This window comes from Ochotona curzoniae, unplaced genomic scaffold, assembly GCF_017591425.1.
Source record: "Ochotona curzoniae isolate NIBS_2020 unplaced genomic scaffold, NIBS_Ocur_1.0 contig_2404, whole genome shotgun sequence".
NCBI lineage: Eukaryota > Metazoa > Chordata > Mammalia > Lagomorpha > Ochotonidae > Ochotona > Ochotona curzoniae.
In genome coordinates, this window is record NW_024465451.1 from 8,568,608 (window position 1) to 8,706,787 (window position 138,180).

Genomic DNA, 138,180 nt, shown 5'->3' on the forward strand with positions numbered 1-138,180 from the left:
AAGTAGCTGCTGATGGTCTCAAGCTCTTGGGCCCCCATTGTCCGTAGGGGAGACTGATATTGCACTCTGCACTCCTGGCTTGGGTCTGGCCCCACTCTGGCTATTGTGAGCATTTTAGGGAGAGAGCCCCCATGGGCATTCAGGGAGTAAAGCAGCAGATTGAAGATTTTCATTTCAATCTCTCTCTCTCTCTCTCTCTTTTCTCCCTTCCAAACGAAATGAAAATATATAAAAACAATTAATACAACAAACAAGGCAGGCCTTTGACCTAGCTGTTAAGACTCCGCATCCCCGCTCAGAGTACTGGGGTTTAAGTCCCAGAGGTTTGCTCAGTTCCAGCTCCTGTCCATGCAGACCCTGGGAACAGCAGGTGATGGCTCAACGCCTGGATCCTTGCCATCCTTGTGGGAGAAGTAGATCGAGTTCTTGACTATTGGCTTGAACCTGGCCCATCCCCGGTCCTTACGACCATTTGAGAAATGAACTGGTGAACAGAATCAATCTCTCTCTTCCCCCTCTCAAAATCTCAAATGAAATAAAAAAAATTTAGTCTTTTAAATTTTATTTTTTATAATGATTACATGCTTGATCAGGTGGGAAGGATCGAGGTTTAGGGAAAATTGGGTGAACTCATTACTTCCAAATTTGCTATTTCTTCTTGTTTCTCGGGAAAGGGGAGAGACAAAAGGAGAAATCATGACTTTCCACACATCCCAGTACCCAGGGATGAGGAACCACCACTGCACATCAACCCAGAGTCTCAATGTGTACATACTCCGAGGGTTCTGTCCAACTGTTTGGATCGTTCTGAAATGCTGCCAATTTCACCAATCTGAGGATGATGTCACCCTCCCAATGTCCATTGGCTCCATTCACCAAGATTTTTTTGCTATCATCCTTTGCTTGTTTTGTTTGTTCAGTTTGTTCTGTTCTCCTTCTTTTGCTACAGCACCAAATGTGCTACCATATTCTCCTTTAACAACGGGGCCTGTGTCCACTGCTCTGCCTTTTTCATCAAGTAGGACATGTTCTTGCAGGCAAGTTTAACGACCAGGCCAGGCGTCCCAAGTATTGCCAGATCCCCCACCCCCAGGGCTTACAAAACCAAAACCCACCTAGTAGGCAGGCCCCAGGACCTGGGCCAGGAGACCCAAGCTCCACCAGGTCTCCCACCCCTGGGGCTCAGGAACCCAACACCTACCTAGTAGGTGGGCCCTGGAACCCAGGACAGGTGACCCAAGTCTTGCTGAATCCCGCACCCCTGAGGCTCACAAACCCAACACCCACCTAGTAGGTGGGCCTCCAACAAACAGAAGCCAGTGTTACGGTGTATTAAGTTGCTGCCTACAACACACGCATCGCATCTGGGTCCCAGTTTGTGTTCTGGGTGCTCCACTTCCAACCTCACTCCCTGCTAATGTTCCTGGGAAAGGAGCAGAGGATGTCCCCAAGTACTTGAACTGTGTCACCAATGTGGAAGGCCCGGATGAATCTCCCTGCCCAGCCAACAGCCATTGCAGCCACTTTAGGGGAAAGGGAGTAAATCAGCAAATGAAACATGTCCCTCTTTTTCTCCTTCTGTCTCTCCCTGTCTCTCCATAACTGCTTGCAAAAAAAAAAAAAAATGGCAAACAGCTCTTCATCTTCATTGTAGGATTTTAAAATGCATGTGTGTATATTGTTAATTATAAAAAGAATACATATTCATTCATTGTAGAAAAAATTGGAAGACGCTGTTAATATGATTTAAAAAGAAAGAAATGTGACTTTTCAAATCTATGTTTTTTTTTTTTTTAAGTATAAGAATCAGTCTATTTAAGAACCTCCTCAGATTGGTTGTGAGAGCACGGAAGTTCGCCCTCGCTCTTGTCAACATGGAGTAACAGCCTTTGAAAAAATGCCCGTTTGATACAGTGAAAGGAAGCGCTTGATTTTCATTTGCATTTCCGCTATTACTAGTGAGGCTTTATGGGTTTTCACGTTTTTGGCCTCTTTTACTCTATGTGTCACACACTGTCTTCTCATTCTATTTTGGAACATATTTCTTCCTGATTTGCACAATCCAGGAAAGATCATTAACTCCGGAGGCAGTTGTTAGCCTGACAAAGTTAGGACCGCAATACCCAACGCCAGAGCAGCTCCCTGCTAATGCAGCCCCTAGGGGACAGTAGTGAGTGCTCCCGTCACTGGGTTCTGACCACCCACGTGGAAGATCAGGGCTGAGTTACCTACACCAGGCCTAGGCCACTGCTGGCACTTGGGCAGTGAAATAACAGACCAGCAGCAGGTGTGCGGGTGAGGTGCAGGCATTGTCATGAAGCTTGCTGCCTGCAATGCTAGCGTCCTATATCAGAGCACGGGTTGAGTCCTAGCTGCTCTGCTTCCAATCCCACTCCTGTGCCAGGAAAGTAGCAGAAGGCAGCTGGAGCATTCATGCCCCGACCACCCAAGTGGGAGACATGGATGGAGCTTCAGGTTCCTGGTTTCAGCCTGGGTTAGATTATCCATTGCAGTCATTTGAGGAAAGAACCAGCAGTTTTAAGTTTTTCTCTCTTTCTTTCGCCCTCTCTTCCTCCCTCCCTCCCTTCCCTAAGAATTTTAAAAATTAAATTTGGCTATTATGCATAACTAGCATTTTTCCTAGCTTCTCTCATTTTTCTTACAGTGCTTCTGACATAAAGAAATTTCGTTCTATAAAAACATGGCCAGCAAACTGAACGCTGGTAAATTACCTGAGCACCTCTGCCCTCCCGCTCGGTGCTCAGCAAGCCCGCAGGGTCCTCAGTCACTCACCTGCTGTGTGATCCCAGATGAGCCGCTTCTCTGGGTCGCTTTGCCCCAGCTGCATTCTATCTTTTGTCAGCGCTAGAATGGCAGGATCTTTGCCCTCTGGTCCACTGCTGTGTCCCCAGAACCTTGAACAGGAGCTCTGTGTCCAGCAGCACCAGAAAAAAAACATTGAATGAGGGCCCGGCACGGTAGCCTAGCAGCTAAGTCCTCACCTCATGCACGCAAGGATCCCATATGGGTGCCGCTTCATGTCCCAGCTGCTCCACTTCCCATCCAGCTCCCTGCCTGTGACCTGGGAAAGCAGTCAAGGACAGCCCAAAGCTTTGGGACTCTGCACCCACGTGGGAGACTCAGAAGAAGCTCCTGGCTCCTGGCTTCAGATCACTCAGCTCCAGCCGTTGTGGCCACTTGGGAAGTGAATCAGTGTATGGAACATCTTTTTCTGTCTCTCCTCTCTGTGTATCTGACTTTCCAATAAAAAATAAATCTTTAAAAAAGTTGAATGAATGAATCAGCATATGACTTGAGGTGCTGCCCAGAGCAGAAACTAAATTTGGATTGGCTAAACCCTGTAGGCCAGGACGTCACTGCTCCTAGAATGTCTATGGGGACAGAAACAACATCTTGAGGGCGCTGGCTCCAACCCAGTGAAGTGTAGCTGACAGTGCAGTGTGAAGCCAGCCAGTGCCAGGCACCCCTGGTGCGGACACAGTGGGCAGAAGCCAATAGATGCAGCCCAGCAGCTTAAAGCTGCCTCCTGCAGGATTTCGCTAAGCCTGTTGGACATCTGCCTACATGGGCACCAGGAATCTGACAGCAGGGTGAGATCAAGGAAGGAAAACCAGGGTTAGGAAGGTGTCTTTCGAATGCAAGGCTGGAGCACTTCCACCCGGGCCAGCCGGGTCGCTCTGCCTGAGGCTTTTCTTGCTAGCATGGTGGGCCGATGCTCTACCAGGTCACAAGACAATTCAGCTATATACCATGATTTCCTGTGCCCAGACTGGCCTGCTTGCTTACGGACACTCGTGCCACATGCTAATGTTTGGGTCTCAAGAAAAGCTCCCCAGGCCAGCGCTGTAGTTAAAACCGCTATCTACAATGCAGGCATCCTAAATGGGGGCTGTTTGCGTCCCAGCTGCTCTCCTATCAATCCAGCTTTCTTCTAAAGTGCCTGGGAAAGCAGCCAAGGATGGCCCAAGTGCTTTGGATCCTGCCACCCATGTGGGAGACCCCGATGAAACTCCCAGCTCCTGACGGTGGCCTCTCTCAGATCCAGCCATTGCATCATTTTGGGGAGTGAGCTAGTAGATGGAAGACATGCTCTCTCTTTCAAATAAATAAACATTTTCAAAACATAAAGAAACAGGGACAAGCACTCCTTTCATAGTTTTTCTATGTGTGTTTTCATTTGGTTTGGTCTGGTTTTACACACACAAGGGGGCAGAGTTGGAAATCCCAGGTGGAAACGAGGTGCCCTGCAGAGCCTGCAGCCGAGTCCGACTTTGGGGTTCTGATTAAGACTTTTGGTGGCTTGTGCTCAGAGTCACAGCTGGTTCCTCACCTTCTGGGAGATGCCATGAAAGGCCAGTCCCTTGGTGCAGCTGGTGAGGGTCACTTCACACTCAAATCCAGGAGCTCTTAGAGCCGCAGCAGCCATCCACAGACTCCAGGAACACTCGGTGGACTCTGTCTTGCAAGTTCTCTCTGAAGAAGTCCCAACAAGCTCCAACTTCAGAAAACTGTTTTCAGCATTTATTGCTGGTTCATCCAAAGTCAGAGCTTCCTGTGTCACTCCTCTGCAGGTAATATGTCCAGTCACCAGCCAAGAAGCATGACCATGTTGTATGTAGGGGTCTAAATCAAGACCACACTAGCTGCTCCAGGGGCCACCAGGGTGAAACAGCAGATAGAGCTGCTGCTTGCAGAGCAGGTACAGGGGACTCCCCTGCTGGGCCACTGCTCCTGCTGATGAGTGTGAGAGCTCAGACCAGAGCAGACCAGGTGGGCAGAGATACAAAACCTGTTTGCATGCATGTGAACTGGGTTAGGGGAAGAGCCAGGCTGGGCTAAGTGATCATATCAAATGGGGCATGCATGAGCCAGAGGAAGTGCAGATTGGTAAGACTTCGTTACAGCATCGGTTGGCAGGTGCTTTGATTGGGAGCATGTCCTGTCAGTCTAGACCACAGAACCTCTTGGAAAGTACAAGATCCGGGCCTGGTAGCAGTCTAGTAGGGAAATTGTGGGCACCCCACCCCCAATGGGCTGGAGCTCCCACTAGCGAGCATGGGAAACAGGTCTAGAGGTGGCCTTGGCTGAACAGGCTTGGCACCGCAGGCATGAGTGTGCCAACTGGCCAGGCTTTGCCATAGTATCCACTGACAAGTACTGGGACAGGGTGCAAATCATGTCAGGCTGGACTACAGTAACCACTGGCAAGTACAAAATCTGGAATGGGGAATGGGAAACTGTGGGCACTTCACTGCCAGGTTTTAGCTCTTACTGGCGAGCATGAGAGTTAGCACTGGAGGTGGACTAGGCCAGTTAGGGTGGTGACACCTGTTGGCATATATGTGGACGGGACTGTGGGTAGGGTGGGGGGGTTGGCTGAGCTGCAACACCCATAGGTACATATGAAAGCCTGACTGGAATGCAACACAGACCAAACTAGTCTTCTGTACATACTGGCGTGTGCAGGACCCAGGGCTGGGGACAGGCCAGGTGAGGGTTATCAGGGGTTGTCCCAACTAAGGCTGTAGTTCCTGCTGGTATGCGTAAGGATAGGTCTGCGGGTTGGACTTGGCCATAGCACCCATAGGATTGCATAGGACATGGGCTGGGGATGGAACTGCCCAAGCAACTATAACTGCCAGTGTGTGCATAGTCTGATGCGGGTGACAGACTGAACCCGACCCTGTTTGACTGGCACATGCAAGAATCAGTACTAAGGTCACCCCAGTTGAGGTTTCTTGCAAGGACTCCCAAACTAGATAACTGGACTCAAACTCCAACCACAGGGAGAACCATAGAATTTGTGATCCAACCTTGGAATACATGTGTTGGGACTAGGCCTCCTCGATTGCTGATGCCTGTGCAGTGGGCAGTATGCATATGGTGCATATGGTAGGTAAGATGGCCAGCTTACTTAGGCCTGCAGAGGACAGCAAGTGCCATGACAGACAATGCATTGGACAACTCTCCTGGCTGATCTTCAGCAGCAAGTTTCTGAGTGAGTGGGTGCACTGGGTGCACTCTGTCAGCCAATGGAGCTTGGAAAGATTTTCTCAACCTTGGAGCAGTGAAACCAACAATGTCTTAGAACTATCAAAACTACTCAAGCAATACTTTCAGAACATTCTTCTCTACATGCGGGGTTTCTAAGATGACATAAAGTGGATGTCCCGTCCCTGGGTACTGATGCAGTTTAGCAGCTGGAAGTGGCCGCCTCCTTCTCCCTCCCCCAGCACCAGTTACAAGAATAAAGTGAGGGAAAATGGGAAGCCTTTGTCCCACCTACCTTCCCTGTATAACCACGTCTTGATGCCCCCCACCCCAATCAGTGGTCTTCATGGGCGTGCATCCTTGTCAACTATGTAAACAGTATCTTTTTAAAGAATAAATAGGTCCTTGGGGCTTCTCTCTTTGTTTCTCCCCTAACCCCAGAGACAGGGAAAATGATAATATTAGTGAGGAAACAATGGTATTACCCACTTTCGCCCTGTAGCCCTTGACCCTTTGTACCCTAATCAACTAAGTAAAATTATTAAAAAATAATTAAAAATAAAGAATAAATAGGTCCTTAACGGGAGAGGAAGTCAATGCCCCATTGAATGAGGCACAGAGCAGGCCCACATCTCCAGCTGGAAGGATTTTCAAGGTCATCAATGTTAGACAAAATGAAGGTCTCTTTGTTCTCATGCTTCGGGTTTACCTCTGTGCTGCCTCTCAGCAGGGAGCATCCCCTCTCTTCCCCTGGTCCCTTTCTCATTACAAGAATCATTCCAGGCTCTGGCGTCGTGGTGTTTCTGGTGGTGCCGCCGCCTGCAGAGCCGGCATCCTATATGGGCATGTTTCAGACCCACCCGCTCCGTTTCTGATGCAGCTCCCTGCTAATGTGTCTGGGAAAGCAGCAGAGAAGGATGGCTCCTGCACACCCATGTGGGTGACTCTGAAGAAGCTCCTGGCTCCCAGCTTCAGCCTGTCCCAGCCCTGGCCATGTGTGGAGTGGACCCATAGATGGAAAATCAATTTCTCTTGTCTTTCTCCCCTTTTCCCATAACTCAAACTGTTAAATAATCAGAGCGTTTAAAAAATCAGTCTAGGGCCCAGCACGGTGGCGCAAGTGGTTAAGGTCCTCGCCTTGCACGCCCGGGATCCCATATGGGCGCCGGTTCCAATCCAGGCAGCCCCGCTTCCCTTCCAGCTCCCTGCCTGTGGCCCGGAAAAGCAGTCGAGGACGGCCCAAAGCTTTGGGAACCTGCACCCACGTGGGAGACCCGGAAGAGGCTCCTGGCTTCTGATCGGCATAGCATTGGCCGTTGCGCTCACTTGGGGAGTGAATCATCGGACGGAAGATCTTCCTCTCTGTCTCTCCTCTCTGTATATCGCCTTTCCAATAAACAAAATAATAAAAAATAAATCTTAAAAAAAAATCAGTCTAACTTCTCTCCCAACAATCTTTTCATTCATTGACCATGGTCTCCTAAAGCCCATATCTGCCCAAACTGCCCACTAGCTCTGGCTCCACCGTCTGCCCCTCTCTTCAACCTCCTCACTCTTTCTTCTTTTGAAATTTATCTATTTATTTAAAAGACAGAATGACAGAGATAGAAATCTTCCATCTACTGGCTCAGTCCCCAAATGGCTGCCACAGCCAGGGCTGGGCCAGTCTGAGCCCAAACCACGGCCTCCATCTAGGTCTGCCCCCTTTGTGCAGGGGCCCAAGCACATGAGCCGTCATCTGCCACTTTCCCAGGCGCATTTAACTGAGACCTGGCTTGGAAGTGCTGCAGCCAGGACTCGAACCAGGGCTTGATATGGGAGGCCACCATACCAGCCCCTGGCCTCATTATTCTAGTAGAACGGAGAACACTTCCACTGTAGCCCCTGCCCACTGTGTGAGGTCCTCTCACTTACTTATTTTTAATTAATTAATCAGTTAATTAATTTTTGCTGAATAGCCTGCCTGTCTCAATGATTCCACCTCCATCCTCAGCCTATCACAGGGACCATGTCAGTGGGGAGAGGGGAAGCAAAGGCTGCCAGGAAGAGCCACAGTGTTGCTGCAAAGCAGCCTGCACACAGAGATGACCCTCAGCCAAGGCAGATGCCAGAGAGACGGCTGCTGGGGCTATAGGCATCAGTGGGAGGTTAGCTTGTGATACCACTGCCTTAGCCCCACAGTGTATACATATATTTTACAACTTCTTTATTTGAAAGGCAAAGTTGGAGATAGTCACACACACACACACACAAACACAAGTCTTTTATCTACTGGTTCACTTCCCAAAGGCCACAACAGCTAGAACTAATCCAGCAGCCAAGAATTCCACCCAGGTCTCCCACGTGGGTGTCAGGGGCCCAAGTACTCCAGCCACCTTTTGCTGCTTTCCCAGGCACACTGGCAGGGAGCTGGATTGGAAGTGGAGCAGCCTAGCATCAAACTGGCACCTATATGGAATGCTGCCCTCAGGGGTAGCACCTTAACCTGCAGCACCACAACACCTCCTCCCCTTACATTTTTTTCTTTTTTTACTTTTATTATTATCATTTTATAATATCTTTCCATAGGCCCTGGGATTTTCCTAATCCCCTTCCCAAATCCCCTCCCGCCCCCACTGAGTTCCCCTATATTATTACTGTAGTATAGTTCTTCATACACAGTCATATGTCCATCATTGCAGCCATGGACAGTGACAGAGGGTTCAGCATCCTATTGTCAAGATATAGTTAACATTTTCATTGTGAATGCATGTTTGATCTGGAAGTAGAGATGCATACTGCATTGTACCACACATCTGGATATGATAATCTCCATTACACAGTTATTGTACACCCCATTAAATGAAAAGCCACAAAACAAAATCAACAACAGGAAGTAAAGAAATTAAAAACACCATGAAGTTAAATAACATGCTACTGAATGACTTATGTGTCACTGAAGAAATGAAAATCAAGAACTTCTTAAAGAAAATGATGCTATTGTATGATCTATGAGTCACTGAACAATTTAACAAGAAAGTTTTGCAGAGATCACATTAAATTTTTAAAAAAATTGAAATCCATGAGATATAGTTCCTGCTTATCTTTGTTGGTGAGATATGTCTTCTATAGGCAACAAAGAGATGGGTTTTGTTTTTTAATCCAATCTACTAATATGTGACATTTGATTGATGAGTTTAAGTCATTTACATTCAGGGTTAATATGAATGGGTGGTAATTTGGTCCTGTCATTTTAGCAATGGGTTGTTCACTGACTTTGTCTTCTGTTTTGTTTGTTTGTTTTTGTTTTTTTAATGGGATGTTCTTTGCATTTGCCTTTGGTTTTGGTGGATGCTATTCCTTTTCTCTGTCAAGAGAACATCTTTAGGTATCATTTGTAGGGCAGGTTTGGAAGAGGAAAACTTTTCTGGGTACGTTATCCTGAGTCAACAATTTTTTGCTTTTAGAATCTGGAATATGTCACTCCATTCTTATCTGGCCTGTTGAGTTTCCTGTGAGAGATCTCCTGTGAATTTAATTGGCATTTCTTTATATGTTAACTGATTTTTTTTCCACATGCACATTTAAGGGTCTTTTCCTTATGCTCATTGAAGAGAGCTTGATGATCACGTGTCATGGTGAAGATCACTTGGTAGAGCCTGTTGGGAGTTCTGTGCCCCCTCCTGGATACTGTTTCCCAATTCTTTTTCCAGATTAGCAAAATTTTCCCTTATTATTTCATTGAATACACCTTTAATCCCAGCTTCTCTTTTTGCACCTACTGGGACTCCCATAACTCTTAAATTAGGCCTTTCAATTCTTGAATACTTTTTCTTAGCTTGATCCAGCTCTGCTTCCAGCTTTTGTTTGTTTCCTCTTAGTGACAGGAAATATCTTCCAAATCTGAGATTCTTTCTTCTGCTTCCTTCATTCTATTTTTCAGACTCTCTGTATTTTTCATTTTCTTGACTGCATTTTTCATTTCTGATATATATCAGCTTTCATTTGATTCATTTCCTGTGTGACATGTTCCTGAAATTCACTGAACTCCTGTATTACGTGCTTCTTGTTAAGAAATTTTATAACAAGTGTTTTGAATTCTGTATCCCCCACTTTCTGGATATCTTCACCAGTGAACTTTGAGTTTGGCAAAGGCTTTTGCTCCTTTGCAAAGGAGTCTTCAGTAATATTCATTGTGCCTTTGTCTCTTCTTTTGCTCTTGGTCATTGTACCTCTGGCTATCAGATTCTTCTCCTTGGGACTGGTTTCTAAACTGTGTCACCCACAGGTCTACAGTTCAATTTTACTTATTGCAGTTGGCACACGGCTCTTTGTTTGCAGTCACTTGTGCCACTCCCTCCAGCAAGTTCCAGATCTGGGTTCTTATGTTAGATTTCCACCATGGTTTCTATAGCCCCAGCTCTGGCTCACCAGTGTCCATCTCCTTTGATACCATGTTGAGGCTGCACCATTGTCTGTTCAAACTTTCCCCCTCTTCTGGTTGGAGCAGGTCCCAGGATTAGGGAGACACCAGGTGTCCTATATAATTAAAGATTTATTTTTATTATATATTTTTTAAATTGGAAAGGCGGATATACAGAGAGGAGAGACAGAGAGGAAGATCTTCCATCCGATGATTCACTCCCCAAGTGAGCGCAACAGGCCGATACTATGCCAATCCGAAGCCAGGAGCCTCTTCCGGGTCTCCCACGCGGGTGCAGGTTCCCAAAGCTTTGGGCCGTCCTCGACTGCTTTCCCAGGCCACAGGCAGGGAGCTGGAAGGGAAGCAGGGCTGCCAGGATTAGAACCAGCGCCCATATGGGATCCCGGGCGTGCAAGGCGAGGACCTTTAACCACTTGCACCACGGCGTCGGGCCCCTATATAATTAATTGTTGCTGGTGCTGATCTTGCTGGAACCTCTTGGCTGTTAGGTCTGAAGGCCACATGGACCTATTTTGACCTGTACAATGCCAAAGTTGGTATTATTTTCCAAGTGGGACCAGTGCAATGAACTGAGCTCAGTGAGTTCACTCCCAGCTCAGTGCATGCGCACCTCACTATTGTCCCCTGCAGTCTTAAAGTTTTTCCACACTACAAAATGGCACCTGATGTACCACTACTAGAGTTCTTAATCTTCTGGCCATCAGGTCTGAGGGCTACCTGGACCTATGTTGGATAGAACCTGGAGGATGCCTCGCTGTTGCAGTTCACTGAGTCAGAAATGAGTTCACTCCCAGCTCAGTGCATTTGTAGTACTGTGCCATAGCCCTTGCCTCCTTAAACAAAAGGGCACCCAATTTGGCTCTAGGAGGCAGACTGGGCTGTGAAATCCACCCTATTCCCACGCTGCCTGTCTGGCACCTGCCATTCTGTCTCTGCTCCTGGTCAAACCAAACAGATCAGCAGGGCAGGGCAGTCCTTGGTCTGGGTTCACCTCTGGAGCTCCTGGTAAATGTTCCTTCCCACCTGGTTGCTGGTGGAGTTCTGGCTGCCGGTGGAGTTCAGATCGCCACCCGCTGAATGCTGCTGAGGTATCCATCATTGTAATACCACACCGTTGTATCAGCTACTTTCCAGTGTCTGTCAGTCTCCAGGTACCCCTCTGCTGTCATTCTATCCTCTATTTCCTGCGATGTGCCCTCTGTGCATCACACTGGCTAATATTTCTGTCTGTTTAAACGTGTCCTTACCGTATTCCACCATCTTGATTCTCCCTCTCACATTTTTAAAATGGACCAGAGATGCATCAAGGCATCTAATTCTTTTTTCTTCAAAGTGTGTCTTTGCAGATACACACTCACAACTAGGGATGGTGAAGAAATGACACAACTCTAGAAGGAAAAGCAGGTACCATGCAGATACCATGTTGTGGTCTTTTCCTCTGCGGCTCTCTCTCTGAAGACCACATGTGAAATAAGTTCAACAACTCTCACTTTAGACAGCAACAACAAAAAGGAGAGTGGAGTGAAAACAGGTATTTCAATTCAAATATGGGGACTGCCTTCCCCAGCCTTTCAAAGCACACACATCTACAGGAGTCCCTCAGCAGACAGGAAGCTCTGTCGATTCAGGAATGGGGATGGAGGTATCTTTTTAAAGCTTGTTCGTAACTCACAATTTCTAAAACAGGATGCTCTTACCTTGGTCCTATTCAGTTGCACTGTTCCAGTAAAATGTCTCAAATCCATCCTTGATGATTACTCAGGGGAAAAAAAAAAAAAACCCAAAAACTTCAGCAATTCTTTGGTTCTCAAAGTTGGGCGTGCCCTTGGATTTTGCAGACAACAAAAAACACCCAGAACAGAGCAACTGTGCTGGCAAGCAGAGAGCTGTGTTTAAGAAATCCAACACTGCCACCTAGAGGCCAAACGCTAAGGACCAGGCCCCACACACAGCTTAGACCAGATAGCAGTGGCTTCCAACACCCAACAGCAACCCTGCCTTCAAAGTTGAGAAGACAGGCACTGGAAATAGCCATGGCTTTTCCCTCAACATTCATATAGACAAAATGCTACACAACAGCTGCACAGGCCTCTCCCCTCTCACTATCTTCAAAGACAGTGCCAGACTAAGAAGTCATGGACTGAAGGAAGCAGTCTGACACCTGGAAGAAGGTGGTGTAAAAATCACAATCCCAGTGCCACAGAGCACAGCTGTGTCTCTCAACACTGCATGCTGCTTCAAAGAGCATTGCTGGAGGGTCACACAGTCTATAATGCGGATATAACCAAGGTAAGCACGCGTCTCTGGAGGCAACTCTCACAGCCTTTAGTATGTCACGGCACAGGGCAAGTCTCCACAGCGACTGCGGATCACACATTCCTGAAACTTAACTCTAGATCCTTTTTCTGCCAAACATATCACACAGGCAGACACTCTCTTCCCCACGGAGGAATCAAAATCAAGTGATGGAATGAGGAGGCGGGCTTGGCCATGAAAACGCACGGATTCCAATGCTAACTCCAGGGGCACGTCTCTTAGAAGTGCAGTGCCTGCCTGGCAATGCCAAGACTGCAGGAGGTAATACACATCCCTGTCACCTGTCATTTATGCGCAGAATTTCCTTGTCTCATGGACAGCAGTCCTACTAAGGGAAGCTGCTATCAGCGAGCACTCTAACACAGGCCACGTTCCCTGGTTCCTGTGTTCCTAGGACTCCTGAGGCCTTGAAGTCCCAATCTCTGTGGCAACACTGGCAGAGCTTCCAGAATGTGCAAAACAAACATGAGCACAGAGAAGCTCAGGAGTACACAAACCTCACACAGAGCTTTTTCCCCAAAGTGTGCAGCAAGCCTAGTGTTCTCACTACAAGCGCAGAACTCAAACGGAGAAGGTGAATTAATACAACTCATGAACTGCTCCAGCATCCTATCCCGAAGACACCATTCTATCCATGCTGCTCAGTGTGCAATCACAGGCTGGCAGAGAGCTTCAGTTTGTGCAAATGGAATCAAAAGGTTTTTACTTTTTTTGTCTGAATGGCAAAGTTCGCAGTGAGAACAAGATCTTCCATCCACTGGTTCTGTCCAGGTCACCACAATGACGGGCTGCACCAAGCGAGGGTTCTGGAATTACAGCCATGACAGCAGTGAGCCACCTGCTGGACAGTTGGCCTCAACTCTCCATGACGTGACCGAGACATCCAACAGGACTCCAGGCGGAGCTCACAGTTGCTGACCGCTCTTGCATTTCATTTTTACCAAGTTGTCTGCGTTCACATCCACCCCACTCCTATTCCACTGCTTTTCATTGGCCTTTCTGAACACTCCGAGTATATCCCTCCCCGTGTGGGGAGAGGCCTTGTCCTGAATCAGCCAGGTCTTCATGGCCCTGACGGCAACTAAGGCTGGAGGCCATGTGGGCAGTCCGTCCCAAAGTACAAGCCCCACTTCACTGTTAGGCTGGCTGTACTGGCTGACCTAGGATAGTGCTGGCCGACCTGGGACACAGGGCTGGCCGGCCTGGGACATGGCTGGCCGGCCTGGGACACGGCTGGCTGGCCTAGGGCAGAGCTGGGACAGCAGGGCTGGCCGACCTGGGACACGGCTGGCTGGCCTAGGGCAGAGCTGGGACAGCAGGGCTGGCCGACCTGGGACATGGCTGGCCAGCCCGGGACAAACTGGCTGTAGCACCCTTCCTCAGGCCCCACCGGTAACAGCACACTTAACAGCAGCCTGGTGGGGAGGGGTTCATCTGGCCACCTTACCCTAACCTTTAAAACCCTCCTCGCTGTCCTCGCTCTACCATCTGGAAGAGGATATAGGATTAGAAGCACACCAGTCAGAGCTTTTTTCAAACTGGACTGTTTCAGACATTTGCATCTTAAAGTCTGTTTTGCAGACTGTTTCAGTAATTTCCATTTAAAGTTGGCTGCCTAAAGTAGTCCAACTGTAAAACTCAGGACGGCTCCCCAAGCACCCCCCCTCCCTCCGGAAGGTACACTTGCTCAGACCCACTCTGACTCTGCCAGTTCAGACACCCATGCTGACTGAGCGGGTGTTTCCGGCTCAGGAATGAGAGGATCTTGGGATCGACCACTGCACAGTGCTCCCCTGCGGCCTCCTCACTCCTTCCTCACATGACACAGAGCATCCCTGGAGCTGGTCCCACATGGAACCTGCTAACGTGCCATCCATCAAAAACGCTTTTCACCTGGGCCCACACCCTTGCCCTGAAACACAAATGGGCCCAGGGACACACCTGGCCATGAACTTCCCCATCAAGGCAGTCATCTGAGACGGAAGGAGCACTGTACTAGGTCACAGAAGGAGAGTAAAATATGGAAGAGCCCCACGTGCCCTCCCCTGACACAGCAGGCATGTGGGAAGACTGATTTCGGAGTAAATACATTTATTGATACCCATTTCATATATAGTTCAATGAAATCATCTATAAATATAAAAGCACTTTTCTTTTGGATATCACCGTGGTCCATGTAAATACTCAACAGTCAGAGTCGTCTGCGGGAAGCTCTCCAAGTCACACTGTTAGGGCTATAGACCTGAATAGATGCATTGCATTCAACAGTGGCACTTCTGTACTCAAGTGGTCCAGTGGCTTTGGAATAGAGGACTACTGGGCATGTGGAATCAAAACAATGTGTGAGCTGAAACCGACAGGAAGGGTATCAACCACCAACATAAGACACGACTAATGAATCAACAGCCTAGGCACAGGGAGCAGGTGATGCCGGACAGCGGGGAGAGGACTGCAGACAGCACACCCTGTGGCTGCCACAAGTGCGCTCCACTCCCAAGGGCCAATTCATCAGTGCCCTGGGGTCACTTGCGGTCAACAAACAGCAACTGGTAAAGAATCTAGGTTGGTTAGAAGGTCCGTAGCGGCCGATATCTAGATGAAAGAAAAGGGAGTTAAACCTTCCAGAGACGTGAGTTCCTCCCTGGAAGAGGATTCTGGGAAACACAAAATTTATCTTCAATTCCTTTGTGACACTGAGCATGATCATTTATGTAATGAGGGGAAGACCCTGGACAGCTGGTACCCCCGCCACAGGTGCAAAAGTTTTCTTCCGCCGCCGAGGCCTCCCCCGGCACTTCCAAGGGCACAGCTGCAGCTGCGGCCACCGAGCCCTGCTCTCCGCCCACTGCCACCACCGCGGGCAGCTCCATCTCCAGTCTGCAGCAACACACCAACAATGTTCTTGGCTGCAATCTCTGTCTTCTGAGTCAGCAAAACAGATGCCATTTCAAAGGTCTGAAATGTGCAATGTCCAGAATTCAAATCTGAGAGGCAGTGTTAGAACTTAAGCAAGGCAGAATTTTTAGACTACTCAAATGAAAGCCTACGTGAAGCATATAAAAAACTCAGTCTGTTGCTATTATTTTTAACTGGAATTGATGGCAACATCCCTGGTAAGGATGGGGAACATCTCCAGGTCCAACCTGCCCCACTGCTTACAGCAGTACCCAAGGAGGGCCAAGCCACACGTGAGTTCTGGGTCTCTGGGATTCTCGGTTGCCATGTGTCCAAGAGGAAACGGGCGCTCCGGTTGTACCCCATGGGTTGGAGAGATTTCATCCAAATGAGAAACTCAACCCAGGGTCTCTATGAGACAGGCTCCCGATTCCCAGCAGCGGCAGCCCCCGCCCACAGCGGCAGTGGCTGACCCTGGAACACAGAGGCAGCGGCCCTCGGCTGCAGACTAGATGGCGTTGCGTGGCGTGCCATTGTGCGTCAGCGCTTTCAGGCTGGGCGCGCTGCTCAGGTGCCCACAGCCCCGGTGGGAAGCCACGCCCACCTCGAACACCTCGTGAATAGCTTTCCGGAAACAGTGGAAATTGTAGTCTATTAAACCTGCAAGAGAGAAAAAAGATAACCACACCTCCTGAGTGTCATGTGTGAAATTATCCACTAGGAAAAGAAGCAGGCACTGCAAAGTATCCATCCATCCAACAGGATGGAGCACAACAGCCCAGGGACTGACACCTTGGCTGTTTAGAGGTAGGGGTTGGGGAGAGGCTCGGGCATAAGGAATAAGTACGGCCACCAGGAAAGTCTGCACACCAAAAGACAGTAAAATCTGAGGTCCAAGTCAGTGCGCCTTGCAGGAGTCTTTGGGGCAGCCAAGAGCTGAGGGAGACACCAGAGTCCAGTCTACAAGCTGTCAGGGCAGCGCCATGGCAATGCCAGAGCTCACACAGCTGGCTTCCTCTGCACCCATATGGGCCTTAGAACTGATTGAACAAAGGCTTCAAACTGTGATGGAAACCGCTAGTTGCAGAGGCTGGCACTGTGGCACAACGGATTAAGGCACTGCCTGCAACGGCAGCATCCCATGTGAGTACCAGTTCAAATCCAAAATGCTCCACTTCGTTCCAGCTCCCTGCTGCTGCAGCTGCTTTGCCCAGTGCTTGGGGCCCTGCAGCCACAGCGGAGACCCAGGTGGAGTTTCAGGCTCTGGACTTCAGCCCAGACCAGAGATCTGGGAGTGAACCAGAGAATGAAAAATCTTTTTCTCTGTCTTTCAAATAAATAATATGTAAATCCTTTAAAAACAGAGAAAAGAAATGGTCAGTTGCTACCAGAAAGCCACTTCCTGCTCCTCCTCAGAACCCCAATCCTGCATGAGCACACTGGTGCCGAGTCAAAACATTAACTTCCCAGCCTCCCTTGCAGCTAGGTACGGCCACAGGTCCAATCGTGTCCATTGAGACCCTGGCTGTTCCTGCAGCCTGTCTAAAGCAGAGAAGATGGCTGGAACTCCAGAAGCCACTTCTGACCATGAGGTAATCCTGAGGCAGTGCTAAGAACAGCAGAGCAGGAACACTAGTGCCACTGAGCCAGAGGATACAGGAAGCTGTCCTAACCCGTGCACCTCCAGCCCACCTTCAAGTGAGAGGAACAGCCTTCCCAACAATGACGGATAAACATGACTGGGAAACCTTAAATTTCTAACCCACATAGCAAGTTGCTAGGTAACAAGAACACCTGAGCCATCCCAGCAGTTACTGAGCAGCCCGAGAAGGCACAAAGTGGTAGCGGTGGCAGCACAGCCTGGGCCTCCAAGGACACGCCGGCCAGGGCACACAGCCAGCGGCACACACAACACCAGTCTAAACAGTTTGCTGTTAGGTTGACTACAGATGTGAACCAAATGCAAAGAAGGGAGAGGCGTCGCTGAAAACACCAGAGAGGAGGCAGGATCTAACTAGGCAGCAAAGCAGGAACAAAACTACAGGAGCACTTGAGGAAGCCAGCGAGGCACAGCACACGAGGGAGACAGGTCAGCAACAGGTCTGACTGAAGAGGGGATACTGGAGTACTCCTGGGGGGACATGCTGGGGATCAGGGCTGAGTAAGCAGATCAGAACCAAACTAACGGGGTCCCTTAGACGCTGGAGAGAAAACAAACTAGAAAACTCAACTTCCAGAGCCAGTTTCGTGTACAGCGTGCAAAGCTGCCACCCACAACAATGGCCTCCTATGCGAGTGCTAGTTTATGTCCAAGCTGTTTCACTTCTGATCTAGTTCCCTGCAAATACCCTGGGAAAAGCAGCCAGAGTTGGGGGCTAAGTGTTTGGGCCTTTTCCACCCATGTGGGAGACCCAAATGAAGCTCCTGGCTTCACCAGGCCATCTGAGGAATCAATCAACAAATAGAAGATCTCCCTCAACCTCTCTCTCTGTAACTATGTCTTTCAAATAAACCTCTTTCTAAAATCTGACTTCTGGGCCAGGCGTTGGGCGTGGCAGTTAGGACTTGCCAGTCATCCCATGTCAGAATACTCGGGCTCAAGCTCCACTTCAGATTCCAGCTTCCTGCTGACGCACACCCTAAGAGGAGGCATATGGTGGTAGCTTGAGCACTTAGGTCCTTGCTACCCGGATGGAGCTCCAGGCTTCAGCACGGGCCAACCCTGGCTGTCGCAGGCATTACAGAAGTGAAATGTCAAATGCCGGATCTCTGTCTAATCAAACAGTCAAACAGCATCCAGCACCGGGACGACAGAAGGTGGTGAAGAACTCCAACACACTCCCCAGGGCTGGCCGCAGAAAAGCCACTTTGGAGAGCAGTTTGGAGAGCAGTCTGGCAATATGGAATAAAGCTGAAGTGGCATGGACTCTATAAATTCCACTCCTAAATACAGACCCTATAGCAGGTCTCTGCAAATGCAAACTAGTGCATCAGCCTCCGGTGCAGAACCACATATGACCTTTAAAGTAATCCAGATGCCCAGCGATATGAAAATAAACTGTGACACAGTCAACTCACAGAATAAAATATGGCAATGAAAATGAGTTATGTGTTGTCAACCTGGTTAAATCTTAAAAACTGTGCCCAGAAACAAACAAGCTGAACAAAATTACTATTTTTAAGTCACTTACACAAAAATGTTCAATATTCTGAATTGTTTAGGTATGAATATGGAATAAATGAATAAATCATACAATGGAAAAATAAAACAACATGTACAAGGGGAGGGAGTTGAGCTAAGAGAATCCATGGAGGACTTCAACTGCTATGTCACATCTTAATTCTTAAGCTTAAAGGAAAATGTATGAGTTCACAGGAAAATACAATTACAACATAAAGCAGCGAGTTTCACTGCCATCCCAGCTCCCGATTCCTCTGCAAGGCAGCGGCGGCCAGCTCAAGCAGCCGGGTCCCTGGGACTCAAGTCCAACACCTGCACCTGCTCACAGCTCCCAGTTCTGGCCCCGGCCCAGTCCACCTTCAGCTGTTTGAGACCTTGGGGTAGCATATCAATGAACAAGAGCTTTCTCTATCCCTGTCTTTGCCTTTCAAAATTTTCTAGTTAAAATTGTAATACGTGTGTGTGCGGGCATGCATGCATGCATATGGCATGCATTTCCATGAACTTTTTGAAGTATGTATATGAAGAATATGCATGCATTCTTATCTTTAAAAAACTGTCACTAAATGAACCATTTCATTAAAAGCAGAGGCAGAAGAGGGGGACACATTACAGTGAGCAACAGAGAGTTCCTGCAGATAAAAGAAGTTTTCTGAAAATGAGTCTGCTTTGGGGTAAAAGATGACACACACTAGATCTTCAGTACATACACCAAATGAGTGCATATTACCAAGCAGGTGGTCGCACCAGTGCCACAGGCCCACAGGGATGAGGAGCTGAGCTGCAGCCACCGACAGTGGGAAGAACAAGGAAATCCAAGAATCAGTTCCAAGGAACAAAGGAAAAGCCATGTGCACAACATGAAAGAGCAAAGAAGGAGGGAAAATGCGCAGCCCCTCTACGAGCAGCTCTGTAACAGTCCCTCAGACACAGGCACCACAGCTCCCTGGACCTGAGCAAAGCGGCCTAAGAGGCAGGAGGGAGGCCATGCCCCAAGAGGGACGGGGAAACCATCACCAGTCAAGGCCCAACACCACAGCCAAGACAGGAACTAAAAGCTTCAGTGAAGACTGTCTAAACAGAAAGAGCTAGAAACATAGGACGGGGACCGTGAGTCCACATCAGGGCTGGAGACAAGAACCTTCCTACCAATCCCGTCCAGAAGATCCACTGAAGCCTCAGACGGGGGGGGCTTCAGTGGAGAACAAGCAAAGGTGCCAGCCGACTTGGAACTCACAGCCCAGAGGGGAAGCTGAGGCAGCCAGAGGGGAACCAATTCTGAGAAGGAGGGAATGACGGGATTCTGGGATCCCGTGCATCGTAAGGCTAACAAGGTTGCAGACTGAGAAACAACCCCAGGGTGCAGCAAGGGGGCAGCAGGAAGGGATGGGGAGGGGACCCACTTAGGACAGCGGTGCAGGTGACAAAAAAGATGCAGAGCTGGAGATGCTGCAGTAAAACACTTAGACAAGCTACCCGAAGAAGGGAGACACAGAGTCCCAACTCTCCATGGAAGGGGGCACAAAAGTAATTTGAGAAGATTCTTTCCTCAAGACAACCATTCATCCACCATTGCAACAGGACTTTCTCCTATCTCCAGTAACTCCCATTAAGACAAAGAACTCAACATAAAAACACTTTTTCAGATGTCATTACCTTTTCGTTCAAAGCTTTCTTCCCTAAGAATGCAAACCAGTGCCAAAAACTTCGTCACCTCCTTTAGATAAAGGACAGTTGTGTTATTCAGCTTGATGATTGCCATGGATTCTTTGTCATACGCACTCCCACTTCCATCTTCTTTTAACCTGTTTCAAAAGAAAGAGCTGTTCGTTACAGGTTTCCCAACTCGGCTTTCTGTCACTTTCAATTTGCACAATGACAAGTCTTACCACCCAGTTTCCTGAGTGTCTTTGGAGAAATCTGAACACTGGCTTAAATCCATCAGAACAGTTGTGGCCCGGCATCCAGTTCCCAAACACGGGCTTCCCACGGGTTCCCACCAGAAGCACCGCTATGGAGAGCACAGGGACAACACGGGCAGATTTTGACCTGAGAAACACCACCAAGGCAACAGCCAGGCCTCAGCCTGCAGCTTCCCAGGCCAAATGAAGACCCTCCTCTGTCTCCCCCAGGTTAAGGGGCCCCTCCGGCACTCCCACCACCAAACTGAATACATCCTTCAGGGAATGTTCTACAGGGGAGGACAAACACACGTCTTCTCAAAATACCTTTTTTCCCCCTTCATTTCAAAAGCACACAAGAACAGCTAGAAGCCTGTGGCAACTGCTGAAATTAACAATTAATAATGAGGTTAGTGTTCTGACACTCCACTCTGATGTGCACGCTTAATAAAAGTCTAAGAACTACCTAATTTCCTTCTATGAACTATTTATTTATTTGAAGTCAGAGTTACAGAGAGAGAGGGTAGACACACACAGAGATCTTCCATCTGCTAGTTTACTCCACAGATGGCCACAAGCACCAGGGCTGAGCCAAAGAGAAGTTAGGAGCCAAGAGCTCCATTCAGGTCTTCCAAGGGGAGGCACTGCTTTTCCCAGGCCATTAGCAAGGAGCTGACCAGAAGTGGTGCAGCTGAGACACAAGCTAGTGACCATATGGGATGCTGACATTACAGGCAGTGGATTAACATACTAGGCCACAACACTAGCTCCAGGGTTGTTTAATTCTTACTAGGAATTAAAAATTGTCAAACTAGGGATTGTTGACAGTGTGTAAAGCATTAAGCTGCCATTGCAACACTGGCATTCCAGCTGCTCTACCTGAACCCAAATGAGGTCCTGGAGGAAGCTCCTGGCTTCCAGCTTTAGAATGGCCCAGAAACCACTGAGGTCACACGGGAAATCAACCAGTGGGTGGAAGAACAGCCTTTTCTTTTTTTCTCTTTCTCCCTCTGTAACTCTTCCAAATAAACAAATCTTTTAAAATAACAACAAAAGAACTATCAAAATTATTGTCTTTTTAGATTTATTTTTTTTTATTATTTTTTCATTGGAAAGGCGGAGAGACAGAGAGGAAGATCTTCCGTCTGGGGCCTGGCGCGGTGGCGCAAGTGGTTAAAGGTCCTCGCCTCGCACGCCCGGGATCCCATGTGGGCGCCGGTTCTAATCCCGGCAGCCCCGCTTCCCTTCCAGCTCCCTGCCTGTGGCCTGGGAAAGCAGTCGAGGACAGCCCAAAGCTTTGGGAACCTGCACCCGCGTGGGAGACCCTGAAGAGGCTCCTGGCTTCGGATCGGCATAGTATCGACCCGTTGCGCTCACTTGGGGAGTGAATCATCGGACGGAAGATCTTCCTCTCTGTCTCTCCTCTCTGTATATCCGCCTTTCCAATGAAAAAAATAATAAAAATAAATCTTTAAAAAAAAAAAAAAAAAAAAAAAGATCTTCCGTCTGATGATTCACTCCCCAAGTGAGCGCAACGGGCCAATACTATGCCGATCCGAAGCCAGGAGCCTCTTCCGGGTCTCCCACGCGGGTGCAGGTTCCCAAAGCTTTGGGCCGTCCTCGACTGCTTTTCCCAGGCCACAGGCAGGGAGCTGGAAGGGAAGCGGGGCTGCCGGGATTAGAACCGGCGCCCATATGGGATCCCGGGCATGCAAGGCGAGGACCTTTAACCACTTGCGCCACCGCGCCAGGCCCAAAATTATTGTCTTTTAAAAAATATTTACTGGGCCCAGCGGGATAGTTCAGTGGCTACGTCCTCACCTTGCATGCACCAGGATCCCATATGGGTGCCAGATTATGTCCCGGCTGCTCTGCTTCCCATCCAGCTCCCTGCTTGTGGCCTGGAAAAGCAGTCGAGGACGGCCCAAAGCCTTGGGACCCTACAACCTGTGTGGTAGGTAGATCTGGAAGAAGCTCCTGACTCTTAGTTTTGGATCAGCTCAGCTCTGGCCACTGCAACCACTTGGAGAGTGAACCAGTGGATGGAAGATCTTTCTCCCTGTCTTTCCTTCTCTCTGTAAATCTGTCCTTCCAATGAAAATAAATGTTCTTTAAAAAAACAACAACAGCAATTGCCTGGCATGATAGCCTAGTGGCTACAGTCATCACCTTTGCGCCAGAATCCCATGTGGCCACTAGTTCATATCCCGGCTCCTCCTCTTCCCATCCAGCTCCCTGCACATGGCCTGGGAAAGCAGTTGAGGACAGCCCAAAGTGTTGGGACCCTGTACCCCATGGGAGACCCAGAAGAAACTCCTGGCTCCTGCCTTTGGATCGGCTCAGCTCTGACCATTGCAGCTGCTTGGGGAGTGAACCAGGGGTTGGAAGATCTTTATCTCTGTCTCTCCTCCTCTCTATAAATCTGACTTTCCAGTAAAAACTAAACAAACCTTTAAAAATAGCATTTACATTCAATTAAAAAGAAAAGAAAGAAAGAAAGAAAGAAAGAAAGAAAGAAAGAAAGAAAGAAAGAAAGAAAGAAAGAAAGAAAGAAAGAAGTAAAGAAAGAGCAGATATTTTCCCCTGAAGTTAAAATAACCCAGACACCAGTACCCAGGTTGGATTCCGGCTTCCGATAATACAGACCAGAAAGGCGGAGTAATGGCTTGAGTCACTGGGCTCCTACTATCTGTGTGGGAGACCCAGGCTGAATTCCTGCCTCTGCCCCAGCCCCAGCCCCTACCCCTGCCCCAGCCCCAGCCCCAGCCCCAGCCCCTGCCCCAGCCCCTGCCCCAGCCCCTGCCCCAGCCACAGCCCCTGCCCCAGACCCTGCCCCAGCCCCTGCCCCAGCCCCAGCCCCAGCCCCTGCCCCAGCCCCTGCCCCAGCCCCTGCACCAGCCCCAGCCACTGCAGGCTTTTAGGAAATGAATTAGCAGACAAAAATTTAATACCCTTTATCTCTCAAATTTTACCAAATTCTAAAAACAATTAAAGCAAAGAAGTGTTTTAAAAATTCACAGAGGGCCCAGCAGTGGCCTAGTGGCTCAAGTCCTCACACTGGGATCCCAAAGAGGTGCTGGTTCTAATCCTGGCAGCCCCGCTTCCCATCCAGCTCCCTGCTTGTGGCCTGGGAAAGCAGTCGAGGACGACCCAAAGCCTTGGGACCCTGCACCCGCGTGGGAGACCCAGAAGAGGCTCCTGGCTCCTGGCTTCAAATTGGCTCAGCTCTAGCCACTACAGCTGTTTGGGGAGTGAATCATCAGACGGAGGATCTTTCTCTCTGTCTCTTCTCCTCTCTGTATATCTGACTTTCCAATAAAAATAAATCTTTACAGAAATTCACAAAAAAATACATATTATGAAAAACTGTGAATCTCAAAACTGTTTTGACACCAAGGTAAACTTCCAATTTAATTTTTCCACAATATTTTAGAATACCTCATATACTAAAAGGAAAATGGCAGCAGATGTCTTTGCTAAAACAATGCATTTTCTCTTATTATCATTTTTCTGTATTTTTCATGCTTTTTTCCATTTATTTTTTTAACAATGGTAGGACTTACTTATAGAACTGTTCTGAACCTTACAATTTACTTTCTTCTGTATTAATATGAAAATAATTTGACTTCAAAAAGCATTAAGAAGGGAGGAAATAATACTAAAAGAAAAACCAGCAGTGTCTCTGGCAGTGGCTTCTCCATTCCCACAGTTTTATATTTTCTGGGGACTTTCTCCACATATGGCGGCTTCTTCACTAAACTACTCTGCACCTGACAGTTCCCCTTCTCTAAGCCTCACAACAACGCTAGGAACAGGAAATATCCACTACAGCCCCATGTGACCCACTTAAACCCTTTTGTAACAAATCACAGTAAGCTAAATAAATTCAGAGGCCTTTAAAAGTCCCTACTTTGAAGATCTAAACCTCAAGCTTATTAAAAGTGAAGTGGGTGGCACCCTCTGGACTGGCCAATGTCCTGTTTCAGAGCACCTGGGGTCACTGTGACCCGCGGGGGAGTGTTGTGAGGTCCTGGCTGCCAGTATCACCCTGGCCTAGCCACTGCAGGCATCTAGGGAGAGACCAGTAGTAGACACTTCCTTCTGTGGTTTGGTTTGGTCAGCTCCCTGCCTAACAGACTGATTTTAATGTATAAATAAAGAGCTCTCAGCAAAGGCATCAAGGCCAGACTTTCATGCAGGCCACGGTCTTCCCTGGCCAGCCCAAATACAGTTAGCCTTGGAAGGCACAGTGGCGGGGAGGTGGGTGTCATCTGCTTTTACAACATAAAACACTACTTTCTGGTTAGAGAAGAGGAAGTTAGGTTCTGTGGGATACTTCTAAGTACATCCTTTACGGTCCCGTGCGGAAAGAGGATAGGCACTAACTCTGCCAGTGGCTCCAACACAGTCACCCTTGAACATGACTCCCTGAGCCACATACATCCAGGGCCAATAGCTCAAGGAGCTATAGTGCCTCTAAAGTCCAACTAGAGTTGCACCCTTGGATCACATGTCAACATGAGAAAGATGAAAAGCACATTCCATCCAAAGTCTGGAGAGTAATCAGATCTAATCTGGCTTGGTTAGTAAGAGTAGCTTATGGGCGGATCAGCACTGCAGCAGTGTGCTGGCTGCACTTCCGGGATCCCATGAGGCCACTGGTTCTTATCTGGCTGCTCCACTTCCCATCCAGCTCCACTCTTCAGACTTGGCTGGGGGTAGCAGAGGCTGGCCTAAGGCCTTGGACCCCTGTATCCACCTGGGAGGCCCAAAGGAAGGTCTTGGTTCTTTCCTGCAGATTGGCACAACTCCAGTTGTTGGCAGCCACTTTGGGGAGTGAACCAGCAGACAGAAAAAACTCTGTCTCTTTTGTCCATAACTTTGGCTTTCAAACAGAAAAAAAATATTTTTTTTTAAAAAAAAAGAAGAAAATGACAATGATCTTTAAAAACTTGCTCAGAAAAAAGTCTTTATAGTAAAGTCTGTTTTCTTCATCTCTTGATAGCTTGTTTTGTTTCTGTTTTTGTTAAGATTTACTTACTTATTTCCAAGTCAGTGTTACAGAGAAAAAAGAGACAGACAGAATTACTCAATCCACTGGTTCACTTCCCATATAGCCACAACAGACAAAGCTGGAAAAGGCTGAAGCCAGGAACTTCCTCCAAATCTCCTACGTGGGTGCTGGGACCCAAACATTTGGGCCACCTTCCACTGCTTCCCCAGGCACAAAAGCAGGGAGCTGGATGGGAAGAGGAAAAACTAGGACTCAAACCAATGCCCACAGGAGATGCTGGTGTTAAAAGCAATAGCTCTACAGGGCCGGCATTGTGGCCTAGTGGTTAAAGTCCTCACTTTGAATGCACCAGGATCCCATATGGGTGCCCGTTTAATCCTGGCTGCTCCGCTTCCCATCCAGCTCCCTGATTGTGGACTGGGAAAGCAGTGGAGGACGGCCAAAAGCCTTGGGACCCTGCACCCACGTGGGAGACCTAGAAGAAGTTTCTGGCTCCTGGCTTCAGATCGGCACAACACCAACCATTGCGGTCACTTGGAGAGTGAATCATTGGACAGAAGATCTTCCTCTCTGTCTCTCCTCCTCTCTGTATAGCTGACTTTGCAATAAAAATAAATAAACCTTAAAAATAACTCTACCCACAGCAGCAAATTGTTGGACCCAAGACTTTTTAAGACAATTTGGAAAGCACAATGGGATATGACAAAATTTGAGAATGGAAATAGAAAGCTTGCAGCAAGGACCATGAGATAAAGTAGGCACCAATGTGTCAGACAGACACTTTCCTTTCTGTGACCTGGCAGTATTCCAGGTATTCCCTCCTCCATCTCACGTACAAAGGATGCAAAGAAAACAGCAGGTTTTCCCTCTTGCTCACTCTAACCTGTACTGAAACAGCCCACAGAAAGGAAGGATCTAAGATACGAAAACTGCCACTAGTGAAAAAGAAGTGAATATAAAACCTGAAAGAAACCTGACTTTTACAGAGACTATGGAATCCTGATACAAAGTGAGGCTAACTGTGTTTGAAAGCTACCACATTTATTAAACTAGAATTGTCAAAATTATATGTAATTTTACTTTCAGGAAACTGTAGAGCCCAGCGCAGTAGCCTAGCAGCTAAAGTCCTCGCCTTGCACACACTGGGATCTCATATGGCCACCGGTTCTAATCCCGGCAGCCCTGCTTCCCATTCAGCTCCCTGCTTGTGTCCTGGGAAAGCAGTTGAGGAAAGCCCAAAGCCTTGGGACCCTGCACCCGCATGGGAGACCTGGAAGAGACTCCTTTTGGCTCCTGGCTTCAGATTGGCTCAGCTCTGGCCACTGCAGCTATCTGGGGAGTGAATCATTGGACAGAAGATTTTCCTCTCTGCCTCTCTCCCCCTCTCTGTATATATGACTTTGCAATAGAAATAAATAAATCTTTAAAAAAAAACCCTGTAAATCAATAGATCAATCAAGTAAGAGGCAAATTAAGCTACAACAAAGTAGATCAAACAGTCTACACACACAGCTCAGAACAGTGAGGTCATGGACTTATTCTCTTCTATATTGTACTTTTTAACATATGTGAATTTTGTTTACACAGATGTTTTTTTAAAAATTATCTATCTGAAAGGCAGAGTTAAGGCTGGCATTGTGGCATAGCCAGTAATACCACCAACAGCAACACAACGCCAGCATCCCATATGGACACCACTTCATGTCCTGGCTACTTCACTTCCAGTCCAGTTCCCTGCTAGTAGCCTGGAAAAGCAGTGGAGAATGACCAAAGTCCGTAACTCTAACTCCCTGTCATCCTGACTTTCAAATAAATAAATCTTTACAAAAGGAAAATAAAAGAAAAAAAACGAAGACCAAGCTAGACTCAGAGAGAAGGAGAGATGTAAAGAGAGATCTTCCATCAGCGGGTTCACTCCCCAGAAAGTCAGAAAAGGCGAGGGCTAGGCACTCCACCCAGGTCTCCGCAAGCGGGGCCGGGGCCCACGCGCTCGGGCCATCTGCCACTGCTTTCCCAGATGCAGCGGCAGGAGCTGCAGCGGGAGGGAAGCAGTCAGGACTGCACTCAGCACTTACAGTGATGCCGGCATCAGACAGCCACTGTACTGCAAGGCCAGCTCCAATTATGTGTTTTATAATATACCTTACATTGAAAAAATTGTGTAACTAAATTTATGAAACTATAAAAAAATCAGTTCATAAAATTTTGATTTGTATGTTCTACTCATACATTTTTAAAATTAATGAAGCATGAAACTACTGAATAATGTAATAAGTCTCCTATCTCATTTTCACTGGAAACCAATGAGAGCATGTAACCACAGAAGCACCATGAGGCCCATCAGTGCGCCTCCCTATTCACAGGCAGCGGGACAGACCCTGACCAGTGAGGTACGGGGGCCAAGGCACAGCGCAGGGTCAGGAAGCAAAGAATTCAGAGAGGGTGGAGCAGACTACACATCAGAAGAAGGACCAGGTATCAGAAAGCAAAGAGCATCTGAGAGCGACTCAAATGAATCCGGGCTGTAACAGAGTACCCAAAATGGTAGTAGCATTTGATATGCCTGTAGTTCTCTAACACTCTAGGTCATTCTCTGGCCTAGTCTACAAAAAGCACTTGTTTGTTGGCTTTTGTGCATTTCTACATGGAGATTTTTGTGGGATTCTACACGAAGTTCAACACATTTATAAAAAGGAAGATCCCATATGTTTTAGAACTACCACGGAATCATGGCTGCAGAAGTCCCGTTTTGTGTGTGGTGCCCTTCTGACAGCCGCGCTGGGATATTCTGATTCTTGACTCTCATTTCACAAGGCCTGAGGTTAAATGAGGAACCAACATTCACTTTGTTATTCAAATCATTCTGAATCATCTGCCTCTTCAGACCAGTTAAGTCCCAGTAAGGAGAAGGCACAGAACAAAAGCCCTAACAGTGGCTTTTGAGAAACTTGCACCGAGTTCATCCTGTGGGACAAGAAAGAGTAATCCCACTTCCTATAGTACCTGCCCAGAGCCTCGATCCCCGGGCCCCTTTCCCACAGCTGGTGGTCTGTCACTCGAGACCTTGCAGAAACATGTATGGAACTTACCCGTATATACACGACACGTCGATTACAACGTCAATCATGTCACAGCACAGTTCGTAAGACTGCATATCCACAGGGGAACTGTCGGTGGCAATGTAGATTTTGCTGACAACATCAAAGAGAAAAGCTTTTTCAATACCTGAATTCTTGGAAAAACAAAATTGGGGAAGCGTTCAGTATTCTGCTAGTTATCAAAGATCTTGAATGATTAAATAACATCCCAGGTCATTTTTAATAATACAATCCAATACCAAAAAAAAACAAAAATAGTATTTGGTTGAGACTTTTTCTGTTATTTAAATTCTATTACTTATTACTATATTCTAAAGAATAATAATACCTGCTCTGATTTAACTATATGCACCCAAATTTTTCCTTTCAATAACCAACCAAAAATTTCACAAAAACATTTTCTAAAAATCAAGCTATGCTACATTTTCAATAATCTTTTTTTCCTTATAATAGTCAGTTTCTGATTTGAATGTCTTCATAATCAGGATAAAGACTTTACATAGCAATTAGCGAAAGATAAAAAGAAAAAAGGAATAACAGTATAACCCCAAAATTCTGAAGAATCCAAGTGGGGATCACCACAGACTCCGACCAGCATAGGGAGGGACCAGCACTTAGCTTAGCAGTTAAGAAAAGCGTTAAGGGCCAACACCCCTATTGGGGTGCCTGGGTTGGACATCTGTCACCTGACTAAAAAGATCCTGCCAGGCAGCAATGAAGGCCCACGTGACTGGGTTCCTCCATCCACATGTCAGACCCGGACTGCGTTCCCAGCTGCTAGCTCCAAGCATGGCTGGCCTCGGTCCCCTAGCCAAGGCAGGTCTTTGAGGAGTGCCCGTGTTTTTCTGCCTTTCAAATAAATAATTGGCTTGTTGAAAATAAGTACTGTTTGCAAATACAATAGTTCAATGGTAAACCTATTGGGAAGCAATCCTTGTAAGATGAATCCTCAAAATAAGAATCTAAAATAATACCAAGATTATAGTCAGCAAAGAAAGGAAAAGGTTAATTCTTCAATATGACTTCAAGTAAGGCAGAGATGACAAAAACATAGTACTTAAAAAAACAGCAATTCAAGCCATTACTTCATAACCTTTTTATTTTACGTGCTAAATGTGTCACTTTAGCCTTTAAGTTTGATTTGAACTAAATCAACTCCCGCTTTCAGCAGAATGTGCAGACGTAAAGACAGTTACTAAAAACATAATCGGAAACTATAGCAAAGTAGCTCACTTACTGATATAAAGATATTTAATAGGTTTTCCAGGGTCGGCAGTTGTGGGATGAGTTTCTGCACCACCTTACTAAAGGCTTCAAATATTGAATGGTCATAGATACTAGTCAAATAAAAGCTGCAAAACAACACAGTCTGATTAACGAGAAGTATCTTAAATTCAGTGAAATCTGTCATAATACACACAATTTTGTCTCTTCTCTAACATATAAGTACTTTCGTATGACACAGAAATTTTAAATCATTTAAGTTCAAATAAACTCCAACTTGTCTGACCATCCTTACCACCCAAGATTACAAACACAGTTTGCCATCTGTTCTGCAAATGTCTATTCAACCCCAATTCGGGTTTCTGATAAAAATGTCACTTCCTCAAAAAGCTCTTTGCTGACCGCCCTGCCCAGGACAGCACTCCTGTACCAAAGCTTTTTATCCCTTTCTCCTGCGTTTTCTTGGGCGCTTAGTCACTGATCCACAGGGCGTTTGAGCTGTGTCACTCCTCAGAATGTAAGCTCCATGAAGACACTTTGTCAGTCTCTTCCTGCTGCCAGCTGACTGTCCCCACCAGTGGTTCCAATAACCTCTGAATGAACACCTGGAACTGGTGCTCAGATTGTATGCCAACAGCACACTGAGGAGGATGGTAGCCGGGGCTCTAGGGGCGTGGTGGGAGTCTCAAGGCCTGAAAGCATGAACAGCAGAGAAGTCACATGCAGACTTAATGACATCTATGGGTGAGAGATCTGTAACCAGTTCAACTCTGGGGGGAATTCTACCTGTTTTTGTATTTGGGGAGTACACTCTTCATTCTAAAACTGTATCCAGGACACAAATGTATAAACTCTGAGGTGCCACAGATACAGGGCTGTCTACACAACTTTACAGGTAACTTTCAGCTCCTTTCCACAGCTGAGCTAAGAACCCATCAACAACAACAACAACAAAAAGAACCCATCAACAAGCGACAAACAAGAAGAGGCTCTCCTCTGGGCAAGACCTCCAAAATTGTCAAGGCCAGGATGACCCACATGTACCAGGGAGAGACAGAGCATTTAGTGTTTCTACAAAAAAGTTCAGCAGACTGAGAAGGTCCTGCAGGGCCTGTGAGGACTGGAGGTGCTCAGGGAGAAAAGAACTTTCCCAAGAGGAGTTTCTGGAAACTGTAAATGAATTGCAGCTTCAGCCCTGGACCCGCTAGAACTAAAAAAAGCTGAATACAAAACTCTATTGAGACTGCCAAGGCTGAGGGCTTACAGGTACTGGGGAAAGGCTTAGTGTCTCCCAAGGGGACAGGATGCCTCAGAAAGGAACACAGACATGGAGTAAAGAGAACCAGGACCCCTGGGTGCTGGGGCACACAAGACGAGCCTGGCTCCAAAGCCAAATAAAAATCCACAGGGAAGTCCCAAAAAATAAGATGCACACATTTTATAGGGTAGCATTTTCACTTACACATAAAGCTAATATCTTATTTTTTTAATATCAGTTACTTTGATAACTTTAAAAAAATGTAATCCAGGCAAATGACAAGCCATTGAGGCATTCCCACGTGGTTTTCTTGGAAGAATAACAAAGATACTGAAGGATGGAAAATCCTGACGGTAAAAGAAAAAGGAAATACTGAAGGCTGCCTTGGGCCTCTGGGGAAATTACTACAACAAATCGAGGATAAAGAAATTCACTTGCACCCTTCCCCTGCTCTTCCCTTAAGCTGTTGATTTCATCAAGAGAACATTCTTGAGAATATTCATGCCTACCTAGATATATCATCAGAAAAAGTAAGATGTATGAAAACATTCAGCAGGTACTTCCAGCACTGAGACACAGATCACCAATCAAAACTAGTAGGTGGTCATTACTAATAGTTTCCTAGTGATATTTAATTATAAAACAGTAATCCTTTACATTTAATACCAGCCCCATACAAACTTCAAGGGGATTCCTCAACTCCAATTCAAACCTGAGTCTCATAAAGGCATTCAATTTTAAAAACTAAGATCTATTAGTATCAGTCCAACGCAAACACGAACTCCTTCTAAGATGCTCGTCCTACTGACAACTCACGCTAAAGACGTCTCCAGCCACTGGGACAGAGATTATTCCTGCACTGAGCAAGGGGGGAAAGAATGAAACCAACAAAGGGAATCCCAAAGCAGGTCGGCAACCCCAGAAATGAGCCTGACTCCAATCTCAAAACGAACTTCTTAGAGTGCCGAACAAGACACTTCATGGGACTTCAACCAGCAGAAACAAATGCAATGGCCTTGGCCAAGTCACTTCTCAGCCACATTGCACCATTGGTGCGGGATCCATCACGCGCCCTCGGGGCTCTCCCGGCTACCATAGATTGTTACCTGAGGTGCAGCTTCTCCAGCCCTGCGTCTGCCAGGTCATCATTGGCCCTCTGGTGGATGTCCCGCTGGGTTTCTATCTTGTGATCATCAGACAGACCATCAACTTTGTGAATAAAAACCTCAAAATTCATGTCTGGGTTCACTTTGTACGCTTTGGAAACAGTAATGTGGAGTCTGGTCAAAGCTTCCATGTAGTCATCCTGCAAGTCAGAACGAAGCATGTGTTAAAAATCTCGCAAAAAACAATGAGTTAAGAAAGTCTCCGGACCACTTCTTTTCCCAACCACAGAAAATGGATTATCCTAATTATTCACAAGCAAACATTCAAATACACTGATTTACACTAATAATGAAGCCCTTCAATTGCTTAAGATTCAGCTACCAAGTTGATGCTTTTAGTTTCCAAAACTGATAATATAAAGCAATGGGACAGGGAATGGACATTCCTTCCCACCAGAATTGTTAAGTAATCCCAGCTCTGCCATTTATTAGATGTATGGCTCTGGGCTAGTCATTAAACTCCGGGACCTCCGCTGACTCATCTATAAAGTTGAAATTGCAATATCCAGCACACAATACTGCGAAGACCAAATTAAACTGCATCAAGTAGGTGAGGGCACACATGACAGAGACTGTCAGAGCCTCTGCCAAGTCCAAGCTTCTAAAAGATCAGTTTCTTAAAGACACCAACACAACCCATTCACGGGGTCCCAGCTACAGGCCAGGCCTTCCGTAATTGTTTCTTGGAGTAAATTTGATTTGAATAATTAAGGAAACTAATCTCTTAAATATCCACCGACTGTTTGCAAATTTTTCCATGTATTGTGGGCATTAATGGCACCTCTTCAGTGAGTGATGGAACTAATGTAATAGTCAATGAAGTACAGCAGTATCTGTGAGTAACCAATAAAACTGAAGAGCCAGTATTAACTGCTCATTAGCCAGGAGTCCGGGATGTAAAGCCCATCTTCTAATGGTCTGATCCCCTCGAGCTCCCCAATGCATGCCCACTCTCCAGCTACCTCCTTAACGCCTACTGTTAGGGGGCCCCAAGAGATGAAGGCAGAGCCAAGTTCCCTTTGCTGCCACATCTTCGTGCCCTAGCAGTAGGTGCAAGCAACCTTATTCCTAACTACCTGTGCATCAATGACATATATCAAAGCTCCTGTTCCCCTGAAGATCATCTCATAGTCAAAGGTTGGATCAAAAAAGTCCATTTGTCCAGGAAAATCCCAGATCTGGAAATTCACAAAGGAGCTATTGGAAATGTCGTCTTTGTAAATCTTGTTGGTACTTTCCAAAAAGAGGGTCTCATTGGGTGACATCTTATGAAACACCACCTGTGAAAATAAATCAGAAAATATTATGATTACTCAAGTTCAGAACCTAAATTAAAAGTGAATATCCCAGACTAATACAAAAATAACTGGTCATAGGCCCAGCACGACAGCCCAGTGGCTAAATCCGTGTCTTGAATGTACCAGGATTCCATGCGGGTGTCAGTTCATTTCCCAGCTGCTCCACTGCCACAAGCTCTCTGCTTGTGGCCTGGGAAGGCAGTGGACAGTGGCCCAGGGCCTTGGGACCCTGCACCCACGTGGGAGATCCGGAAAAGGTTCCTGACACCTGGCTTCAGATGTCTTAATTCTGTCAAAATCTGCTTTAAGATTATGAAAGAGGGGAAGAGTGTTGTGGTACACTTCAGCTAGCTACTGCCTAGGACACCTATGTAAGAGCTCCTGGTCAAGTCCAGGCTACTCCACTTGCAACCCAGTTTCCTACTAACATGCCTGGGAGGGAGTGCCCAAGAACTTATGTCCCTGCCAGCCATAGAGAAGTCGGAGTTCCTGGCCCCTGGCTTCAGCCTGGATCAGCCCCTACTGCTGTAGGTGCTGGTGAATGAACTGTCAAATTTCTTCTCCCCCAACACCTCCATTAGTCTGTCTTTCAAATAAATAAATAATCTTTTTGAAATGATTGTTTTATAGCTAAAGTTTAAGAAGTTTTGTTCACTAAAAAATTACTTGAAAGGAGTAGGTTGCAGCACAAAGGTTTCCATCAGTGCTTGCCTGTCTCACCAAAGTGGCAGCTCGAGTCCCAACTGCTTGGCTTCCCACCCAGCGTCCTGCTAATGCAGCCTGGGAGGCAGCAGGTGAGGGCTCCAGTGCTCAGGCTCCTGGCACCAACACCGGGCAGGAGCGCAGAGCTCCTGGCACCAACACTGGGCATGGGCATGGAGCTCCTGGCACCAACACCAGACACGGACATGGAGCTCCTGGCACCAACACTGGACACGGACATGGAGCTCCTGGCACCAACTCTGGGCACGCGCATGGAGCTCCTGGCACCAACACCGGGCATGGAGGTGAGGCTCCTGGCACCAACACTGGGCATGGAGGTGAGGCTCCTGGCTGTAGGGTTCCACCTGGCCAAGTCCCAACTGTTGCAGCCATTTGGGGAGTGAACCAGCAGATGCAACATCTCTTGCTCTGACTTTCAATGCATAAAGATAAACATTCCTTGACAATTACTTCATTCAAAGACAATTATATCTGAGAAATAATTAAAAATATATATATGTATACAGTGGCTAGGCCACACTGACTTAACAGTCTTGTAGGAGAAATAAAATGGGGTTGGTTGGTAACTATACCAAGAAGTGAGGCTGTCCAGGTGGGTGTGGGAAGCCTCAGGTAGGGATGACAGCGAAGAGACTGCTGCCACAGCACAGGCTCAAGGACCTCAATCCACAAACATCACAGGCAAGCTAACTGCGGGTCCAACTTTCTAGAAAAGTCGTCAGATAACACGCCACCAGCAAGTAAGAATTAAAATCAGCTGGCTGCAACCCCATTGCTAAACACACCCAATTTTACTGGGAGGCGAAAGGCAAGGTAAGGAAAGCACCGTAGCGCAGCAAACCGGGAAAGTTACTTTTGTTTCAACTTCATGAGTCCTGGACAGGACTGAGCAGCGGAGGGGAAGGAGGCGGCCGGTGTGGCTCGCCCTGCGGAACCCGGACGGTGAGAGAGGAAGTTAACCTTGGCCCGACCGCGGTACTTCAGAAAGCTCGCGGGAAATGGAATGAAAAGTTTTATTTTGGTGAGGACTCTCTGAAATTCGCGCGTATTTTTTCTCCTTTCTCTCTCATCATAGGCATTTCCGTGGCCTTCCTGAAGGTCCTTCGTCCTCTCCCTATTTCTAATGTGCAGTCTACGCTCCTAAGTGGAGACAAACGGGCTGAGAACCGTCTGCAAAACCTCCCCAGAGTCTCAAAAGATTCTGGCTCACCACCCTCCCGCGCGAGATGGAGATGGGGAGGAGGAGATGACCGTCCCTCACAACATTCTCCGGGTCCCAAACCTCGGACAGGTGCAACGGCTGTGTAGAACACGGGAGCAAGAGCAGGCAGCGGGGGTCGGCCACAACCCCCGGCCGCGGCTCGAGGAGGGAGGCGGGGAGAGAGGGGAGACAAGCAAGCACGAAGACCAGGGGCAGGCGTCTGCCAAGTGCTCCAAGGGAACACTAGAGACCAGCACATCTCAGTTTCGTAAATGACAGGGGCCTGGTCCCAAGGGGCGTAGGTTTCGGGCGGCACCCACCGGGCACCTGCCTCCCCTCCCCGTGTCCACTCTGGCTCCGGCGCAGAGGTCGGGGTCCCAGCGTGCGCGCCGACGCACGAGGAGAAGAGAAAGTGAGACGGGACAGGGCGCCGCACCGGCCGCCGCCCTCCCCGGCCTCCCCCGCGGGCAGCACCTGCACACCGGGCACCGGGCAGAGCCGGCGCGGCCCCACTCACCTTCTGGATGGACGACTTGCCGCTGCGCCGGAGTCCCATGAGCAGAATCCTCGGCTTGGAGCTGTCAGCGCCCCCAGGGCCGCAGCCTCCGCCGGCCCCCGCCCCGACCCCGCCGCCAGCCGCCGCCGCCTCCTCTTCTTCCTCCTCCACGCCGTAGCCGAAGTCTTTCGGGAATGAGTCGGCCGCGCCGTAACTGCCAGCCAGCGGCGCCTCCTCGGCCCCGTACTGCAGGGACATGGTGCCGGAGCCTCCGCCGCCGCCGCCCGCGCCCTGACAGGCCAGGCCAGGCCGAGCCAGGCCGCCGCCTCCCCACTCCGCCGCCGCTGCCACCGCCCCCGGCAGCCGCCACCGTCCTGCCCGCCCCCGAGCCCGGTTCTCATAGGCCCGGAGCCGGGGTCCGGCCCCTCATTGGCCGTCCGAGCCGCCACTCGGGCGCAGCAGGGTCGGCGGTGCCCGTCACGTGCCCGGAATCACCTGACTCGCCGCGGCCGAGGGGGGAGGAGGAGTCACGAGGAGGGCGGCCCGGCCGCGCCTCTCCCCCGGCTCCGGGGCCCTCGGTCCGCCCCAGGCCGCCGGGTGCGCCCATCGGGCTGCTCACAGCTCCCGGGCCTGGCGCCTGGAACCCCGGGCGCCAAAGTGGGCGATGCTCTCTGAGCATCCTCGGGGGGTGGAGGCTGGATTCTTGTACGGCCGCACGCGCCTGACCGGGGTTCTACATGGATGCCTGCGAGGTCCTGGGGCCCTACCCAGGGGCTCAAAACTGGAACCGACTTGCATCCCGCCTGCCCTCGAGTGGCCAGTGGACAGAGCGCGCGGACCTCTCGTGAGTAGCTGCGGGACGTGGATAGGGTTGGGAAGCCGTGGATACAGGTGGAAGTCTCGGAGTTGGGATGAGAATGTGTTGGAGGGGGTGGCATCTGGGCAGGTCTAGAGGGTGGACGTGAGGCGTGGAGGAGGCGGAGCCACCAGAGCCGAGTGGCCGAAGCCCGGTCCTACGACTGTGGGATAGTTTTAAAACCAGGCCGGCCAAACTAGAACCATCTCTCCACAGCAGAAAGCTCGACAGTGAGTACTGCTGTCGCTTCCACCTTAGTGGGATTCCATTTCCTTCTTTCCACCTAGCCCGAGGCTACATCCATCCCCAGACTGGACACAGCCCGTTCTGAATCCTCCCGCCCCAGATTAGTGGCCTGGTGGTGTTGAAAGCAAAGCAAATGTTTAATTCATCAGCCATGTCTGAGAAAGCTGTAAGAATGTTCACCTTCAGCCATCGGGCTCTGGAACACTAAAACTGGACAGGATGCCCCTCTTAAGAGTGCAGCCCAGTTCTTCAATTAGAGAAGGGGTTGTGGCGATCACGAAGGGCAGGCCCACCCCTGCGAGGTCTGGAACTTGGGCTGTCATCTAGCCCAACCACTTACCTGAACAGTCAGCTCTCAGGGAGTTTCTGGTAGACTGCGGGGAGGTGCTTATGCTATAGTCCCCAGGACAGCCAGACCCTCCAGGATACCAAATGGTAGTCTTAAGTTCCTTGTGTAACATGGTGTTGAATTTGCAAGTCGTCTGTACACAGCTCCCCATATCCTTTATTGTCTCTGGATTACTTATCTAATACAAGAATACTGTAAACATGGTTGTCATACTGTTTCAGAGATAATAAACCTCCCCCCCCCAAAAAAAAGTCTGCATATGTTCACACACCATTTTCCCCAACATTTTCAAACCATAGTTGGTTAGTCCATAAACGTGGCATCCATGGAGGGGAGGCGGATGACAGTTTAGAAGGAGGAGGACTCACTATCTCTCATCTGGCCACCAATCCCAGTTTTTTATTAAAGCTGAAAATCCCCTTGACACCAAAAATAGTGGAGCAGTATGGTAGTCGTGGTTTCACGACAACCCTTCATCTATTTTGGTCATCGTCATTACCCACTTACTCTTCTCTGTTCCATGTGCTCCTTGAACCATTCTTCCTATAACACTGTCCAGTGTAACTATGTCATTACCAAAATGTTCTGTGTTGGTACAGCTCGGTGCGTGTGGTAGCCACCAGCCACAGGTGGATTTAGCCCTCAAACTGAATTTTCATTTAGTTTTAATTACCACATGTAGCCAGTGGCTACCCTGTCCGGTGGCCATATAATTTCAAATCCCATATCCCTGCAGGTCCACTGTCCACTTAAATTCAAGCTTCCTGACAGCCCTCACAACCCCTGTGACTTTGAAAGCAACACCAGCCGTCTTTGGGTAATATTTCTAGTAATGCTTTCCAGTGCAAAGTGTCTACAGTCAGTGGTCCTCTCCCTGCCATCCTAGTGCCTCGGCTTGGATCATCGCACTTTCTATCCTAAATATAAGACTTGGGATTTCAATGTTTTGGGTGCTCAGGTTGTTAGTCATTTGAAAGCTTATTTCAATATAATCTACCACCCAGCCCTTCCAATTTTGTGGCACTTAGATCTGGCATTTCTCCCATCTGCTCCATATGTAGTCCTTTACAGTTTGCAAGGCACTTTTACATCCATTATGTTCGATACGATCCTTACGACTATCTTGTGAGGTAGGCAAGACATGAAATCTCTATTTTATAAATAAAGCAGTGTAGGCACTGCAGGAACTGATCTGGTTGGGTCCATTTCTGTTGGCTTGGAGAGCCGCTGATATACCAGTCTTTGTTCAAATTCCTGAAGGGAATGTTAAGGATGACACCTGCAGAACCCAGGCTAACCCTCAGTTCTTCAGCAGCACTGGCCAGCACAGCACTGGAGCAGGTCAGTCCCCCCGGAAGTGTGATTATCCCTCCCACACACTGCCACAGGAGAGACACCTGACTTCAGTGACAAGCGTGGATTCTAGCCCCGTGAGAGAAGAAGCAGATGAGGGTGGGCTGCCAGGAGACAGACAGCTTGGGCTTGTCTAAGCGGAGAGGCTGTGGTACTAACTGCTGATTGAAGAAGCCAAGTCTCCCTCTCTTCCAAACTCTTCGTGGGGCCGTGTTTTATTATTCATATGGTTCCCAGCACATCCTAACCCACACTGTAACTGTTTATACATATGTCTCACAACCAACTTCAAGTCATTCATCTTTATCACACTCAGCTCAGCGCTGCCCATGTGGGAGGCACTCAACTCAGTACAAGAGAAATCCATCCAAATCTGTGTTCTTCCAGTAGCATCTGGCCCCCCTCCAAAAACAAACTTGTGACTAAGAGAGACACAGACCACTGCCACATTCCTGCCAACGTGGCTGATTAAAATGCCCTCACAATTGGCTTGGTCACAGTTCCCAGCAGGCGCCACGGCTCTTGCTAGTTAAACCAGCTTTCCTTGGATCGTTTTGCTGTGTTTTGATTGAAAAATAAATACAGTTTCTCTAACAACAGGGACAGAATACATGAAATAAAGCTTCTTTAAAATGTCTATCCGTGAGCAGTAAAACAAACATCTAACTACAGGTCTTTGGGGGAAAAAGGACTGACAGACAATACAGTGCTTTACCGTTTACAAATCTTTCACATACATTCTCATTTGACCCTCACAACAACCCTGTGAGGTAGGCAGCAGACTTCTCATTTGACAGATGAGGAAAGTGTCTCCCAACAGTAAACTGATGTGCCCGAGTTCTACAGTTAGTGCACATTTTGTATCAACATCAGTCTTTGGCCCAAAATTTCAACACCCAACCTCCTCTCAGATTTGCCCTACCTACTTCACAGGGATAATGAAGATAAAATGAATTCAAGGTTAGGGGGAAAAAAAATTGAAGGTGGGGGGAGCACTGTGATTACACCCACAGTGTGTGCTCCTTTCCCTCTGCATTTCAGCTTGTGCGTGTGAACCCCTAATTCTCTATTCCCTCTGTTGTTGTGCTCAATGTTAAACAATGCAGTAAGGCAGGAGAACAGTGTGATCTGTTTAAAGTTCTATCAAGTACAATCAGGGTAACTGCTGTTCCTAAACACATAGAAAGGCCAGTGTGCAGCTGGGACCCAAGGAGGCACTGAGCAAAGCAAGGCAACAGTATCAGAGAGGGCACTGATTGCATAGAAGGAAAACGTGGTGCCAGCGCTCAGGCTGGCACACACAGAGTTCTCTAAGGCAAAGTGGTGGCAAAGATGAGTTACTTGTTCCAAGTTATTCCGCAGTACAGAAACCAGAACAGCAGATTCAGGGGAGCCCGCCGCAGGTGCATCTCAAGTCTCACAGATCTCTCTAGCTGCCTACAGCAATATAAACAACAGTGTCAGCTTCATGTTAAATAATGACTGTACCTGTGCTCACATCCTGACCAAGTAACAGCCCCACGCTAACCTCTCTTGGCTAAAACACACCTCCATCCCATCACTCCTCATCAGATAATAAACAGTGTTTCTAAGATCATGTAATGTTAAATGGCTTTTTTGTTGTTGCTGTTGTTTGTTTTCTCCCAGGATTTACTTTGGATTCTCCTGCTGTAAGACCCAAAGAAAGTTATATTGAGTTTTTATTGGTGATTCTAATATATGTGTTTTTAACAATTAAAGTGTAATAGGTGAATTTAACATATTAAAAGTTCTATAGCATCTGTTCAGAAAAGATTATATACTATACAAACTATTTAAGTCATACAAAACCATTTCAGTGTCTTTTCAACTGAGAAGAATCCTATTCAGCACGCTTCTCCTCCTGAGGTGGTTCATACTGAGCAAGCTATGGGGCAAAGACAGAGGAGTTTAGGTGAATTTTATTCTAAACTAGGTTAAAAAAAATACAAGTTTAGCTACTAAATCAATAAGTTGAAGTATATCAATTACTATGTCTATCCTGAAACCATCCAATGATTTTCAATTTAACAGCCAACCTACTCAAAATCCCTTTTTAGAAAACTAAAACCCTAACTCATGACTGTCCTGTTCAGATACTTAGTATGTAATAGTCTCTATCTTCCCAAAGATGTAGTGGCTTATAATAAGGAATTTCTTCCTCTCCACCAAGTTTAACTCAACTTACCCCCTAAAAAATAGAGAAAAGATGGTATGTGACATGGATCAATCTAACCAATGCAAAGTAACTAATGCCTTTGACTTAAAAGGTGCGGAGAGGTTAATAAGCATTAGTGCCTTGTAGAATCTTAGATTATTTAAGGTGATGCATTTTTCTTTCATGCAAAGGTGTAATTTCTTGGAAGAACAGGACATTAAGCTTTGGGTTCTTCCCATTAGCTGTTGGATCCAAAAGTTTGTATTTCACTGAGCTTTGAAAAATAAAACACATGATGAGAAATACCTAGGGTCACACAAAATACATTATGTGATTCCAAATGTGATAAGACTAATTGACTAATTGAAAACTTATCAACAAAGAAAAATCTTCAGCACTGATTTGTTCATTCAGGGTTACCATCTATGACCATGCAGATTACACACACACCACCCCAAGAGGTGCCACTTACAAAGAGTGACCTAATTCAATCAGCTACTTTAAGACTCACAACTCTCATTTACTTCTGAGCAACACGAACCAGTATTTTCATTTTTTTGTGGATTCAAGCACCCAAGAGCCTGCTCTTGACCACATTCTGCTTGTCCTGTTGAATTCATCTTGAGGTTTCCTCGAGTTTTCCTAACTTTGCCTTGCACTGAATCAGACTAGAAGGCACCTATCTCGGGCCAATTTTAGTAAGGCTTTGATTACAGAATCACTGAAGATGAAATTATTTTAACATGAATTCCTTTTTTTAAGATTTACCTTTGTTTTCAGTTTTTTATTTTCTTCTACAATAGCTTCATATTTTTCTTTCATTTCTGCCAATTCTAGGCGAAGCAGCTCTATCTCTGGATTTTCTGGGGTAGCAGCTCCTAAGTGATGCTTTAAAAAGCTAATGTCAGTGTTAAGAATTTACTGCTGAGAGCAAAGTGAACCTCCTAAGTAACCCAAGGTAGCATTCACATCACTGACCATTCACCCACCCTGCCACCAATATTTACCCAGAGATTTTTCCAAAAACTCAAAGGAGAATAATTCTTTCAATAAGCCAAAGTGCTTTAAAATTATCTGTGAGGGGAAAAAAAACGAGACACTCCAAAATGAGGCCTTGAGCTGACTTCAGAGGTGAAAAGGATACTCCAAAGCACTATTAGGTTTCTCTGGTTCTTCATATAAGGCTACCAACACTGCAAATCAAAAAAAGCAGAGAAAGCAACAATTATAGTCTTACATTTTTACAATGGCTGAGATTCTATTTCTTAGGCCAGTAAGTACAAACTGCCTACCACAGGCTAAGTGCATCGTTAGGACAGTCTATACAGTGGTGCTCAGGACAGAATGGTCCTGCTGACACGGATTACACAGCATAGCGCAGAAGATAAGCAAGGAACAGGCAGAGCACCGAGCAGGCAGTACAGGAGCACCACTATCTCAGCCTGGGCTTCAGGGAGAGAGGCCTGAGATCTAGGCCATGAGTGGTACAGATCAAACAGCAGGGCCCAGCACAAGTCAACCACAGCATCCAACTGCAAATTCAAGTATGGCAGGATGGGAGTTGGGAGTGATGTGGCTGGAAAGGTGGTCAGGCGCCACACTGCAGAGGGGCACCTGGGCTGGGTTGGACTTTGATCCCAAGAGCAACAGGCATATAATTAAACAGTTCTAAGCAGGAGAGAGACAGGATCACTCCAGGCAGCTGCATGGAGCCCCAACGGGGTGACACAAAGATAATCACTGGAGCAACAGTTCAGAGGCTGACGTGTCAATCCGGTCTAACAAGTCGGTGACCTGCATTACAGGCAGAGGAAAATCTGGAGAAAATTTAGGATCAACAGGAAGATGCTAATTATTGCAAGCAGCCTCAGCTCCATGCGTTCTTCAGGATCAAAGTGGCAAACTCAGCACAACAAAAGCTACCAACCAAAAACTCACCCAGAGTCAGTATCATCATACACACTCGCCAGGGGTTTCAAATCCTCTAACTCATGAGTGCTACCCTTATTCTTAGTGAAGAATTTCCTCCTACGGTTTACTCCTCAGAACTCTCCACCAGAGCTTGGCTTTTCTGTGAAGGAAACCCCTTGAGAGTTCTCATAAAACCTGGAAGTACATGCTTGAAAGGTGCTGTCTAGCTGAGTCTTGTAAGCCAGTTTAGCTGCTTCCCCCTGGTCTTCTGCAGGTCTGATAATGTATGACAGAATGAGAAAATCCAACAGGCAAACCCTTAACATCTTCCCTCCAGGACCTTCACAGCACAGCACCACCGTCCCTCCCCTTCTCCTCTGTCTGCTGCAGCACTCTGGAGACGCTGCTGTTGGCTTTGTCCCTTATGTATACGCTCACACCTGGCCTGTGTCTTCTTCCGTTAGTTCCCACTCATCCCTGCTGAACCATAATTTGCTAAAGACTGGGTACTAACACTCTCACCCTTTCCTCCCCTCCTCCTTCAGCTTCTGGATTTGTTGGTAGTCCTTACCACCTTAATAAAGAATCTAACGGAAACGGTGTTTTCTGTGCTTTTCCACAGATGAACTACACTTCCTTGTTGCAGTGAGAGAAGTTAAACTCTCTGCCCCCTTTTCTGCCATAACCCAGGGTTGTCAGTAACCAGAATGCCTCTTCTTCCAAACGATTTGCCCCTTTGCAGTTCTCTTTGGTTGTGTTAATATTGTAAGCAATTTCAAATCCTCTTGGAATGAGCTGTTTAAAAAAAATTGGAAGAACCTATGTTTGAAAATGTTAAATAAAACATTCCAACAGACACACCATGCTGTCTGATGTTCCTTAAGAGACTGAAGGGTAAGAGTCTGGGGGTGTGTGCCAGAGAAGGCTGCGCCTCTCCTGTGGAGAGCTGCCCAACAGCTGCCCGCTCCACCCAGCCGCCCTGGCCTCCTTGATAATCCCTTATCCAAAGCGCCTGCACCGAGAAGGGGTTCAGACTTTGATTTTTTTTTTTTTTTGCCAGATTTTGAAATCTTTGCATATACATGAGCTCTCTTGGGGATGAATCCAAGGGATCCATTCCTCTTACTGCCTAAAGGTCAAGTCTGCATTCTGACTGTCAAGCAGCGGAATTTCCCACATTTCAGGTGCCAGCACATTTTGGATGTCTCAGATTGAAAATGATCAACCTGTAAGAATGACTGCAACTGTTTAACACCAAACAGCTCATTCAGTTCTCTGCTCAAAAGTGACTTCTCAAGGAAAGCGTCTCCCACCTGCCACTGCCTGAACGGCTCCATTAACCCTGGGCCCCCTAACCTTGCTAGGCTTGCATTCCTAACACTTGCCACTAGTTGACACTATGTATTTCTCTATGATGTGTCTCCCCAGCTGTAAGTACACGGAGCTGGGACATTTTTAAGGCCACTCTTGTTAGTGTCCAAAAGGCCTGAGTAAAATGGTTATTAAAGAACTTGCGGGATTTTTGAATGACACAACACAGTGCCACACAGTGCCGCATCAGCTGAAATGTATTTGCAAAGAGACAGGGAAACTAGTGTAGCGATTCCAACTACCACCCCATGCACAGGCACTGCAACTCCTGCCTTCTTTTAAGACTCGGAACTCAGTTCCACTTCATGAGCATAGCCCCCCCCCCCCCCCCCCGGTTTATGCCTACAGAGCAGATACCAAATTATTTCCATATTACCCATGGTTCTCCTGCAGTCCCTGTGCTCATCCCTGCCACCAGTCCCATTCTTCATCCTGGAAAATTCCAGGCAGGGAGTTGGGTGACACACAGCGAGCTCACCGAAGCAGCAAGAACCTTCCCCACTTTGCAGAACTTGTCATCTACCTGGTAGATCTGGAGCTCACACAGTGTAAACTTCCAGTTTTAACCCTGAGATCAATATAGCCACTCTTCTGCGTCCTCTGGCTTTTGAAGGCTGTACCTCTACCTTCATTTGCAAAACCTACACACAACAGGAATGGGGCAGTGCCTGGACCCCACTCGGCTGCCTCACGGCCCTCTTTTCCTAACTAGTCATTTCCCCCAGTTGTCCTGGGCCCGAGGGGAAAATATGTCTTAATGCTTCTAGGGACCCCGCAAATGCTCTAAGTGGGAGCAGGAGGCGTGCACCCACGGGTCTCCGGCTAACACGTCCTCTGCGGCTGCTCCAAGCACCGCGGCGGAAGTTGGAGCGACTTTGCAAGAGTTGAGCTCCGGACGCGGGGACAGGCGGCAGTGCGAGCCAGGCTCCTCTCGGGCGGAGTCCGGCCCCCAGGCCACCTCGCCGAGGCCCTGGACGCAAACCACCTGTTCTCCCTCCGTCCCCCGCGGCGAGGCCCGTCAGGGGAGTGGGGGAGGCACGCGAGTCCTGTCTGAGCCCATGCTCACCCTTGGTCAGCGTGTCCAGCACCCCCGACTTCTCCAAGTACCTCCGGAACTGCTCGCGCTTCGAGTCGGCGGCCTGAGGAGACACGGCGGGTCAGGGGGCCGGAGCCCAGAGACCGGAGCAGGAAGGCGGCTCTGGGAGTCCGGCAAGCCCGCCTCCGCCTCGTTACCGCGGAAGGCCCCCCCACTCCTTCAACACCTGCGCGCGCCGCCGCCGCCCCCACACCCGCCCGGGGCCGACCCCGCGGCCGGCGACCGCCCGCACGCCCCCGGCCACGCCGCGCCCCCCGCCCCCCTCACTTTGTAATGGGCCATAGTGACAGCGGCAGCGGCGTCGCTGGCGCCGGAGACCGTGGCTGGCGGGCTCGGGACGGCACTGCTCATGCGCGGCAGGGCGCGCGCGACTGCGCACTGGCGAGCCACGGGCCCGGCCGGCCGGGGTGTGGCCTGTTTTCATGGCGACCGGGACGCTCTGGATTTCCCCCGGCGCGGGAGTAGCCGAGGGAGGCTGCGCGCGCCCGCCCCTCGGGCCGTCGGAGCGGCGGCCCTCTTTCCTCTTCCGGTCCCCGCGACGATTCGGTTGCCGAGGGGAGAGGCCGGCCTGGGGTCGCTCGGGCCGAGTGGCAGGAGAGAGGTGTGACTCCCGGAGGTGGCCTCGGCTGCCGTGCGGAGCCGCCTCGGCCGAGCCTCTGCTCGGTGGACATCCTGCGAGAGGGCGTCCGGGTGGACACGCGTGTGTGCCGGCCGCAGCTTCTGCACGTGGGCGTGGGCCTGCGGAGGCCGAGCGGCCACGTGCTCGCGGGAGTTCCCGGAGCGCTCCCACGCGCGGGCCTCGGCCCTGGCGCCTTTGGGAATGAGGCCGGGTCAGGTGGCGAGGCCCGGGTGAATTACGGTGCTGTAAACCGGTGAGAGCAATCACAGGTCTCTTAAAGATCTTACTTTGTTCACACTCCTTACACATCTGGGTGCAGCCTATTAGAAAAAAAAACTATGAAATCCTGTGATGCACAGGACCAACCTACTGCCCAAAGGAAAGGAATTGGCAGCTAAAAATTAGGCATTACATAGTTCAGGAACAATGCCCCAACATAATGGGTCCATTCTGAGAGATAATACTATTCCAAACCGTCAAGCATGGGTCTTGAACGTGTGATTTTCTAAATATATTTTTAAGGATTTATTTGAAAAGTAAATTTACAGAGAAATAAAAAGAGACCTTCCATGTGCCAGTTCACTCCCCAGATGGCTGCAACGGCCAGAGCTGTGCTGATCCAAAGCCAGGAGCCTCGAGCCTCCTCACGATCTCCTACGTGGGTGCAGGGTGTCAAGGCCTTGGCTCATTGTTGCTTTCCCAGGCCACAAGCAGGGAGCTGACTGGGAAGTGGAGTAGCTAGGACACGAACCGGTATCCATGTGGGATGTCAGTGCCACAGGAGCAGGGTTAGCCTATTGAGCCACCATGCTGGGCCCTGAACATGCAATTTTCACCTAATCAGTTTCACACATTCTGGAAGCTTTATATATAGGTAAATATGCATAATATATGTATATACACATGTGTGAAGTTATATATATGATGTGTACATATGTGCATATATTTATAAATATAATTAACCTGAATTTGGCAATTCCTGATCTTTGAATTCAGACGTGTTCCCCTGGGGCTCATGGGGAGGGTTGGTCTTCCTTTCCTGAAATGGCTCCCAGTTGTCGGCCTGGACAGCTGGCCTTACATGCTCACTCATGCTCTGTAGCCATGGGCTTCTCTAACAACACAAGGGCACCATGTCCCAAAGCCAACGGCTGTTCAGCTCTGAAGGTCAGTGGGAAGCCGCCGCCCAGTGAGGTGGCTTGTCAGGGACACCGTGGGATGTGGGGGACAGCTGGACCAACTCAGGCTCACAGCACAGTTTTCCCTGGGCGTGGGTAGTGCATGGGACATCATCATGGGAGGCCCCACCATGAGGGTGCCAAGGCTCTCACGGTGCCCTCTGCTAACAGGCCCTGGAGTTCTGCTTTAGAAGGTGACCTGCAGCTTTTACCTTCTGCAGAGCGACGCTGGGGAGCACTGAGCCTCCTGGGTCTGCAGGGACAGAGAGCTGACCGAGGCACAGCTGACACAGAGCAGCGACCTGGGCCGCAGGGGCTTCCTCGGCCGACTCAGCCGTCAGTTTCTCTGTTTTCTCTTGACTCATTCCCAGTAGCTTCTTTTCCAAACGTTGTGATGAGCATCCCTGCGATTCCTGGAGCTGATGCATGGAAGAGGGCTGCAGGCAGGACAGAGTGGACACGTCATGTTCGAAAGCGCAGTGTCCTGCCCAGCCTCCAGCCTGTGCTTGCCAGGAGCTGCCCGAATTGCAAAAGACAGGCTTAAACTAGGATACACTGCTCTGCCTGTTGGCTTCTCCACTGACAAGATCCTGTGCAAAATGTGGGTCACATAGGTGCACTGCAGGCTTCCCCGGAGCTGAGCTTGGCTTTGTGTCCTCTGTCCGAGCTGACAGTGCTCATGCTCTGGTGTCCCCCATCCCCAGACATTTCCAGGCCTCCCTCCAGTTCCCTCCTTAATTGCACTTTCACCTTCTGCCTCTCTTTCTCCAGAACCTTCTGTCAGTACAAAGCATGGCCCATGTAGACCTGAAATGGCAAAGACACAAAGATCACCTGCAGCGCCCAGTACCTGACGGAGAGATGGGGAAGGCCCGGGCGCAGCGTGCGTCCCTGCAGCCTGGCTGCTGGGTGTTGCAGAGGAAGCCAGACTGCTCATCGGCCCACACGTCTTCAGCTGCTACACCCAGAACGAGCATTCAAAACGTGATCAGGACAGGGAGCCAGAGCTTTAGCTCGTGGTACAGTGGATGGGAGCTTCCTCCGAATACCTCCCGGGACACTCAGGCCCCCGGGTTTATTCAGCCACCATCTCATCCCTGCACCCTGTCAGAAAGGAGGCAGCTGTGTTCTACTCTGAAGGGAGTACTGTTGGGTGAAGCCAACCTGCAGCCAAAACACCAACATACCATCGCCCGTTCATAGGCTGGTTGCTTCGTTTTTTTCCCTAAACAACACTGATCATCTGATACCAAGAATGTATGTCATATGTCAGGAACTTTAAATGAAATATGTTTAGACATCATAAAGCAGGTTTAAGATTTATTTATTTATTGGAAAGTCAGATATACAGAGAGGAGGAGAGACAGAGAGGAAGATCTTCTGTCCGGTGACTCACTCCCCAAGTGACCGCAACAGCCGATGCTAGGCTGATCCGAAGCCAGGATCCAGGAACTTCTTCCAGGTCTCCCATGTGGGTGCAGGGTCCCAAAGCTTTGGGCCATCCTCGACTGCTTTCCCAGGCCACAAGCAGGGAGCTGGATGGGAAGTGGAGCTGCCAGGATTAGAACCGACGCCCATATGGGATCCCGGCACATGCAAGGCAAGGACTTTACCCGCTAGGCCATGCTGCTGGGCCCCCATAAAGCAGTGCTTTAAAAAAGGAAATACCTGACAGAGAAGTATGCATGACCTGTATTAAACAAAATAACAGGAGGCCTTGCAGTGGCACATCAGGCTTATCCTCTATGCTCTGGTACTGGCATCCCATACAGGCATCAGTTCAAGTCCCAGCTGCTCCACTTCCAATCCAGCTCTCTGCTTAAGGCCTGGGAAAGCAGCAGAAGATGGCCCAAGTCCTTGGGACCCTGTACCCACATGGGAGATCCACAAGAAACTGCCGGCTCCCAGCTTCAGATCAGTCCAGCTTTGGCTATTGCAGCCTTTTGGGGAGTGAACCAGCGCAAGGAACACGTCTCCCTCTGTCTCGCCCTCTCTCTCTGTAAAAATCTACCTTTCAAATAAAAATAAATAAATCTTAAAAGAAAAATGTTTTAAGAGAAAAAGAATGGAGCAACAAGTTGGCATTGTGGCACAGAGGGTTAAGCCACTGTCTGCAACAAGGGCGTCCCAAATGAGTACCAGCTCATGTCCCAAGCTGCTCCATGTCCAGTCCAGCTCTCTGCTAGTGTCCTTGGGGAAGCAGTAGAAGGTATCCCAAATACTCGGGCCCCTGCACCCTCTGGAAGACCAGATTGGAGTTGCTGGTTCCTTTCTTCAACCTGGCCCTGCCATTGTTGCCATTAGGAAAATGAACCAATGGATATAAGATACCTCTCTCTCTTCCCCGCCCTCCCATAACTCTGTCAAGTAGATAAAATAAAAAATAGAATTGCAATAGTCCCTATCAGAGAAGAGTCACCTTACTTAGCTGAAGTTTATTGACGTATTTTCTTCTTGTTTTCTGGAAAGGTTTCTAAGACAACTGACTTGACTTTATAAGCCTATTATTACTGATTATTTTATATAGATGTAATCAAAGTTGGTGATTTTTTTAAATGTATTTTTTTATTTTGAATTTAGAATTATGTGGTACAATTTTGTATAAGCTGGGATTCCCCCTCAAACTCCCACCCCCGCCAGATTATCCCCATTTTGTTACAATAGTGTAGTCCTTCATAAAGAATCATAATTCTATTAGTTGGTGATTTTTAAAATCTCATTGACATTTAAAAAGGAATGTGCTTCATTTGATAATTCCACCACATAACAACATTTAATGAAGCAAGAGCAAACACATCTGGCTCACGGTAAAAGAATTTTAAATCCACATTTAAATATCTAAATTCCAGAGGTTTCTTTCTGGGAGTTGATGAACATTTCCAGAAATCCATTTCAGGAATATTTATCAGTATTTATAGAATTTTCACACCATATTATAAAAAAAAGTATCCAAATTTTTATCATGTCAAAATGAACTTGAAGAATTCTCAGCTATTTTATGGTCTTAGAATATTCTTAGATACTACTTGAAATAAACTGATCATGGATATGGTAGTATTATAGAAATTTCTGTTGGATCACTGTTTGACCTACTTAGACATGCAGCTGATTTCTTTGTTTAAGGGAACAGCTAGGCACATTATAATTTAACTGCTTGCACTATCAGCCAAAATGGATTCCATAGTCAGATTGATATCATAGGAACTGTACCCCCGAGGAAAGAAAAGAGTGAATGTCTTCTGCTTTGAAATGTCACACAAATAGTAGGGCCCAGTAGCTGTAAAATTGTGTCCATCACAAAAAGCCCGTGGGGCAGACACTGGTTTCCTGCATTTTGCATGTCTTGGTTTTACCCACGGCCACACAGCTGGAGCTGACACTCAAAGTCCTGATGCGTGTAGCACTAGAATCAGCCTTATTTTCAAACTGTGATTTTTCTCTCTGGGAAAGCATGAAATTTGCATTTAAAAGTTAAAGACAGTTGTTTTTTTGTTAAAAATGTATTTGTTTAATTTAGCAATGTCGGTGACAATTTTGGCTTTCTACTAAATGGCTTCAGTTCCTTTTTTAAGACTTTGTACATTTCCTAAGCCTTGTGACACATGATACGTCTAAAATTTAGTTATTTGCCTCAGAGAAAGTTTCTGTTGACTTACTAACAGTCACATACTGTGACCTAATAATGCGAAACACTTCCAGATGTAAGCAAACATGTTTATTATGTTATTGTTTCTAATAGTGCTAAACTGAAAACATCCAAAATAATTATCAACTCAGAGAAGATCAATAAAATAAATAGTGGTGAAAAAGACTGGAATACTGTGTGACCTGTAACGTGAGTATAGACCAGTACAAAAGACGTTTGACATGTTGTGTCAATGAAATTCATACTAAGAGCCCTGTTATAAATTTACTCATAGGTAGAGATACATAGATAACTAGAAGTTATTCATTAAAATAGTAACTGTGGTTATCTCTGGATAGTGTAATTACCATTGACTTCATCTTTTATAACTGCATATATTTTAATTTTCCTCATGACCACCGTAGTCATCACAAAAAGAAATCAAAAATTTTTTTGGTTTAAAGAACAAGAATATAGTATATACTAAAAGCAGGAGCACTATTATTCAGCTACGAATGAAAGCTTTCATAGCACATGACATGAAAATGAGTATACTTAAACACAGCACGATAGAAGTCACACATTTTAAGCAACTTTCTTAATTAGCTAAGCAAGAGAAATTAACAAAAACCTTCTTTAGCTTGAGTAAATCTGAGAAGTCACTCACGCCTGGAAGTGAGTCCGTGGCCATCTTCACCTTGACCTCTGGACATGCGCCCTGCCCACGGCAGAGCAGGGCCAGTTGCGGGCAGTTCAGGGGGTCAGCCAGTAGCTGTAATCTTTTCCCTTTCTGCTCATTCTTGCTTCTGATAGTTGCTTCTAGTAGACACTTGCTCAGCAGTGTCCAATAGAACTTTCTGCAACAGTAAAATTAATTTTCATGCTGTCTGGTAATGTGGACACCTTCTACATGTACCATGGCTTGCCTATCGCAGTGACTGAAATTGTAATTAATTTTAACACAAGTTTAAAGAGCTGCATGTGCCTAGTGGCTAATTTATTGGACATCACAGGTAAAGAATGTTTCCAATAGTCCTAATAACAGTACAGTCAATCAGAAGATGTCAATTTAAAGCACCAGGAGGTAGGAGTGTGTGTGTATAAGAATCATTTTTGGAAATGGGGATATCCAATAAAATATAGCCATAATGTCAATTTAAAAGCACGAGGAGATAGGGGTGTGTGTATGTGTTTAAGCATCATTTTTGGGATTGGGGATATCCAATAAAACATAGCCATAATGAAACAATACCTTCTTGATCATCAGAACAAATAATTAGTGGGTCATGTCCAATTTCATGGTCAGATAAATCCTGTTTCTCTGTTACATTTTCTCTTAGTAGCACAGCATTATACTCTGGGGCATTGGTCTCCTCAGAGATAGTGGCCAGCCAGGGAGGGGTGTCCCTGAGGGGGCAGTTGGCCATGGCTGATGAATAGTTCTTTCCTGACCCCTTTTGCCAATTAATAATGATTTTTCAGGGGCAGCCATGCAGTGGCAGGAGCTTAGTCTACTATGTGGGAGGCCTATATCCCATACCTGAGGGCCAGTTCAGTCCCTGGATCTTCTGCTTCTGGACCAGTTTCCTGCAAATGTGCACCCTGGAAGGCCCAACCAGATGATGGCTCAAGTAGTTAGGCCCCTGCTGCCCATGTGGGAGACAAGATGGCGTTCTGGGCTTGTGGCTTTGGCCTGGTTTGTCCCTGGATATTGTGGGCATTTGAGAAGTAAACCAGCAGATGGAAGATTGCCATCCCCTTTCTCTCAATGAAAATAAACTTCTCAGGGCCCGGCGCAATAGCATAGTGGTTAAAGTCCTTGCCTTGCATACCCGAGATCCCATATGGGCACCGGTTCTAATCCCAGAAGCCCTGCTTCCCACCCAGCTTCCTGCTTGTGGCCTGGGAAAGCAGTCGAGGATGGCCAAAGGCCTTGGGACCCTGTACCCACATGGGAGACCTGGAGGAGTTCCTGGCTCCTGGCTTCAGATCGGCACAGCACCAGCTGTTGTGGTCACTTGGGGAGTGAATCATCGGATGGAAGATCTTCCTCTCTGTCTCTCCTCCTCTGTGTATAACTTGCCAATAAAAATAAATAAATCTTATTTTAAAAAAAAGAAATTTCTCAGAGTTACCTTTCAGATTAAATGTAAGCATTTATATATACATGTCTACTCTATAAGTTACATATGTGCACACATAAATTATTAATAAAAACCTGGAAATGATTCAGCCTAGAGAAATATAAATTTGTAAAATATACTTATTTACTTTTACTTGCAAGTTACAAAGAGATTTTTTTAAATAAAGGTTTATTTATTTTTATTACAAAGTCAGATATACAGAGAGGAGGAAAGACAGAGAGGAAGATCTTCCATCCGATGATTCACTCCCCAAGTGACCGCAATGGCTGGAGCTGAGCTGGTCTGAAGCTAGGAGCCAGGAACTTCCCCCAGGTCTCCCACACGGGTTCAGGATCCCAAAGCCTTGGGCTTTGGCCGTCCTCAACTGCTTTCCCAGGTCACAAGCAGGGAGCTGGATGGGAAGTGGGCTGCCGAGACTAGAACCCGCACCCATATGGGATCCCTGGCGCATCCAAGGCGAGGACTTTAGCCGCTAGGCCACGGTGCCAGGCCCAAAAGCCAACATTTTATATGTCTATATTTGATTAGCTAAAACAGAGACTTTTCTTAGTTTAGGTATATCATGCTTAGAGAAAGTTGTAACGTGGACACCTTCGGTCTGCTCTCTGAATGTATTTGCCCCTCTGCAGGTGTAGAACAATTTCAGTGCCGTTATTGCAGTGCAGGAGTCAGCCCTGCAGTAGAATCTCTCTCCCTTTCTGCTTATTACAGATAGAAGAAAGTCTGCAAGGACACACGCCAGACGCTTGGCCATGGTCATTGCCAGGAGAAGAGAGCAGGTCCGCGGCAGCATGGCAAAAGGAGCATTTGTCTTTTGCATTTCTGTTTGAATCTTTGCTTAAGCCAAAACATACTCACATTCTCATATTTTAATTTTTCTGGTAAATCCCAAACCAGTTTTCTCAACGTGCTAGAATACCAACTGTTCTCACTGCATCGGATGAAGTGCATGCTCTCCTTCCAGATGATCCACAGCTACCATTTTAGAAAACGGGAGAAATTGGCAGTCTGGATTCCATACAGGGAAAGGAGACAGGCGTCTCAGCCTCTAGAGGTGACATTGGCGCCTGATGCAGATGGAGTCTTCCCCTCCTAGGGGAAGGATGAGAATCATATCACAAATGGGAATCCGGAGAGCCCAGGTATCCAGCTAGCACCACGGGCCCAGTTCCAGGTGCCTTGGAAACGCAGACCTACCAGAGAAACTTGAACGAACATCCCAGGAAGCGCCAGGGCTCCAGTAAGTTCTTCCTACCATTCATGGAGGAGCGTCAGATCAGAGAGTTTCTTTTCAATGCTGCTAGGATACTAACATCTTTAATATTTGGCAGATACATTGTGGGTGGACCAACAAGGAAGAATACAGGGTTTCCAATCATGTTTCTTTATGTTTCAATTCTTCTCCTTTCAGACAAATGCTCAAGTTTTGAAAAGGGTTTGCAGATCCTCCTATCTAAGGTACTTTGCAGGTTTGTTAAGATCAGTGAAAGCATCTACAAAGCTCCTTCAACAGTAGTCATCTATTTAAACACGGTCATCAAGAGTCGGACACAAGTATGGGAAATGTTTATTGCCAGCATAGTGCATTATTCACGGATGCCGTCCAGCCATCTGCAACACAGACCTGCCAGGACAGCACGTTTCCCTTTGCAGACTACACGCATACCAGATGCCTGAAGGAGAGCCAGCCTCGGGCTGTCTGTGCCCCTCTGTCCTCTTCCTCTTCCTTCACATCCAGAAGCCCCCTCCTGCCACCCAGAGTTCCTTGTGAGTCCTCCTTTCAAAACTGTTAGTATTTGCTGGGACTTCTGTTTCTTCATTAAGAGTTTTCCATCCTCCTCCCTACCCAGATGGCTCTTTTATTATTTGATTTATGTGAGAGGTAGGTCAGTTTGCTGGAGATAGGAAAATGTTGAACAATACAGCAAATACGACACAAGCTAAATAAGCAGCAATTGCTATCCAAAACCTCGGATCTTTCAGCAGTGCCTGATCGAAGCAGCTGAACACAGTGTAACCTATGGACATGCCAGCAAATCCACCTGCAACGTGAGCTGCGAAGGACACCTTTGGAGAAAAAAGAAAGGAGATGGGTGGAAATAAATGAGGAAAATATTTGTTACCTATTTCAGCTGTACCTCTCTTACTCAAAACCCAAATACCCTCACAGTCAAAGATTTTGGAAGTCTAGATAACTAGATGGTAAGGCAGCAAAGATAACAAAGAAAAAGATTTCTGGAAACCATGCACAGGGCCTAGTGTTGTAGTAAGCTGTGGCCACCACACTAACAACCCATATCTGAGTACAGGTTCAGGTGAGACCTGGTTAGGGTTCTGGGTTCCTGGCTTCAGCCTGGACCAGCCCTGGCCCTTGGCATCTACTGGGAGTGAGAGACTATGCATATAATCTCTCTTGCTCTCTTTCTCTCTTATTTTGCTTTCCCAACAGATAAGTCTTAAAAATAAATAAATCATGCGGAGCTGAAAAATAGCATTTTCAACCATTTAGTGACAACGCGAGATGAAGCCATCGCTGCTCATTCTTGCTAGTCATGACGTTTGGGGTGGCTCTGGTTAATACCAAGCAAGAGTAGGAGCTGAGGGGCCATGAGTGATCTCTGAGGAACATTATTTGATCCCACAAATGCATCAGAGCTAAAATGTAAACAATCATGTACAGTTACAACAGAAACTAACAAATGAAAGACTGAAGGTATCAGTTGTCCCTATGGTATAAATTGAATGGACCCAGATCGCCATTGCTTGTCTCCCATCTGCGGGTTTTTTCCTCTATGAAAAGGAAAGCCCTCTCTCCTGATGGCGTAGTCCCCACACAGCAGGGCCAGCTCAGCAGAGCCCAGAGGACAGGGACGGGGAGCAGGAGCTGAGAAGCACAGTTCACAAGTATGATTTCTCAGGAATTTTCTTAACTTACAAATAGAAACGTGATCTACATTGCAGAGTTCTAACCCTTATGTAGTGACTTTCTTTATTTTAAAAACAAGAAACTGAACTCACCGGAGACCCATTTTCAGGAACAAAGAACCTTCTGTAGAGAGCAAATCCCATGTCCGATGCAACTAGAAGAAAAAACACCTTGATGAAGCCCACAGCAGCGCACCAGGATTCTTTGGTTCCTGTCTAATAGTAGTCGCAGTAGTGGCAGAGCAGCAGCAGCAGCAGTAATAGAAGCGGAAGCAATAGCATGTGTTGAGACTCTTGCTGGGTGCTGTTCTAAGGGCTCATGAGTTCTTCCCACAGCCTCCTGAAATGGATGCCATCCTCTTCCCACTTTACAAATTCATTTCCTCTGGCACTGATTGCCCTCTGTATGCCAGGCACTGTTCTAGGCAATAGATACACAGTAATGAACAGAAGAACAGACCACACTGAGTTAAGTCTTGCGGTAGGAGGCATACAAGTCAAGCACAGTATATCTAATGGTGCTAAGTGCTATGGAGAAGATACAGGGAGGAAGGCGGATGGGAACACCAGGAGTAGCAGATGCTATTTAAGAAAAGAGTCGGGGAGGATCCTTGGCTATGTTTGACATGGGATGGAGAGAAGGGAGCAGGCCATGCTGATGAGTGAAACAAGAACCTTACAGACAGAAGGATAAGCAAGCATAATGTCCATAAGACAGGAATGTGCATAGTGTAGGGGAGAAATTCCAGAGCAGCTGGCCTGGCGGGAGCCATGGTCTTCGAAGTGAGATCCTCCACTGAGACCAGCAGCATCCAGCATCACTTCAGACCCTGTAGAAATGGAAACTTCCAGACCCTCCCCAGACCTGCGATCCAGGAGCTCTTGAGAGTGGAGCTTAATATTCTACCATTTAACAGGAGCTCGGGGTGATTCTGGACGAAGGTTGGGAATAAGGTGGCAAGTGATGAGGCCAGGCAGGTAGTGGAGGACAGCTCATGCAGGAGCCTGGTGGACCACGGTAAGGATCTTGAGTAAATAGGAAGTGTGCAAAAGCTTCTAGTCAGACTTGTTTCAAGAGATGGTTCTGACTGCCCTCCTTGAGTTAGGCTAGAGGAGAGAAAGAACAAGAAATCATCTAGAAACTTTTTCTTACTATAGTGCTGAGTAACAACGGTTCTATTTTGTGCTTAAAACTCCAACATGAGTGCTCCACTCTCATCCACTGTACCAACTGCCTCTGATCGGCATCAGGAGTTCTAAAGATGGGCCAGGAAAGGGAGTGCATTCACATTCGACTGTGGACCCACAGAACCTCCCTGCAAGAATCTTCAGACTGTACTGCAAGAGCGAGTTTCCAGATCTCTCGGAAGAATTCTGCCCTGCATGAACCACACTTGGAAACATGTCTTATACACGCTGTACTCATCCTTCCAGCTTCGGAGCCATCGTGCCCCATGAGATCCTGAGAGCTAGTGTTTGCCTTTGGGCAAAGAGCAGGGGGACCGTGTGTTCTGGCAACTTTCCCTTGGAGTCACTGCACAGAAATTAAGGTCGAAGAGTATTCAATATTAATTTAATTGTAAACAACTCTTCCACCGAAAGCCAGATAGATGCAGCTCTATCTCACACTTTCAGTCACTGGCCTTTCCAGATGCAGCCGGAGGAACACACCAGTGGGGCTACAAAAGGCTGACAGAAACCTTGGCCCAAGAGCAGAGCAGACTTGACACTGAAGTTGCTTTTGGTCCTTTGTTCACCCTAGGCCTGCTTGCTCTCAAACACTGCAATCAATGGAACGTAAATTTCCTCTTGTTTATCTTGCAAGCTTGATGTATCACTGCAGTTCTTCACTCATGAAAAATTTGCTCCTGGTGTGCCACAACCTCTAAACTGGGACACCCCCTCACCCCCCTTCCCACAGTTCTCCTAAAATGAAGCCTTTAGTTCAATAAGCCAAATCATTATTCTCATTGAAAATCTGGGACTCATTTGAAGAGTCACCTTTATGTGGATTTTTTAAAGATGAATATGTGACATTCCCATAACTTTCCTCAAAAAGAAACTCTGTTGCTTAGTTGGAAAACATATCCCACAATTAATGCTTGAAGAAAGAAGGTACTTAAGGCCAACTGTCCTTCACATTAAGGATAAAATTGTAAATGTTTACCATTTAAAACAAAACAATGGGGCCCAGCGGTGGCACAAGTGGTTAAAGGTCCTCGCCTTGCACGCCCGGGATCCCATATGGGCGCCGGTTCTAATCCCGGCAGCCCCGCTTCCCTTCCAGCTCCCTGCCTGTGGCCTGGGAAAAGCAGTTGAGGACAGCCCAAAGCTTTGGGACCCTGCACCCACGTGGGAGACCCGGAAGGAAGTTCCTGGATCTGGGTTTCGGATCGGCATAGCATCGGCTGTTGCGCTCACTTGGGGAGTGAATCATCGGACGGAAGATCTCCCTCTCTGTATATCCGCCTTTCCAATGAAAAAATATTAAAAAATAAATCTTTAAAAAAAAAAAAACAATGGGGCAAGTTTTTACATAGCTGTCAAGACACTGGTACCCCATGTCAGAATAACTGGGTTCAACTCCCAGCTCCCATTGCTGACTCCAACATCTGGCTGCTTCAGGAGGCAGGGGTGATGGCTCAAGTGTTGGGCTCCTGCAACTTTCGTGGGAGACCTGAATTGAGTTCTTGGCTCCTGGATGTGGCTCAGCCTAATCTTTGTCATTGTGGGTGTTTGGGGAGAGAGCTGTATGGAAGCCCTCTCTCCTTCTCTCTCCCCTACCCTTTCCATCTCCCTCCCTTCCTCTCAAATAAATGCATAAAGAAGCAAAAATAGCATCTATCCTCCCAAGGATTTGGGTTTCAAATAAAATGTATTTGTATTCCTTGATTTGTATTTAATCAACCTTGTATATCGTGATGGGAAACAGCAGACTGATGGCTAGCACCCCACTTGTTGGGTTAACTGACAGCAACGGAAACAGGTTCCACGCCCTGCCTACCTTCTGCACCATTCAAGTTAATGGACAGCACAGAAATGGCTCTGGAGGCTCTGTGTACCTGGTCCCTGCTGCCTTCTCTTAGGGTAGACTAGTTAACAACAGGAAAACTTTGGGCTCCGGCAGCTCCCTTCCTGCCTCCAGCACTTAGTAATTGAACACATGGGAAACTGTTCTATACAGCTCTCAATCTGATTGGAGGATAAGAGCTAAAACAAAACAAAACCCTGAACTCTGCCGTGAGCCACAATAGCTCCAGAAGTTTAGCTGGAGCTGTCAGCAAACTTGGGCAATACAGACTCTTCATAATATCCTATACCTGAGTCCCTTGTGCTCTTTCTTGTACTCCACAATATTTTGCACTCTTCATTTACGACAATGGGGAAACCGAACTATAAAGAACTTTTCTAAATGCCATGTGCCAGGGGTAGGGGAAGGTAAGCTAGCAGAAAACATGCGTCATTCAGTGACACCAGTTCTTGCCAGTCACATTACACAATCTTCGCTCCAACATTCAATAGCATTAAAGAAGACTGCTGAATTCATTTCCTTATATATAACTTGAGGGTTATTTTACCAAAGTCACTCTTAATTACCTAAAAGAAGTGGATTGAGTGGAGCCTTGGGGAACTTGGAGGATGACACTGGTTCACCCCTGGGTGAGCAAGAGTGGCACATCTACAGTGGCTTTCCTAGCTCCCAGATGCTCCCTCTCCCATCTCTGCTGAAAATTTTCCCTTGTCTCTTGGGTTCCGTGTGGGAAAACAAAAACAAAAAACCATACATTACAAATAGGTGTTTAACATTACCTCCAAGTGAAATAACTGCTGTTGTTAAAATCAAATGGTTTAAAACATAAATGGAGTCTCTCCCCAAAGAGGTAGTGGCCCCTCCTGGTTCCCATAATATGGATAACTGAACCCTTAATGCCAAGTAGCAGAATCAATTATTTTCCCTACTTCGGATAGCCAGAATCCCAAACTCAATATAGTGCCACCTCCAGCATGGCTTTGAGGTCTGACCCCAGGGTCCATCCATGGTGGCTACAGTTCACCTGGAGCAGGTTCACACCAACAGGAGTCACCACCCTACTCCTGCTCTTCCCTTCTGCTGCCTTGCCTGGCCTGCCAACAGCCCAAATCTATCCTTGCTTTCAGACTCAGCTAGCATTTCAATCTCTCTCTGGATTGGGCATTCCTCCTGAACTCCTTCAGCATACAATTCTAGAATCGTTGGAGATTTCTAAAATCTAACCGCTGGGCTTCTCACTTCCTTGATCTCCTTTTCCTCCTCACCAAGTCCTTGCCTATGTTCTTAATTGTTGTGGGCTAAGGAGTTGATTAGTGCTTGTTGGAATGGGCGGGAACAGGAACTGGACTTGTGGCTAAAAACACCTAGACTAATTGGACTCATCTATATCCAATATCCTGCTAAATGAGGACGTGGGGGTGGGGGGTGGAGTATGTAAGGAGAGGTGAAGGAGCAATAAAGGGAGGTTTCGCAGAGACTTCTACCATCACGGGTCTCCTGTCAGTGCTTCATCCCCAGACCCTCTCCCTGTCCACGTTACTGGCTCTGTTGGCTGGAGTACTTAATCAATCATGAGGATTTAAAATTTTACCTTAAATCTTAAAACTGGGAACTGGCACCATAGTATAGAAGCTTAAGGCTCTACCCACAGTGTTGGCATCCCACATGGATGGAAGACCCTGGAAGATGCTTTTGGCTCATTGCTTTAGGCTAGCCCAGCTTGGGCTATTACAGCCATTTGGGGAGTGTACCAACAGATGCAAGAGCTCTGTCTCTCCTTCTCTCTAAGTAACTCTGTTTTTTAAATAAAAATAAAATCTTTTTTAAAAAAATTTAAAAACTGAGGAAGCAGACAGATCGCATCCATGTTTTCTAAGCTTGCCCTTTGCTGACAAATCACCTGCAAGTTCCAACTATGAAAGCAGAAGTCTAGCACGTGCGTCCTAAGGGAAGCTATGGTAGTTGAAGCAGAGGGAGAGCAGCGCTCCACTCCAGAAGGAAGCAGAAAGCGAAAGCACATACATCACCTAGGCGCCTCTAAGTGCCACCTGTCAGGGTCTGTGAAACTCCCTGGCTCGCCCCTGTCTGAGCAGGGCTCTGAGGGGACACCCCAACAGTGTCTGGGAAGGCTTTCAGAAGGCTGAGCTGCTCAAGGCCAAAGTGTGAGGTGTTTGGGAAACACACTTACTTATGAGAATGATGATCAGTAGTCTGATAATTCCAAACGCAGGAATCATTTCTCGAAAATTCTTGTAAAGAGAAAAATAATAGCAACATGAACCATTTATCGGTAAATGAAAGCCAAAACCCACTCCTTTGTCAGAGTGTCAGATATTTGCAAAACAAAGCATGGGTCCCACAATATAACGTGTAACTGCATGACGTAAACCAGATTCAATTTGATTAGCTAGAAACAGCCTAACTCATATAAAATCAACACTTTCCATGTCCATAAGCAGATGAACAAATGCTGTCAAACTAAGTCTATTTCTTCATCCTCTTTTCCAGTAGACATTGGCAAAGAAAGATAAAATTAAGAAGGAACTTAGATCACATTCTCACTCGCTCTGAGCTCTTAGATCTTCCTCTCTGTCTCTCCTCCTCTCTGTATATCTGACTTTGCAATAAAAATAAAATAAATCTTAAAAAAAAAAATTAAGGTGCTGAAATAGCTGTGTTTACTACAAATTATTTTCTAGCTGGACAATCATAACCTACACTAAAAAGTAATTTGCATCACAATTCATTAACACACAAAGCCAACAGTACTTACAAGCCATTATTTTTTTCCTCTGATTCAATTTTGGGGCCACAGTAACTTTTATTTTTTTAATATTGTTTACACAGTTGAGAGGGTCACACAGCCAAGAGCTCATGTGGGGCTCTGATTACATGGGGAGGGTCGAAGTATGGAGGAAGGTGGGTAGGACAAATGTTTCAGTTCTTTTTCATGCTTCTGAACTGCTGGGAATGGAGAGGGGACTTCTTACTGTCAAACTACACCTGGGGCTGGGTGATTTGATTGTGTCTTAGAGATCCTGATGAGGGTCACAGCCCCTTAAACTAAATCACTCGCAGTTGCAATTCCAAGTTTAAAAAACAATCTCCAAGCGACTTCTGGATTATAATCACTTGTTTTTTTTTTTTCTCCTTTTACAGTATTTGTCAAATATAGCTAAAGGACTAAAGGGCTAAGAAGCAGCCAGGATCTCAGCCTGACACATCCTACTCAAGGCAGTATAAACACCAGCCTTAGAGGGCAAGTTGGCAGATACAGAGAACAATAGATACGTTCCTTACAACATTGTACATAGGCCAAGTGCAAATCACCACGTTTCCTCCCTGGAGCAATTCCCTACCTAGTCAGGGTGCGGCGCCACGGAGAATCCACTTCCATTTTCCTAGTTTAATACCACCAGGATTTGGAGGCCCAAGAGAAAAAGGCCTGAATGGGCATACAGTTATCAAACAAACACCACATGGAGGACCTTGACTTTCTTATTTTCCAAATTTAATAGCTTACTGAGTGCTCATGAATGTAGAGGTCAGGAAAAAAGGATAAACTGTGAATAGTGAACACTGTTGGTCAGAAGTCTGACATAGATGAGTACTCGGTGAACATGTCAATGCAAACTGCCTGAACCAGCAGCCACTCTAAAAACGAAACCAGAGCTCACAGACTCCATTCCTGAAGTTCTTACCACCAGAACATTCATGAAATAGCCTCCCATGAGAGCGTAGACGCCTCCCGAAGCCCCCACGAGAGATTTGAGTGGGTCAAAGATGGAGCTGGCCAAGGATCCTACGGAAACAAAACACAACTGGTCAGACGTGATGGAAAGCATCACAGACAATACGGCCACTTTGATATTCACAGGAACAAACTCACTCTATCCCCTTGAGAGTCAGTTGTTTGCTTCCTGCCTTGAGAGCCACGCCTAGGAAGGAAGGCTGCTTTCAAGAGCAGTTGGAGGATTCACAGGCCAGGCTGGGGGCGCCCCATGGGCTTGGGTTGGAGGAGTGCAAAGGGATGATGGGGCGGTGAGCCAGGAAGCGGAAGTGCAGAAGCAAACCTCAGCTCCCTCCTGTGTGCTCCCTGCTTCACGGGCCATCACAGCTCAGTCTTGAGGTTCCACCCAGGACGTAACCCAGTCTACCCTTCTCAAAGCTCCAACTTCTCACAGCATCATGGGTACATTCCATCCTTACTCCATCAGTCATGAACCCATTCATGGTCAGTGTAAAACTTTGAGGTGTAAGTCTCTGTGTGAATTTGAGGTAAACCAAATCCTGTACAAAACCTAATAAGAGAAGTCCAACTCTGTAGGTTAACTACCCAGCACGGTAGTGTAACAGGGACAGGAACAGAGACTGTGGAACCAGAATTACCAGCTGAGAAAGTGATTTTACCTCTCTGTGCCTCACTTTCCCTACCTGCAAAATGGGGCTATCCATAGAACTGACTTCATAGGCTGTCTATGGAACACTGATATGTTACTACCTAACACACATTGTACACTCTTTAGCTGTTACTTCAAAATATCCAACACAGTTAGTCAAAACTATCAAAACATCTGAGACATGCCAACATTTTATTATCCAGCTGCCATCTTTCCCATGCAACTAGTACGTGCCCTAAGGATGCTGCTCTTATCCCCCAAGCAAGACTAAACCTGCTCATTAACGCAACCCAAAATTTCCTGGACCCAAACAAGGCCTGGCAAAGTGTTTACATGCTCTCAGATGTTCTCTCTGCTCTGTTTAGTGCTATTGCTTGGTCTCTGTTGTTCACGGCCCCAGTTTATTCCTTCGGACACAATATAACACCTACTGAGGGGAACAAAGACAAAGTTTTAACCACAGGAATCTTAAAAATAGATGAGCAAACTATTCTTACAAACATCAGACTGCAGCAACTACAGGTATCCAAATTGAATGGATGTGCTGAGAGCTCTGAGGAAGGAATGGCTTTTCCCACACAGGGAGGTGGGAGCTCCGTTACCCTGAGGAGGAGGGGATCTGGGTGGGTGTCATGGGAGCAGACATTCAATATAGCAGAGAAAACCCCCCTTGGGATAGCCATATCCGCTGGTGGGGTGCCAGCCCCACTGCTGATTCCAGCTGGTGATGCTTTAGGTACTGAGGTGCCTGTCATCCATACAGGAAACCCAAATGGAGCTCTGTAATCCTGACTTTGGCCTGGCCCAACCCTGGCTGTTGTGGTCACTGGGGAGTAAACTAAAAATGGAAGAGTTCTCTGTGTCTCTCCTTCTCTGTCTGTAACCATCTTTCAAATAAAATAGGAAGGAAGAAATATCTTTTAATAGAGGTGGAAATACTACTTGTTGCTCACACTGCACCAGTGAGACCGAATTTCTACACTGGACCGCTTCCTAATGCACGAGGTACTGGAAGTGGAGCACAAGAGTGTCTGCACCCACGGTGGGACTAGCTGGCTGAGCATGACTTGAAACAGTTTCACTTGGGAAATGGTAAATCTAAAAAGGGTCAAAGTGCCTCCAAGTAACTAAGTTTCAGAACAAACCTAAAGAATTGTTACATGGATATAAAAAATATCCAAAAAAAGTATCCAACAAGGTAAGATAAAAACTGTCAAAACTTATCAGGCATGCAAAGAATCCAGAAAACAGCATATGCTCAAGAGAAAAATTGGTCAATAGGCAAAACCTGCCCAGAAGTAAGATGTAGCAGGCCAAAGCATTACAACTCTATATAGTGCCCAAAAATTGAGCACAGACATTTGGTATAAACTGGGCTCAAATTAAATTTCTAGAGATGAAAACAACGCTGACAATGAAAACAATAACCAGTGGGTTTAATGGTAGATTGGATACTGCAGAAGAAAATATTAATGCCTGTGACACAGTAAGAGAAACTATTCAAATGAAAATATATCGGAAAATATATGTATAGTGAAGATTTATGTTTTTTATTGGAAAGGCAGATTTACAGAGAGAAGGAGAGACAGAAAGATCTTTGATCTTCCGGTTCACTCCCCAAATAGCCACAATGGCCAGAGCTGAACCAATTCTAAGCCAGGAGCTTCTTCCAGGTCTCCCATGAGGATACAGGATCCCAAAGGTTTGGGACATCCTCTGCTGCTTTCCCAGATCATACGGAGAGAACTGGATGGGAAGTGGAGCATCTGGGAAACAAACTGGTATCCATATGGGATGCTGGTGCTTGGAGCTAGAAGATTGGCCCATTGAGCCATCAGGCCAGGCCCAAATCTTTCTTGTCTTGACCAATTGTCTCTGAGACTTCTTTCAAACTGCAGCTTAACTCCATACTCTCAAGGTTGAATGTGATCCCTAGGAAAATTATTCAAACTGAAGGCAAGGAACAGGTATTTGGCCTAGCACTTAAGACATCCCCTTGGGGTGCCTGGGTTCATACCCTGGTTCTGCTCCAATGCCAGTCTCCTCCTGAGGAGCATGATGGGAGATAGCAGGTGATGGCTCAAGTTGCTCGGTTTCTGTCACTCCCTGGGAGACCTGATCAGGGTCCTGATGTCCACCTGATTCAGCCACAGTCATTGTGGGCACTCAGAGACTAAATGAACAGATGAGAAATATCTTTGTCTCTGACCTCCTACCTCCCAAATAAATAAACTTTCAAAAAATTACAAAGTTTTTTTCAGATAAAAGCTGGATTCATAATTTATGAAATATAGAGATACGTCTAACCAATCAATTGGCCAGACCTAAACACTAACAACTATAAAACACAGTGTGAGGGATTTGGGAAGATATGTAAAAATGATAGTATTTATCTCCTTCATAGATTGGAAGGTTCAGTATTGTTAAAATGTCAGTTCTCCCAAAATTGATCTAAAAGTTCAACGTAATACAACTACAAATCTCAACACATCAATTTTTGTAGAAATTGAGAATCATTCATGAGGACATGTGAAGATCCTAAAATAGCCAAAACATGTTGAAAAAAATGAAAAGCAATAACGACATGCTGACACTTCTGCTTTCAAAACTTACTAGAAAACTTAGGTAATTAAGAAAGGTAGTTTGGCATCAGTGTTAAAATATACAAATACTTCAGTAGAAACAGAGCACAAAGTCCAGACATAAATTCACAGGTCCACAATGGCCATTGATTTCAACAAAGATGCAAAGGAATTCATTGGAAAAAGGACAGTCTTATCAGCAGGTGATGCTGGAACAGATACATACCAAAACAATGACACTTCAATCCATATCTTGTGCCAGCTCTAAAAATGAGTTATAGATCTTGCTATGACGTCTAAAATCATAAGACTTGCAGAAGAAAACATAGATGAGATTTTTATGTGTTAAACCAAATCTCTTTGATATGACACTAACAAGTACAATTCTTCAAAATGATAATTTAGATTTCATCAAAACTTAAAACTTCTGTTTTTCAAGAAAATGAAATGCTTTTAAAAACCAGACAGAGAACCCAGCACTGTGGCTTAGCAGTTAAAGTCAACACCTTGAATTCACCAGGATCTCATATGGAAACCGGTTCTAATCCCAGTGGCCTTGCTTCCCACCAAGTTCCCTGCCTGTGACCTGGGAAAGCAGTTGAGGACAGCTCAAAGCCTTGGGACTCTGCACCTGTGTAGGAGACCCAGAAGAGGCTCCTGTCTCCTGGCTTTGGATTGGCTCAGCTCCGGTTGTTGCAGTTACTTGGGGGAGTGAATCATCAGACAGAAGATCTTCCTCTCTGTATATCTGACTTTGCAATAAAAATAAATAAATAAATCTTAAAAAACAGTAACAACAACAAACAGAGTTCCAGGCCCCTGACTTCTGCTTGACCCAGCCCCAGTCATTGTGGCCATTTGGAGAATGAATCAATGGGTGGAAGATTTCTCACTCTATTACTCTGCCTTTCAAATAAATTTTTAAAAAGAAAATTAAAAAATTAAGCCACATTCTAGGAGAACATATTTGTAAGTTAGGTATTCCACAAAGAATTTATAACATATAATGTATACTACTACATACAATAATGAATATGCTCCAATTTTTAAAATGGACAAATGATTCAAACAGACCTTTACCGAAGAAGATATGCCATCATTAATCTCTTGGAAATGCAAATTCAGATTCACTGAAATCTCATGACTTCCTTAATAGAGCGGCTAAAACTAGCAAGACTTTCGGGTATGTGTAAGGATGCAGAAGAAAGGAATATTTAGTGAGAAGGAAAAATGGGTTCCACTTTGCTATCATCTGGCCTAACACTCCTACCCCTGGGTGTGTCCCCAAGAGAAATGAAGGCTTATATCCACAGATCATGGCAGTGTTATTTCGAATAGCTAACACATACGAACTATCTCAATAGCCATCAGCAGGCTGATGTTAAATCCACACAATGAAACACCACAAAAAGGAAGGAGCCAAGAATAATACATACAACCACAGAGATGAATGCTGAAAATACTATACCAAGTTTTTCAAAGCTATTCACAGACCAACAATTTGTATATATGTCAATTTCTGTGAAATGTTCAAAATGGGTACATATACAGACATGGAGGAATGCTTGGCCCAGAACATATACAGACATGGAGGAATGCTTGGCTCAGAGCTGGAGTGAGAATGTGGGGCAGAGGGTAAGGAATGACTGCTAATGGGTGCCGGATTTCTTTTCAGAGGATAAGAATGCACCGTGGTGGGGTTGGCACGGGTAGGCTAATCCTTCACCTTTTACAGGGGCATTCCCTGTGGGTGCCAGTTCATGTCCTGGCTACTCCACTTTTGAGACAGTTTTCTGTTTATGGCCTGGGAATGCAGAAGAGAATACCCACTTGGGAGACTCAGAGGAAGCTCCTAGCTCCCAATTTTGGGCCAGCTCAGCTCTGTCTGTGATGACCATCTGCGGAGTAAATGAAAACTCTGTTTCTCCTTCTCTCCTTGCAAAAGTCTTATCTTTCAAATAAAAATAAATAAAAATTTTTTTAAAAAAAGAATGCTCTTTGGTTTTGCAATGAGTAGTGTCTAAGTCTGTGAATTAACTAAAAACACATTGGGCTGTGTATACTAAGTGGGTGACTCACATGGCATATGAATTATATCTCAGTCAAGCCACTAAAATGGTTTCTTGGCTTGGGGACTGTGTTTGGCTTAGCAGTTAAGACACCCGTAACTCAGAGGACCTAGGTTTGAAATCCAGTTCTGGCTCCTGACTCCAGCTTCCTGCACGTGGGAACCCTGGCAAGCTAGTGATGATGGCAGCTCAACAAGAGAGCGGCAGACCTAGATGTGCTCGCTCTGGGCTTTAGCCCCTCCCAAGTCCCAGTCACTGTGGAGACTTGGGGAATGAACCAAATGATAAGAGCATGCTCTGTCAGCCAGGGCTAGGGTGGGACTGACCAGACAACTGCACCCACTGGGACATGTATTGGCTGGTGCAGGGGGCTGACAGAGCCTGACTACCTGGCACACAGGAGAGCAAGGTATGAAGACCTTCCAGGTAAGGTTTCTTAGGGGGTTCAACTAGACCGCTGCACTCAACTGCTGATCTCAGGGAGAATCACGTGTGGTCCAGTCTTGGAGCACAAGTGGCAGGATTGGGCCACCTCCATTGCTGAACCCGTGCAAAACTGGAGAGCACACCCAGATGCCAGAGGCACGTGAAAGACAAGACAGCCAACTCCTCTAAACCAACAGAAGACCTTGAATACCTCATCAAAAGATGCAAAGGACAATTTGAACAGCACTCCAGGCCAGGCTCTACAACAGGCACCTAGATCCACAGACACACTGAGGCAGGCAAGGATAGTCAGCAGACCTTAGAGAAAATTTTGCACCTCTGTTATAACAAAACTGACAACCTCTCAGAACCATCAAGATCCGCTCAAGGGACACCTTTGAAACATTCTTCCCCACACAGGGCTTGCACCATCTCCTCCTGGAGTGCTGCTACAGCATGACAGCAAGGAGCCACACACTTTGTCCCCTCCCCAACTGTCGTCTGTATGTGAGGAGGATGACCCCAGGTCCCACTGATAAGGACAGACTGGAAGGACAAAGTGATCTGTGCCCAGAAGCTCTTGTCAGAATTGGCAGAGGGTGTGAGCAGATAGTTCATGCTCCCCTTGGCTCTCCGCCTTCAGCTTTCTGGAACTGGGGCATGGCTGACAGCACAGGTGGAAACTAAACCCTGGGGCCCACAGGCATGTAGGTGCTGCAGCTGAACAGGGCCTGGCTATTGCAAAGGACTTTGGGAGGTCGGGTTGGAGAGGGCGCAGAGAAAAACAAGTGTGTAGAGGGAGAGAAGGTGGAAAAACAGGATCTGCAAATCAGGCAAAAGGAAGGCAGCTGGGTGCCAGTCTTGCTGATTGCATCTCTTTGACAGAGCTAAGAACTGCTCCTTGCTCTGGCTCTGCACTCTCAGTGCCCCTCTTGGGAACCCAGGCCCCCTGCTGGGCCCCTGAAGTCTAGGGGACTGACAAACTTGTGATCAGAGAAGCTTTAAACACGGTGATAGACCAAATTGTGACTCCTAAAAAGATTCCTTGAAGTCCTAATGTCCAGTTCCACTGGTCGAAATGACTTGCAACCAGGGTGGTTGTGGGTGTGGTCAATTACGATGAGGTCACACTGGGTTAGGTAGGGGCTACACATAAGGACAGGTGCGCCTCTGAGCAGACAAACCTCAGGGGAAGCAGGGTTGGGGCAATGCAGCCGCCAGCCAAGGAACACAAAGGAGAGACAGCCCTACTGGTAGGGGGACTCAGTGGCTGGGCAGCACTGCCCGCCCTGCCACCACCAAGGAGCAGGTCCCTGCTGGCATCATGATTTCAGAGGTTTTGTGGCCAGAAATGTGAAACTGCACATTTCCTCTTTCTTTCTTTCTTTCTTTCTTTCTTTCTTTCTTTCTTTCTTTCTTTCTTTCTTTCTTTCTTTCTTTCTTTCTTTCTTTCTTTCTTTCTTTCTTTCTTTCTTTCTTTCTTTCTTTCTTTCTTTCTTTCTTTCTTTCTTTCTTTCTTTCTTTCTTTTCTTTCTTTCTTTCTTTCTTTCTTTCCTTCTTTCTTTCCTTTCTTTCTTTCTTTCTTTCTTTTTCCCTCCCTCCCTCCCTCCCTCCCTCCCTCCCTCCCTCCCTCCTCCCTCCCTCCCTCCCTCCCTCCCTCCCTCCCTCCCTCCCGGTGCTTGAAGAGGAAGGAGTAGCCAATTCAGCTATCATACTAGGCCCAAGGTCACACATTCCCATTAGTTAAGCCACCCCTATGGCCACTCCAGCAAACTGTTACCACTCCCACAGCAATGGGAATCATTGATTTATTTATAAATCACATATATGCCAGGGGGCTTTGAAAGGCTTATGGAAAGGAGCAGGCATTTACCAAGTGGCTGAGACCCTGGTTAAGATACCCAAGTCCAGTCTCCTGGCTTTGGCCTGGCATTAAGGAGTGAACTGACAGATGGTAGATTTCTCCGTGTCTCTCTTGCCTTGCAAATAAATAAAAATATGCAAGGCTTCAGAAGCTAAACTTTAAAAATATATATTTCTAAAAAATAAATGGAGAAGAGTTCTAGTACATTCTTCCAACACCCCCTTGGATGGCACACCCGGGTTTGGAGATCACCACGCCAGGCTCCTAGTCCCACTCCATGACCTCTTTAGTTGTTCCCCACACTCTCAAAATTTGCGAATTTGCTCAAGTTGCCTCCCCATTTCAGCAGTCCAACACATAAGGGCTTCTGTGATCTGGCTTTGAATCTTAGGTTTAAGACTTGCAGGTTCCAGGGTCCCCTGTATGTGAGAGAGACCCAAGAACAGGTGCAATGGCTTGCTTTCAGGTGCTGAGCCACCTCTAATACCTGATCGCTAACATCTTTGGAGTGCAACAAATTCCCATTTCAATAAGGCAGGCATCCTTCTGACTCCACCCCAAAAGCCTGCAGGAGCTGGCCACATCGCCCTGAGGAACCGACCTGCAAGCACACCGGCCAGGTACACCAGCCCCACGCGGAGGCCTTTGTGGACCATTTCCAGGGGAATGCCCAGGACGAGCTGCATGAAGAGGTTGCCCACGATGTGCTGAACGCTGCGGAGACAAACACAGTCACAGATGCTCAGATGCCATCAACCTCTGACCCCCTGGGACCCCGAGGGCCTTGCCATCAACCATATCTCACGTGAACTTTCCAAATGTCAGAGACAGGGGCTCTCGTAACTGCACACTTAGCACGTGTTGCTTTCTAGCAATTATGACGTCAGAGATCAGTGAAGCCGGCTGAAGGAGTAAGAAGGTGAAGCTGGGGATTTGCATGACAATAACTGCATCGTATCAGCACCAGCATCTGGTTTTGTTTGCAGGATGCAGTTTTGGAGAAAAGCCTTATACAGGGATTAATATTTTTTTTAAAAAAAAGGCTTATTAATGTATTTGAACATCAGATTTACAGCGAGAGGGAAAGAGAGATCTCCCCATGGTTCACTTCCTGTATGGCCAGCGCTGGGTCAGGCTGAAGCCAGTAGCCAGGAGTTTCTTGTGAAACTTTTGCAGCTTTTCCCAGGCCATTAGCAGAGAACTGGATCAGAAGTGGAGCATGTAAGACTTGAGCCAACACTCACATGGGATGTTAGCCTGGCAGTGCTGGCTTTACCCACCATACTACAATATTCCAGGGTTTAAATTTTAGTAGATTTTTTTTAACAGCCTGTCCCTTACAACTTCAAAATACTTAATAAAACAGAAATGGCCAGAAAGAGCTCATTCCCACTTCTATAGCAAAAAAGCTTACTTAAGGGCAGGGGAGTAGAGGGCATTTCTGTGGTATAGTAGGCAAAGCTCCCGCCTCTGGCCTCAGCAATCCCATATGGGTGCTGGTTCGAGCACTGGCTATTCTGCTTCCAATCCTACTACTTGCCAAGGTCTGGGTAAGCAGCTGAGGATGGTTCAAGCACTTGAGGCCCTGTACACACATGGGAGACCCAGAAGAAACTCCCGGCTCCTAGCTTTAGATAGGCTCAGCCCCAGTCATGTGGCCACCTGGGGAAGGAAAAATGGATGGAATCTCTCTCTGTGTGTCCAACTTTCTCTCTGTAATTCTGGCTTTCAAATTAAAAAAAAAAATCTTTCTTTCTAAAAAAAGGCTTAAAAATATGAGCTAAGGGTGGTAACTCATATGCTATGGTCTGTGACATATATCATATTTGAATCTGAGTGTTTTTTTTTAAGATTTATTTATTTATTGCAAAGTCAGATATACAGAGAGGAGGAGAGACAGAGAGGAAGATCTTCCGTCCAATGATTCACTCCCCAAGTGAGCGCAACGACCGGTGCTATGCCGATCCAAAACCAGGAGCCAGTAACTTCCTCCAGGTATCCCACACGGGTGCAGGGTCCCAAAGCTTTGGGCCGTCCTCGACTGCTTTCCCAGGCCACAAGCAGGGAGCTGGATGGGAAGTGGAGCTGCTGGGATTAGAACCAGCGCCTATATGGGATCCCGGGCTCATTCAAGGCGAGGACTTTAGCCGCTAGGCCACACCACCAGGCCCGAATCTGAGTGTTTTTAATTGCACTTTTTATGTAGAAAAAAATGTGGGTCTGCGGAGGAATGTTTGGCCAAGCAGTTGCAATGCTGATTAAGAAGGTATTGATTTTCAGGGCTGATTATAGACCAAGTGGCTAAAGTCCTTGTCTTGCATGCACCAAGATCCCATTTGGCCACAGGTTCATATCCTCGCTGCTCTGCTTCCCTTCCAGCTCCCTGCTTGTGGCCTGGGAAAGCAGCCAAGCATGGCCCAAAGCCTTGGGACCCTGCACCTGCGTGGGAGACTCAGAAGAAGCTCCCAACCCCTGGCTTTGGATCAACTCAGCTCTGGCCATTGCAGCCAATTGCGATGTGAACCAGCAGCCTGGAGATCTATCTCTGTCTCTTCTCTCTGCAAATCTGCCTTTACAATAAGAATTAAAAAAATAAATATTTTTTGAAATAGTTTCACATTAAAAAGAAGGTATGATGGCTTAAACCATGGCTTGCCACACCATCATCCCATGATCAAGTCCTGGCTGCTTCTGTTCAACCCCTTTGCTAACACAGCAGCAGAAGATGGCCCAAATGCCTGGGCTGCTACACCAACATAAGAGCCCTGGAAAAAGCTCCTGGCTCCCAGCTTCAGATCGGCCCAGCCCTAGCTGTTGCAGCCATTTGGGTAATAGAGCAGTGGATAGAAGATCTCTCTCTCTGCCCAACCTTCTCTCTGTAATGCTGCCTTTCAAATAAAAATAAATAAATAAATCTTTAAAAAGAAAAGAAAAAGCTACATCTCATATTAGAGTACATGGCTCAAGTTCTGGCTATTCTGTTTCCAATATGGCTTCCTGCTAATGTGCAGCCGGGGAAGGCAGTGATGATGGCTCAAGTACTTGGGTCCTGCGACCCACATGGGAGATCCAGACCAAGCTCTAGACTCCTGGCTTCATGTTGGCTCAGCCCTGGATATTACAGGGCATTTGAGATAAACAAGTAGACAAAAGATCTCTTTCTCTTTCTCTCTCTTTCTCTTCCTTCCCACCCCATCTTTCAAATAAAATCAAAATAAATAATAAGTCCAAAAATATAATTTAAAATGACATTTGAATCATCTTGCTGACAAATGCAACAAACGCCTCGAGAGAGAGTCTCTGAATCTTGAAAAATTCCCATCATGTTTTTATTTTCTTTAAAGGAGATTTCAGATTAGCCTAAAAGTCAAGCCACAAAGCCGAGGCTGGATATTCCCCAGAGCAGCAGCTTCTGTATTTGCTTCAGGATTTGCAGTTTTGCAGGATCATTCACTTAATAAATAGCAGCTGAGCAGAAAAGAGGCTCTGCAGGCAGAGTTTCACAGCCATGTGCATTTCCAGCCACCACTGTCGCTGCCAAGCCATGTGCAAAGCTACAGGATAGGTAACATGTCATTCCACACAGAATAGAGTAGCCAGCACAGGTACATGAGTTTGTTCCCAGACCTCAGATATAGAGGGAATCAGGAATGGCTGCTCTGCAGGACCCGACACAGTGGCCCAGCGGCTGAGATCCTCGCCTAGAATGCCCCGGGATCCCATATGGGCACCGGTTCTAATCCCAGCTGCTCCACTTCCCATCCAGCTCCCTGCTTGTGGCCTGGGAAAGCAGTCGAGGACGGCCCAAAACCTTGAGATCCTACACCTGTGTGGGAGGCCTGGAGGAAATTCCAGGCTCCCGGCTTTGGATCAGCACAGTACTGGCCATTGCAGTTACTTGGGGAGTGAATCATGAGATGGAAAATCTTCCTCTCTGTCTTTTCTCCTCTCTTTATATCTGACTTTGCAATAAAAAATTAAATCTTTAAAAGAAAGAAGCAAAGAAAGAACTGGCTGCTCCTGAATTTGAAGAAAGCTATCCTGTTCTCTAAGGACTCCTTACAGATGAGGTGAGTCATAAAAAAAAAAAGAAAGAAAAACAACAACAACAAAAACCTCACAGACTCTCCCCTCATTCTCCTTGCTGCTCAAGAGCAGGACCAGAAGTGGCATGAAGATCCAATGCTATCACGTGTGTGAAACAGAAACACTAAAAAAAGTTCTTTATATTTATTAGTTTATGCAAGGACAGAATGACAGAGAGAAAGAAATAAAGAGATTCCATCCAAGTGGCTGCTATAGCCAGGGCTGGGCACAGGAACTCCATCTGCTTTTTCATGTGCATGAGCTGGGTCCAAGCCCTGAGGTCAGCTTCTATATGCTTCCCAGGTGCATTAGCAGGGAGCTGGATTAGAAGTGAAGCAGCTGGGATTTGAACCAGTGCTACAATATGAGATAGTAGCATCACAGGTCAAAGTTCAACCTGCTGAGCTTCAATGCTTGCCCCAGAAATACTAGGGTTTTTATTTCATTCATATTTTATTTATCCTTCAAGCACTAACTTGAATCTGTGTCATCCATGAAGCCAATCTTACTCTGATCTTCCTCTCTATAGCCAGTCCAACACTGAGTTCTCGTAGCCTTTGCTTGCCTCCTCCGAGGATGCAAGAGCCCATGTTGACATCTCCAGCCTACCCATGATCTCAGACAGCCATGTCACATAGTTCTGGCCAATGAGATGATAAATAAGAGCACCGGCAGGGGATTTTTTAAAAGAGATTCCTCCTGACGAAAGGCATGATGGAACACTAGCTGGGACTATCCCTTCCCCTTCTTTTGTCTTTGGTTGCAGTGGTAATAGCAGCCCACTTGGGACCACAAGAGGAAGGCCAAGGCAACAGAGATGTGGGGACAAGACCAAGAGCCTTGGCATCATTACCGTTGAACCAAGCACCTGTGTCTGTTCTCAGATGGAACAAAATCAGCTTCTATCTGGTTGTGCTCTGGTTACACTATTGTCACTAGTTACTTACATTATGAAGCATTTCTACTCTACTCCACTGCATAAATGAAACATCCTACACAGCCCTGTGGATTTTTTTAAGTGACTTACTTATGTGTTAGGAAAAGCATTGGTACTGTGTTATTTAATCACAACAACCTTACAAGAGTAATATGAGGGAAGTACTACTGTCCCAGTTTACAAGCAAGGAGCCTAAGGCATCCAGAGGTTAAGTAGCTAGTGCATACTGCTACACTATACTGCCTTGAACTATTATTTGACATAATTTTATAGTCCTTGAATGCAGGAACCAGGTTTGTCAAAAAATACACTTGTCACATGGAAAATGGGTATCTACAAAATCCAGTGCCTGTAGAAGCAATTGCTGGTGTCACCTCTGGCTCACCATACCTCTGTCTGAGTCCTGTACCCCATTACTACTAAATCCTCAGTCAGAAGAGTCATCTTCAAATCTTGGGCTGGGTACATTGCATGGACAAGGTTGATCTTTTTTGCCACCACAGGATCCCAGCAGAGAGGTGGGCCCAGCAGCAAGTGGCTCTGTAGCTGCAGTGGGCAGGATGGAGTGTCGTGCTGAATGGGACCATTAAAAGCCATCAGCATGTTAAGGGACGCTAATCAAGGTGCAGACACCAAATCTTCTATTGCTTGTATTATCTCAGATGGACGACAGCATTACACATGCACCACACCGTTCAGGAATTAATTTTTTGTAGCACGTAGTTGTGACAGAGGGAGCCCGTGGTTCAGCTCCAGAATTACTAACTTAGAGGGATCATGTCACAACACCCAACATGCAGTGGTTCATGCTTTTGGTTAGGTAATGGCTTGGTCTCCAGTCATGAAAACTGCTATTCCCACACTGACATCAGGCAGTTAAAATGAAGTATAAACTCCTCTAGCCTTAGAGTTAGCAGTAGTGTGTTGAGATCCTATCCCTGCAGCTTAGCTGTGCTACTTGGAGCAAGTAACCACCTCATCTGAGCCTCAGCCATGAAACAGTGGGAGCAATACCTGCCTTCTAGTCCAACAGGGCACTGGACATGTGTCCTACTAACACTAAAGCACCAAGGGGCGGGCATTGGGTACAGTGGTTAAGATGCAGCCTAGGACGTCTGCCTCCTATATCAAAGTGACCTGGCCTTGCTCCTGACTCTAATTTGCCACTGATGTTCACCCTGGAAGGCAAGCAGGTGATGGCTCTACTTGGACTCAGCAGGAAAACGCAGATGGAGTTTCAGTTGGACCAAGCACAACCCCAGGTATTGAGGACACTTGAGGAGTGAACCAATGAATGAGCGATTTCACTGTTTCTCTCTTAAATAAACACACATGAGGGGTCACAATCACTTACCATCACCTCCGACACTAGGCACTACACTGCCAGTCCTTACCCAGCATGCACCAGCATGTATGAGATGAACCTCCAGGCTTCCTGCCTCTTGTCTGGGCTATAAATGAAGGGACTCTCCAGGATGCCCGTGTCCAGGGTGATCCACTGTTTCTGAGGCTTCCACACAGCATAGTAAATAAACACAGCCAGCTGAGCAGGAGGGGAAGACATGAGTATTAGACACAACATTTCCAGAGAGCAGCCCCCTTCAAGCCAGAGTAAAAATGTTGCCAAACATCTGCTCCCAAGTGGACCATCCCATGGCATGGCTCAGGAGACAAGAGGAATTCAACGCCTCCACCACCCTTCACTCCAGGTAGACCCGACTGATTGCACGGGTGAGGGCCAGTGCCAGCCCAAGGTGGGAGGACTCCCCACTTCTGCTCTCAGACACCCTGACTGCCAGCATTTTTTTCTCTACCACCCTCCTCCCCATTTAAATTTCCACTGCCCTCTTCTTCCCATCCCCATTACTTGAGCCTCCGCTTGGGGCTGAAGATGAAGTTGGTACTGGTTTCCAAAGACTGAACAGGGGAAAGGGGAACTTTCTAAATTTATACTGGACAAACCTGGCAAGCGCTGCCTTAAGTGGTAAAAGTCAATGTCATGCTGATGTCCCACGAATGTCTTCTAGTCCCCCAATGCGGCCTGGTGAGAAGGACACTTCTCCTTTTATGGGACTCTTTGCCCAAACCCATAATTTTAATGTACTCATGGACAAAACATCAGACAAACCCAGACTGGGGGACAGTCTATAGGATGCCTGCCAGTTTCCCTCAAAAACAAACAGAAACTATTACAGATCACCAGGCAGACTGTGGAGAGCGGAGCCGCGCCTCAAAGATGGTGCTTGTTGACCATTGCTTCGTGGCACAAAGGTAGTAAACAGGTTTTGGGAAGTTACTGAGGATTGGGCCGAGCACGCAGGGAAGCTACATGACCTAAGTCATGATTGGTGTGCTTACCACATGATGTGAGGAACTGTGTATGGATTGGTTTGTGTAATGTAAAAAGGTCTGGGTGAAAAATAGTTAATGAAGAGATTCTCCCAGGCGTGCTTCAAGGCTAGGCTAGAGCTATCGCTATCACTTCAAGGCTATTGCTAGCTAGCACTAGGCTGCTTTTGCTTTACTGTAATAAATCTTACAAGTGCTGTAACTGCTTTCACTTTGACACAACGCTTGAAGTCTTGACCAATAAATTTTTTTAAGAATCTTTACTGTATCGGGGTCTTGCTCGCGGGAAGAGGGACCCCGATAGCAGACATGACAGCTAAATGCAGTATGAGACCCAGGGCTGGAGGGCATCAGTGGAATGGAAGGAGGACATTCATGGAAAAGTGGCAAAACATTACAAAGTCTAGAGTTCAGTTACAGCAGTAGACCACGGCCAGTTCCTCCGTTCTGATCAAACGTACTACAGAAAATCCAAGATAGTCACAGTGTGAGAAATGGGAGAGGGGTGCAGGAACCCTCTGTGTGATCTCTGCAACGGAACTTGCTCCAAAATAAAAATCTATCTTTGACATTTTTTTCAAATGATATTTCTGTGAGAAACAGATGTCTTAGCACCTGTTCCGCAACCCTTTCACAGACCAAGTGCCTTCTGAAAGGTCCTCATTGTCTAAGCACTTGTGCTTTGTGCCATGTGACCTTATCCATTCTTTTCCAAGCCCTCCTCCCCTGCTCCCCACAGATGACTGTAGCACCGAGCACCCCAGCTGATCCGGGGGAGGAGCAGAAAGGATGCCAAAGATGCTAGCGACTTCCCAGCTGGCAGGTCATCTCACCAGAAAATTGCAGGCTGCTGACTCTAATGCCCCCAACCCAAACTGCTGCCAAGAATGCCTCCATACAATCATTTACAGGAGCCCCTAGAGGCTTGATCCCAGCCACAGTTAATTTACATGTCAATGAGACATGGGTACTAGGTGAGTCACATGTTTTTTCAAGCTAGGTAATTCTGCAAGGATATTTTCTAGATGAGATTAGCAAATCAGTTGACTTAGTAAAACAGACTGGGTGGACCTCATCCAATTAATTGGAGACCTCTTAGTGCGAAAAGTCTTTCCTTCATTAGAAAGAGAGGATTCTGGCAGTAGGTGCCTTCAGACTTGAACTGTAAATCTTCCTGGATCTCCAGCCTGCTGGTCATCTCTGTAAATTTAAACTTTCCAAACCTCCACAATTATTGAAGCCAATTCCCTAGAATAAATCTCAACCCCTCACTCTGCCTATATGCATGTATATACATATATGAGTGCACATACATACATTATTGATTATCTTCCTGGACCAGATTCTGATAAAGAAACTGAGATATAACTGGGAACCCAGAGGATGACAAGATGGACTTCTTATTGCCCCTGAAATCCCTTCCCACGAGCAGCCACTTTCTGCCAAAACCTTTATGAGACACAGAAGAGAAGCTAAGTGCTGTGAGACTGCTGAGGAGCCTGGTCCTGGTCCAGATGTAACCACATGCAAGTTACCCCACCTCGCTCTTCTGGAAAACAAGAGGGCGAACAAGACCAGAGTCTGAAAGCAAACACACTGCCCAAAATGCCATCATTAGACAGTCACAATTTTTTCCTATGGAAACTCTAAGGCCACTTCTAACTTTCCTAAACATACGGCCCAGATTGCCCTCGCCAATCAGTCTCAGTTGGTTCATGAGGAAAGGCAAATTTGCAGCCCCAAGATTATCTGATTTCTAAAGGTCCCACCAGATAAAAATGAAGGCAGCCAGAAAAATTATAGTCACTGGTAGGCACATGGATCTTAATCCCTGGTTGGCAGTGACCAGAAGCATAGCAAAGACAGAAGGGGTGTGGTAGAGGCTCCATATGGGCTGTCCAGTACCTACTGAGCTCTTTCCCCCACCCATTCCCAGTAACCCCTGGTTTCTTTGCAGTCTCTCAGTGGGGCCAGGGACCCCCACCCCTGCACCAGCACATTTACCTCAGCCAGGCTGATGGAGATGATGAACAGAGGTGGTGGGAGGCAATTGGCTCTCTCCAAGTAGTTTCTCCGGACCTTTTCAGGAAGCATCCACTTTGAGACGATCCTGTGCACCTTCCTAGCCTTGCGGGGGGCTGTATCAGCTCCATCCTCTCTCATTCTCTGCTCTTCCTCCTGCTCTTCTTTCCCCACTCTGTCCATATTCAGATTGACACTCTCCAGCTCCAAGTCATGAGCAACAGCCATTGTCCACCTGAAAGGCACACACAAAGGGCAAGGAGAACAGGCTCTGACGGTCTTCACTCAGGCCATTCTCTGCTGGGCTCTCTGGTACAACTGCTGGCATCCAAGGTTAAAACAGCCTAAACTTCCTAATTGGGCCAGAAGTGTTTACTATTTTAAAAAGCATGAGCCATGGATCCAGATGACTAGGACCGAACATGACTCTTCCACGTATCATGTATAAGGAACCTTGGGAAAGTCACATTGTCTAGCTTTCAAATAGTATTGTCTGGGACCAGCATTGTGACATAGTGGGTTAAGTAGTTGCAAGGAACACCGGCATCCCAAATGAGGGCCAGTTTGAGTCCCAGCTGCTTTGCTTCCAGTCTGGCTGCCTGCCAAGCACCTGGGAAATCCGTGGAATACAGCCCCAAGCGCATGGGATCGTCCCACCCACCTGGGAGACACAGATAGGTCTCTGGCTTTGGCTTGACTATAGTGGCCATTTGGGGAGTGAACCAATGGATAAAAGACCTCTCTTTCTCTGGCCCTCCTTCTTATTCAGTAACTCTGCCCTTAAATAAATAAATAAGTATTTTATGGAAAAATGGAAAAAAATATATATGTATACCTTCTCAAATAATACTAAAATACACATAACATAAAACTTCTGTTTTAACCTTTTATTTCTGTATTTGAATTTTAATAAATATGTATTATGTATAATAAAACTTTAAAGATTTAAAATAAAATAAAATGTACAACTCAGGATTAGACATTTGAGCTACTGGTTGTTAAGACACAGGCTTCCCATAACAGAGATAATGGCAATACATAAGTAATGGAGTTCCTGCCATCTAAGTGAATGATCTAAGCAGAGTCCCCAGCTCTGGTTCTGGCTCAGCCCTGGCTGTTGTAGGCACTTGGAGAATAAACCAGCAGATGAGCGCTTACCCTCCCAAAATTGTTCTCTCTCTCTCTCTTTCACTCTCTCTCCTTCTCTGTCTCTCCCTGCCCTTTCTCTCTCTGTGTGTGTGTGTGTGTGTGTGTGTGTGTGTGTCTCTCAGAAAAAATTGTTTATAAATAAACAATCCAGTGGTTTGGAGTGTATCCACAATGTTTCAACCATCACTGCTATTTACTTCCAAAACATTTTTGCCAAAATCTTTTTTATCTCTCCAAAAGCAGCACACCCATTGAGCAGTCTCATCCATTGCCCAACCTCGCCCCTGGCAACCACTAGTCTACTTTCTGCCTCTGTGGATTTGCCAACTATGAATAGCCCATGCAAACAGAATCCTAAAATGTCATATGTGATCTCTTATGTCTGGCTTCCTACACGCAGCATAATATTTTCAAGGTTTATCCTGTTGTAGCTGAGCCAGCATTTCTTCCTTTTTTATGCCTGGATAAAATTACATCTGTGGCGACCAGAAACCAGAGCCCATGTGGCATATCAGGCACCACAGGTGGCGGCGTGAGTCACTGAGCCCCAGTGATGGCCCCCAAAGTTTTTGATTAAACATCTGTCTTCAATTCTTTGTGGGGAGAGACTTAGGAGTGTAATTGCTGGGCCATACGTTAATTATACATTTAACTTACTAGGCAGCCCTCAGATTCAATTTTAAAGTGTAACAAATGGTGGCACTCATGCCATAACATTCCTGGAAAGATTTGAGACCAGGCTTGCAAACCGCTCGAAGCATATCTGGCAGGTAGTGAAATACTCTGTAATTACTAGTTACTATTACGAACGGGTAGCAGGCATGTGGAAGGATGGATACACAGGTGAGATGGAGTTAAACCTGCAGCCTATTTTCAGGCACAAAATACTGAGAGTCAGATCAAATCCAACTTAATTTTAAATTCATCTCAATAGGCAGGTGCTATGTGACAATAGGTTCCATTCGAGAAATTGAGGGAAGAAGAGAATTCCACTTGTGATTTTCTTCTCTACAATCACTGTTCTCAAAATGAAAACCTCTTTCCTCCGCAGCATCTTTCACCCTCCCACTTACTCACCCCTCACGGTTAGACACGTGAGCTACAGATAGAAGCATTTTAATTTCCCTTGATTACTGATGATTATTTCTAGCTTTTTCCAAGTCTCATAATTAACAGAACAACAGTATGGGCTTAAGATCATCAGATTGTCATCATCAATATTAAAACACTTAAAAATCAGCTCTAGTAGGGATGATTTACACCCTATGAACAAGCCCTACTATAAATTTAAATACCACCCAGGATCATTTTACAAGACAATAAATTTCCACATTGCTATCCATCCACAGTATATGTATAAAAGAAGCTAGAAAAGTGAGGGCTTTCCTTTCCTTTCCAGATTTCAAAATTTCCAGAAACTTTACCACTGCAACAAGTCCAGTTTAGGTATGTCTGGGAGCCACAGTTCCCACCTAGAATAGAGGCATAGCCTAGACTCATTCGGCACACATGTCCTGGTCCTTGGCAGATGCAGTGAAGGCACTGGGCCTGTGGCTGCAGCTGCTTTGGGCACCAGCAACAGACGAGCATTGGTAGTTACTGGTAGTGTTTTCTTTACACCTCTCTCCTCAGTCCACCACCATCACGCCCAGCACCCATACCCGTCTGCCTGGTTCCCTGAGGACAAGGGTCACTGACAGCACCTGGCGCTGCGGTGTTCAGAGGCGTTCTTTCCACTCTCTGACATTCCCCATCTCTCCCACGGCTCAGCTGCTAAGTGCAGCTAACCACCTTGGCAATCTCACTGATCTATCTAGCAACAGTAGGAAATGCTGTTGGCATCCCACACTTACTGAGCCCGTGAGATGGGTGAAGTGGAACAAGAGGTGGAAACTGATGTGAGCTTTTTGAAGGCCATGGGGGCACAGCTATACAGTAGAAAAAGGAGGAGCCTCCTGCGTCTTGAACTCTACATTTCAAATGTATCTGAGCAAGCACGCATGCTGTGTTTCAAAGATGCTTAGTGCAGAACTATTCAGAGCCATGGAAAATGATAAGCAACCTAGAAAGAAAGACTTCAGTGGAGTGGCTGTATTTTCTGCTCATTCTGATTCTTGGGTTCTGCCACCTGCTCACCAGCACGTCCACTCTTGGGATCAAGGATTCCTTCACTAGGGCCTCACGAAGCAAGTCTAATCTGAAATCATTAATTTTGTTAAGGTGTGGTCTGTAAAGCTATTCAACAGACTCTCTAGGTCAAAGGTGAGATGCAGAGTCTTACAAGCACTCTGAGAGTATCAGAACTTTTGGAGACTCAGCTAAACAGAGCAGCCACCTCAAAACAAAACAAGGGCACTGATTCTCACACACTAGTCTCCCAGAGACATGAAAGTGTTCACAGTGCTCCAGCGATTTCCTGGATCCCCCTAGGTCATGGGTCACCAATAGAGTGGATTTTGACTGCACTATACGGGCTGCTTTCTTACACAGTAAGCAAAGATCACATGGGTTTCTTAAACTTTCTTGAAGGTTACCTTGATGTTATACCACAACTCCCACTTCTTATCTGCAGTGAGCTGCTGAAAAGCCAAACACATGTGAATCAAAACTGGGTGGCACTGCAGTGAAAGTTCTCATCCTGCTGGTAGGCAAGAGATGGGACAAACTGTTAGACTACCTCTAATCTTCTGGTTAATAGTAGGGATGGGGTCCGGGATTGTTGTGTAACAGTCAAGCTGCTGGCTGTGACACTGGAAACCTTACGTGCACGGGTTCGAGTCCTGACTGCTCACTTGTGACCTAGCTCTTGGATGATGCACCTGGGAAGGCGACAGAACATGGCCCATGTCCTTGGATCCCTGCACCATGTGGGAGAGCTGGAAGAAGCTCCTGGTTCCAGCCTTGCCCAGCCTTGCCCAGCCTTGGCTAATGTCGCTACTTGGAAAACAAACAACAGAGAGAAGATCTCTTACTCCACATAACTCCGCCTTGCAAATAAATAAATACCTGGAGATATTCCTCACAAGTGGTAAGAACCAAAACCCTTCCCCTCATGACTAGAAAGTATCTTTTGAGTATTTTAATAGAAAGCTTTTTTATTGAGGGCCAGCATTGTGGCACAATGGGTTTTGCTATTGCCTATAACACCAGCTTCCCATATGAGCCCCAGTTCTGATTCCATCTGCTCCATTTCTGATCCAGCTCCTAATACATTGGGAAAGCAGCAAATAATGGCCCAAGGCCTTTGGCCCCAACCCCTCCCCCCACAGGAGCTTGTAATGGAGCTACAGGCTCCTGGCTTCAGCCTGGCTGGCTTGGCGATTGAGAACTTTTGGGAGTGAATCTGAGGAAGAGCTCTGTCAAACAAGTAGAAAAAACAATTTTTAAAAATATTTATTTATTTATTTTAATGGAAAGGCAGACTTACAGAGAAGGAGAGATGGAGAGGAAGATCTTCAATCTGCTGGTTCACTCCCCAAGTGGCTGCAATGGCCAAAGTTGTGCCAATCCGAAGCCAGGAGCCTCTTCCAGGTCTCCCATGTGGGTGCAGAGTCCCAAGGCTTTGGGCCAAACTCAACTGCTTTCCCAGGCCACAAACAGGGAGCTGGATGGGAAATGGAGCAGCCAGGATATGAACCGGTGCCCATATGAAATCCCAGCACATGCAAGGCGAGAATTTAGCCACTAGACCACTGGGCCGCTCCTCCCCGCCCCCCCCCCCCCAAAATCTTAAAAACAAAACCTTTCTACTCCCTAATCTTGCCTGTTGCAATCAGCATTGCTTATGTTACAAATCACGGAGCTAATGCATTAGCCAATCACTAGAAGGGCAGGACTGTGCTCATTTGACAAAAACAGATGTCTACCTTTAAATACAAATGTAGAAAAGGAGATTTGCTTAGCAGACCCTTGACATTCGTAAGGGAATTTTCCAAAGACCTTTCAGAGAACCTCATTTACTCCCTATCACATGGTGCCTTGCAAAATTACACTGCAAATTTATAACCAGAAAAGTTGGATTTCATTTCTGTCCTTAAATGATCCTGTAAGTACAAAAGTAAAGCTACTCGTAAAATTAGCACGTGGCAGTATTTCGTGCTGTGGGTGCTGAGGGTGTTCATTTTCCATATAGGGGTGATTGGGTTTGAATCCAAGGTTCAATTCCCATTCCAGCTTCCTGAGCACGTAGATTTTGCAAGGTATCAAGCGATGACCCAAGTACTTGAGTCCCCGTCATCCATGTGGAAAGATCTGGATTGAGTTCTGGGTTCCTGCCTTAATATAGGCCTAACCCAGGCTGTCCTGGGAGCTTGGAAATCGAACTAGCAGATGGAAGGTATGCGTGTGTGTTTGTGTGTGTTATTGTGTGTGTGTATTACTGGATGGGAGTGGCAGGGCCAGGGCAGAGGCTGCGGCCCAGGGGGTGGCGCGGGAGCCCTGGGGCTCTGCGAGCCGGGCAGTTTTGTTCCGTCAGCTGCCCCCTCCTCCGGCCCGGGACAGGGTCACTGCTGTGCCCCCACCAGGCTGCGAAGTTTGCTCCAGGCTCCAGCCGACTTGCGTGCCCGGTCCTGGCTCCAGGCTCAGCGGGCCGCGGGGCTCCATGGGTCCCGCCACTGGTGCCCACCAGTCTTGCTCCCTCTCTCCCTCCCCACCTCCGGGGGCCTGGAGCTCTGGACTGTGGGACGGAGGGGGCCCGGCGGGGGGCAGCGGCTCTGCCAGTGTATTCTTTTTAAATTTTTATTTTATTATTTATTTGGAAGGCAGAATTACAGATGGTGGGACGAGAGAGAATCTTCCATCCCCTGGTTTACTCCCCACATGTCCACAGCAATCAGGACTAGGCCAAGCCAGAGCCAAGAGGACCCTTCTCTGGGTCTTCCATGTGGGTGCTGGGGCCCAAACACTTGGGCCATCTTCCAGTGTTTTCCCAGTTGCATTAGCGGGAAGCTGGATTGGAAGTGGGGTCGCTGGGACTTGAACCAGTGCTCCTCCAGGATTTTCAGCATCACAGGTGGTTTAACTCGGTGTGCCACAACACCAGTCCCATTCTTTTAATAACACTTGTGTATTGGTTAGGTTTTTGTCAGTTTTTTTTTTTAATTTTTTCATTTGTCAATTTTTGTGGGCAAGTCTTACTCTTAATATTAAACTAAGGGCAGCAAGGATCTCTTTCTGCAACATGCCTGAGACATTTCCAGACCCTGGGGTAGCTACGGGTCAGGTATATGACCCACACTTGACCAATCCCTTGCAAGTGCTTAGGATTTTTGAGTTGGAGATGGGGCAGCAGTACCCAGCATGCAAACAGCCTTGTCACTGGAGTCAGCGTGGCATCCAGTGCTCATATCCACTGTTCCTGTGGCAGAGGCAATGACAGGTGCCCTCACCTGCTGAGGTCAGTGACGGGGTGTGGGTGTGGTTCCAGATAACTGAGCTCCCCTGTTTCTGCTCAGTTCCCAGACTTGTCCCTGAAGCCTTTTGGCGACCTGATGACTCACCCACTGGGTTTTCAATAAAACCCATTTCCTGATTCCATCAGCCAGAACCTGTTTCCATCCCTTACCATGAGGAACTTGACCAACTCACTTGAACAGCCAAGAATTTTTTTCTCAACAGTCTGGATCCTTTCTGTTGTTGATAAAGTCCCTGTGTCATTCTGTGTTTGGATCACACTCGTTCTTGGTCTCCATTCTGCCACTTCCTGGATGCAGGACTGGGGTCAAGTCCCGGCTCTGAGCTCTAACGCTCACCCGCACAGTGATGAGTCTGGGAGGCATTTGTTATTCACCCTCTGTTTCCTTGCAGGTTCCCAGATCTACTGCTGAAGGGGAACTGAACAGACTCGGTAGATCTCTGGCCAGCACAGCTGACAGCAGCAGCAGCAACAGCAGCGCCTCCTGGAGCCATAAAGGCTAATGGTCCCCAGAACATCCAGGGCTCACCTGATCTGTGACACGCTCCTGAAGGGCAGGGATTGCCATATTCTTTGTGACCTGAATGGCTCCTGGCACACAACTACTAATATCTGAATACAGGATATCTGCAAAGTCTGTACCATCTTTGCAACTTCTCTATCCTTCTAAAATTATTCCAGGGGTGGGCATTTAGCCTAGCCATTCAGATGTGGATTAACATGTTCAAGATCCCATATCACAAATATCCAGGTTCAAGTCCTGGCTCTGGCTCCTGACCCCAACTTGCTGCTAATGTGGAGCCTGGGAAAAAGCAGGAGAGGCTCCAGGTAATCAGACTTCTGTCATCCACGTGGGAGACTTGACCCCTTGAGCTCAGGCCCAGCCCAGGCCTGGCTGTCACAGGCATTTGGAATGTGAACCGGCCAATGCAAGCACATGAGCTCTCTCTCATGCTAATAAGGTCTTTTAAATGCAGTGAAATTACTCCAGATTAAGAAGCTTATTTTAAAAAGAATACTTGTACAACAAAGGGAGAAGCAGAGAGAAGGAAGAGAGGAGGGAGGAAGGGAAGCACCCATCCACACCCTACTCACTAAGCCTTGGGGCTACACTGTGTTCAAAGCACCCCCACTCACTTGTATGTTCCTAACCAGCCAGGAGGCCCAGGTGTGTCCTGCAGGGGAGGCTTCAGCAATGGCTCTCCTTCCTTAGAGCCCTGGGCCTTCTGGCGCCCCATGTACTTCCAGACCTGAACCCAAAATAGGCCTGGGTCTGGGCCCTTGACCACTTCGATGTACTGAGCAGCCACTCGAGCCAGTGTCCTCAGTCCATCGCAGATATGAGCCAAGGAGCCCTATCCCTATGTCGTGAGGCTTATGCCCACCTGTTCCTCCGCACATGGCCCCACTCCACGATTGTTCCCCCTTTACTGAGTTGTCGGACTAGACCTTCTGTGGAGTCCCTGTGTTATAAGGGGCCCTCCACTGCCTTGGGTCAGTACAGGCCCTTGTGCCTGATGCTGTGAAGACCCGAGTTCCTGTCCCGGCATGTGCATTCCATTACACTGGCTCCCATTGCCTCAGCTGGAAACCAGAGCTCACTTTTATTCTGAGTACCTTGCAGACTTGCTGGGGGAATCAAAGGAAACCCTGAGTCGCTCTTGAGGTGGGTGGTTGGCACAGTGGTTAAGACACCTCTGAGATGCCCGTATCATAGTGCTAATAGGGTTCAAGTGCCAGCTCTGCTTGCAATCCAGCTCGCTGCTAATGCACACCTGGGAGGCGGCAGGGCTGGCTCAAGCAGTGGCATCCTTGCTACCCAACTGTGAGACCTACACTAAAACTTCAGGCTCCTGGCTTCAACCTGGCTGTTGCGGGCATATAAAGAATGAACCTGTGGGGCCCGGCGCGGTGGCGCAAGTGGTTAAAGGTCCTCGCCTTGCACGCCCAGGATCCCATATGGGCGCCGGTTCTAATCCCGGCAGCCCCGCTTCCCTTCCAGCTCCCTGCCTGTGGCCTGGGAAAGCAGTTGAGGACAGCCCAAAGCTTTGGGAACCTGCACCCGCGTGGGAGACCCTGAAGAGGCTCCTGGCTTCGGATCGGCATAGTATCGGCCCGTTGCGCTCACTTGGGGAGTGAATCATCGGACGGAAGATCTTCCTCTCTGTCTCTCCTCTCTGTATATCCGCCTTTCCAATGAAAAATAATAAAAATAAATCTTTAAAAAAAAAAAAAAGAATGAACCTGTGGTTGAAACATTCTCTTTGTCTCTTTATCTGATGTTTTTTTTTTTAATTTTGTTTCTTTATTTTATGATACAGTTCCATAGGCTCAGATATTTCTGTTCTCCCTCCCCCCACTGACCCTCCCCTCCTGACTGATTTCCCCTATATTATTACAATAGCATAGTCCTTCAGAAACAGTCGTAAGTCCATCATTCTGCTATTTAAATGTGTCATGCATGACATTATGGGTAGAGACAATGGCAGAAAGTCTAGCATCCTATTCTCAGGCTATATTTGGCAGTTTTGTTGGGAGTCCAGCTTTGATTCGGAAGTAGAGATGCATACTGCAATATATCTTCACTTGTCGATATGATAGTCTATTATACATTTCCTCTAGATGACTATATGTACATGCAAGTTTATCTCTGTATCGACATTTTCCAAAAGAACAAATTGAAATGGCTAAAAGATATGAAAAAATGCTCAGGTTCCTTAGCCATCAAGGAAATACAAATAAAACCACATTGAGGTTCCACCTAACTCCAATGACATTGGCTTACACTTAGAACTCTAACAATATTTGCCGGGGTGGATGTGGGGAAAAAGGTACCCTACTTCACTGCTGATGGGAGTGTAGGCTAGTACAACCATTACGGAAGTCAATATGGAGAGCTGCTAAGAGAACCGAGAAATGATCTGCCATATGACCCAGCTATCCCACTTCTGGGAATGTTTCCAAAGGAAATGAAATTTGCATATGAAAAGTGACCTGTAATCCAATATTTACAGCAGCATAATCCATGGTAGTCTAGATATGGAAACAACCCAGACGCCTGTCCAAAGAGGAGTGGATAAAGAAATTGTGGTATATCTACTTTATGGAATACTACTCAACCATTAAAAAGGGTGACATTTTACCATTTGCAACCAAATGGTCCCAACTAGAGACCATTATGCTCAGTGAAATAAACCAATCCCAAAAGGATAAATTTCATATGTTCTCTTTAATATAAGGTGACCTTCATGCAAAACACAAGATCAACAGATACAGAGGTAAGCATGTCTCTGTTTCTTAAATAAAATAAATTAAAAATTAAACTGTTTTAAATTTAGAAGTGTATGAGGAGGAAGGACTTGCAAAACAGCAAACACTTACTATGCACCAGTTCGCATATTAAACCCTTTCTGAACATTCTCTTCATTGATTTTCATAAACTTGTGAAGTACAGTAATAACCTCCTTAGCTTATGGATAAGAAAAGCCAGGCTCCCAGGGTAACTTACTCCAGATCCTACAGTTAGTGAGTCAGCGCACTGCAGCCCTGAGCCTCTGCACTTCTTTTGAAATTTGTTATTTTTATTGGAAATGCAGATTTATGGAGAGGAGTGATGGGTAATAAGATCTAATATGCTGGTTCACTCCCCAAATGGCTGCAATAGCCAGAGCTGAGCCAATCTGAAGCCAGGAGCCAAGAGCTTCTTCCAGTTCTCCCATGTGTGCGCAGGATTCCAAGGCTTTGAGCCATCCTCTACTGCTCTCACAGGCCACTAGCAGGGAGCTGGATGGGAAGTGGAGAAGCCGGGACACAAACATGCCCATATGGGATGCTAGCACTTGGAGGTAGAGGGTTAGCCAACTGAGCCATCACGTCCCCCCACCTGTACCTTCTGCTGCTCCTGTGGTTTCTGAGCAGCACAGAGGGATCCAAGCGTGCAGCCTCTGGCTGACTGTTTGCATCCCATTCTTCCTGCCATGCTTTTCTCCCTCTTCTTCCTCTGGCTGCCCAGCCTGACTCTGGGAATTCCCAAGCAGAGACACCAGAAGGGGAAGGTCATGAGCTCTGGCTGTTGAAGTTGGGATTCCCCATTGCCTCGTTGCCACCCCAGAGGGGGAGTCCAGAAGGAGGCAGGAATCCAGGACAGGATGGCATGAACAGTGTTGCCCAGGGACCCACTCAGTGCACAGTCAATACCCCCTTCTTCCTTCTTTTCACTAGGAAAGGTACTGGCAAGGCCACACCCATGGCTGGAAGAGCCTTGGGCTTAGTGACTGGAGCTGTTTTCCCAGCTGCTTCCAAACAAACAAGTAGGTTGCAAATGCCTGAATTATCTTTATATAAACAGCTGGCCCCACCCACTCATGGATACCAGGCAGGCTTCTGCCAGCATTGGGTCCAGCCTTAATGTGGCCAGGGAACCCAGGCATCCTGGGTAGCAGACTCTCCTGGGCATACCGAATAGCTGCCCAGTGTGGCCTGGTGGGGAGGCTTTGGGTGGCATCACTAGGCAACCTTGGTAACTGGAGAGGCCCCAGAATGGACTCCTATACCACAGAGATGAGCACGCTGTTATTAACCCCCCTTCCCAAGGCCCACAGCCATCTCTCTGTGGTCAGAGGCTGAAAGCCTGCATTTTTAGCTGCAGAAATTAAGAACTGACTTTTCACTCTTAAGGGGTTGGGGTTGTGGTCGCTTTTGCTCCATCTCTGAAGATACAGCTCCTTTCTCCTGCAGCTTAGCACCCATGTACACCCAACAGTCAGGGCAGCTGGGAGAAGATGGCCCATGGGATAGCAAAGTTTCTTCCTCAAACTTCTATTTTTCTCACAGTTGCAGCTGGGGGTCAGGGTGGGGGCTAGAGCTTCTACCATGGGCAGAATGAACTCTTCATGTTCCTCCCAGGCAAAGGCTTCCTAACACTCACCCACCAGCCTACAGATCCACTTAGGTTGTTTGTGTGGATCTTCACACCCACTTTGTGTAGAAGTTACCATTCTAATTCTGATGCTAACAGTTATTTATTTATTTACTTATCTATTTAAGTTTGTCTGAAAGGAACAGAGACAGATAGACACAAGACTCAGAGCTATTCTGTCCACTGGTTCACCCCCCAAATACTTGTGATAGCCAGGACTGGGCCAAGCCACAGCCAGGAGCCAGGAGCTCAATTCCGATCTCTATCCTCTGCTGCCTTCCAGGTGTGCACCAGCCAGCTGGGATAGGAAGACAAGCCAAGACTCCAACTCAGAGACTCCAAGATGGTACATGGGCGTCCTAGGTAGCAGCTGAACCACTTCACCAAACACATGCCTGTAAAATTCCCATTTTATTTATTAAAATGTTCACTTATTATATTTTACTATATTTATAGATAGAAATAGATAGTGATATAGATATTTAGAGACAAAGAAAGCTCTTTCATGTCTCCATGTGCCAGTTCATTCCCCAAAGGCTCACGACAGTAGGGACAGACCACACTGAAACCAGAAGCCTGCAACTCCATCTGGGTCTCCCCCGTGGGTAACAGGAACTGAAGCATTTGAGCTGTCACAGATTAGTCAGGACTCAAACCAGCACTCCAATTTGGGACGCAGTTATTTCAAGTGGCACCCTAACCCCTTGTACCACATTCCTCCTCCAACTCTCATTTTTGTAAATGAACAACTAAGACATAAGAGGCAACCATGATTATATACCTAGTAAGGACAAAGCAAACCCGTGATCTGACACCAGATTCTAGCCTTTCCTCTACCACACTTTCTCTTCCTCAGAAATAATCCATATGGACTACACACACACACACACACACACACACACGTGCACACACACATAACCCTTATTATAATAGTGATGCACAATGGTATAGAAGACACAGGAATTTCTTCCTGTATCTTGCACTATCTTTATTTACTTTTTATAAAGATTTATTTTATCTTCATTACAAAGTCAGACATACAGATAGGAGGAGAGGCAGAGAGGAAGATCTTCCATCCGATGATTTACTCCCCAAGTGACCGCAACGGCTGGAGCTGCAACGATCCGAAGCCAGGATTCCTCCAGGTCTCCCACATGGGTGCAGGGTCCCAAGACTTTGGGCCATCCTCAACTGCTTTCCCAGGCCACAAGCAGGGAGCTGGATGGGAAGTGGAGCTGCTGGGATTAGAACCGGCATCCATATGAGATCCCGGTGTGTTCAAGTCGAGGACTTTAGCTACTAGGCACCGTGCCGGACCCTGCACTATCTTTAGTACATCCTTGCTGCCTATGAGTGGACTTTCAAAGCTGCCTGTGGACACAGGAGACAGTGTGCAAGACGTCCAAAGGCAAACACACACACAAGTGAATGAACAGACAGCTTCCCTGTGCACGTGGCTGAAGGAAGAGCCAAACCCAAGTCACTTCCTCCTTACTTCAACAAGTTGCCTGTGGTGGATAGCATCATGAGACTACTCCAGTGGCATCAAGAGACATTTTTAAGAGAGTACACTTCTTGCCTCATCTGCAATATTTCTTCAGTAATGGTCCTGGTGCAGGGGTTTCTCAGAATGTGGGATTTGGAGCACTAAAATAAGGACAAATCTGGGCAGACCAAGGGCATCTGACCTCTCTGTCCCAGACCATTTGCATCAGAATCACCTGGGGAAGTTAGGTGCAGATGACCTGCCCTGGTCCCCATTAGGGGCGCCTCACCCCAGCCTCACATCAGATCATCCGATGATTCTGTTAGATTGGAGTCACAGGATCCAAAACTCCTGTCCTAGAGGTCTGGATTCGGAGGATCTGGGCTTGGGACTTGCCTAGGAATCTGCATGCACTGTTTATAGCACCCCTGGGGATTCTTCTGTACACCACCTCTGACAGCCAATGAATGCTTGCATGCTGTGTGCTGTGCTGCTACGGGCAAACACTCCCTGAGTGCCTTAGATTGTGTGTTAAGTTCTAGAAATATACACTCCTCCTCCCCGCTCCCACCCAAAAATGAGAGAGAGAGAAACTGCCTCCTTTTCTCCAGGTCCTCCCTATCCAATGGGAAATACAAAACTATAAATTGTCCCAAATTATATACTGTGACAGATTTAAAAAGTGGATCAGCATCGTCACATTGGTGGTGATGGCAATTCCAGCCTAGTGTGGAAGGTTGAAGAGATGATTATCTGCCATTTTTTTCTCCCTGAGAGATGGGGTTTCCTTCCCCTCTCCTTCACTGTGCGCCAACCTTGAGACTGGTGTTGACCAATGCATGTGGCAGAGGCATGCTGGGAGCTTCCAAAGCCAGGCTTATGAGAGCGAATGCAGGTCCCACGTGTACTCCTCTGAGAAAGCTCAGTCTCTGAAACCTCTTCCTATAAAAAGGTTGACTACTCTGAGGCACCTCTGCTTTCACAAGCCCACACATCTACCCCACGTCAGGGAAGGAGGTAAAGTACAAAGTGCCAGGCCCATGAATGAAACTTGGTTGCCCTTCCCAACCAAGTCATTCACCTGCTGAACACAGCCAAGCCATACAACCTCCACAGACAACACCTGCTGAACACAGCCAAGCCATACAAACTCCACAGACAACACCTGCTGAATACAGCCAAGCAACACAGCCTCCACAGACACCACATGAAGGTAAAGAATGACAGAGTTGACCTCTGTCCAAATTCCCAACCTGCAGAATCATATCAAAAGAAAACGATTGGGACCTGGTGCAATGGCTCAATTAGTTCATCTTCCTCCTTGCAAGCACAGGCATCCTATGTGATCGCCAGCTCCTGTCCCAGCTGCTCCACTTCCCATCCAGCTCCCTGCTTGTGGCCTGGCAAGCAGTCGAGGACGGCCCCAAGCATTGGGATCCTATATCTGTGTGGGAGAACCCAAAGAAGCTCCTGGTTCCTGGCTTTGGATTGGCTCAGCTCTGGCCTTTGTGACCATTTGCCACAACCATTTGTGACCATTTGCCCACCAGTGGATGGAAGATCTTTATCTCTCCTCTCTGTAAATCTGATCCGCCTTTCCAACATTAATGGTTTAATTAATTAATCTTAAAAAAATAAATGTTTGGGCTCGGCGGAGTGGCCTAGCAGCTAAAGTCCTCACCTTGAATGCCAGGATCCCTTATGGGTGCCGGTTCTAATACCGGCAGCTCCACTTCCCATCCAGCTCCCTGCTTGTGGCCTGGGAAAGCAGTCGAGGATGGCCCAAAGTCTTGGGACCCTGCACCCTAGTGGGATACCCGGAGGAAGTTCCTGAATCCTGGCTTTGGATCGGCATAGCATTGGCCGTTGCGGTCACTTGGGGAGTAAATCATCGGATGGAAGCTCTTCCTCACTGTCTCTCCTCCTATCTGTATATCTGACTTTCCAATAAATAAACAAATAAATATTTTTTTAAAATAAATTAAAAAATAAAAGTTTTTAATAGTTTTCCATTTTCTTCAGGATAAATAAGTACAGAAGCTTAATCAGAGTTGATAAGACCCTGCTTGATCCAGCTCTTACCCCCTTTTTTTTTAAGATTTATTTAATTTTATTGTAAAAGATATATAGAGAAGAGGAGAAACAGGAAAATCTTCCGCCCATTGATTCACTCTCCAAGTGGCCACAACGGTCAGAGCTGAGAGGTGCACAGAATATACAGCAAATGCAAATTATAGGCTAATCACTGTTCTGAGGGCTTCACACATAATAAGCAAATGTGATACACCATGTTTGCAAAAGAGAGTAGCTGTTGGCCTTATATAGAGGAGGTTCCAAGGCACCAAGAGGTCTAATGCATTGCCCAAGGTCACAGACAAGCTATTGAGGGGTGAAATCAGGATTTCCATTTAGATGCTTTTGAAATGTTCTAGAATTTGTGCTCTTAATCATCATTATGCTATACTATATCTTTATCTGTTTATTGTAAAATTTAAATAGAGGCAGGAGTCGGCTGTTGTGGGGATGCAGATAAACGCAGCTATGGCACTTCCGAAAGCCACTGGTGGGTCTTTCTACAAAAAAGCTGCTCTGATTTGGTTGATTGGGTGACACTAGGAGTGACTTTGTCAACTGGATTGATGGGTGAACAGGTGTCACAAACTCATAATTTAGTTTATGGTAGCTCCAGGGTTGGATGACAGTACATTTTTAAAAAAATAATGTTTATTTTTACTTGAAAATCAGTTACACAGAGAGACTGAGATCTCCCACCTGCAGGTTCACTCTCCAAATGGTTGCAACAGCCAGAGCCTGTAGCAAGGCCTGCAGTCCATCTCCCCACACTCCATTTGCTCTCTGCTCAGGAGCAGAGCCTTCTCCAATCATCCTTTTGGACAATTCACTGTAGGAGAACTGAAGGTGGGCGGACACGCAACCTTCTTTGCTAAAAGACAAAGAAGGGAAGCAAAGAAAGCAGAATTGAAAAGGAGAATAAAAAAAAAAAAAAGTCCCAAGAAGCAGGTTACTTTTGCAAAGATTTGTTGTGGAAGCTGAAGATTTGGGAAATGAAACCTATTAACAGAACATTCTACTCTTTAAAGCTGTCCATGCCCAGGTGTCCCCTGGCGTATTTGACACATCCTCCCTGGGCACACAGGAGCTAAATTCCCTTGCACCCAACCAACACCACATTCTCTTCTCTCTCTCTCTCTCACACACACACACACACACAGGAAAGCACAAAGGATTGCAAATTAGCAACAGGATATCCTTGAATTTGCTCCAAATTATACAAATGTAAATTATTCAGCAATTTCAGGGATCTCATTAGAGAAACAGATTAGTGGTGACCCAGAGTACAGTGGCAGGCAAAGTTTCAGATGATCAGATGCAGGAAACCCCCGGGGGGCCTATCTGAAGGAACCACCATGAAGTCCTGCAAAGGAAGGAAGGCTCATTCCCTCAGACAGGAGTGGGCCACATCAGCCCTGAAGACCTCAGGCTCCTCTCCCAGGCCCCAAGTACCAGCCACGCCCCTGGGATGCAGGTCACTACTCAGTCCCTCCAGCGAGTACCCAGTGCCCTTGGCATAAAACCCAGGCTCCTTATCAAAGCACACTGGGCTCCCGACCTGAGCTCTGCCTATTGTCTGCCCTCATTTCTTTCTATCTCCCCAGTCACCCTGCACCCCAGCCACACTGAGCCCAGCAGCGTCAGCTCCTACTTCACTCTTTCTTTTTTTTTTAATTGATTGGAGAGACAGAAGATTTCATCTGCTGTTTTATTCCCGCAGATAACCACAACAGTAAGGGCTGGGTGAGCCTGAAGCCAAGGACCCAAGTAGCCATCACTGCTACCTTCCAGGATGAATATGAGCATTACAATGTGAAGCAGAGCCAGGACTTAAATCTGGATGCCTTAGTATTAAGCTTCCTCTCTTTTTCAAAAGTTTATCTTCTTTATTTGAAAGGCAAAGTTATAAAGAGAGGGAGAGACATAGAGAGATTTCCATTCTGGTTCGTTTACCAGATGGCTGTATAGGCCAGGGTTGTGCCAGGCTAAAGCCAGGAGCCAAGAACTACTACCGGGTCTCCCACATGGACATCATCCACTGTTTTTCCAGGTGCATTAGCAAGGAGGTAGATCTGAAGTGGGGCAGCTGGGACACAAACTGGTGTCCTGTGAAATGCTGGAATCAACACGACAGCCTGTGCACTGCCTAAGCACAGACAGCACATCCTGTTTCAATCCTTATCACCAGCTCATGCAGTGCATCTTAAATACTGGCAGCTCCATTTACACACAGTTCACCCAGCAGTTTCAGCCCAGGACCGCACAAGGTGCTGGTTGTGCCGGAGTGAACCAGCACACAAGATCCCCGCCTGCGTGGAGTCTTGGGATCCCGTGGGAGGAGCAGAGCACGCCAGTGAATGAACAAAGTGTGAGAGTGTATGGATTAATAATGCAGGAAGGGAGCCAGCCCCTCCTCACCTGGACAAAGCAACCCAGAGCAAGAGTAAACAGGAAGTGAAGAGCTGCCGTGTGGGAGTGTGGGAGTGTGCAGGTGTGGGGGAGAATGTCCTTTAGGGCTTTCCAGTGGAGCAGCCTGAAGGGCAACAAGGAACCCCAGCAGAGAGCGCCCAGGTTGGAGTATGATCCCGAGCCCGGGACTCCTGGAGCTGTGACTCATCAACCACGTGACCCCAAGCAAATCCATTAACCTGTGTGTATCCTTAGTTCCTTATCAATAAAATGGGGGGCAGTAATAGGAATCTAACAGGATGATTAAATGAGATGGCGTTGCCCTGAGGCCATGCATAGCTGGCGCTGGGAGCCAGTTGTTCCTTTACCACCGGTTCAATGAGGGCACCATTCAGACACACAGTAGGACGCAGGCCCCAGAGCTTCCGTGAGACACCAGCGGCTGGCACCTTCCCCATCCAACCCCTCCTTTCTGGCCTCCCTCCACCTGGGCCACCCCCTTCACCGCCAGTCCCCAGTGCCTCCTAGGTCAGGGGTTGGCGTATCTCTTTATAAGCTTAGAGGAAGGGCAGAAGGAGCCCAGTAGAGAGGGGCGTGGCAGGTAGACACACACAGGTGTGGAGCAGCAAGCCCCAAGTGCACCTGCCAGGTGGCCTGGTGCTGGAGCTGCCTAGTCACCCATTCTCTGGAGAAAAAATACCATTTTACAGCTGAGGAAGCTGAGGGACAGAAGTCAACAGGAGAAGACCTGGACTATGAATCCAAGTCTCTCTGCTAGACTCCAAGAATAGTCTTCCCCTGAGCCACGCCTCTCACACGCAGCCTGTCCTGGATTCCATGGAGTGGCTGCATCTGCGGCACTGTCCTACTCCAAGGGAAGAAGAAACTCTCCCACGCACTGGCTCCAACAATCACCACCCAACCAAACCGAAGTAATAAACAATAAAGTAATGAGCAAACTGAAGCCCGGAGGCACCCCGTACCAGGAAGGAGCTCAAGGAAGGAGCTCAGGGCTTGGAGTTGAAGGAAGCAGTGTCAGTGTGTGATCTCAGAGCTCCAGTGCCCAGGCAAAGCTCAGGTCTGGCTGGGTAGGAACTGGCCCTGGGCTGGGAGAAGCAGTTGGGGGCTAGCCGGGCGTGGAGGAGAACTGATGGGGAGAAAGCCAGCCTCTTACAGAGGGTAGAGTCCAGTAACGGAGGAGTGGTAGTGGACACCATCAGGCCCTGGCCACACGGCTCTACCTGCTGCCAACTTGTGAAACGAAACTTGAGGATCCCCAGTGGCCCCTCGGGGAGGTGACCGGGAAGAAGAGGTGGCCCAGCAGCGCCCTCCCTTCCCGCCTCCTTCCTGCACCGGCCGGCCATCCTACGCCCTGAAGTGTCTCCCCACCCCACGCGCACACACTCCGCTCCAGGCTTCCTGCTGCGCGCCGCACCTCACCTGGGGGGACCCCCGTTGGGGCAGCACAAGGGGTCCCCGCGGTCCGGGCGTCGCAGGCTCCTGGGGCTGCCTGCCGCTCCGAAGTTCCCGGGCTGCTAAGAGCTTCTGCGTCCCTGCTCCCGGGACTGAAGTCGCCCGGGCCGATTCCCAAACCACCCAGGCCTGGGGCAGGAGGGATCCCCAGGAAATTCCCTCTCAATCTCGAAAGGGAGGCTGGCCTGCGCCGGGCCAGCCCGCTCGGCAGTGGCTCGTGGGCTGGCCTGGGATGAATGAGTTCTCCTGCTCCGCCTGCTTGGGGCTGAGCCAGAGCACCCCTCCCTTCTCCGTCCTCCCTCCTCCAAGGCCTGGCATCCTGCCTGGTCCTGCCTGGTCCCGCCCGGTGCCCGGCTCCCCTTTCCCTCCCCTCAGCTTCCTAGGAAAGGTCTCTGTGGGCCTCTGCTGGGAAGCCTGAGTCCTCCCACCACCCTCCCCCAAAGACCTGCAGGGCCAGGGTTGGGCGCCTTGACGATGCTTCCCAGAGGTTTACCCACAGCCCCTTGGATCCTGCCCATCATCCTGGGTTTCCTTGGCCCCTGGGAACACAGGCCTGCTCGTTTCTGTGGATTGCACACTTTGAATGAAGAGGTAGATGACCTTGACCCCTTTCTTGCTACTCTACCGGGAAGACAGGGAATGAAGTCCTTCAGTAGATGCTTCCCCAATTCTGGCCGCAGGGACCCACAGAGGGTGGCCCTGGAGGAGAGAACTCTGGAAGGCCTTTGGAGGAAGTGATGTACACGGCTGGGGTTTGAAAGCCCAATTGGAGTTCCCCAGAATCAGAGGTATAGTAGGACAGCAGACACAGGAAGCCATGCAAAGGGATGCAATATGGCAGCAACTGCTAGCAGTACTCCCTGGGGACCAGGAGGAGCCGCTCAAGAAGGGCTTGGTGGACTCTGGCTGTTTCTCTGGCAGAGGTGGCTAGGTAGATCTAGTCCACCTTTGGTGGTGCCCAGTGTTGCTGGCTGGGAGGCTCTGTGCCTCTCTGATCTTCCTGCAAGACTCATGTGGCTCTGGACCGGGATGAGAACATGGGTCAAGCCAAGTTTTCAGTCAAGATTCAGTGTTCCTGCACATAAAAAGTGATTTCCTGGCAGCTCCTAGGAGCGCTGGAGCTCCATTCTGATACTTGATGTGAGAGAGCCCTGTGCTAGGGGCTGCACTCCATAGGTACACCAGTAGGAAACCCTACTAAAACACACCTGATCCAAAGAAACATCTTATTTCTTTGGCTGTATACTCCTTTGAATGGAAGCATCTCCAATAAGTGGTTTGACGGATTTAAAATAACTAATGACTGCTCAAAACAGCTGAATCAGTTGAGCTTGTGTGTGAAGCGCTGACAAACACTAATTTTTTAAATCATGTGACTTTACGAAATTTAAAGGAGTTTTTTTTTTTTTTTAAGTTTATTTGTTTTGTTAGGCAGATTTACAGAGAAAGAGAGACAAAGATCTTCCATCGCTGGCTTATTCTCCATATGGCCACAATAGCTGGAGCTGAGCCAATCTGAAGCCAGGAGCCAGAGCTTCTTCCAAATCTCCCATGTGAGTACAGGGTCCCAAAGCTTGGAACCATCCCCAATTTGTCTCTTATAAATTCATTAATTTGAATCAGTTCCATTGAAGTGTGACAGTTAGATTAACTAAGAGGTAGTTAGAGTTACCTCCCTGCTGGAATAAAAAAAGGGGAGTCTCTTTAAAAGTGTACACAACACTTGCTTCTGCACAGAAAGTACTTTTAGCAGGACATCCGTCTGGGTTTTTAGCTTATAATAAGAATAGAAAGAAGAAGTTATCAGGGGGATCAGCATGGCTAGTCCTCTGTCTGTAGGCACCAGTATTCCAGGTGGGTGCCGATTTGTGTCCCAGCTGCTCCACTTCTGGTCCAGCTCCCTGTTTGTGGGCTGGGAATGCCGTAGAGGATGGACCAAATCCTTGGGCTCCTGCACCATGTGTGAGATCCGGAAGACGCTCCTGGCTCCTGGATTCAGACTGGCTCAGCTGGACAGGATGACAGTTGTGGCTTTCTGATACGATTTGTTCCTTTCCTTTTGTTGATTGTTAGTCATTGTTCTGCACACCCAAATTATGCTTTAAATCTACACTTTCATCATTTGCTTGGGTCCTTCCTCTCTGGGAGCCCCCTTCCTGACACTGCAACAGGAGGCTTCTATCTTTAACAAATCTTGTTTGTTCATCAAAATTGCCCACATGAAAATTCTTCTTTTGTATGGGACAAGAACTGAGGTTACCTTTGTCTTTTTGTGTGAAATTCTCTGAAACAGTTTTGGTGCCAATACTTAGATAAAACTCCATTGTGACTCTGAACTCCAATGCGATTCAAATCCAATTTCAATGTGACTGCAAGTAGCATCCAAACATCTCACTGAAGCAGGTGGGCCACCCTCACTTCTGTTTTCCACAGACCTTTGTTCTCCATTAAGAACGTTCTTTCAGAAAAACCGGGTTCCGGGTGTTAACCATGGTTAGCACAGCTGCTGGAGGCTAGCTGGATGAGCCCAAGCAGTCCCCTGGGGCTGAGAGCACTTTCATTTCAGCTCTGGGAATGCTGGTCCCGTTCAGTCTTAGTATCCTTTCACAAGGCAGGCCCATCATGCGAGACTAGGGACGATCTTGAAGTCATTTTGAAATTCAGGCTTGGACTGCACTGTGATATTTTTCAGAGAGCTCCTGGACTGGACCCCAGACTGCAACAGTACCTGAGGGTGTACGGCTAAAAAATAAACCTGCATTCTCTTCTTTCCTTGGAGATCAATTTGTCGGTGAGAGTGGGCACAGGTGGGAGCGAGGCCATGATGAGCTCTTGTGCTGTGTACCTCAATGAACGCCCCATCTGCCCTAGACCCTGACGAGTCCTCCGTCTCTTTTTCTGCTTGCCATTCCTCTAAATGCTCTCTTGGTCCTGCCCAAATCTCTTCCATTCCTACAGACCCAGCCTCCTGGCCTTGCTAACCAATATTTGCTAACAATCTCTAGTTCTGGGTCGGACCTCAAATAACACCTTCGAAGACAGGTGGCTTTTCCATCTGGACTCATAAGATGCAGATCTGGAAACAGGTCCTCCAGCATGTTCTCTGGTACTCTTCCTTCTTAAGTCTGTCTTTGGATTCCCTCTGTCAGGACACTTCCTACATGGCCTAGACCTCAGAGAAAGCTTGCTGGGAGAAGTTTTAGTCCCCTACCATGTTTCATTATCCCTTCACCTGCCTAGTCACCAATCCAAGCAGCAGCCAGCATCGGCACCCCCTCCCCAAACTCTAAACACCTTTGCTAAGGCTCTTGCTGGGAAGGTTCATTGTCAAAATCAGACCCATTAGACAAGACTCAGGTTACTATTTTCAATCAGGGGACAGGGTGATTATATACATATATATATATATACATATATATAGAGAGAGAGAGAGAGATTCCTGGCAGAGAGCCAGTTCTAGTTCACTGCTGGCAAAGGGAACTGATCGATCCTTGCACGTGCTATTCTCTCAGATAAGTCCTAGATGATAGGCGTGGATGGCTGAGCGACCCTGGGTGATACATGCTAATCCCACCCTCACCTTCCTCCCCTCCCCGGGGGCTTCAGTGCATGTCTGGGCGCCAGAGGCAATGAGAGATTTTTTTTTGTTGATAAACGTCTCAAACTCAGGGATGATACAAATGAAAGATGATCCTGGTTTTAGCCTCTCACTCCAGATGAGAAACACATGATCTACAGTAGACATTCTTTTGGGGTGCCACCTTAGATGCCCAGATTCCCCTGACATCCCTCCTTGCTTTCCGCCCCTCACCCTAGAGCTTAAAGACAAACGCCTGATATATATATTTTTAACACCACTGCATGACCTGCTTCCAAGCTAGAGGATGGAGAAAGTTAGCCCAAATGGACTTTCTGTGCCTAGCTGGAACGGCTCAACTCAGCTGCTGTGACGGCCCTACCTCTCTAAGGACAATACGACAGCTGTTCTGTGATCCACCTTGACCTTCCCCTGTTCTGTCCAGCTTTTAGCCGGTCTCTTGGCTGCACCCCTGCAGGCACTGTCACGACTGTCTGGCAAGAGATGGAAACTCCTGCTTTGTCCCCACTCCTCCACCAACATCCAGAAAGCCAGACTTATTTCCCCAGCTAAGCTAGTGAGGGGCCTGAGTCCCTTAACCCTTTCCAACCCGGGAGACCCCTGCCCCCCCTCCCCACCCCCCGCTCTCTGCAGTTTATGCCAGCTTTTTCCTGTGGACATTCCTACAGGAATGTGTTAGGCTGAGGGACTCCAATGTGACCACCCTGCCAAAGTGAACATCTTCCCTTCCAGCCAACACCCCCCACCTAAGAGTGTCGGGATTGCCCTGCTGGGACCACCCTGACCACCTGTGATTCCACACTCTCTTGACAATAACACCCTTTGGCAGGCCCGAGAGCCTCTCAAGCGTGTTCAAGAGCCTCCAAACGTCACAGAATAGATGATTCTCTGTCTCACTGTCATAAACAATGGGTTCAGGTGCGGATTCAATGTGCTTTCGAGCTATTGGAACTGACTTAGGTAGGCAGCGCTTTGCTGTTGCTGTTACAGAGTTTGGAAAGAAGTGAAAGTTACCTGCCTATTTTTAATGATCACCTTAAGCCCAATCAGCTCTGGCTTATGGTCTTTGTCAAAACGCTCAGTTAAATGTGTTTTATTTTACCTAATGATTCACTTCTGATAATTCTTCCAAATTGTAAACCAAGCCTCCTGATTTTGGAGACTTCCAGTTGGATCCCTGGAACTCTCACGGGATGAAACTCAATTTGAATGAGATAATGGTCATTGGAGTTCATTCAGATCATACAAAGTACATTTTAGGGTTATAAATTATGCCAAACTTGTGTTGTATTAATATTTCTACCTGGATGAAAGATCTCTCTCTCACTTTCTCCTCTCTCTTACCTTCTCTCTCTCTTTCCCACTCCCAAAGGCTTGGTATCACCCAGTGGGAACTATTAGAAACACTTTTCCTTAGAATCAGAAACAGGACGAGAATACCTATTACCATGATTTGTATTCAGTATTATACTAGAAGTCACAAACTGCCCATTAAAAGGAGAAAAAGATTTAAAAAAAAAAAAAAAAAACGGGAAAGGGAAAGCAAAGCTAATCATTTGCAGATGATATACCGGCCCATGCAGAACACCGCCCCCCAGCACACAATATCCTTCAGTGAATGCTCGGCAAGTTGAGCGTATTTAGGATTAATGTACAAAAACCAGTTGATGGGCCCGGCACGGTGGCGCAGTCGTTAAGGTCCTCGCCTTGCACGCCCGGGATCCCATATGGGGGTGGTTCTAATCCCAGCAGCCCCACTTCCCATCCAGCTCCCTGCCTGTAGCCCGGGAAGGCAGTCAAGGACAACCCAAAGCTTTGGGACCCTGCACCAGTGTGGGAGACCCGGAAGAGGCTCTTGGCTTCGGATTGGCTCAGCTCCAGCCGTGCGGCCACCTGGGGAGTGAATCAATGGACGGAAGATCTTCCTCACTGTCTCTGTATATCCGCCTTTCCAATAAAAATAAAATAAATCTTTTTTTTTAAAGATTTATTTTTATTATTTTTTTATTGGAAAGGCAGATATACAGAGAGGAGAGACAGAGAGGAAGATCTTCCGTCCGATGATTCACTCCCCAAGTGAACGCAACGGCCGATGCTATGCCGATCCGAAGCCAGGAGCCTCTTCTGGGTCTCCCACGCAGGTGCAGGGTCCCAAAGCTTTGGGCCGTCCTCAACTGCTTTCCCAGGCCACAGGCTGGAAGAGAAGTGGGGCTGCCGGGATTAGAACCGGCGCCCATATGGGATCCCGGGCATGCAAGGCGAGGACCTTAACCACTTGGGCCACCGCGCCGGGCCCAAAAATAAAATAAATCTTAAAAAAAAAAACAGTGAACACAAGCAAAGCTCAGAAATATTGCAGGTTCAGATCCAGACCATTATAAGAAAGCCAACATCACAATTAAGTGAGTCACATACATTATTTAATTTCCACAAAGTAAATAAATATTTACTTTGTAATATAGTTTATTAAGAGTGCAATATCTCTCTTCCTCTTCTCTATTTCTCTATTTAAAGCTTTTTGAATAAATGAGAACAATTAATTATTTAATTTTTTTTTAAAAAGGAGAAAGGCTGATATTGTGGCATGGCTGGTAGTTACAACTGGAAATGCTGTTATTCTACTCAGAGTGACAGTTCAAGTATCAACTGCTTCACTTCCAATCCAGCTCCCTGTTAATGCACTTGAAAAAGCAGCAGAGGATAGCCCAGTACCTGGGTCCCTGCACCCATGTGGGAGGCTCAGAAAAAGTTTCTGGCTCCTGGCTTTGGCCTGGCCCAGTCCTAGCTATTGCAGCCATTTGTCAAGTGAAACAGCAGGTGGAAGTTATCTCTGTCTTTCAAGCAGATAAATAAATTTTTTCAAAAATAAAGCAGGAGTTTGGCCTAGTGATTAAAACGCCATTTGTGATGTCCATGTAGCATGTTGGAGGGCCCAGGTTTGGGTCAAGGTTCCCGTTCAGATTTTAATGTTCTGTTCATGCAAACCCTGGTGCTTCAGGAGGGCCAGGAGGAGTCTGGCTCCAATTGCTCAGGTCCTATCTCATCCCCAAGAAAAGTGGTGGCTTCTTTAAAGTTGACACAGCTCCTGTGTCATAGTTCCTTGTGCTGCAGCCTCACCTCTCCCTTTGGTTCACAACTTCTCATCTCTGCCCTGTTGATCAAAAAGTGATGCAGTCCATTGCATGATAGCCCTCCTTCTCTACAAGGCTCTTGGTCTCATGATTATGAAGAATGAAGAGCTTTAGCGAAGAAGAGTGAGCAAAGCAAAGAAAGTTTATTGAAAGAAACAGAGAAAGCTCCTAGCTACTGGGAGGGTCTGCTCAAAGGAACCTGCCAGCTGGGACTATCTGGCTTGGGATTTGCATGAACTTCCACAGGTGGAAGTTGCCTGATTGAACAAGGTGTGTGTTAATCAGGTGAACCAATCACAGGCTGACATTGAATTGCCTGCTTTGCATAGACATTTGCTGATTATTCAATCAGATCAAAGATGCAACAACATTGGAAGATTACATTATGTTCTTCCTGTTTCCCAGGATTCCCAAAAGGTTACACCATGTGGGAGATCGCCCCTGGATCTCTGCCTGCTTGGCCTATGAGGGAGGTCATAGGAATATAGCACACTGTATCCCCAGGGGAAACCCCTAACAATGATCTTGGCCCACCGAGACCTCAACCTGGCCTGATCACTGGCCATACAGGCAAGAGCAATGGGCTTTCACCCCAGTTTCTCTTCTCTGTTCTTGGATGAGCTGTGCTGGGACTTCGTTGATAAACAACTCTGAGAAGTCAGGTGCGGTCCTTGTTACTTGCCAACTTAATTGTTGTCTGTGACCTGCAGCCTACCTACCTGTGACCTGCAGCATACCGTCAGCCTGCAGCATACCTGTCAACCATACGTGTTGTACATGACCTACTACATGACAGAAGCGTCCAGAGAAATAGGCACCGACGTGCCTTCTAGCCAACCACAGTGTCATCATTGGGTAGGAGGACTGTAGGGAGATGCCCCCCTGCCTTCCCTTTTCTTAGTCTTTATAAGTTTGTGCTTGCTTTATAATAAATGGACATCTTGACCAGACTGTCTCCACTGATTCTTGCTGCTGCGGAACACCATCATCTCATTCCCTCAGTGGCTGCACGGGCCTGCTGGTTAGGAAACTCCTGAGATCACCATATATTCTCCTTTTCCTTTCTATGAGTGTCTAGGATCTCAATCACTGAAGGCAGCAGGTGATGCCTTAAGTACTTGAATTCCTGTCCCCCGTGTGAGAAACTGGCCCAGATGTGATGTGCATTTGAGGAGTAAACCAGAGGAAGAAAGATTGCTTACCCTATTGGTGTCTGTGACTGCCTTTCAAACAAATCTTAAACGTTTTAGAAGTGTTATATCATTGCCTCTTTAAAAAAGCAATTCATACATATCTTAATTAAAAGTACTAAAGTTAGCTTAAAGTACTAAAATGAATAATCTGAGCTACTGCAAAAATGGTGCTGTGCATCTGTTCAACAAAGAGTTGCCACAACTTTTCAATTTGTCTAAAAATGCAATGATTATGACACATTTCTGGCCCTGCTTCCTGTTGATGATCCTGATAGGTACCAAATGGAAGATTCTCTCTCACTCGCTCTCCTTTTCTTTCTTTGTCTGTCATTCTGCCTTAAAAATAAATAAACATCAGCCCCAGGGCTTGAGTGAAAGGAGCCCTCAGCAGCATGGTGGCTGCAGAAGGTACCTGAGCCAGGTTGGACCCAATGCTTGGGACTCAGGCCATGGCCACTACTGCCATGTGATGAGTGAGTCCTGGGCTTGTGCAGGCCTAAGATATTTCTCCTCTCATGCTAAGTATGCCATAAAGTAATCTTGGAAATGGGATTAGGTCCCTGGCTCCGCCCTGCTGCCACCATTTTGTGGTAGGGGGTGTTCGGCCTCAGAACTTGGGTGAAAGGAGTCCTAAGCAGCTTGGCGGCTGCTGAGGGTACCTGAGCCAGGTCAGACTCAATGCTTGGGACTTAGAACATGGCCACTACTGCCATGCGGTGAGTGAGTCCTAGGCTTTGGGTGGCCAGTGTGCCAAATGGCACCAGGCTCTGCCTGCTGGTACCCTAGAGGTAAGCTCTAAAGTTTTGGGGGTATGTAAATTGCTACCTGGGAACATCCATGGATAAGGCTATTGTGAGTGTTGGTGAGGGATGAATCCTGTGTGACTTCCAGCGATGGGGTCACTGAACTTGCTGGCAAGCTTGGGGACTAAAACCTGGTGGTTTGGAGGGGATAATCCATAAGATCTGTTTGGGTCAGACTGATTTACCAGTCTACATGGGGGTCCTGAGATGGGCTGTTAGCATAGAACATCTCTGACTGCCACACACCAGCCCAGCAAAAGCTATGGCTAAGTCCCGCTGGTTAGCTTAAGAGTTGGAGTGGTGATGGGCTGAGCTAGGAGTGTCCATGGAACTCGCCGACATTCACAGGTGCTGCGGCTAGAAACAGTCTGGACAGGTCCAGGCTACAGCACCCAAATGAGCATCCTACCACAGGGTGTGAGGCAGGCTGGGCCACAACATCCTCCAGCTCATACAAAGGCCAAGATGGAGTGGCAGGCTATGCCAGGCAAGGACCTAGCATCTGCTGGCGCATGTGAGCTCTGTGTCAGGGAGTGGGCCAAGTAGGGGAACCTAGCAACTTGGGCAACCTTTTGGGGGTCACAGCTCCCACTGGTGAGCACAAGTCCCAGTCCTGGGTGTTGGACAGCCTGAGCAGGGTAACTCCAACTGTTGGCTAATGTGTGGGTTGGTTTTGGAAGGGGACGACTAGGCAGGGCCAAGCCAACCTTACCTTACTGGCAAGAGCAGAAACCAGGCTGGAGTACAGGTCAAGCTCAGCTAGGCTGTCATATCTACCAGGCTGGGATGGGAGCAGACAGAGTAGGGCCAGGTTCCAGCACCCGCCAGCAAATGGTGGGACTTGGAATAGGCTGGGTCAGGCCAAGCTACAGCATCCAAAGGCAAAGGTCATGAGGGACTAGGCCAAACTGGGTTGGGAGCAACCACTGCCACATGCAAGATCTATAGCTGGAAACACACCTTCTTGGGGAGTTAAGGGGATGCCCTGGCTGGGTTGTGGTTCCCACCAGTAAGCAATAATAACACCCAATAATAATAACCAGAATGGGTTGAAGGCCAATCAAGAAAGGCCATCACTCCTGCTAGTTCAAGAGGTGGACTGAGTAGGGCTGGGCCATGGACCCACCTGTGTGCATGAGATCTGGCATTGGAAGGGGTTCTGATGGAGGAGCCTGGTAAACTCTGTTGGGACACAGTCCATGCAGGTGAGCGCAAGAACCATGATAGGGAGTAGCCCAGACCAGGCTAGGGAATGGTACCCAGTGGCATACGTTTGGCACAAATCGGGGGTGAATCAGGCAAGCCAGTTCACATCAGCCGCTGGCAAACCTAAGCACTAGAATGGAGTGTAGATCTGGCCAGGTTCCGTCACAACACAAACTCGTACACATGAAGGCTTGGACTGGGTGCAGGCTAGTCTGGGCTAGGCTTTAGCCCCCATCAAGCTTAGCTGGAATTTGGGGTGGGCCAGACCAGGCCAGGCTATGGCAGCCAATGGCAAAAGCTGAGGTAAGGCAGATCATGCCAGACTGGGCCACAGCACCCAACCAGCACATGTAAAACCCAGGGGGGAGGGGACAAAGTTTTAGGGGGAATGTGGAGGGTTCCCCTACTGAATCACCACTCCTACTGAAGAACATGAGTTGGGGTGGGGGCAGAACAGATCCAGCAGAGCTATAACACCTGTTAGCCTCATGTGAGCTGTACCAAGGAAAAGCCAGGCTGGGCTGACTGTTCCTACTGGTACAAGTATAAGTCAGAGTAGGTGTGGATTGGTTGGGCTCTGCCACAGCATCAGCTAGCAGATGCTAGCATGGGGGGGCTAATTGTGTCAATCAAACCATAGAACCATATACAGAGTGCATGATCCTGGAGTGAGAATGGGCATAGGAGGGAAACTGTGGGCACCTCCCTTCTGGGATGCCACTCCATCTAGTGAGCATGAGAAGCAGAACTTGGGCAGGCATGGCTAGACAGTATGGCACCCGTCGGCAGATGTGTGGGCTAGATAGTGGAGCTTGTTGGGTTGAACTAGGCTTCAATGCCCATTGCTAAGTATAAGAGCTGAATGGGATGCAGGATAGACTGGACCAGTCTGCTGTACATACTGGCAAGTATGGAAACCAGGGTAGGGGGTGGGACTGGTGAGCATTATTGGGTGTCACCCCAACTAGGCTGCAGCTCCCACTGGATACATGGTGGGCAGGATTGGGATGGGTTCCAAGATCCATTGGTTTGTGTAGCTGATGGGGCTGGAAACAGAACTGACCCGGCAATTGCAACCATCAGCATATGCATAGGCTGATAGAGATGACGGACTATACCAGACATTGTACTAGCAAACACACCCAAGAATCTGGTCTGGGATCATTTTTTACAAAGTTTCTTTGGAGATCTCCCCAGTCGAACCACTGGACTCAGAACCCCAACCATGAAGAGAACTGTAGGTTCCATGGTCTGACTGTGGCGTGCATGTGTCAAAGCGGAGCCTCCTCAGTGGCTCAGACAGAGCAGTGGACAGCATATTCAGGTGCACATAGAAGATATGGTAGTATATTGGGACCTGCAGAGGATACCTGATACCACAACAGAGGACAGAACAAATTGATCAACTACCCCAGCCAAACATTGGCAGTGATAATCTGGGCAAGTAGAGACACTAAGGTGGACTATGTCAGCCAGTGGATTCTGAAGAAATTTCATCGTGCTTGGAATGGTGAGATTGGCAGCAATTCAGAGCAGTTGAACTATTGAAACCACTTGAGCAGTGCCCTCAGAACATGCCCCACACCTGGGACCCTGGGATGATAGAGGGTGGGTGTGGCTTCTCCCTTTGCCTCTCCCCTTCCCCCAGATACAGGAAAGAAAAAAACAGAATGCGGAAACAATGGTCTTATTCACTTTCCTGCAGCCCTTGACCCTTTGTGCCCTAATCAACTATGTAAAGATCATCAAAAATTTTAAAAAATAAATAAATAAGCAAAATTACCACATACCCGTATCAGAGTTCTATCTCTGTTTCCAATCTAGTTTCCTGCTCTTATACCTCGGAGGCAGCAGGTGACAGTCCAAACACTTGAGATCTTGCCATCCACACGAGAGACTCAGATGGAATTTTTGGCCCTGGCTTCAGCTTGGTCTAGCAACAACCCTGTCTAAAAAAACAGTTTATGAATTACCCAGTCAGTGGTATCCTCTTAAAACAACACAAAATGCAGCAAGTACCATATTCAGGGTAGAAGAGCTCAATATATGAAAGATATCAACTGCCACATATAGAGTTAATAGATTCTTATAAAATGTATATAAATGATTGGGCCCGGCGGTGTGGCATCGCGGCTAAAGTCCTCACCTTGAATGCCAGGATCCCTTATGGGCGCTGGTTCTAATCCCGGCGGCCCCAGTTCCCTGCTTGTGGCTTGGGAAAGTAGTCGAGGATGGCCCAAAGCCTTGGGACCCTGCACCCACGTGGGAGACCCGGAAGAAGTTCCTGGATCCTGCTTCGGATCAGCATAGCATCGGCCGTTGCACTCACTTGGGGAGTGAATCATCGGACGGAGGATCCTCCTCTCTGTTTCTCCTCCTATCTGTATATCTGACTTTCCAATAAAAATAAATAAATCTTAAAAAAAAAAAGAATTATAGGGCATTCGGCTGGTATCTGCCTTAGAACTGGTTGTTTATGATGATTTTTGGTGGACAAGGAAAAACAACTCTATGAAAATAGGAAAAACATCTGGGGCTGAGATTTTTTTTTTTTTTAAAGATTTATTTTTATTATTTTTTCACTGGAAAGGCGGATATACAGAGAGGAGAGACAGAGAGGAAGATCTTCCATCCGATGAGTCACTCCCCAAGTGAGCCGCAACGGGCCGATACTATGCCGATCTGAAGCCAGGAGCCTCTTCCGGGTCTCCCACACTGGTGCAGGGTCCCAAAGCCTTGGGCCGTCCTCGACTGCTTTCCCAGGCCACAGGCAGGGAGCCGGAAGGGAAGCGGGGCTGCCGGGATTAGAACCGGCGCCCACATGGGATCCCGGGCGCGCAAGACGAGGACCCCCAACCACTTGTGCCACCGCGCCGGGCTCCTGGGGCTGGGATTTTTTTTTTCCTGTCTTTATGTCTTAGACATCCTGTTAAGGAAAAAAATAAATATATTCAACCACAATAAAAGTCGCATCTTTTTTTTTTCAGGATACTTAACAACCACTATTTTATTAGAATATTTATTCTAAGTGTTCCAAATCTATGTACAAAATGTATTGCTTCATTATCATCTTTCAAAATTTAATCAAGTGTCAACTGTAAATTAACTCAGCATATCAGGGTTAAATTACATTGATAGATTCTCTTTAGAACAAATAATCTAGTTACCATCTTCTTTGGTATTTTGCATGTGCCAAATGCTCCCAAGACAAACATTTATAATTCTAATTTTTTTTCTTAATTAACTAATTTATTTTTTTATTTGGAAAGTCAGATTTTCCAGAGAGGAGGAGATACAGAGAGTAAGAACTTCCATTCACTTGTTCATTTCCTAAGTGGCCACAATGGCTGGAACTGAGTCAATCTGTAGCCAGGATCCTGCAGCTTCTTCTGAGTTTCCCACATGGGTGCAGGGTCCCAAGGCTTTGGGTCATCCTTGACTGCTTTCTCAGATCACAAGGAGGGAACTGGATAAGAAGTGGGGCAGCTGGGATTAGAACTGGCGCCCATCGGGACCCCAGCAGATTTAAGGCAAGGACTTTAGTCACCTGGCTACCGCACTGGGCCCATTTTGTTTTTCTGTCCGTTTGTTTTTCTTTTTTTTTAATGTACATATTTTTTTATTATATTTTGACAATCTTTACCTAGTCAACCGGGATAAAAAGGCTCAAGGGCTACAGGGAAGTGGGCAACACCATTGTTTTCACATTGTTTCCTTCCTGTATCCGAGGTAAAGGGGGACATTGAGGGAGAAGCCCCACCCAGTTTCCCACCCACCGCAAGTCCCAGATGTGGGGCATGCTCTGAGGGTCTTGCTCAAGTGGTTTCGATAGTTCACCATTCATGAATCACTACCAATCTCGCCACTCTAAGCACAATGAGGTCGTCGAAGGATCCACTGATTGACACAGTCCATCATAGAGTCTCCATTTGCCCAGTATTTCGCTGCTGACAAACAGCTGAGGTTGTTGATTGACTTGTTCTGTCTTTTATTGGTTAGGGCTCTGAGTCCAGCATCTCGACTGGGGAGATCCCCAAACAAATTCTGAGGTATTCCCAGTCCAGATTCCTGCATGTTTTAGCAAACACAGGGCCCAGTACAGTCCATCGCCCTGATCAGCTGGTAATTGCAGTTGCTGGGTTTGTTCTGTCTCCATCCATGTCTTCCACTGGAACCAATGGGTGTTGCAGTCCCGCCTGGTTCTGCCCTGCACACACTCGGCCTCACACAAACCAGTGGGAGCTGCAGCCCCGTCGGAGTAACCCACAGTAACCCCAACCAGGCCCGCCCCCTACCCTGGCTTGCCAGTATGTATGGCATACTAGTCCAGTCTGTCCCACATTCCCTTCTGCTCTCATACATGTCAACGGGTATTGTGACCTAATTCCATCCAATCATCTCATCCTTCCAGCCCTCACGGATGTTGTTGGGTGTCTGTCTAGCCACCCCAGCCCCGTACTAGTTCCCGTGCCCTCCCGTGGGGGGTGGTAACCCAAAAGGGAGGAGCCCACTATTTCCCTCCCAGGTCGCTCCCAATCCCCGATTATGTTCTCTCCAGGTGGCCCTGTGGTTCAACTCGACATAACTAGCCCCCAGTGCCAGCCTCTGTCAGCCGATGCTGCGGCCAAGCCCCAACAACCCTCACCCACTCTGATTGTAGCTTGCACCAGTAGAAATAATCAACCTAGCCTGGCATTCCCCGCCCCCATCTGGTCCACACGAGGCGCACAGGTGCTGTGGCCCTGCCTGGTCTGGTCTATCCCCTTCCCAGCTCACGCTCCCCAGTGGGAGTAGCTGTTCAGCTAGGGAACCACCCCTTACTCCCCTGCCAGCTTTGCCCCCTCCCTTGCTGGTTCTCACGTGTGCTGGTTGGGTGCTGCAGTCACATCTGGTACAGGCAACCTCACCTTGGCATTCTGTGTCATGTACTGCTTTTGTCGCGACCAAACCTGGTTCGATCCACACTCTGTTCTAGCGTTCGGATTTACCAGTGGATGACATGAACAGATTCAGCCTGGTCTGCCCCTGACCCATGCCAAATGCATGCCAGTGGGACACTTTCCATGACCTCGTGGCTCTTTCCTTCCATGCTTCTTGAGCTAATCTGAAGGGTCTGTGTCCTGCCAGAGGAGTTGCCTGGGCTCCTCCATCAGAACCGCTCCAAGTACCAGTTTTCGTGCATACCAGTGGGTCCATGTGCCAGTTCGCCTCCTGTCCTAGCAGGAACAGTGGCCTTTCCTAACTGGCCTTCAATCCACTCTGGTTCTTTCTTTAGGATGTTTCAGCCCAGCCACAGCTCTTGCATACCCACATATTGCTCATATATGGCTCAGTTAGGGTTGAGACCTAGCTTGGTCCATCCCACATCTACCCTGGTCCTCCAGAGCACCAGAAGGTGTTGCAGTCTGGCTCTGCCCGGTGCGTCTTATCCCAGTCCACACTTGTGCCAAGGGAGACAATAACTGTATCCTGACCTGAACGCAGCCCCATTCACCTGTCACAACCCCTGCCTTAGACACTGTGACTCAGATCTGTGGCTCATGCAGACCAGTTGGTGCAAAAACCTAGTTGGGCATGTCCTGAGCTACCCCGGTTTCCAATCTTGCTTGTGGGCTAAGGTTTGCTCAGTCCAAACCTTCAGGTCTCAGTCCCACCCTTGCCCTAAAGTTTCATGTCCCTGTTCCTGGAAATCACCAGGAATTCGTGTCTTACCTACACTAAAGCTGGCCTTATTTATGGGTGTCCCTAAGCAGCTATTTCATATCATAAAAACCCCAGAGCTCTCCGCTGGGCGGCCAGCAGGCAAAGCCTGGCACCATTTGGTACACTGGCCGCCCAAAGCCGAGGACTCTGCCGCCGCCTTGCGACAGGGGCTTTGGCCGGAGTCCCCAGTGGGTTCTGTCCAGCAGGGGTGCCCCCCCCCACAAGTGCCACCCTGTGGAGGGGTTAAGCCCGCCCCCTGCCCCAAGACTCAAAGTCACGTCTTTCTATCAAAGCACATCAAAGAGGAGGAAAACACAATGGTCAAATAGTAAGCTGAGCAAAGGGTACATATGTATGTGTGTATATACACATATGCATACATATACACAATATACATACATACGTATACATAGATACAATGTACGTGTGTTTATATCAATAGCCAAGAAGCACTGACCCCCACCACTCCTCTGAAAGATGCTAACCAGACCCATGGTGACATGCTACTCCTTTAACATCCAATTATTGAAAATAATTCAAGTGTCAGAGTGTCCTGAGTGTTGGGGAGGATGCAGACCTACAGGAATTCTCACACAGCAGTTTAACATTACCTAGCACGGTCTTGCAAATATATGTCCTAGATTACAGCATTCTAACACATAGTACACATCCCAACATGCATGCCTGTATACCAAGAGACATGTTCAAGAACTCATATGCAGGGTTCAACACCTTAGCCTAGTGGCTAAAGCACCTTGCTATGTTGGCATCCCAAATGAGTGCCGGTTCGTGTCCCAGTGGCCTCATTGCAGCCACTTGCAGAGTGAATCAGCGGATGGAAGATCTTCCTCTCTATCTCTCCTCCTCTGTGTATATCTGCCTTTCCAGTAAAAATAAATAAATCTTTTAAAAAAAATTTATATGCCATGTTTTTGTTCACAACAGCAAGGAAACAATAAATTATGGTATCTTCAGACAATAGACTACTAAACAATGCAACTAAGTTTTCTGCACTGCAGTAACATCTAAAAAGCATGCTGTTGAGCAAAAGAAGCAGGTTATAAAATAATGCATACAGAATGATTGCATTTATAGAAAATTCAAAAATCAGGCAAAATTTTATAATACACCATTTAGGAATACATGAGCATATGTCAAACCATTCTGAAGATATTGAAATAAAAGCTAAATTTATCCTGAAGCCAAACTTTCTGAAATCCATGCATCTGAAGGGCTTTCATAAAGTTCATGAAAATGCATTTTATGGAAAACTATTTGTGCATTTCAAAAAATGTTCAGATCAAATAAGCTTATTGTTATTTTTTTAAATTTACTTTAAAAAAATGTGCCACACAGGCCTGGGCTGTGGTACCGCGTATGAAGCCACTGCCTGAGATACTGGCAACAGCGCCAGTCCCAGTTCCAGTTGCTCCACTTCCAGGTTTCTGTCAACACGCGTGGGAAGGCGCATGGACCCCTGCCGGAAGAGGGGTCCTTGGTTTCCGGTTTCATCCTAGTCCATTGCAGCCCTTTGGGGTTGAACCAATGGATGGAAGATAGCTTTCTCTTTATCGCTCCCTTTTGCTTTATCATTTTCCCTTCAAAAGTATAATAAATCCTTAAAAGGTAAACAGATCTTATTGCAAAAAAAAAAAAAAGAAAAGAAAAAAAGAAAAAAGTTTATTTGAAAGGCGGAGTTCTAGGGGTGAACGGCAAGGAAACACAGACATCTTCTGTCCAGTGGCTTACTCGTCCAAATCCCACAAGAGTTAGGGCTGCTTCAGGTCTAAGTCGGGGACCCAAGACTCCACCTGCGTCTCCCACCTGGGTGTCAGGCAGCCAAGTGCCTGACCCATTAGCTGCTGCCCCCAAGTGTGCTTAAGCTGGAAGCTAAGTCAGCAACGCTGGCGTAGTGAAGACTTGAACCCCTGACTCCCGAATATGCAATGTGAGTGTCCCAAGCAGAGGTTTAACTGACTGTACCATCATGCCTGCTCCAGGATTTTACTTTTACACATGCCTTGATTCACTATTTGGTAAAATTTTCTACTTCTATTTATATATGAAGTAGATACGGTCATCTCTGAATGATCAGGTTGACAAGGAGGGCTACCTTGAAATTGATCCGCATTGAGAAAAATGTGCCTGTGAGTGCTTTGTTCTCTTCTGGCTGAACAGGTTTGGGACGCACACGGCCTCTCCCAGGCCTCTCTCAATGACTCACAGAGCAGGTCTATGTGCCGGAGCTCATTGGCCCACAAAGCCTTGCAGCAAACAAGCCTGTTCAGCTCAGCTCCGCTTGCTGCTTCCCAAACCTGTCTGGCCTCTTTCCTGCAGCTGTGATGCCTGGCACCCAACTCATCCCTCAGACTAGCAACGCCCTCTTGCAATCACTTTGTGGACTACAGAGAGCATTCGCTTACAAAACATACGTGTTGTTGCTTAAAATCTTATAGGTACATTTAGAGAAGCGGTGTCATATACTAATATAAGGATTCCTTATCAGAGTACCTAAGTCCAAATTTGCCATTTTTGGCTTATTTACTTCTGTTAACAATCCTCATTACCGTTTTTAAATTTATTTTTTAACTTTGCTTATTTGAAAAGCAAAGGAGCCAGTGTCATGGTTCAATAAGCTAATCCTCTGTCTGCACGTGCTGGGATCCCATACGGGCATCAGCTTATATCCCAGCCGCTCCACTACCATCGAGCTCTCTACTTGTGGCCTTGGAAAGCAGTGGAGGAAAGCACAGAGCCGTGGGAAGCTGCACCCAAGTGGGAGACCCTGAGGAAGCTCCTAGCTTCAGACTGGCTCAGCTCCAGCCATTGTAGGCGTCTGGGGAATAAACCAGCAGATAGAAGGCCTTTGTCTCTCCTTCTCTCTAGAAATCTGCCTGTCCAATTAAAATAAAATAAATATTTTTTTTAGAGATTTACTTATTTTTATTAAAAAGTCAGATATACAGAGAGAAGGAGAGACAGAGAAGATCTTTCGTCCACCGATTCACTCCCCAAGTGGCCACAATGACCGGAGCTGAGCTGATCTGAAGCCAGGAGCTTCTTCCAGGTATCCCATGCGGGTGCAGGATCCCAAGGTTTTGGACCATCCTCCGCTGCTTTCCCAGGCCGCATGCAGGGAGCGAAAATAAAATAAATCTTTTTTTTTAAAGATTTATTTTTATTATTTTTTTTATTGGAAAGGCAGATATACAGAGAGGAGAGACAGAGAGGAAGATCTTCCGTCCGATGATTCACTCCCCAAGTGAGCGCAACGGCCGATGCTATGCCGATCCGAAGCCAGGAGCCTCTTCCGGGTCTCCCACGCGGGTGCAGGGTCCTGGGCCACAGGCAGGGAGCTGAATGGGAAGAGGGGCTGCCGGGATAGAACCGGCTCCCATATGGGATCCCGAGCGTGCAAGGCGAGGACCTTAACCACTGCGCCACCACGCCGGGCTCAAAAATAAAATAAATCTTAAGAAAAACATACAAAGAGAAAGAAGGAAGAAAGAGATCTTCTATCTCTTTCTGCCTTCTATCTTGCCCAAATGGCCACAACAGCCAGATCCGGGTCAGGCAGAAACTGCCAGCCAGGAGTTCCAGCTTGGTCTCCCACGCAGTTATCGGGAGTCAAATACATGGGCCACTCTCTTGCCTTCCCAGGTGCACCAGCAGGAAGCTGGATTAAAAATGGTACAAATAGGATTCAGACTGGCATTCTAAAATGGGATGTACATGTTGCAAGCTGCGGCTCAGTCCACTGCTCCACAATGCTACTGCTCTGTTCTGGTCCACCCCTGCTGCCCCCTCACCGGCTCTTCTGACTCCCACTTCCTGCCAATGTGCAGCAGGTGATGGCATCCCTGGGTGCCTGCCACACACAAGGGAGACCCAGACTGAGTTCCCAGCTCCTAGCTTCAGCCTGGTCCGGGCCTGGAAGTGGTGAGTCTTGGGGAAGTGAACCAACAGATGGAAGCTCTCTTTCTGCCTTTCTGTTTCTTTCTTACTCTCTACTAAATAATGTTTTATGTCAAGTTCAATTGCAATGACTTCTGTTAACTCTATGTTCTCATTTGTTTACATGCTGTAAGTAAAGAACTAAGGAACATTTGACAACAGAGCATTCAGACAATTTTGACTACTGTGCTTTTTGAGGACAAAGGAAAAACCAAATGTAGTTCCTCCTATGCTGTTATTTAACAATCAACAGAAAAGACTCTGTGACCAAATGTGTGTGTGTGTGTACACGTGTGTGTGTGCATGCATGTGTGTGTTTACAGAAGAAGTCCCTATGTACACCAATCATTTCTGTGAGACACTGACCGGGTGTCATCTAGTTCAACTCAAATCCTGAAGACAGTGTCACATTGCACAAGTTAGGGGTGCAGTCCACAAGACTGTACTGCTCACTTTGGACGCCAATCACAAGTTCCAGGTTGTTCACCTGTGCTTCTGACCAAGCAGCTATAAATCCACGTTCCCACAATCCCCTCCTCCAGTTGAATGAGCTGGCTTTAGTGGCCGACAGAATTCAAACCACTTAGGTTCGCTGGTTTACTATTGAAGATATTACAAAGGTAACTGAAGGGCATCAGATAAAGAGATGGGTAGGGCAAGATAAGGCAGAAAGGGAGAAAGGGGCAGGAGTTTCCATGCACTTTCTGTCACCTGGAAGTTCATTTGCACTCTCCCCTTTGGGCTTTTATAGGAGATTCCTTACATTGGCACAATTAAATCAACCCCTGACCAATGGCAACCACTTATCTCCAGCTCCTCTCTCTTCCTTTGAGGTTCAGGGGATAAGCTACACATTTTCAGTCCTCCCTAATCATACCTTGTTTTTTCCCAAGACCAGCCCAGATCCTGAAGCCACCCAAGAAGTGGCAGCTACCAGTCAGTTCAGCATCCCAAAGGCCACTTACTATGGAGATCTCAAACAGTTTAGCAGTTGTATGCCAGGAGAAGAGAAGGAAGAGCCAATATGCACTTCCTAGTGAGAGGCTCAGGGGACCCCCCAGGATATGAATGTGAACTTGAGTATAAGTAGGATCACGGGGTGTCAGGACCACAGAACTTTTGGGGCAGTGTGCAGGTGACTTGTGGAGAGCATGACCCAGGGGAAGCGTATGAGTTAGTTCCTTCCCAACTTGAGACCTGCTATCTGTGAGTGACTTGAGAGGATGTGGCCCACTAACAGGCGTGAGTCAAGCGTTTTGTATTCCAAAAATACAGTAACAGCTGAATCCAAAGCAAGAACATACAGGCATTTCCCACGGCTAGACCTTCTTACCCAAGAGCAAAGAGAAGATGCTTTTCCTTTGTGTATTACTAAAAGTTTATTCTACTCCCTTACACTTAAAGCAATATGCATGCCCTGCACACAACTTTTAAAAATCCTTAAAAATTATTGAGTCCTCTGAGATTTTTCTTTCCAAGCAATCAACGTAAATTAAAATGCATTCCTTTATGATTTTCTCAGTATTTCCACAATGGCGACTAAATTTTATGGTTGTATTTTTGTTTGTGTACCCTTTTATGTGTCTGTCCTTTAGAATTCATATTGGTAATTTTCCATTTCTCAAAAAATATGCAAATAGTTGAATGACACATGAACATTATTTAGATTTGACTAATAATGCCATCATGGGCATTGAGGTAATTCTCATTGCTTAAGTCAAACAAACAAGTGGCTGTGTGCTATTCAACAGAAAACATCCCTTCCTACAGTACTGCTCCTATGGCTATTGTGTCAAGAGAGTGTGGTGAAAGTTGAGATGATGGGGGGAAGAAATTAAAAACAAACGGTGGAAGCATACCAGCAAGCCTCTCTTTGGCAAAAACTGCATAGTCACACTGTCACTCTTTCCCAACCCTTTCCCCAGTACCACCGGGGAAAGTGAGTGGAGCTTACTTCTTCAGCCCCTACTCACTCCTACTGAGTGCAAGCAAACACTGACAGCCTGAAAGCCAGCCCCACATGCCTTTATCTCCCCATTTAGCCCATAAATGTCTCACTGCCCAACTCAATCGCCTATGAAATTGTTGCTCTGGGGATGCCACGCAACACGATATGTTCATTTACTTTGGAATTTCTTAGCCCACTAGTGGAGACTGTGGGCTGGAGAAATGCGACTTAGAGACCTAAAACAGCACAGAACCTTCTGTTCCAAACCTTTAATAGTGTTGGAGCCTTTGCAGCTACCACTGGCCATACACAGTCCAGTTCAAAGTAGGTGTCTATTCCTGGCTGGACCCATTTATAGCCCCCAGGGCTAAGGCTTGGGTCCAATGTAATCCACTTGCAGGCTGTGTGCTGGACCTTATCCCAGGGGCCTTTGCCCATAACCGTGAGCAGTCTGACCCTCTTGAAGATGGAACATTACTTGTTATAGCCTCTCTGGCTGCAACAGAAAGACACCCAGACTCTGCCATCTCTCCACTGATGCATGGACCCAAGAGGCCATCTCCAGGGGATCTACCAGAAGATCCCTTTAGTGGTTTTACCACTTCCTGATCCTGGAAGAGTGTTCTCCTGATGGGCACTGTTGTGTCCTACATTAATGAACCCCTTAAAAGTCCAAAGTGATTTCCACAGGGCTGCACCCCATACAGGCATCCCTTTATTCAGTTTTCCAATGCCTGTCTACCTGACCACATGGTCAGATCATTGACCACTGCCCCCAACCAGGAGAAAGCTGAATACAAAGGCTGCTTTACCATTGCTCAATTATTCAGTCACTATTAGGAAAACAGTATGCAATTTACACCCCCCCACACCCACTGAGCTGATATATGTTTATTTTCTTCAGTAAGAATTGTTCATCTGCAGGTCTTTTTAATAAAGATTTTTTAAATTGAAATTTTATTGAAAGGCAAAGAGAAAGAGAGAGAGAGCTTTTCATCTGTTGGTTCACTCCCCAAACGGCCATGGCTGGTCAAGCCGAAGTCAGGAGCCTGGAACACCATCTGGGTCACTTACGTGGGTGGCAGGAGCCTAAGCACTTGGATCGTCTTCTGCTGCCTCCCTGTGTGCATCAGCAGGAAGTGGAATGAGAAGCAGAGCAGCCAGACCTCAGACTAGCACTCTGAAATAGGATGCCGGTGTTGCAAATAATGACTTAACTTTCTGGGCAACAACACTGTCCCCCACCTTCTGTGTTCTCATCATGAAAAATCTTCCGAACAAGATACCATCCCTCTATCTTGGAACTGCTGTCAGCACGCCAAACCACTCTGGTCACTTGAGGGTTCTTCGTAGGGCACTGTCTATGTAGATTCTGGCAGCTCCTCAGATCAGCCCAGCATCAGTCCTAAAGGAAAAGAGGCTACCTGCCTCTGGATAGAGTGGGCACCTCTTTGAACACCTCCTCCGTGCTCCCGGGTAAAGCATTTTCATTTTATTGTGGAATTTTCTGGACTCTGCCTTTCCTATCAGAATGTTTCTTGGAGATTAGCTGGGGCATAAAGGTTTCTCAGGTTTAGTGATTATTTTGTGTTCTTCAGTCACTGAGGCAGTCTCCATGGATATCCAATAACAGGCTAGTGATTGTCTGCACTTGGTAACAGCAATAGGGCGTTTTTCTGGGCTAAAATCCCAGTGGTCACTGCTGGGAGGCACTTGTGGGCATTGACAAAAAGCTCCAGTCTGTCTTGGTGCAAGTGAAGTCAATTTCACGTCTCAGTGGGACTCACAGGAGACAGCAGTGTTGGAAAGGCTTTTTGTCAAGCAGACACGGTCTGTTTTTGTTCAGGTTTCCACTTAAATGCGGCTTTCTTTCAGTAGCTGGGAGGTAGCAAGGTTCCCAGGCGTAGAAAGGGTTTTCTCCAGAATCCTAAGAAAACCACCAAATGCTAGGCTTGTTGCTTGTTCCTAGAGGTGGAGAGTGACAGGGGTTTATTTCAAGTCCCTTGTGGGATACTGTGGGTGGCTCTCACCCAGACTGTTCCTAAGAAGTTCACTGTTTGGAGATGCTCTCCAGTCTTTGGTGGCTTCATTACCCAGCCTCCCTTGGTCCCATGAGTCACCACAGCCTTCGCATCAATCCTGTTCTCACTTTCTAATATTATTATCATCAGTACAGTTTATTATTATAACCGAGGCCTACATCAAGTCCAAATTATGCCAGTGAAATGTAAACAGTGCTTATATATTGGAAACTTTGCCACGTGAAAGCAAGCTGCAGGCGTGGCTCGTCTCTCAACTTGAGACAGAGGACAGCCTTTGCAAGATGCATCACTGAGAGCCTGCCTCCTGCATCCTGTTGTATGTTCTAGAACTGCTGAGATCATGGGTGGTATAACTTCACTTAAGCCATCATGATACCCAGCTAGTCTCCATGAGCCACCTGCCCTTTACACACAGAACTATGACACAGAGAATTCGTTGCCACCAGAACACCAGCTTCCAGCACATAGTTGATTAAAGTGATCATCTGTTTCTGCTGCCAGCCATGCTGTATTGTTTTAAATTAACCATCTTCATGGGCTGAGAATTTTCTAATGATGTCCATTTGGCAAGTCAGATTAAGCCTGGCCTAGGGGCAGACCTATATGCCTGTGGTTTGTGGTATTCAATAGGCAAACAATCCCTGGTCAGATAGAATTTTCATTCCAGTAACACAGACAGATAAAGGAACACAACCACCTCACATAAAGTTAGTTCAGAAGCCCTGATTTCATCTCAACTTTCATCTTAGTCTCCTCAACCACTGCATCTCCACATCCTCCCAAACTAACATCAGCTGTCATTAACATTTCACCAGTAGGTTCTAGAATTGTGGTGCACTGGGCTCCTGTGTCAAGAAGCCTGCGAAAGTTTTCTTCTCACTGATCCAGAGGTTTCACCTGCATATGTATATTCAGGATCATGTCTCCAGCTAGGCATGGGGCCAAGAGATTCAGGCTTTTTGTCCATCTTTACCTTGATTAGTCAAGAGTTAACCATTGTTCCAGGTTGATTCGAGGGGGCGGGGGGGTTCATCCTTATCTTTGCCTACCAACTTTTAAAATGCCTCCAAACTGGGATAAATGGAGTGGACTTGCCCAGGACCTCAGAGGGTTAGGGAACCACTGGAGGATCCCATTGGCCAACCCAACTTTCAAGTGTTGCGTCAGTACCTCTGTTTCAGACACTTCTGCCTGCTACATTCATCAATGTCCACACATTTAAGGTGGACCTTGTAACAAGGTGGCTGAAGAAGTCAGCGCTCTCTAATTAGATCCCCCCATCTTGGGGTTTGGGGAAGCTTTATGATGATTAGGTAGGAAGGGTTGGTATGCAGAGAAGCTGGTGAGGCAAGTTCTCTTTGGAGGGACTTGGAATCCATCAGGCCAGCACTGGGTCATTATGCTTAGTAGCTTCCTTAGAAGCCAGGTTCATAACATGAGTAGATCCATGCCAAGATGAGTCTTCCTTGTTTTTCCTTGAATCTTGGCTGGTCCTTGACTGCTCTGAGTAAGGGAGGATTGAGGTTGTGTAACTTTTGATGCTGGGCTGTAAGAAGTATGGAATGTCTGTTTTCACGCTCTTGGCATGCTCCTATCAAGAATACATCCCCGGGCCTGGGGCGATAGCGTAGCAGTTAAGGTCCTCGCCTTGAACGTGCTGGGATCCCATATGTGCGCCGGTTCTAATCCCAGAGGCCCTGCTTCCCATTAAGCTCCCTGTTTGTGGCCTGGGAATGCAGTCGTGGATGGTCCAAGACTTTGGGACCCTGCACCCATGTAGGAGACCCAGAGGAGTCTCCTGGCTTCAGACTGGCTCAGATCCAGCCGTTGCGGTCACTTGAAAGAGTGAACCATCGGACAGAAGATCTTCCTCTCTGTCTCTCCTCTCTGTATATCTGCCTTTCCAATAAAAATAAATAAATAAATAAAAAGAATTCAGCCCTGCTGGCTGTGAAAATTCAAGTCACGTGGCAGTCAGCAGCCCCAATCCTGCTCCCAGTCAACAGCCAATACCACCTGCCAATCAAGTGAATACAGTCCACCCAAACTGGAATTGTTGATGCCTCAAGCCGTATCTAGAAGGGGAGAACTCCTCAGCAAAGCAGCTAACTCACAGTATTGGGAGAGATAGTAAACAGCCATGGGGATTGCTTTAACTCACCATGCACAAGGAGCATTCACTATGCAGCAAAAAATAAAACAATTGCTGGTAGTAGAACGCTCCAAAATTAAGTTGAAAAGCAGTCAGTTAAGGCTTAATTGAACCAGGAGGAAGAAAAACAGTAAGGACCAATGACTATACAACCTCACAGACATTAGCTTGTCTCCAAGGGCAGTGCTAAAGTGGAACAGCTCTCAAGCCAGAATCTGTTCTGCCTCTCTACCTGAGGAGAAGCTGTACAGAGGTTTCTTGAGGTTTTTTGTTTTGTTTTGTTTTTAAAAATTGCAGCTCTGAGGCATTTTATTATAAATGGTTGGCACTCTTATACATAAATTAACATGAGCTAAAAATTCATCATGCATTTACTTTGCTTTTAGCTTGACTTTCTAATGAATCTGTAGCTTCATTGGTTTTGACTGCCATGTAATGAGATCCGTCTTCATGTGAGTGATTTAAGGCCATAATTCGTGGGTAAGTTTATTCTGTTTTTCCCCTTTTGGCAGTAGGGTTTACATGATACAAATGTTGCTTCTTGTTTTGTCATTGGGGTTCAAACCCACCTCTCTAACAGCCACCACTGAAGGCAAATTTTAATAAACCTTGAAAAACATCTTTTACTTGAGATGTCATACGCTTCATGGCTTGCAACACATAACAGCTTACAAATCCCGCATGAGCAATAGCAGTTAGTCCACCTGTCACCACTGTACCAGCCATGGCTCAGGCCCAGCTGCCCTGCCCAAACGGGGAGCGTGGTTCATCCTAGGCCAGAGACCACAACCATCAACCAAATGCCTTGACCTGAGGTTGGAAGTCTAAAGACAAGGTGCTGGCAGGGTTGCTTTTAGCTATATTCCTCTCTCCTCGACTCATCAGCGTCTGTCTTTCTACTGTGCTTTCAATCTCGATGTGTCTGTGTCTAAATTCTCTCTTCTCTAAGGACACCAGTCATATCGGATTAGAGCTCACCCTAATGACTTCATTTTAATTTAATTATCTATTTGAAGATCCTATTTCCAAATAATTGTATTGTGAGGTCCCAGGTTGTAAGACTTCAACATGTGAACTGGGGAAGGAGATACAATTTAACTCATAACAAGGGTGAGCTGCTTTGCCTCCCATGGTAGATATAAAGTATGTTGCTTGGCATCGAATGTTTCCTTCTGACTGTAGTCCATAAGATCTGTAGCTGACTGGGAAGATGGTACACCCCTTAGAGATGCTTCCCTCCGTGTTGGATGCATTCACTGGAAGAAAAACTGGATGTGAGTGTTCTTAAACTTGTATAAAGCATCATTCCTTAATATTAGGTAGAAGGTTTTGTTGCAAGATGTATTTCTTTGTCTAATTTGGAAGGCAGAATGACAGACATAGAGATCCTCTATCTAGGGTTCACTTCCCCAGTGGCCACAATAGTCAGGTCTAGGTCAGACCAAAGTCAAGATCCAAGCCTCCATCTGTGTCTTCTGCGTAGGTGCTCAGGACGCAGGCACTTGGATCATATTCTGCTGCCCTCCTAGATGTGTTAGTAGGAAGCTGGATCATAAATAGAGCACTGAGAACCCAATCAGCACAATATGGGGTGCTGGTGTCCCAAGTGACAGTTTGACTTGCTGCACCACAGCACTGATGCGTAGGTAGGAAAATTTTGTTTATGTGTATAGAAAAGGTATATGTAGGTATTACACCTATATGCATGTATGTGTTCATTTATTTATACATTGGTTAATGAGTACACTGTATTAAATAACTACAGCACGGCCCATGCCACGCTTCTCTCTTGTTTTGGAAATTATCTCATCCCTTCTCACCATTCAACGGTTTAAACAGCCATGTCCTTTCCTGGCCAGAGCTCACTGGTCTGCCCGGGATACTTCATTCAAGTTAGGCCAATCAAACTCCTGGATTCAGAATTCTTTTTGGCTTGAATTATCAAACAAAACTCGTCCTGCTTCAGCATGGGAAATTTAGGTTAAAAGAAAAAAAAATGTAATCACACTTTCATGCCATATTGAGAAAGCCAACTGCTAATAAAAGGAAATAAAGTCCACGTACTGAAGATGGGAGAAAATAAAACAGAGTAACACAAAAAGGAGAAAGTTGTAAAGTCAAGCTATTATCCCAGGCGCTCCTGATTGTCTTTTTGTTATTTTAACCAAAATTTTTATTAGTGCCATAAGATATATAATACAATAGGAAATTCATGTCATCATTTACAGTCAAACTTCTTTTAATAGAAAATGTGTTCCTTAAATAACAAATCTTGGGGCCCAGCGGCATGGCCTAGCGGCTAAAATCCTCGTCCTGAACACGCCAGGATCCCATATGGGCGCTGGTTCTAATCCCGGCAGCTCCACTTCCCATTGAACTCCCTGCCTGTGGCCTGGGAAAGCAGTCAAGGACAGCCCAAAGCCTTGGGACCCTGCACCCGCGTGGGGGACCCAGAAGAGGCTCCTGGCTTCGGATCGGCATAGCATCGGCCGTTGCGCTCACTTGGGGAGTGAATCATTGGATGGAAGATCTTCCTCTCTGTCTCTCCTCCTCTCTGTATATCTGACTTTCCAATAAATAAATAAATCTTTTTAAAAAAATGACAAACCTTGGTAGTAAAAGCCCTACCCGGGTGGGAGGATTTGTCCTTCCTATTTCTACCCACCAGAATTCTTATTTATTTAATTTTCATTACGTATTTTTACTTTGGAAATTTTTTGAAAGAGTAACTTATTTTTATTAGAAAGGCAGGTTTATAGAGAGAAGGCAATATATAAAGAAAAAAAATCTTTTGTCCACTGGTTCACTCCCCAGGAGGCCTCAATGGGCAGAACTGAGTCAATCCGATGCTAGGGGCCAAGAGCTTCCTCCAGATCTCCCATGCGGGTGCAGGGCTGCAAGGCTTTGGGTGGTCCTTTACTGCTTTCCCAGGCCACAGGCAGAGAGCTGGATGGGAAGTACAGCAGCCGGGACACAAACCAGCGCCCACATGGGATCCTGGCACATGCAAAACGAGGATTTAGCCACTGAGCCATCATGTGGAGCCCAATTTTGACTTGAAAGGCAGAAATACAAAAAGAGAAAGATCTTCCTTCTGCTGATTTACCTCCCAAATGGCAACAATAGACAAGGTTGTGCCAGGCTGAAGGCAGAAAACAGGAACTCCATCCAAGTTTCTCAAGTGAATGACAGGGAGCCAAATACTTGCATTGTTACCTGCTGCCTTGCAGGGTGCACTTTAGCAAAACGCTGCATTGGAAGTGGAGGAGCTGGGTCTTGAACCAGGCACTCCAATATAGGACGTCAGCATCTCAAGTGGCACCTTTAAAAAAAAAGAAAGAGGGCCCGGCGCGGTGGCGCAAGTGGTTAAAGGTCCTCGCCTTGCATGCCCGGGATCCCATATGGGCGCCAGTTCTAATCCCGGCAGCCCCGCTTCCCTTTCCAGCTCCCTGCGGCCCGTTGCGCTCACTTGGGGAGTGAATCATCGGACAGAAGATCTTCCTCTCTGTCTCTCCTCTCTGTATATCCGCCTTTCCAATGAAAAAATAATAAAAAATAAATCTTTAAAAAAAAAAAGAAAGAAAGATTTATTTATTTTTATTGGAAAGCAGATTTACAGAGAGAAGGAGATACAGAGGGAAAGGTCTTCCATCCATTGGTTCACTCTGTAAACAGTCACTAAGGTCAGAGCTGAGCTGATCTGAAGCTGGGAACCTGGAGCTTCTTCCATGTCTCCCATGTATGAGTAGAGTCCCAAGGACGTGGACCGTACTTCTGCTGCTTTTCCAGGCCACACACAGGGAGCTAGATAGGAAGTGGAACAGTCTAGACATAGAACCAGCACCCAAATGGAATGCTGGCATCTGAAAGTTGAGGATTAGCCTGTTGCGCCATCGCACAGGCCCCTCAAGTGGCATCTTGACTATTGTGCCAAATGACCATTCCCTTAAGAATTCTTACTTGCTAGCAGAAGATCAACTCTAGGTGTCTCAAGCAAAAAAAGAATTTTTAAAAAGATATTAAGTAGCTCATAGACTAGTTGGAGGGCTCAAAGAACCTTCTTCCAAGCTTCACAATAAAGAGCAGTGAAAACCAGGCAGCAGACATTGGCAATGAGTCCACCACTGTGGCTGTGGGTTCTGGACAGGCAGCTGTGCCAGCCTCAAACGGCCGATTCATCACCTTCTGGCAGACATGCTCTTCCAGGAAGTGATCTTCCTGACACTGACTTTTCTAGCAATTGTTGAGGCAAGTGCGCCTGCCTGTCAGGCTTTTACTCTAAGCACATGGAATGCTGAGGGGGGGACAGGGGTTTGCCTAGCACTTCCAGCTTTTGTACAGAATGATCAGATACAAAACTGAGAGAACTCCCTAAATGCAGGAAGTGGGGGGAGGGTGAATCCTGATGTGGGGGGACCCAAAATAATCCAAGTGTCCACTGCCTCCTCAATTATTCATTTTTAATTCGTTTTCATTTTATTTGAAAGTCAAGATCTTCTACCGACTAGTTCACGCCCCAACAGTTGTAACAGTCAGGATTAGACAAGGCCAAAGTCATGAATGGAGAATCCAATGCAGGTCTCCCCTGGAATGGGCATGGACCCCAGCATCTGATTCCTTACCTGCTGCTTCCCAGGATGCTCATTTACAGAAAAGTTGTAAAAAAAATTTTTTTTCTTTATGCAAATCCTGGGCAGGTATCTGGTGTAGTGATTAAGACCCTGAGCTAAGGATCCGGCATGATAGCGTAGCTGTTAATGTCCTTGCCTTGAACGTGCCCAGATCCTATATGGGTTCTGGTTCTAATCCCAGCAGCCCCGGCTCCCCATCCAGCTCCCTGCTTGTGGCCTGGGAAAGCAGTGGAGGACGGCCCAAAGCCTTGGGACCCTGTACCCGTGTGGGAGACACAGAAGAAGCTCCTGGCTCCTGGCTTCGGATCAGCTCAGCTCCAGCCATTTGGGGAGTGAACCATCAGATGGCAGATCTTCCTCTCTGCTCTCTTCCTCTCTGCCTATCCACCTTTCCAATAAAAATAAATAAATCTTAAAAAAAAAAAAAAAAGACCCTGAGTTAAGACACCCTCAGCTCACGGTGGCCATGACCTTTGCTCTTGACTTGTCGGCCTCAGCTTTGGCTGGCCACTTCCGCCTCTGGAAGCCATTGTTTCAAGTGCGTTGTTATCATGATTGCATTAGCAAGCCATGATTTCTCTCCTGTTAAGTTCTCAAGAAAGCGCTTCAGGGTCTTGACTGCACTTGTTTAATGTTTCCATTGAAAGCTTTGCTTTCCTTTGTGGCTGACCAGGCTGCATCTGTGTTGGCATCCGTCAAGCACGGAGTTTGGTCCACTTTAGTTTTTCAATTGGGATTGCGTAAACTGAGCCCCTGGGCTTTCCATAACATCAGTTATTTGTTTCTAATGTCAATTGTTGATCCTCGAGTCAACGTTGAGACAAAGTGGGGTAAGCTGCTGTCTGCAGCACCGGCATGCCATTGTGCCACCAATTTGAGACCCCGCTGCTCGACTTCTGAACCAGGTGCCTGCTAATGTACTGGGAAAGCAGCAGGAGATGGCCCCAGTGCTTGTGCCTCTGCATCCACGCGGGAGAAAAGAAGCAGTTCCACGCACCTGGCTTTCACCTGGCCACTGTTGCCATTTAGGGAGTGAATCAATAGACAGAAAATCTTCTTCTGTCTCTCCTCTCTCTGTGACTCTGTCTTTAAAATAAATAAAAAAAAAAACCTTTAAAAAAGATATGGCACAAAAATTGATGAGATTGCATTAAAGATGTGTTGCTCCTCTTGACTTTTGCCATTAAACAAGATATAATTTTTTGCCTCAAAAACTGATAAGATGGAGGCCAACACAACAGGCTAATCCTCTGCTCTGTGGTGCCAGCGTTCCACACAGGCACCAGTTCCTGTCCCAGCTGCTCCACTTCCCATCTAGCTCCTTGCTTGTGGCCGGAAAGCACTCAAGGATGGCCCAAAGCCTTGGGACCCTGCACCGTGTGGGAGACCCAGAAAAAACTCGTGGCTCTTGGCTTCTGATCAGCTCAGCTCTGGCTATGGTGACCACCTGGAGAGCAAACCAGCAGATGGAAGATATTTCTGTCTTTCTCTCTGTGTTTAAAAAAAAAAAAAAGAAAAGAAAAAGAAAAAATCTGCTTTGCATTTAAAAATAAGTAAATCTTAAAAAAAAAACAATAAAGAAAAATTATATGGGTTTCATCTTCACCATCATCTTAACACTTTAAAAAAATTTTTTTTAGCTATTTATTTGAGAGAGAAAGAAAGGAACAAAGAGAGAGATTGTGTGTGTGTTCTATCTTCTGGCTCATGCACCAAAGGCCCACCTGGGCTGCGTCTGGGCCAGGCAAAGCCAGGAGCTCAGAGCTTAACCTAGGTCTCCCATAGGGGTGGTAGGACGTAAAGCCTTGCCTCCCAGGCTAGGTGTCAGTACAAAGCTGGAACCCGGAGCCAGAACCAGAGCCGGGCATCAAACCTGCACGCTCCAACACAGACATGAACACACACCAATGTCTTAACTGTTGGACTAAATGCCCTTCCTTTTCCCTTTTTAAAACAAATTATCTACTCATGAACTGCTGCTTCTTTGAGACAATGTCCTCATAAGACATTTGGAAAGCATCTAGGATCTTACCATTCTTCTACCCAAACTTCACTACAAATTTGATGTTCTTGCTCCAATTTTAGCGGGATTTATCAACTTACCCGATAGTGGTTCTTTTCAAGCATATAGATTTTTGTGTGTCTCTAATTAGATTTTGTTCATACATGTTATAACAACTTAATATGATTTATTTTGATGCAAATTATCTTAAACCATTTTAAAAATTTATTTTTGTTGGAAGGACAGATTTACAGGGAGAAAGTAAGACAAAGAGATTGATCTTCAAGGCCACTGGCTCACTCCCCAAATGGCCATAACTGCTGAAGCTGTACCAATCTGAAGCCAGGAGCCAAGAGCTTCTTCCTGGTCTCCCACAAGGGTACAAGGTCCCAAGGCCTTAGGCCATCCAGGGAGCTGAATGGGAAGTGGAGCAGCTGGGACATGAACCGGCACACATAGGATCCTAAAGTATGTGAGGTGAGGATTTAGCCACTGAGCCATCCCAATGGGCCTGAAATTTTTTATAATATGTATTTTCTGAGAACATTTTAAAGAGTCCCTGTATGTATGAAGCATAACGCATGAATTATTTATACCAACTTTTTAAAAAAGATTTATTTATCTATCTATCTATTTATTTATTTTGAAAAAGCTAGGGAAAGAAAGTGAGAATCAGAGAGAGAAGGCCACCATGGCAAGGGCTGAACCAAGTTAACACCAGGGCCAAGGGATTCATCTGGGACTCCCATGTGGGGAGCAGGCAGCCAAACACTTGAGTCACCTTCTGCTGCTTCTGCTGGGTTATTAGCAGGGAGTTGGATCAGAAGTGGAGCATCTGGGACCCAAACTGGGCTCTGTACAGAAAGCTGGTGTCACAGGTAGCAGCTTTACCAGTTATACCACAACATTACACCCTTCTCAAAATATTTCTAATTATCAATGAGGGAGAAGAGTGTTACAGAATCTAGAGCCAAGGAAAGACAGACTGACAACTGGAAGTCCATTTGGTTCCTTAGTCTTCATTTCTGGAAAACATTTTTAGAGTTGCAAATCATGTAAGCAGCGTAAACAGGTAGAAAAAAAAAGAAGTCTTTCTTAGCTCCAGTTTTGAAAGTACTATATAAATAGTTCGCATACCTATGATATATCTGTTATCTCTTTGTCTATTTATCTATCATCTAACCCTCTGAGTATACATGTGTGTACAGCTTTTGTGGCTTTGAATGCCTTCCTCAACATTACTCGCATTCTTCAGTACCTGGAGGTATTGTGTCAGAATTTGTCTCACAAATTCTGTAAGCTATTAATGTTAAGGCCACAGTCTACATTAATCCCTTAAATCTTGTGTCTCTAGGAACAAACATACATGTTCTAATCTTATGCTTGATATTCATTGGTGTCAAACACTTGAAATTCAGGCACTTCCATTTTATATTCTGCCACATTATTTTTGTTATTGTTGCTGCTTATTTTTTAAAAAACATTTGCTTATTTTCATTTGGAAAGCAGATTTAACTGAGACAAGGAGAGAGAGAGAAAGAGACATCTTCCATTCACTTGTTCATTCCCCCAAATGGCCTCAACGGCCAGAGCTAAGCTAATTCGAATCCAGAAGCCAGGAGCTTCTTCTGGATCTCCCACACTGGCACAGGGTTCCAAGGCCTTGGGCCGTCCTCCACTTTTTCCCAGGTCACAAGCAGGAAGCTGGAGCAGGGGTGGAACGGCGGCCAGCATGTTGGCCAACTGGTTAATCTTCCACCTTCAAGAACCAGCATCTCTTATGGATGCCGATTTGTGCTCCATCTACTCCACTTGCCATCCAGCTCCCTGCTTATGGGAAAGCAGCAGAGGATGACCCAAAGCCTTAGGAGGCTGTACTTACATGGGAGACCTGCAGGAAGCCCCTGGCTCCCAGTTTTGGATTGGCTCAGCTCAGGCCATTATGGCCACTTGGAGAGTGAACCAGCAGATGGAATCTCTTTCTCTCTGTCTCTCCTTCTTTTTGTAAATCTGCCTTTAAAAAAAAAAATTCAGGAACCAGGACATGAACCGGCATCCAGTTTGCCAGCAGATGAAAGATTAGTCTGATACATGATAGCATAATAGCTAAGCCTCTTGCCTGTAGCACTGGCATCCCATATGGGCATCAATTCAAGTCCCTGTTGCTCCATTTCTGTTGCAGCTCCTTGCTATGGCCTGGGAAAACAGCAGAGGATGGCTCAAGTCCTGGGGCCCCTGCACCCATGTGGGAAACCTGGAAGGAACTTCTGGCTCTTCCCTTGGAATAGGCGCCCTCCAACTGCTACAGCCATTTAGGGAATGAACCAGCAGAAATTCTCTCTCTGAAACTCTGCCTTTCTAATAAAAATAAAATACATCATTTCAAAAATGTATTTTTTCTGGGCCTGGCATGAGAGCTTATTGGCTAAATTCTCACCTTGAAAGGAAGATCTAACAGCGCCAGGATCCCACATGGGCGCCTGTTCTAATCCCAGCAGCCCTACTTCCCATCCAGCTTTCTGCTTGTGGCCTGGGAAAGCAGTTGAGGATGACTCAAAGCCTTGGGACCCTGCACCCATGTGGGAGATCCAGAAGAAGCTCCTGGCTCCTTACTTAGGATCAGCTCAGCTCTGGCCATTGAAACCACGTTGGTAGTGACTCAGCAGATGGACGATCTTTCTGTCTCTCCTTCCCTCTGTCTATCTGCCTTTCCAATAAACATAAATAATTTTTAAAAATTGTTTTCCTACCTAAGCTATATACTTGGGCCTTCTATTGTTGCAACTCACAAAGCCAGATATTAAAATTTCTAGTGATGTGCTGTTTGTGGCAGTTCATTAACTATGATTCACTTCAGAACGATGTGCTGTCCCCGGCCCCTCAAGAATTGATTAGAGCAATTTCATGAGTCTGAAACATGTAAAATAGAGTTAACTGATATGTAACTGACATAAGAAACAGAAAGCTTTTGCTTAGATTCCCAGTTCAAAGCAAATTTTAACATTCACGACCATTGGTACATGGGACAGGAAGTGCTTCTGCCTGAAACAAGCACTCTGCAGCTGTTGAACACTTGACTAAAAACGTATTGATCTGTAGGCCAAGTATTTATTTAATCATTGATTAAGATGCTTGCAGCCCACTTCACAGAACCTGAGTCTGACACCCAGCTCCAGCTCTTGGTTCTGGCTTCCTGTTGATGCAGACTCTAAGAAGTTGTGATGATGGCACCAGTTCTTGGTTCCCTAAACCAACATGGCAGATCTGGATTTAGTTTCAGGCTCCAAGTTTTGGACTGGCCCAGTCTCCATTTGGGAGGTGAATCATCAACATATGGGAGTATATATTCTCTCTCTTCATTTGTCTGTTTTCTCTCTCACGAATAAATAATGAAATCAAATGAAAAGCATGTTTAAAGGTTCAATATTCTCATAATGGAAATTCTATTTTAAAAAGTATTGATTTCCTGGCCTGGCGCAGTAGCCTGGTGGCTGGGGTCCTTTGCATACCAGGATCCCATGTGAGCACCAGCTTGCATCCTGGCTGCTCTGCTTCCCATCCAGCTCTCTGCTTGATGCCTGGGAAAGCACTAGAGGATGGCCCAAAGCCTCAGGACCGTGTCCTGTACTCATGTGGGAGACCTGGAAGAAGCTCCTGCCTCCTGGCTTTGGATCAGCTCAATTCTGGCCATTGTGTCCACTTGGGGAGTGAAACAGTGGACAGAAGATCTTTCTCTTTGTCTCTCCTCTCTGTAATTCTGACTTTCCGATAAAATAAATAATCTTTAAAAAACGTAATGATTTTCAACAATGGATGCTATCAAGGAGACAACTGAATATCCACATGCAAAAGAACAAAGTTGAATCCCCTACCTCACACCATAGACAAGAATAAACCAACATGAATCGTAACAGACTTAAAGGAGTTACTAAGTCATACACCTGCTGGAGTAAGTCTTCATGACCTTGGGTTAACCAGTGATTTCTTAGCTATGACATCAAAAGCCTCAGAGACAAAAGAAAAAAATAATAAAATTAGAAAATTTATGCGTAAAGGATACTATAAGGAAAAAAGACAATCCATAAAACAGAAAAAAAATGTTGGAAATGCCATTTATCTGATAAGGGATTTGTGTAAAATATATAAAAAAAACCCTCAAATTTGGTAAAAGCAAAAATTACATAACTCCATTTTAAACTGAACAAAGAAAATTCTTTTTTTTTAATATTTTTTATTTTAACAATCTTTACATGGTTAATTTGTGCATAAAGGGTCAAGGGCTACAGGAAAGTGGGTAAGACTATTATTTCCATATTGTTTCCTTCATATATCTGAGGTAGAGGGGGATATTGAGGGAGAAGCCCCACCTGATTTCCCACCCACCCCAAGTCCCGCATGTGGGGCATGCTCCGAGATACTCGTTGAAGTGGTTTCAATAGGTCACCAGTTTTGAAATTGCTGCCAATCTTGCCTCTCCAAACACGATGAGGTTGTTGAAGAATCCATTAATTGACATTGTCCATCATAGCGTCTCTATTTGCCTGGTATTTTGTTGCCAACCTATAGCTGAGGTGGTTAATTAACTTGTTCCATCTTCTGTCCCTTCATGGTTAGGGTTCTGAGTCTGGAATTTCAATTGGGGAGCTCACCAAAGAAACTTCGTCTGAGGTGTTCCCAGGCCAGATACTCGTATGCACCAGCAAGCACAGGGCCCAGCACAGTCCATCACCAGGTCAGCTGGTAGTTGCAATTGCTGGGTTGGTTCTGTTTTCAGCCCCACCTTCTACTGGAACCAACGGGTGTTGCAGTCCAGCCTGGTTCTGCACAGCACATACTTGGTCTTCACCTAAGTCAGTGGGAGCTGCATCCTGATGAGAGCGGCCCACAATAACCCCCACCAGGCCAACCCCCTACCCTGGTTTGCCAGCATGTGTGGCAGACCAGTCCAATCTGTCCCACATCCCCCCTGGTTCTTGTACATGGTAAATGCCATTGAAGCTTGGATCCATCTACCCAGCTCAACAGTCAAGCCTTCACGGGTGTGGTTGAGTGCCTCTCTGTCTAACTACCCCAGCCCCTGTCCTAGTTCTCGTGCCCTCCCGTGGCAGTGGTAACCCAAGAGGGGGGAACCCACTATTTCCCTCCCAGGTCTCTCACTCCTGGATTGTGCACTTTCCAGGTGGTTCTGCAGTTTAACTTGACAGGATTAGCCCCCAGTGCCAGTTTCTGCCTGCTGATGCTACGGCTATGCCCAAACAGCCCTCTCCCATTCTAATTGTAGGTTGCACCCATAGGAACAATCAACCCATCCTGGCTTTTCCCTGGTCTAGTCCACATGAGGCACACAGGTGTTGTAGCCCTGCTTAGTCTGGTCTGCCCCCATCCCAGTTCATGCTCTCCAGTGGGAGTAGCTGTCCAGCAGGGGAGCCTCCCCTTATTCCCCCCCTGGCTCTGTCCCCTCCCCTCCTGTTTCTCACGTGTGCTGGATGGGCACTGCAGTCACATCCAGCACAGTCAACCTCCTCCTGGCATTCTGTAGTGTGGACTGGTTTTTATCGCAACCAAACCTGGCTCGACCCTTACTCTGTTCTGGTGCTTGGATTTGCCAGTGGTGATGTTAACTGATTAGCCTGGTCAGCCCCCAATCCATGCCTAATGTATGCCAGTGGGAAACTTCTTGTGGCCTGCTCTGGGCTGTTTCCATTCATGCTTCTTGCGCTTACCCGTGGGGTCTGTGTCCTGCCAGAGGAGTTGCCCAGGCTCCTCCATCAGAACCTCTCCCAGTGCCGGATTTTGCGCATGCCAGTGGGTCCATGAGCCAGCCCTAGCCCAGTTCCTGACTAGCTTTCGACCCAAGCTGGTTCTTGTTGTTGGATATTTCAGCCCAGCCATGGCTCGTCCAGTCCATTCCCACATACGGCTCATATATGGTTCAGTAGGGGTTGCGACCTAGCATAATCCATCCCACTTCTATCCTGGTCCTCCAGGAGCACCAGACAGTGCTGGGGTCTGGTCCAGCCTGGTGCGTCCAGTCCCAGTCCACACTTGTGCCAAGGGGGATTTCACTGTTACCTGATCAGAATGCAGACCCCATTCCAGCCCATGTGCTCCTTGGCGGTAGCCTTAATCAACTTAGTGTGTCTACTGGACAAGACCCATGCCAAAGCTTTAGCATGAACTGCTATTTGGTGGTCAGCATTGCTAAGTGGTAACACATTCTTTAAAGGAAGAGTAACTGTCATTGGGAAACTTTAGGATGTATTCACCTTGCAGAAACACATCGGGTTCAACGTGGAGCCACATAAGCAGCAATTCAAACCACCAAAATCCCAGAGCTCCCCTGCCGGGCGGCCAGCAAGCAAAGCCTGGCACCAACTGGCGCCCCAGCAGGCCCAAACCCGGTTCACCATGTGCCCATGATGGCGGGCATATGGGATCCGGGCATGGGACGCCCTGTCCCAGGACCCACCCACTGCCGAGAGGCGACGGGAGGTGTAAGCTCCCAGGCCCAGGGTCGCGCTCCACCCCAATCCCTTCCGCCGCCCAATGAGAGCAGCGGATGGGCCTGCCTAGCCCGGCTCCAGAGACCTCCCCCTCGGTTGGTGTACTCACCCCGAAGGAAGCAGCCCTGGAACCCCGGCAGGCCCAAGCCCGGTTCACCATGTGCCCATGATGGCGGGCGTATGGGATCCAGGCATGAGACGCCCTGTCCCGGGACCCACCCCAAAGAAAATTCTTAAAATATTTAAAATGTATTTTTATTTGAGAGGAGATGGAGTGGGGAGACACAGAGAGACAAACAGAAAGTTCACAACTACTAGCTCCCACCTCCTAAAATGTCCACAACAGCAGGGCTGGGCTGGGGCCAAAGGGGGAACCAGGAATACAACAGGGGTTCCACTGGGTTCCAATCAGAAACCCACTGACGTACGTCCTCACCACCACTTCCCAAGGTCTGCATTTGCAGAAAGTTGGAATCTGGAGCCAAAACCAAGAATGAAACCGAGGCATCCTAATAGGAGCATTGGACATCTTAACCTCAAAGCTAAACATCTGCTCCAGGACAAAAGGATTT

At 47.0% G+C, this 138,180-nt stretch overlaps 3 protein-coding genes across 6 annotated transcripts; all 3 read right to left on the reverse strand.

Annotated features, from left to right (window-relative positions):
- Positions 1-14,829: 14,829 nt before the first annotated feature.
- On the reverse strand, positions 14,830-36,570 carry RRAGC (Ras related GTP binding C). Of its 3 annotated transcripts, XM_040974252.1 has the most exons (8): positions 36,228-36,541; positions 33,565-33,768; positions 32,429-32,628; positions 30,078-30,192; positions 28,832-28,974; positions 20,484-20,632; positions 16,226-16,306; positions 14,830-14,962 (listed from the first exon to the last, which is right to left on the reverse strand). In XM_040974252.1, the coding sequence occupies exons 1-8, from the start codon at positions 36,462-36,464 to the stop codon at positions 14,943-14,945; spliced, it is 1,149 nt and encodes a 382-aa protein (XP_040830186.1). In that variant the 5' UTR covers positions 36,465-36,541; the 3' UTR covers positions 14,830-14,942. The 3 variants fall into 3 exon arrangements, with proteins under 3 accessions (XP_040830186.1, XP_040830185.1, XP_040830187.1); XM_040974251.1 differs by having other exon boundaries at positions 14,830-16,306; positions 36,228-36,570; XM_040974253.1 differs by having other exon boundaries at positions 14,830-16,306; positions 33,565-33,666.
- A 3,055-nt stretch (positions 36,571-39,625) lies between these two features.
- Positions 39,626-46,064, reverse strand: LOC121152270 (MYC binding protein). Of its 2 annotated transcripts, XM_040974256.1 has the most exons (6): positions 45,832-45,912; positions 45,535-45,607; positions 42,331-42,379; positions 41,955-42,084; positions 40,841-40,916; positions 39,626-40,447 (listed from the first exon to the last, which is right to left on the reverse strand). In XM_040974256.1, exons 1-5 carry the CDS (start codon positions 45,844-45,846, stop codon positions 40,872-40,874), a joined length of 312 nt encoding a protein of 103 aa, XP_040830190.1. In that variant the 5' UTR covers positions 45,847-45,912; the 3' UTR covers positions 39,626-40,447; positions 40,841-40,871. The 2 variants fall into 2 exon arrangements, with proteins under 2 accessions (XP_040830190.1, XP_040830189.1); XM_040974255.1 differs by having other exon boundaries at positions 39,626-40,916; positions 45,832-46,064.
- Positions 46,065-55,017: 8,953 nt separating this feature from the next.
- On the reverse strand, positions 55,018-80,049 carry RHBDL2 (rhomboid like 2). Its single transcript, XM_040974424.1, has 7 exons — positions 79,804-80,049; positions 76,845-76,993; positions 71,029-71,141; positions 62,788-62,888; positions 61,275-61,335; positions 56,149-56,210; positions 55,018-55,197 (listed from the first exon to the last, which is right to left on the reverse strand). Exons 1-7 carry the CDS (start codon positions 80,047-80,049, stop codon positions 55,018-55,020), a joined length of 912 nt encoding a protein of 303 aa, XP_040830358.1.
- Between the last annotated feature and the right edge of the window lie 58,131 nt (positions 80,050-138,180).

What these genes read in the sequence shown, in the direction of transcription:
- RRAGC (XM_040974251.1), bottom strand. Translation starts at nt 36,464, where the DNA reads ATGTCCCTGCAGTACGGGGCCGAGGAGGCGCCGCTGGCTGGCAGTTAC. An exon ending in GCAAGTCGTCCATCCAGAAG is followed by an intron (nt 33,769 to 36,227) that starts GTGAGTGGGGCC and finishes TTATTTTCACAG; the next exon opens with GTGGTGTTTCATAAGATGTC. An exon ending in AGAAAGCTTTGAACGAAAAG is followed by an intron (nt 16,307 to 20,483) that starts GTAATGACATCT and finishes TCTCTCTTGCAG; the next exon opens with GTTTAATAGACTACAATTTC.
- RHBDL2 (XM_040974424.1), bottom strand. Translation starts at nt 80,049, where the DNA reads ATGGCTGTTGCTCATGACTTGGAGCTGGAGAGTGTCAATCTGAATATG. An exon ending in TCTCCATCAGCCTGGCTGAG is followed by an intron (nt 76,994 to 79,803) that starts GTAAATGTGCTG and finishes CCTCCTGCTCAG; the next exon opens with CTGGCTGTGTTTATTTACTA. An exon ending in ACTGATCATCATTCTCATAA is followed by an intron (nt 56,211 to 61,274) that starts GTAAGTGTGTTT and finishes TTTTTCTTCTAG; the next exon opens with TTGCATCGGACATGGGATTT.
- LOC121152270 (XM_040974255.1), bottom strand. Translation starts at nt 45,915, where the DNA reads ATGAGCAGTGCCGTCCCGAGCCCGCCAGCCACGGTCTCCGGCGCCAGC. An exon ending in AAACCTAATAGTGCTTTGGA is followed by an intron (nt 42,085 to 42,330) that starts GTATCCTTTTCA and finishes CACTGACATTAG; the next exon opens with CTTTTTAAAGCATCACTTAG. An exon ending in ATAAAAAACTGAAAACAAAG is followed by an intron (nt 40,917 to 41,954) that starts GTAAATCTTAAA and finishes TTTGCCCCATAG; the next exon opens with CTTGCTCAGTATGAACCACC.